Below are 144,179 nucleotides of genomic sequence, written 5' to 3' on the forward strand. Positions count from 1 at the left end.
TTTTTTTGAACTTCCATATAATCTAATCCATACTAATTGTCCAACCGTATATTCCAATTCCCTTCTATCGATATCCTCTATAATTACAGCCGTTTTACTAGGTACTAACATATCCAAAAACATCCTTACCTTCCGGCCTATCATTTTTTTTGCCGGGGACAAACCATCTTTTCCCATTGCATTATTATAATACAAATGCTTCACCCATATTTTTCTTTTTCCACTTTTTGTCTTCCTCAACGATTCTTTAACCGTCGCTACCATCCGTTCCTCCGTATCATCCCAGAGACATGATATACACCTGTTCTCTCATAGAACCTCTTGAATTCCTCATCGATAAAAGCTGGTCCTCCATCCGATACAACAGTTTTCGGAATACCAAACTCGACCATACTTTTTTAACATGTTTAATCACAATATTCGCAGTTAACCCATGCATTTCTTCAAATTCCATTCATTTAGAGAATGCATCTACACTCAATATATACCTTTTCCCTTCATATTCGATAAAATCAACATGAATTCCCTCCCCTGGTTCTATAACTTTTGGCCATGTACCATTTTTATTCTTACAGGGCATGTCGGACCATGCATTGCAAATCTCATATTCCTTTCCAAACTTATCCTCGTTCATTTTCGGTCACCATACGTATTCTCTTCTCCATTGCTTCATAAGCGTAACTCTTTGATAACCCGCAAACATTCAAAAGTTTTCCCTTCACCGCCGGGGTATAACGGCTCGGTGTCCCCTCATGGCACAATCATCCACTACCGTTAATTCTGTTTCAATATTTTTAAAACTTTATCATCATCTTTCCCTGACCTTTTCCCATTAGACTTAATTTAACTACCGCTAATTCTCTATCTTTCCTTGTATAATTTTATATATCTTCCCATGTCGTTAGGCTACTTTTTATACGTGCCAGACATTCTTCTCGATTATCACTTTTCAATAAAACAGATTCATCCATATTTTAACCCGCTCCTAATTTCGATAAAATATCAGGTAATTGATTCTCCTTTCCCTTTCGATATTTTAAGTCCAAATCAAAACTTCCTACTAACAACAACCATCGCTGAAGTCGAGGCGACAACATCAATTCTTTATTATCTTTTTTAAATAAATGTATTAATGGCTTATGATCTGTAAAAACAACAAACTTCCTACCTATAAGGTATTCGCGTCACTTTGTTAACCCAAAAATAACAGTCAATGTTTCTTGTTCTATCACGGAATATCATTTTTTTACCTCTCTAAATACTCTCGAGAAAAATAAAACAGGTCTTTCTATCCCATCTATTAGATGCAACACCGCCCCACCTACTCCTATATTACATGTCTATAGCCAAAAATTATTTCCAAATCACTATGAAAAACCAGAATTGGCTCTTCTCCAATTCTCTCCTTTAATGTTCTGAACGCAATCTCTTGTTCCTCTTCCCATTCAAAATGTACTACTTTCCTTAATAATTCATATAAAGGAGCAGCTACTTCCGCAGAATTCGATATAAATCTATGGTAATAATTCACCATTCCCACAAACGACTGTACCTCTACCTTACTGGTCGGCCTATCAAATTCGCAATAATCAACAAATTTTTATCCAACGGTTTCACTTCCATTTCATTAATTTTATGACCCAAATATGTCACTTCAGTTATTCCCAACACACTCTTTTCACGACTAGCCTTTAATCCTTTATTTCGAATTCTAATAAACACTTCTTCCAACCTCTCATAATGCTGTTTCATTGTTATCCCAACAACCAAAACATCATCCATATAATAAAAAACATTCTCTAGACCTTGGAAGCAGCCATTGTAGGCTGAGAAATAGGGGCTAACCCAAACGGTAACCGACAAAAAGTAAACAATCCCTTAAAAGTCGTAATCGTGAACTACTTCCGAGTCGTTTTTGCCATCGGTAATTGCAAATATGTGCACGAAAAATCAATCTTTGAAAAATATTTTCTTCCTTTCAAACTGGCCAAAACTTATTCTATTCGCGGTAACGGGTATTTCACCTCTACAACCCAAGGATTCAATGTCACCCTAATATCTGCACACAACCTCAACTTTCCATTGGCCTTTCGCACCGGAATCAACGGAGTTGCCTATTCAATGTAACTAATAGGACAAATAATTCCTTCTCGCACCCAGTTATCCGACTCTTTTTCCATTTCCACCCTCCATTCAAATGGAACTCTTCGCACCGGACAATATTGAGGTATAAAGCCTTCTTTTAAACGGAGATCAACTTCATAATCCACTAAACATCCTAATTTCTCTTCAAAAATTTTACTATAATTATTCATTAAAATTTCCACGGCACTTCGCTAATTCTCCAAATTTGGCAATTGTTCCTTACCTTCCCCCACATTACTCTCTTCTTCATCTTTTTTCCTTACAAATTTCGCCGGGAATTTTCGTAACACTGGTATATCCTTATTTTCATTATCCAGTTCCCTGCACACTTCTTGACTAATAATTTTCTCCTCTATATCTCTTGAAATGGTTACTATTTTTATTTCATCATTATTTCCCGCATTAACACATTTCCTACAAGTAATTTCTTTTTTTTTACATCTCTATGTTTGTCATTTTCAATAATATTAACTTCCCACAACTCATTATATCTTTCCTTTTTTGACTGGCACTATCCGCGTTTCAAAATCTTTGTTTTTACAAACTCATTTTCAAAATTACCCTTCATACCGTTTTCGCTGATTTCATTCTTTATATCACATAATTTTTTATTTCCCATTTCAGTATTTTGAACCTCAACCATTTCATCTCATTTAATTTCATTTGAAAAAATGCCCCAAAAATTTTTACTGGACCAATCTTAAAAATCCATTTTCATCCCATCAGGGCCATAGCCAGGTATTTTCCGGTGGGGGGGGGCAGCTGCTTACTTAGGGGGGAGGCACTATTTTTTAAAAAATAAAACAAATAATTAAGCATTCATAGAAATTTTTTGCTATTTTTATTAAAAATTATTAATGTTATATGAATACAAAATAATACTATAATATGAAAATACAAAAATAATACTATAATATAATAAGACGATTTTTATTTTTAAATTTTAACATAAATGAATGGATAAATTTCGTGTTAAATTTTTTTCATAAGCCATCAATACTAAATTTTGCTTACTTTGATCTTTCATCTACCCTCTAGTGCTCGATAGAACTCTCTTTATTTTAGAGAAAGACGCCACACAAGAAGCCGTTGTTACTCCAATGCTGAGTAGCATTTATACAATTCTTTAAATGCATGATGATATTTTTTTATACATAATATTTAGGATATTTTCAAAATTATGTGTTTCCTTAACTTATACAGCTAATAATCTATTAGCCAATTTTCATTTCATGATGTAAAGTTTCCATATTTAAATTTAATAATTATTCTAATCGGGATATTTTGTACGATATAAAATAATCACTATCAAAGGGAGACAATGCATTAAAACTTGATAGATGATTATAATCATCTTGTGTAAATCGATCTAAAAAATTATCAACAAAGTAATCAATAATTTCATACTAATTCTATTTTAAAGAACTCCAATTGGAGTCTTTTTAGCAATCAAATTGTAATTTGGTTTCGACTAAAAAATCTTGGAAATTTATAGGCGTTTTACGTACTCTTGATGATTTGTGGGGATTAAGATTAAATTTTGTTAAAAGTTTTTCAGCCTTTATTCTAATCAAATCAATAGAATTATTGCTTCTTATATTTTTTAAATATATTGATAGTGGAATCAATACAATTTTTACATCCACTTGGTAAATACCTACTGACTAGTGTTGTTAAAAAGTCGAGTTCATCCTACTCCGACTCAGAGTCTCGAGTCGTTAGTCGAATATGTCGACTAACTCAAACTTAAGTCGTGAACTAATTATGAGCTCAAGTCGACTCAAGTCGTAAACTCAAGTTCATAAAATATTCGTCTTCTAGTCATATTTCAGATTTATTATTATTAATTAAGATATTTTTTGTATTTTACACCTTTTTTTAGACTTTCATGAGTCGTGAATACAAATTAAATTATATAGTTGAGTCGACTAGAGGACTAATAGTTCTATGAACTTGAGTCGTCAATATGAGTTGACCAGAGGGCCAATATTTCAAATTAGTTTTTATTATTTAAGATATTTGTTCTGTTATTTACTTTTTACTTTAGATTTCCAACTTGAGTCGTGAATATAAATTATATAGTTGAGTCGACTAGAAAATGAATAGTTCTATGATCTTGAGTCGACTTAAGGACGGAGATTTTAAATTAGTTATTATTAATTTATAAAACATTTTTCTTTAACTTTAGACTTCCAACTTGAGTCGTTATACGAGTTATATACTTAAATCGACTAGAAGACGAATAGTTGTGTCGTTTTTTACGACTTCAACCCAAAGTGGTCGTTTTATTCGATCCGATCACTATTATGGGTCGTTTTTTAAAGGACGATCTAAGGTTTGTGTTGCTTTTTTTCTCACCCATTATCCTAATCATATTTTTCGACCAAGACTTCTAGTGTTGACTCCAATAAATATAAAAATAACATTTAGTAGATATTAAAATTATGGGAGGGTAAGTTATTTATAGCTTTTTTTAATTATAATGTTCTGACTTACTATTATTAATGCACTGGCATTTGTCATCGTCATTTTTTTAAATAGAGATTATGTACGATAAAAAAGTGACAATTGTCATAATCGTTATTTTTAAATTTTTAAGGCAAATGGGTAAAAATATACATAGTAAACATGTTAAATTAAAATTTCAGTGAAGGTATACCATAGAATAATGACAATTGTCAAAATTATTTTTGAATTTTTTTAAAGCAAATGGGTAAAAATATATATTGTAAACATGTTAAATTAAATTTCAGTGCATATGTACCGTAGAAAGATGACAATTGATATTAAAAAGTGCGAGTGGACCTGTAAAGAATTTATGAGGCATTTTGATGAAATAAATAATAAAGGTTTCTGAAAATGCCTTGGAAAAACTGGCACAATTCGCAAATATATTGAGCGTTAAATTACAAAACGAATTGTGTTCATTTACCAGTATATTCAAAGATTTAATAGCAGAATTAAATAAAATGGATGATGATATCATATGTACAAGTGAGGAGTTAAATGAAGAAGATGGAATATCCCAATATGATTTGATAATAAATGAAATAGGTGTTAATAGGCGTGTATGAAATCATTACAAGTTACAATATGCACAAAAGTGCATACATTAATTATTTTTGACATATGAATACATTTTAATTTTGTCATTTGCTGAGGTAATTGCGAGAGAACATTTAGTAAATTAAAAAATTATAAAAAATAGGCTGAGCTAATATAGACCAAGAAAAATTAGACGCGTTTTTAATTAAGATTTAAAAAAATTTATAATGCATTTAAAAAAATGTTATTATAATAAAAATCATAGAAAATTTTTTTTTAATTCTCATTTTCCCACCTAAACTTGGGTCCAAAACATAAAAAAATTATATTCGATTCATAACTTTTACGTTAATCTTCATTAAAGTTCAAAAACACTTATTATTAAAAAAATTATATCAAAAATATTTTTTTAAAAATTATATCAAAATGTTTTTACAATAATTATGGAAAGTTATTTAACTACTATATAAGAATGTTTTTTTTACATTATGGAAATGGGTTACAACAATAACAAATCATATTATTAATGTATATGTGCAATTTTAATATATGATTTATTTACTATTCTTTTTTTATTAAAAAATATAAATAGTTTGAACATATCAAAAATTTATTTATAAATAAAAAAAAATTTTTTTTTAAATAAATATTGTTAATGGTGAAAAAAACAAGAAAATTTTACTTTTTTATAACTTTTTTAAAATAACCCAAAATTTATTTTGAAAGAGATAGATTTATTTTGGGAGAAAGAAACAAGGGGAGGGATTGGTTATTATTGAGGTGTGGGGGGTTACTAATAATATTTAATTTTTTATTTCTTATATTTTATTAATAATTTTTTTTTTGCACAATCATATTTAAAATTATTTTATGATAACATATGTGATTTTATATATAAAACAATAAAATATGTTACTTTAACTAAATAAAAATATAAAATAAAATACAAATCTTATTTATTTTAAAAGTACCATGAAAACAAATAATATATTTATAAAAAGAGGAAAAAGGGAGTGTTTCGAAGAAATAAAAATTAATTCAAATTATATTAATTATTGGAAAAAAAATTTCAGGCATAAATTATTTTCGTGAGATAAAAAATTATCCCGATAAAAAAAAGTCTACATTAAAAGCAATGTTTGTCTTGATATTTTATTATTTAGAAACTAATAAGACTATTTAAATTTTATTAAATGAATATTATTTTAATTAATAGATTAGATTAATACATATAAATTATATTTTCACTATGACAGCTTGCAATCAAATTTGGTATTAAAAATATAATATCAATAACTCATTAAATATTAATTTATCTGTAACAGTTGAAGTTTAATTGACTTTTATTATTTAAATTATTATTTAACCCTAATTAAATGTATATAATCATATATTATTTGGAAATTAACAAATTTAATACTGTAATTAGCCGAGTTCAAAATGACTAATCAACTGTATATTTATTAAATTTTATTATCATACTTAAAAATATTTTCAAGGTCGTAGATATATAGTTTATAATCCTCTACTATATACAGTTGTTTATAAAATATTCGATATAATGCCACTTATATAGACGTATTTGACAATTATATAATATATTACAGTTAATATTATAATAAATTTTACTAATAAATGGTTTTGATAATAAATATAATAACAAATTGCATTCAAGTATTTAACGCCATCTATTTAGATATAAATAATTTTAAAAATTAAACATTTTATTATTCATCCTGCAATAGATGTAATAAATTTGATATCTTTTCTTCTCTTTTTTTACATGTTTTTAGGAAAGCTATTTTTTTTCTTTTTCGAAAAACAGTCTTGAGTTAAATTTTTAATACAAGTATATTTTTGATATTATTACAAACTACTATTATTTTAAGATATAATATATCAAGGTGGTGCGACAATATGTAAAATCTTAATTGTTTCATCATATCCTTCTGGTCCTTATTATATAGTTAGAAAATGTTTCATTTCTAATATGGCATTGCCGTATAAATAACTCCAGGCTTCAATATATTTGCATAATTACTTCTTCCAAAGATTCTTAGTGTTTTTAGTGTTTTTATTTTATCAATTTATCCAACATAATAAATTCTAATATTAGTTTACATCATGAGTGTCATGGCTATTACTGCAAATTAACCAGCATCTATTATTTGTGTTGCTAAGTAATTTAAGATTATTACTATAAGGCTGAGAGCATATAATTGCATATTTTAAATAAACAATAATGGTCAACTGTGTAGTCATTTATATATCATTTAAAATAGAAGATAATCTTTTAGAAATTTAATATCTCACAATAATTTTCTCGATTGCTTATCTAGCTTCCATCATGTCATCTAAGAGGAAGCTCTAACCACCATATAGTTTTATGATTTGGATTGGTCGTTTATACTCTCTCCTTCAAAAATTGTTGATTGGGTTTAGGCCAATAAATGTTTCCTTATTAGTCCATTCTATAAAACATTGTCTAAATTGGTAACAGAGAGCAATACTAGTTTGATAACCTTTTGTCAATGTAAGTTGCTAAGAATTATATTATTGCTGCATTATGTCGTTTTTTATATGCCAGTTTATTTTGTATGCATAATATAATAAATGACAAAATATGCAAATTGGGGGGTATGAGGGCCGAAACCCCCCATAAATTTTTTTTTAGTTGAGCCCCCTGAGATTGTGAAGGCTAGCGACGCCCCTGCTTAATTGTCATATTTAGAAATAAAATAATATTTATTATATTTTTCTTTCTTCTATGTGCATAATCTATGAAGGTAATAACTTAATTTATTATCATACTGTTAATGCTAAGGCTTGATGTGGATTAGGGTTAATATGTTCATAATATTCGATTGTAAGTAAGACCATTTTATTAGATACCAAAATTTGCGGTTCATGTAAAATACTAATATTAAATTTGACATTAGGGGCTGGCTTGGAGCTATGTAACAAAGATAATGGGCAGTGTTTATAATGGATGAGAAGAAATGCTCATTAGTAGCCAAAAAGTTTATATTAGTTTTCACCAAATGCTCAGGTTGAAAACTGATATTAAGCCCCTAAACTGAGCTAGGAAATAGCTTAGAGCTATGCAATAAGGATAAGGGTTAATGATTATATTAGAGTGGGGAGAAATACTCATTTTATTAGACACCAACCCCCACTTTATTAAGTAAAATCTAAAAGATAGTTTTTACCAAACTTCGCTGTTCAGTTTAAAGACTGATATTAGGTTCTAAACTGCGTTAGGGGATAGCTTAAGCTATTCAACAAGGATAAGGGCTATTGTATATATTAGATGAGAAAAATACTCATTTTATTAGACATCAACCTTTCTACATTTGGTATAATCTAAAAGATACTTAAAACTGTTGAGCAGCTAGAAGGAAGTAGCCGATATATTTTTTTTAACCAAATTACACGGTTTAGGTTAAAGACTAAGCCCTGGACTGCATTAGAGGCTAGCGTGGAGATATGCAATAAAGATAATGGTTTGTGTTTATATTATATGAAGAGAAATATTTTTTCTATTTTAAAAAAATTTAGTATAATCTTTGCGGAAAATATTATCCAAGATTTTGTTGTAATTCTTTCATTACTACTATCATTCTAAAAATGTTCCACCAATATTTTATTATAAATATTTTATTGCAATGATCAATTTTTAAAATTTCCATTTTCTTAAATTAAAATTTTTTACTAAATTCTTTCTAAAAAATTTGAAAATATGTTTAAAAATTTCCAAATTACATTTACACTTGATTTTACCATAATAATTTTTTAATGGTGGTGTCACATAGAATAACAGTAAAACATTTTGGCCTGTTATCTTGGATTGCAAACACAGTGATTATTAGAGGTGGAGCTTTATTGGTAAAATAAATGCATATTTAGGGCTATGTAAACTAGTTAAATTATCAGACCTGTTTTTATCTTAAATAATTTGCAAAAATTTATACGGTAAACCAAACCATGATAATATTTACTGCATGTGAAGTAGCCTTTCCAAATGTATCTGTGAAAGGATTACTTACAAATAATGATAAATATCATAATATATTTATAGGATGTAAACTCGTAAGCTTTATATAGAAAACTATGAAATATTGGATTAAAAAATTTATACATACAAACGACTTATTTTATAAATTGATTAGGGGGATTATGATTATTTTATTATTTTTAATATTATATATAAATATAATATTTATTGTAAATATTATGCATAATTTATATATATATAATAAATAAAATTTTATAATATAAGAATATTTGTATTATAAAAAATAATTATACAAAACAATTACTGACATCCTATATTAATTGTCAATATCACATGACCTATTAGTTATAGTCTCATTTTGGCAAAGCAAAACCAATGACTAATATTCGAAAATTTAATCCCATCTAATTGGGTTAAGAAATTTGGGGGTAACCTATGAGATGAGCCCATCCACAGTTCTTGGGCAGGCTGCAGTTACCTGTGCGCGCAAGAGGCGAAACCACTTGCTTAAACGCCTACGGGAAATAAGAAGAGAGAGAAAAGCCCGTACCCGATTAAGTAAAATGTAAATTATAGGGAGGGGTATTGGTAGATTTTAAGTTTATGGTCTATATTGAATTTGTTTATATAGTAAAAATATGATATATTTTTTTAAATAAATCTGCCTTACTATTTAAGAATATTAAGATTAGTGAGTTAAGTATATTTTGGATAATTATATCAAGGTAGGTACATGAAGAGTTTTATAAACAAATAGATAAATGTATGTTTACCATGGCGGGAGGAAAGTGGTGCTTATGTTGCTGGGGGGGCTAAGAGATTTGGAGGGAGCAGGTAGCCCGATTTGATTTTTAGAAGCTTTTTTATTGAGCTTTTATTATTGTTTAAACGTATGAATTGTTCCATCGTTAGATTTAGGCTTATGATTTCTTTTATCGTTCTGTATAGCCAATATGACTTGTATTTACCGTATGTTTTACCTTCATGAGACTCGAGCCAGATTATAGCTTCATGGACTATGTTTTGTCTGAAGTTTCTGATGGTGTGACCAAAGAGTTGAATGTGCCTTTTTTTGAGAGTAGTCTCGATCGGGACATTTTTTGAAATTCGCCATAGGCTGGCATTCGAAATTATTCTTGGATAGAAAATACCGTTGAGCTGGCGCAGACAGCGGTTTACGAAAACTTGTATTTTCTTTGTCTGAGATTTATTTATTTCCCAAGTGTCGCTGCCGTAGAGGAGGACTGGAATGACTGTGGCGTTAAAAATTCGGAGCCTCGTTTTGACTGAGATCTCTCTCGCTGTCCATAGTTTGTAATATTTCATAAAGGTTATTTTGGCGTTTTTTAGTCGGGCTTCGATTTCACCGCTGATATTTCCTTTATTATCGATAAGTACGCCAAGATATTTAAAATTGTTAACTATTTTAATTTCATTTCCCTCAAATGTTAAGTTATTTATAGACGCCTCTGGGGATGGCATAATAAACGTTTTATTAAAGTTTATGGTTAAACCTACTTTGTTGCTATGAAAGCATAAACTTGTTAGTAAGTCTATTGTCTCATCTCTTGATTTGGTGATTAAAACTAGATCATCTGCGTATGAGATGATTCTTAGGTGATTGATATTATTATTGTTTGATGATATATCAACTAGGTTCATGGTGTTCGTGGTTTCCTTTATAATTTTGTTTATGATTATATTGAACAAAATAGGTGATAGTACACAGCCTTGTTTTACCCCTCTTTTAATCTTGAAGTAAGGTGAGAAAGTTTGGCCTAGCTGTAATTTGGCCCAAGAGTTATTGTAATGGTACTTCAAAATTTTAATTATGTTTGGATCGATATTGCAATCTTCTAGAGTCTCCCAGAGGGCATTGTGTTTCACGTTGTCGAAGGCTTTGCTGTAGTCTATGAAAGTAAATATAAAAGGAAGTTTATATCTAAAACACTTCTGTAGATAGATTTTAAGAGCTAGGATGGGTTCGTTGATGTTCTTATTTGGTCTGTATGCGCAAATATTGCTTGAAAGGAGGTTTTTGGTAGAATCAAGAATTCTGTTCTTCAGGAGCACCATGAACACCTTTGAGACTGTGGAGGTGAGAGCAATGGCCCTATAGTCTGCGAAAGATGAAGGATGAAGTTTCTTGGGAAAGTTGCAGATTGTGGATTTATTCCAATCATCTGGGGTCTTACCTGAATGCCATATTTTGGTGAATATGGCTAATAGATATTTGGAAATGCTCTCTGGAGCGGCTTTCATGTGTTCATTTCTAATCCCATCAGAGCCAGGGGCTCTATTATTTTTTAGTTTGTTTATGGCTCTGTTAATTTCTGTGAGGGAGAAATTGGAGTGGGATAATGGCAAGATTGTCCGTTGGGGGTTCACTATCTTGGAAGGGATCCTGGACTCAAAGGCTGACATATAGAAGTCTGTCCAGATGGCCATTTGCTCCTGAGGGTCTGTATATTTGTTACCTCCTTGTAAAGTAAGTATTGGTAATTTCTTAAAGCAGGCTGGTTTGCAGAAGTGTTTGAGCTTTTTATAGGCGTCATGAGTTTTGTTGTTCCTCATATCTATTTCTATTTCTTCAGCTTTCTTTGCTAGGTAAATCCTACGATCGCTACGTAGTAATCTCTGAATGCGTTTCCATAGTTCTAAATTACGGCTTCTATCATTTTTTATCGATAGGATTAAGTTTTTTGTATTTACTGAGAGCCATTCTCTTTTTGGTATTTGGCTGTGGTTGAGATTATTATATGCATGGAAAACCGCACTTTTGAAGTCTGTCCAACATTCTTCTAATGGTTTGGTAGGGAAGAGCTGAATGGTCCTAGCTAGGCCTGAGCATATTGTTTCATTATAGGTTGTTTTGTCAATATTAGTGAAGTGCCATTTGGTAGGTTGTTCTGGCGTTGTACGTATTGTGCTATGGATGCGCCTGGTATTATTGTTTCTCCATTCATCACTACGTATTATTATATGCGCTTTGATCAGTTTGTGATCTGATATGTTTATGTTTAGGATAGCCTTTACATCTGCAAACCAGCTATGGATATTGGATAGGAAGAGGTCAATTTGGGAGGAGTGGCCGCCTCTTGAGAAGGTCATGAGGTGAGGAGGTTTGTGTTTGAAGAACGTGTTTTCAATTTTTAGATTGTTATCAAAACATATTTGGAGTAGTTTTTTTCCATCTTTATCGTTGCTGTTATATATTGTTGTGTGGCCTATAGTATTGCTTACTTTGTATGTTATCTCATGGCCTATCTTAGTATTGAAGTCTCCCATAGCTATGATATTGTATCTTTTTGGTAGGGAGTTTATCACGTTATCTAGATGTTCTAGGAATAACATTCTTTCTGTGAGTTTAGGGGGGACGTAAACATTGAGGAGGATGGTGGGTTTGTAGGCGGTATTCAGGTATAGTACAGCAATTCTTTCGGTTATAGGGACAAATTTTATAATGAATTTTTTGAGCTTATTTTTGATAAGGAAGGCCACACCTGACCATTTATTGTTCGTGGTTCCAGAGCTATAGTATATATAATTTGTAAATTGGGCCGAATGGTTGTCGGGGGAGTGAGTTTCCTGTAAACCTATTATGTCGGTAGAGTCATTTGATAATAACGTCATAAGAATTGACATTTTATCTTTGATGCCATTAATATTTAAGGAGGACAAGAAAAGAGACCCGTTTAGCATAGTTTTAACGGAGGAGTTAAGATTCATGATGTAAGGTTTGGTAAAGAAATTTTTCTGAACTTGTATTTTGCTTGAGCTAAAGAGTTACGTGAAGGACTAAATTAGTTAGAAAACTATATGTTTTAAGAAAATTAAATCTTTTATAAGATAAATTTGGGTGAAAGCGACAAAAAGGGAAAAAAAATTATGAAGAGAAAATAAATAAGCGAAATAATAACCTTTAGTCCGGAGTGTTTGCTGGGATCCGAGTGGTTGGGTAAATTTAAAATAATTTAAAATGATTTTAAATATGGCAGAAAATTTCTTAAATATAAATGGGTGAAAAGAAAATAATTATGTAGAACTATTCTAGTTATTTCCGTTTCGATATCTTATTTATTACAGAAAATTAAATAAAATAATTAAAATAGGAAAACATGGAGATCATAATAATTTTGTAATTTGCATGTTGTTTATTTATAATATTCAAATTTCTAGAATTTATAAATTAAATTAAAATGAAGTTATGTTGGGAATATACGGAAAAGAAAACAAACAAAAATAAACATAAATAAATAATAATAAAAGGGACTCGGCGGAATTATATGGGATCTAAGATGGAGGATATGGAGGGGGAGATTTAAGAATAATAAAAATGAAATAAAATGGAGGAGGGGGGATTAAACAGAAAGTAAGATGGTGGATAAATTAGTTAAATTAGGCTTAAAGTATATTCTATGTTTAAATTAATTGTATTTGATTGTATTAGAAATTAAGGACTTAAAGGATTTAAGATTATATTAAATTTGATTATATAAGAGATTGAGTATGCATATGAATAAATGGAAAATAAGTTGGAGTTCTGAATTAAAATGGAGGATATGTAAGGGAGATTTAAAATAAATAAAATAAAATGGAGGAGGGGAGATTAAACAGAAAGTAAGATGGTGAATAAATTAGTTAAATTAGTCTTAAAAATATATTTTATGCTAAAGTTACTTGTATTTGATTGTATTAGAAATTAAGGTCTTAAAGGATTTAAGACTATATTAAATTTGATTATATAAGAGATTGAGTATGTATATGAATAAATGGAAAATAAGTTGGAATTCTGAATTAAAATGGAGGATATGTAAGGGAGATTTAAAATAAATAAAATAAAATGGAGGAGGGGAGATTAAACAGAAAGTGAGATGGTGAATAAATTAGTTAAATTAGTCTTAAAAATATATTTTATGCTAAAATTACTTGTATTTGATTGTATTAGAAATTAAAGTCTTAAAGGATTTAAGACTATATTAAATTTGATTATATAAGAGATTGGGTCTATACTTAAATTGATTATAATTAAGAGAATAGGTTTAAAGGATTTAAGGAACTTAGTTCTCATTTTTATCTTATGTGCTAGGAATAAGGTTTTATAGAAATATTGAGTAAAGTATATATGTAAAATATATATCTGGAAGAAGTAACCTGGGTACTTTTATAGTACGCGGTGAAATTCCATGATGTCTATCAAAAACATGTGTTTATCTAAATTATTATATGTTACATTTTAAAAAAGCTGAATTATGCATTAAATTTTGCAACAGATTCCTACGCAGTGATTCTAATAAAGGACTAATAAAATTGAAATGCCTAGATAAACATGAAGGATTAATAAGTGGGTTACCAAAACATCTTAATGCCCCATCTAAATTTCGAAACTTAGTTAAACCTTTTGGATTTTTCTTGCTAGTAATTGATACCATTATATTTATTTTATATTACTTTTTAACAGGTAACTGGCACATCCGTGACGGCCTGTGGTATTTGGCAATATGAAAACATACGTAAGCTTACTAAAGCGGATTTTAATTCTGCTTTAAATATGAAAATACCAAAATTTGGATCTGTTCGAAAAAAAGTAAAATGATTTCAAACTTAACTAACGTTTATTAGATATCAGATCACTGGATTAATAATTTAAATGAAGGTCAAAAATTGATTGCCTTAATTATTGGTATGAATGTAGCTGTGTTTATAATGTGGAAAATATCAAAATTTCAACCTTTTTTAATGAACTTCTTTGCCTCACACCCTAATTCTAGTAATATTATTATTATAATTCTATTTAAACCCTATCTAGAACATTCATGCTTATCCATGCTATTATCTTCATTTAGTCAGTATAATACTTGGCACCTTACATTTAATATGATAGCCTTATGGTCATTTGGCACACCTGCTTTACAAATTTTAGGAAAAGAACAATTTTTAGCATTTTATTTGATGGCAGGTTATTTTTTTTATAAAACCTATTTAATCTTTTTACAGGGACCTTTTCATCTTTAATAAGCTATGTTCTTAAAATTGCCTTGCAATCAAATGCCTTTTCTATGGGGGCTTCTGGAGCAATTATGGCCTTAGTGAGTTGTGTATGCATCCAATATCCAAATGCACAATTGTCTTTAATTATACTACCATGGATTAATTTCTCAGCCCTAACAGTATTTATTTTTAATTTTATTAAAATATTATATTTTATTGGGCATGACTAAAATGAACATACCTATGCATCCTCTATTTTAGAAGTGCAAATTTAATTAGAATAATATACAATTGTTTTTAGCTTATCAAGTGGATTTAAAAATGTTTGGTAAATTAATGAAATATTATAAAAATACTCTATTTACATGACTAAAATATACATCCATATATATGCATCCTCATTAATTATGTTGTTTTAAAAAATTTGATAACTTAGTGGGATTTTGCAAAAATGCTCTTTTTTGATCAAACTATGCATCTCCTATTAAAATAGCTCTTATTTAAAATATTTTTTTAAAATTTGTTTTTTGGCAAAACTACACATCCCTATGTATCTGCTATTATAGATGGGCAAATCTAATAAAATTAGGATTGTGTTTAGATTAATAAAATGATATAGAAAATGTATTTATTAATTTTAAAAAATATGGTAAATTAATAAAATATCAAAAAACACTTTTTAGATGATTAAAATACATACCCCCTATGTATCCTTGATAATTATACACCATTTAAAAAAAAAAATGAATGCAGAATCATGTGTAGTACTTTAAATTCAGAAATGTTTATATTAATTTTTAAAAAAATATAAAATATGATTTTTTTAAACTACTTATCCCCTATTAAAAAGGCTAAAATTTAAAAAAATAAATATAGAATTATGTTTAGCACTTTGAGGAGATACAAAAAATGTTAATAATAATTTTTTTTTAAATAATTTAATATCAAATTTTTTTTGGAAACTATGCATCCCCTATTGTAAAAGCACAAATTTAATAAAATGTATGATTAGAAATATCATCACATACAGATCACTACGCATAGTCTAAATTTATGCCCTATTTTTAGGAAATTAATGCAGTATCATATTTACCTAAGAGGATTCAGAATATTTTAATATGTTAAGCTAGTGGGATCTAGAAAAAATACTCATTTTTTTTGGGCTAAACTACGAATCTTAGCCAATTATTAGTGAATAAAAAATAAAAGTTAAATAATGTCTTACATTTTAAGGTGATCTGGAAAAAGTTAGGTTAAAAAAATATATAAGTAAATTATCAAAATAAAAAAAAAGGGCCAAATTATAAACAATCGATTATTGTTAAAAGCTAAACATAAATTGAATAATCTTTAATATGTTGTTAAGGTTATCCAAGAAATGTGAAAGTGAAGTTTTAAATGCAATGGAATATGATTAACTGATAATCTATACGAAATATCGCTGGAGATATATTATTATTTTTAAAGTGAAATTATGTTTACCATATTGAGTAAGGCTCAGGATCAGGAGTTATAATTATCTATCTAGTCTACATTTTTAGGCGCTAAAAGCCCGAAAATTTACTAAAAATGATCATATTCATGAGGGTTTAGATTTATGCGGAGATGAGTATTAAAAATGTACAAGAACCTGGTTAAATTTTTGACCAACACTGTCTCCTCAGATAATTAAGGAAATATAATTACAAAATTTAAATGTCAAAATTAAAAAAAATATTAGATTAAAAAAAAGGAAATTTTTATGTTGTGGTGTGACTAATTGAGTGTCTGTAAAAAATTATAAGATAGATAGATCAGAAATTTATTTAAGGGAATTTCAATTTTAGGATCTTCTCCTGTCCTCCTTTTTCACGCCTACAGGAAATATAAATAAAATTAATTTTAAAAATGACCTTCAAACATAAAAACCAGTTGAAAAAGTTGTAAAGGCTTTCGGACTGGGGCGAAAAATATGCGCATAGGGTCTTTTACTCAGCTCGTAATAATTTCTTATTATAGAAAAAGATATATTTATTTGGCTATAAGTTTAAAAAATTTGGAAATTCCGGACAGGCTGGTAAAAAAGTTAATTTACTAATTTACGAAATATGATTGTACCATTGGCGTACGCAGCGGGGTGGGGGGCAAGGGGACAAATCCCCCCCCCCCCCAAGCCAAAAAATGTGCCGGATATATTTTTCAAAAATATTATTGTTTATATTTGTTAATATTTATTCGTATCTCATATTAAATATATATTTAATTATATTTATTATCACATTTATCTACTAAGTTATTTTATCAATTAATTTCGATTTCAAGTTTTCCAGCGTAATATTTACTTATTATTTTCAAATTTTTAGTGGCGTAATATTTATCTACCATTTTCAAATTTATAGTCAAATAATAATTATTTCTGAAACTTCTTGTCCAACAGGGAAAAAGAAATTGCAACCTTGTCAAATGAGATAGAGTTACTGCCATCAAGCAGTAACAGCTTTTAAGGAGTTAGAAGAGCCAATTATTTGCTATTACTGAAATATCACAATAAAATATTTCCTCAGAAGCAAGAAAATTATTGGATTCAATGCTTATTCCAAATTTTATTTCTCATTAGAATGTATTATTTAATTATAGAATTATTTTAAGTATTACTTTTCAAAAATATGACATTGACTTGATTAAGAAGATGAGAATAGCGGAGAGCATTTTATCAGAACTCAAGGAAATTAGGGCTAATGTTGATGAAGAATTTCATATTTTATATTTTATTGTTGAGTCAAAAGCAGAGCTATACGTGTTTAATATTTGTCTCCCTCGACTTGTAGCAAGGCAAGCTATTCGTTAAAACATTAATATAGGATCAGTAGAAAAGTATATCTTAAATACAGATACATTTATAAACCAAATAAATGAATTTTTAATTCATCATGCAGCACTTACTAATCTGCAAATATTACTTCCACAAAAGCCTTCCCAACCTTTTTCAGATAATGATAGAAAAAAAAAATATTTATTAGATTTTTATTATGTAGATGTTAAAGTATCTTATGATGCCTTACTAGCTGAATAACTATGTTTATAAGATTAACTATAGTTGATATAGTCCAAAAAAATGCTATGGATGCTCTCATTATTTCAAACACATTTTAGATTTAATTCCCAATGTATTAAAAGGGTTTATAAAATCTTCCCATTAGTAAACTAATGAGAGAACATTCTCTTTTTTAAGAAAAATAACAGAGGCCTGCAGAAGTACCATTTGCAGAGCACGGCCCGGATTTTTTTTTAAAGATTTTTTACTGCTCGGCCTTGGTTTTTTTTAAAAAATTTTCAGGCTCGGCCCAGCTTTTTTTAAAATAAAATTTTCAGGCCTGGCCCGGATTTTTAAAAAATAAATTATATTTATTTTTGATTTTTATAGCTAATAATAACGATTTCAAATATAGGCTGTTTTAAAAAATATAGCCCGGATTGGGTGTTTTTTTAAAATAATTCAGGCCCGGCTTGGGTGTTTTTTTAAAAAAAATTCGGGCCCGGCCCGGGTATATTTAAAAAAATTAAAATACTGTCCGGCCCGGGGGCCGGGCCTGCAGGTCTCTGAAAAACATACCAAGAAGTACAACATCTGAAAGTAGATTGAAAGGTTTGGATCTTTTGAATATTCATAGGCATTTGACGACAAGCAAGGATGAGATAATTGAAAAATTAGCTCAATCACAACGAAGATTGGATTTTACATTGTAAATATATAACATACAAAATGCAATTATTCCTAAGAAACTTTTTATGTAAAGGCTCAAAAAATTCAAATTTCTATTTTGGGTCATTTAAGTGATTCTTTACATATAATTTTTTTTATAATTCACATTAATTTAAAATTGTGTATTAGAAATAGTTATTAGTCCTAATAAATGCTTGATATTTAAAAAAAACAATAATATTTCTTAAAAAATTTTATTATCCCCCTCCCCCCAGACCAAATTCCTGCGTACGCGCCTGGATTGTACATTTTTTAAAAAAAATTAGAGCCTTTTTAATAGGGGAAGATTGGTTAAAAAAAGGGCTAACCCCACTAAGATATCAATTTTTTTTAAAATTAATATTAACATTTTCTGAATCCCTTTAAAGAGCTAAACATGATTCTACATTCATTTTTTTTAAGAAGTGATTCCTAGGGATTTGTCGGAGATGTTTAATAATCCCAAAAAGTGATTTCTGGATACTAATTTACAGAGTTGTTAAAAGATACTTTAAAAATGGATCTAGATACAGATACATCGTCTAAAATGAATCTAGATACAGATACTTCGTCTGAAAGGGTATCTAGATACAGATCAATTTTTAAAATGTATCTAGATACAGACACAATTTTTTTGTACTTCTAAACAGGGTTCACCGTTGTTCTTGAATGAGAGCACAAAATACGTAAACAACATTTTTATGTTTTATAAAAAATGTTAATTCCACTATTTTTATCGTTTCTTATAGCAAATTCTCAGTGGCTTATATCCAGTGGCGTAGGCATGGGGAGGGGGTTTCGAACAAAAATTTATTCATTAAAAGTTCATGGAATATCTATTAAATTATTTTAAAAAATTCTAAATAAATTTATTTGCTTAAAAATTTTGTGCATTAGTGGTATGGTTTTAATAATTAATAGGCGCCATGGCTAAGCAAGGATTTATATATTCCTTACATGATAAAAATATATTTCACAATCTTGAAATGATACTTGTAGATTTAAATAGGAAAAAAAATAATAAAAAAAACTGAACTTAATAAAAAACTGATCTTCACACTTACTCTCAGAAATAATAAATTTAATTTCTTACTCTAATACTAACTCCGCGTTAATCCTGGTTAGATAATACTCTTGTTAAATTTTATTTCTTTATTTAATACAAAATAAACATAAAATCATTTTATTAAACAATGGATTGACATTATATATATATGTATACAATTATTTATAAAATAAGCCCAGCGATGACAATTTTTATATTTTTTTAAAATAAGTTTTAAAATTTAGATATTTTTTGCGAAATGCACTTCCTTTATTTTTTTTAAATCTTTGGATTATTACTATCATTTAAATGATTCAACATATGAATTTTAATATTATTGAGAAGAATAAAAACGAAGTTGGTTTAATTTTACTATGCACATTTTGATAATATGAGATAAAATAAATTTTATATTCAAATACTTTTATTTTTTTAGAAAGCGTTAAATAAAAGTATATAAAAATGTATCTGAAAAGTATCTAAAAAACAAATAAAGGTACCTCTACAAAATAGTATCTAGATATAGATACTTTTTATAAAATTATATCTAGTATCTAGTTAGATACAAAACAGATACGACATTTTTATATTTAGATACAGTATCTTAAAAATTTTTGCTAATTTATCATTTTTTAAAATTGAAAATAACGTTTTCTATATCATCTCAATAAGCTAATCACGATTCTATGATAATTTTATTAAATCTGAGCTTCTATAATAGGGGATGCATAATTTGCTCAAAAATATTTCGATAATTAAAAATTTAATAATATTACCATTTTATGAATCCCCTTGAAGAGCTAATGATTGTATATTTTTTTTTAAATTAGAGCTTTTAATAAGGGGATGATGCATAGTTTTTCTAAATCCCACTAAGTTATCAATTTTTTAAGATTAATATTAACATTTTCTGAATCCTTTTAAAGAGCTAAAATAATTCTGCATTCATTTTTAAAAAATAGCGCATAATTATCAAGGATGCACAGGGATGCGTAGTTTATTCATGTAAAAAAGTATTTTTTTAATATTTTAATAATTTACCAGTTTTTTTTAAAAATTAATAAAATTATTTTATAAATTTTGATAAGCTGAACACAATTTTATATTATTATTAAATTTATGCTTCTATCATAAAGGGATGCGTAGTTTTCGGGGATGCATATTTTAGTCATGCCTCTTTTATTTGAATTTAAAAAATTATTTTTTCCTGTTAAAATATGAACAATATCAAGGCACTTAAAGGATTGTTAATATTTGACTCACTCGGTATTTTAATGAGATGGAAATTATTTGATCATGCAGCACATTTGGGAGGAATGTTATTTGGAATGTGAAATTAGATTTTAAATATTTGGTAATCATATATTTATTTTTAGATGGTATTGGAAATATGGTGATGAATATATCTGGAGCAAGAGAGAAAAAATAATATCTTATTGGCATGAATTTAGAAAATCAAGAAATTAAAAATTTATAGTTATTAATAGAAAATTTTAAACATATTTTATTATAATCATAAGCATTGTTCTGGGGGTGAGGTCTGTTGTAAAAACTTGAAGAGTCTCCTAAAAAATTAAAATTATTTTTAGATATGGATTTTCGCTTTTAAAACTAATTTTAGATATATTTTCCTTTGTTAATTTTGAAAATGACATTAAACCCTATCAGGTTGTAAAAGCTGATTCAATATATGCAATTTAGATTATTTATTGGAGTGAATGGTTAATAAATTTCAATTGTAAAACCTTCAATGATATGATGAAATATTTATATTTTTCTTGAATTATGAAATATAAATTAATTTCCGAGCTATTACCATGACCAAATTAAATTTTGGAGAGAGAATCGAACTATAAGGTGCAGCCTGGAGATGCTTGGACTTATTAGTAAAGTTTAGAGGCCTCATTTTTTATAAGGAACCTTGCCTCCATAACCCTATTCCACTTAGTCTGGTCTTAGGCCAGGTCTTTTTTAAAGGTAAAGTCTTGTATTTCAATTTGTGTTAACAATTCTTTTGCAACGGACATAAATATAAATGCCTCTAATCCAATTTCTCTTGTCTGATCTGATATTTGCCCTTACTATTTTTTTATAATTTACTAAACGTTTTTCACAATTCACTTGAGTGAATGATAATTTTAAAATATATTCGTATGCAAATTTGGGCATGCACAGACCGAAAAAGTGTCTTAGCGTTTTCCAAAAATATCGAATCGATATTAAGGGGGAAAAATAATCAAGTTCACAAACTCTTTTCCGAAGGACAAATCCCTTTACATTATATATACATTGTTAGCCATAACCTCAATTTTGTACTAGGAAAAACATTTTCAGCTTCTTCAAGTAACTTTTTATTTGCATTTTACAAACTATTCAAAATTTCTGTTCCTCGTCAGTAATTCATTACGATGGATGATAGAAATTGAAAAATTTTGAGAATTGATCACTAGATGAAGCTGTAAAGTAAAATACCATCAAGGCAATTGAATATAGCTTTGTAGCTATTATATATTATTTCAAAGATAACCAAATATAAAAAATGTAGCTCAGACTAGAGGATTTTTTAGGTAATTTACTAACTTTTGAAACAATTATTACCTTTTTTATTTTTGAATATTTATTGATTACATTAACGGAGTGCAAATTTCTCTTCAAAAATTAATAGCCCACTTGTTTTTGCAGTCAATAATTCTAATCTTACCCTTAATAAGATAAGAAGTGGTATGGTCTTTTTTTTCTTCCAAATTATAAGAGTTACATTTTAAATTTATTATACCTTATTATGTTAAAATTAATTTTTTGTCTCATTGATATTCATAATTTCGATATTATTTATCAAACTGAAGTTTACTATATAATTATTGATATTGTTAAGGATTTTATGATATAGATTGCATTCGATTTAGACGAGTTTTATCCTATATCACATATGCTTGAAAATTTATGCCTCCCCTAATATTGAATTATTAATGGCAAAAAATTTTGTTTTATATTAAAATATTAACGATTCTCAAAAACAATGTTAAGTATCTTAAAATATTTTTTTCTATTCCTATTACTTCTTATTTGCTTGGTGAATGATGTTATAGCGTATGTAAACGGGTGGATCGACAATATGACCGACTAATCTTACTATTCATTATAAGCTTAGATCATTTATTATTAAATAATCAACTGATTATATAATTATCAAATTCTTAAAATATAAATAATCTAATATTTAAAACGAGATTATTACTTTTAAAGTTATTTTTATTATATAATAACATAATATTTTTATTTTTGTCATTTAATCTATATTATTATATTGATTACAATATGGTATATTTGCAAATAAATTTAATTTTACACTTTTTTGCTCGTCATTTATTTTGGAAATAATTATGAATGTATGATATTTGGCATCATCGAAGTAAAAAGTCTGGTTATACGCCACTTATTTTTTGTCAACCTCATTATACCCTGATGCTATCCGGCAGCTTTAAATCAGAAATCTTTTTCATTTTAAATTTATCATTTTTATATATTATAAATGAATGTGCAGATTATAAAAGATACAGAAGCTAGAATCTGATCTTTTACAAGCTAATAAAATTCTATATTTTTTAAGATATGAAAATAGCCCCATTATTTTAAAAATTTGTAAAAATATTTGAGCTGTATTTAGTGTTTAAGATTGAGGTTTAACAATCATTTCATATTACATTATTTTTAATAAAGACCCCATGTCAAAATGATTAAATTAATAATGAAATATATCTAGGATTATATATAATTCCAATACGGCAAGATTTATAATAAAATGTAAATTAATCAAAACTTGAACTTCATTCAAAAGAATAAATTTTTTTGAAAAAAGATAAAAAATAGCTAAATGTTAAAGAGAAAATGTTATTAAAAATAATTTGTAGCCGTTTTGCCCAGTGTTTCGATATTGGAATATTTTCATTTTTTATGCTGGAACTTATTTCTATATAATTTTTTTTCTCCTTTTGTTGACTGATCTTTATATTTATTTATTAGCTGTTATATTTTATTTTTGTATTAAGTCCATTTTGTCAAAAAAAATTAATTCTATAATAGTTTTTGTTTTCATATTCATTTGTGTTGAATAATTAATTTTATTATTCTTGTTCCGATATTAGAACGCCAGACACTCAAATGAATATGATTTTGAGGCTCAACGAAAAAACTACACAGGTCTTAATATTTAAAAAAAATTCGTTTCCATAGATACACATACACATCAATAAATTTTTATTGCACGAAAATAATTACAGAGTACAATTGTATAAATGTATGACATCTATATTTATAAAAATTTACTATAATAAAAGTTAGCATTAATATTTTAATTAGATATTTGAAAAAAATATTCGGCATCATTTTGATTTCATAGAAAATTTATAAACTTATTCTCCGTAACAAGACTGTATTGTCTCTTCAATACTTATCATGAGATAATCTGAATTGTGATACTGAACTAGAAGATATTTTTTTTATTAATTTTTAGTTTTGGAAAATTACATTCTGCCATGCTGTAGTATTAACATGTAAAATTAAAAATATAAACATGGGTGCTAAAAGTTTAGAGACGCCCGGCTATCGATGAAATAACAATTAAGATAAACTTAGCCAAATCATATAGTGTATTTTTTTAATTTCCTATGGTAACCAAAAATTTTATCAGGGTGATTGATCTAAAACAAGTTAATATTTTGCCATAAAATTGTTGGCTTGGTTAAAAAAATAGTTTGCTTAGGAAAGTTTAAACGATTTTGTTGGTTTAAAAATCAGAGGTATTTTAATAAGTTTCATGCTTGCAAAATCGTTTTTCCAGTTGATTTGTGATTATATCAATAAATGTAATGTAAACATTAGCCTTAAAATATTTATCTTTATTAAGCCAATCATCTGGACAAAATTCCTTTTTACTTTTGGAACTTTTTCCTTTTCGAAATGATAATCCATGTTCGACCATTTCTTCAGCGTTTGTTATAATCCTTAAAAAAGAATTTCTTATTCTTTTTGCTGTAGCAGTTAGAAAAAAGAAGAAATAAATATAATATACTGAATGTCAGTTATTTTTATGATATGAACAATTAATTTTCCTTGGGGGAAGAAGAGAGAAGGGGAGATCAGAAGATGCCAGCTGGGAAAGAACAAAAAATATTGGGATTTGAACTATTTTTATGAGTATGAAACATTTATAAATTATTTTGATGTGAACATAAATAAAATATGGTATAACATGAAATTAAACAATGTGGTTGTCCTATTTGGTAATGTTTATTGTTGGTATTTATTTAATTATTAGAAAAGGATTGTTTGGGATTGATAAGTTATATTTTTGTAAAGGGAAGGGTTGAGAGTAAGGGGCATTCTTCTATACTTTTATAAGAAAGTTCGAAATATTTTATTGTAGTTTTTAGATTTAAGTCAATGGAGCAAATATTTTGAAACGATGTTGCCATTTTCCAATAATTCGCACTGAAACATAAAATTTTTTCATTTAGTAACATAGTATCCTCTTTCACTCAAAAATTGATTTAAATATTATAGTGCTTGTACAAAATTGAATCATGGATGATAATCTTGTAAGATATAATATTTTAAATATCTTAAAATTGTTAGATTCCTTGAAGGCTCTAATTTTTAATATGCCCCATTTAGTCATAGTTACTATAAACATTTTTTTGAATGAAGTTTCTTGTTTTGCCAATGTTTGACTTAGCATCATCTAGGACAAGGTTCCAAATGTGTATACGATGTATAAATTCGTCCTTGGGTTGATTTCTTTTTCTTATTTGAACAGAATATATACCAATTCCAGTATTAACGATTTGGTCATATCCCTGTCTTCTACTTTTTTATATCATTGCTAAATTTTTCCAATGCCTGTGTAATATCTGATGTTATTGATTTGGAATTCTGTTTTGGGTCCTTGGATTTCTAAAAAACGATTCGTTAATTATAATATTATGCTAGATAATATTACCATTCTTTATCTATAATCTGAATATAAAGCTTAGTTAGCAAATTTTTTAAATTTCTTGGACTGTTTAATAATCACATGAAAGAAGACTTTTTGCCAAATTAAATATAAAATATTAAGTTTTGTTTACTTTTAAATGAATATAATTTAAAATGATATTATACTGATATATGTTTAAATCTATAAAGATTACAGTATAAGTGTAGTTTAATAATGATAAGCATACTTTTATCAATCCTATAGATACAATATAAGTGTAATTTGATAATAATAAGTTTACTTTTATCAATTCCATTTATTAATGCATCTACTAAGTAGGTAAGAGCAAAATAAGCCAAAAATTTTTGGGAATTTTTTTATATATTGTATTTTATAAAAATAATAAATAAAATAACTTCATAATACAATATAAAAAACGCAATAATTTAATTTAAAAAAATGATGAAAAACTTAGAACCAATTTTTTTAAAAATATATATAATAACTTTATAAACTGTTTATCATTGGGAATCTAAAATACATAAAAGATACTAACAAACAATATATTGTCTCTATAAAAATATATAATAAATAATACAATATTTAAAAGAATAAACCCATTAAAAAACAAAAACTCTACAAGTTAGTCAGCAGGACTTAATGAACCATATATAGAAATATAGCTCTATTGACGAATTTAGATAGATATACATTGCCTGATCACCTGTGATTACACGTAACTTTTGTATGATTGTTACGAATCATCTTAGGGATTGAAATCCAAATGAACCATGGTGCCTAAATCACTGTAATGAATAATTTAGGTGACTATATTTATTGGTTTTAAGTTTCTCTGCTACTGATGGAGTTGGTAGAAATGATCTGGCTAAACGATCTAAGCAAGTATAATCCCAAGCAAGGGATGCACCTTGATTCCAAGGGATTCGGTTTATTCCATCGGTGCTTGTTTGGTTGTCGGCGCTGAAACCATTGGGTTCCAGTGCAGTGAAGGAAATGTTTGTGGCTCTTAACGTTCTATTGAGTGAATAAATAATAATGCCACAATGAATCTTTTTTTTTATTTTTAATAATAACTAATATTTTGAATATTGGAGAATAGTTTTATGTGAGAGAAGGCCGGTTGAGGTTCATAGGGGGGCAAATCCTCCACAAAGCCAAAAAATGCAGATGCCGGATTATATTTTTCAAAAATATTATTGTTAATATTTATTTATATTTGTTAATATTTATTCTAGCTCATATATATATTTAATTACACTTATTTATCACATTCATTTACTAAGTTATTTTATAAATTAATTTCGATTTCAAGTTTTCCTTGGAATATTTACTAAGTGGCATAATATTTATCTAAATTTCTAGTCAAATAATAATTATCTCTGAAACTCCTTGTCTAACAGGGAGAAAGAAATTGCAAGCTTGTCCAACGAGATCGAGTCTCCGCCATCAAGAAGTAACAGCTTTTATGGAGTTAGAAGAGCCGATTATTAATGCTATTACTGAAATATCATAATGATTTGAAAGAAATATTTCCTCAGAAGCAAGAAAATTATTGGAAAACACTTATTCCAAATTTTTTTTCTCATTAAAATGTATTATTTTATTATACAACTATTTCAGGCGCGTACGCAGGAATTTGGTCTGGGTGGGGGATAATAAAATTTTTTAAGAAATATTATTGTTAATTAAAAATACTAAGCATAAATTTATCAGGATTAATAACTTTTCTAATACACAATTTTAAACTAATGTGAATTAAAAAAATTATATATATGAACCGGTGTAATGTTTTAAAAATACTCCATTTTTTTATATACTCCAATATTTAGTGATATTGACGTTTATGACTGACGTGCATATATTAAATATTACATTTTTAGTGATATTGACGTTTATGACTGACATATAAATATTAAATATAATAAATTTAGTGAATTGGCATTTAAAACTGACGTATGAATAATAAATATTATTTTTTCTATGTCCTATGATATTTAAGGCAATTTTGCCTTATTCTCTTTAGAAATTATTAGATTTAATATTAAGTGTTAAAAATTTATATATTTATTTAAGGTTTAATACGAAAATATCAAAGATTAACATATAAATCTTGCACTATCTATTATCACGTTACTGCTCAAAGTTAGAAACAATTTTCAGAATAATTTTTTAAAATCCTTTATTTAATTTGTAAATATAAATATAAAAAAATCAATTAATAATATATGCGATATAAATAATATATGCTATATGCGATATAAATAATATATGCTATATGCGATATAAATAATATATGCTATATGCGATATAAATAATATATGCGATATAAATATTAATTAAAATTAATTATGCGATCAAAATGTTCGCTATGGTTTATTAAATAAATATTTACATTAAATTTTTTAATATTACTTAATTTTTTAATGGGCATATAGTATGCCCATTTATAAATAGTATGTATTAAAATATTTGTCTGGAGCATAGTTGCCATTGCAACTATCTCCACCTCTGTACCATAAACGGCATTTTGAGCCATGCCCGTCCTCTCCAGGTATGCCTCAACGGGTTCTCCCAGAAACCCCTCCATCTGCTCTGCCATGTCTTTACTTTTCATAAAGCGCACACATTCCGATCTCAGGAAGTGATAGTGGCATTCATCCTCGCAAATTTCTTTGCTTATACATCTATAATAATGATTAACAATTTAATTTATTTTAATTATCCATACCTGAAAAGACAATTACCATCGCCAATTATCCTTTCAGTGGAAAAATTTTCACTCATGATGCCATTTTTAAATTTGGGATATCTTTTCTTGATATCCCAATTATAGCGAAGTGAGTGGTATATTTTCCAATTCCTATTTGTAGGAATAAAAAGATTTTTAACATCTTTTTTAGAAACCAATGTCTCTAATATAATTTCATCATCTAAAAAATATGTATAAATCTACTAATTATGCAAATTTATACCGTTCCTATTAAGCTTGTTTACTTCGCCATCTACAATCTTCAAGTTGGAAGGCGGGGCACCTATTAAATTAAAAAATTGATTTTATCAAATCTTAAAAATGTTACCAAAAGGTCGAATGTCATCAGGCTCTAGCATTTTCGATGCTTTTTCTGGTGTCTTAACTCCATCATCTAAAAAAATATGTATATTAGATATTTTTTATTATACCTTTTTTGTTTATACAATTATAATCCTCTCCAACTATCGAATTTAGTATATTCATTATAGATATTTTCAAAAAAGATTTAATATTAAATATATGAAAATATTACCCTTCATATGATTTTCTTCCGCATTAAGCTTTAGATTTTTAATAGCTGGTTCTTGAAAATTTTCATCATCATCTAAAAAAATGAATATTATTAAATAATAAAATCCATTGTATACCTTTTATGGTACTAGAATGAAACTTTTCACTTGACATAGGAACTGTTTAAAGTTATTTAATAAATTTTTAAAAGTATTAACATTTAATATTTGGTCGGGTTTTTACCTGTTTCCCACTAGCACTTATTAGCTCTACATTGCCTAAATATTATAAATATTTTGTTGTTAAAAATCATAATTTATACTTTTGTCAATCCCAACTATTGTAAAAGGACCCAGCCAAGGCCGTGACATTTTTCCACCCTTCCTATCAGCTCGACGGCTGTTCCAGATAAGCACCTTATCATTTATTTTATAGGCAGCATTTTTCCCAGTATGGCGGGTTCTATAATCCCTCTGCTGCTTGAGCTGGGCAAGATTAATATTGCCCATGGCAATATTATGTATGTCCTGCATCTTGCAAACAATACTTTGAAAATAGTTTTCCCTATCTATCTCCTCAACATTGTCAGGATCTATATCATTTTCCTCATCATCCTTAAATATTATAAAATATATAGTATGATTTATAATAGGTTTATTATACCCCATAAACTTGTATTGCTTTTCTACCATACATCAGCTCAAAGGGCGTGAACTTCGAAGATTCATGATCAGATGTGTTATAGGCAAATAATATGCCAGGCAGGGCATTTGTCCAAGTTAATTGATCATCTTCAATACACTTTAGAAGTGCATTTTGGATAGTTCTATTTACCCTTTCAACCATGCCATTTGCTTGAGGGGTGATAAGCACTTGTCACCCTCTGCATGGTCCCCACGAGTTTGTGATAATTAGTGCTAACTTCATTCAGAAACTCCCGTCCTTGATCATTAATTTGAATCTTAAAACTAAAATTAATATTTTATTATCAAATAAATCATACTTTTGCTCTGCCATATGTGCATAGTAACGAATAAAGGAATTTCGATACTGATTTCGCTGTTTTATACTTTAAAGGCATGGCTACAACATACTTACTGAAGTAATCAACAGCTACTGCAATATATTTATAGCCATCCTCACTTTCTGGCAAAGTACACAAATCAACTCCTATTTGTGACCATACCTTTTATAAAATAAAAGATTAATGTTATATATATTCTACTGTGAAAAAAGTTAAGCTTGTTAATGAACTTTAGTATGGTTAAAAATTGGGATTAAGGCTAAGTGAGAAAAATAATATAGGATAAGCTAAAAAAAATGTCATAAATTATAATGTAAAAAGATTCAAAGGATAATTTAATAAATTTACTTACCACTTTATATGGTTGTAGATATACTGAAAAAAAAAATTCTATAAGGATGGCAGGTATAATAAACTAATTTAAAATTTAAATGATACAATATGCGAAAATAACAAATTATAAAACAAGTGTCATATATATATAATAGTATCATACCATTAATAAGACTATAAATAAAATATCTAAAAAAAATTATATACAGTTAAAATGATTAAAACTATAAAAAATTTAACAAATCAATGATTTTTATATATTTTACTACCTTTGCTCTAATAGGAATTTATTGTAACTCATTGGTAGTTTTATCAAATCTTGTATTACACCTTTGACAGATGTCACAAGAATTGATAAATTTGACTACATCATCTTTCATATTTGGCCACCAGAAGCTAAAAAATAATATTAATCATATAACTAGAAATATTATTATGATTCATATATTATGGCATTTATTAATACCTTTATTAATAGTCCCTAATAAAACATGAATTTGTTAAATATTGGAAGTATTTGTGTAAATAAAATTTGTTTTTATATTATTTTAAACATAATCTAAATATTTTACCTATCAGCCAATTTTTTGTGAGTCTTGGTGATACCAAAATGGGCAGCAAGTGATGTAGCTTCAATATTGGTATCACAACCACCGTGGACTGTTTTTATAAGCTCCTTTCTTTTTATAGAGTCGATAATTACTTCACCAGTGTGGGAATGGTGAAATAATTTACCATTGAGCATTTTATATCTAGCGGCTTTGACACGGAAATTTTTTTTTCTCCATGGTTGCCAGCTAAATATAGTGGATACTTCTTGGGTAAAATGAAGTTTTTTATTTCTTCAAAATCTTTTATATTTAAAAATATAAAATAAAAAATAAATTTAAAGAAATAATTATTATATATAAAAATAATAAATAAATAATATATTTAAAAATAAGAAATAAATAATATATTTAAAAATAAGAAATAAATAATATAATTAAAAATAAGAAATAAATACTTGTTTCTAAATCTAATGTCATTTGCAAATACAGGAAATACAACTAAAAATTATCTTAAATATAGAAATAAATAATAAATTTTCTTAAAAATATAGAAATAAATAATAAATTATGTGATACGTGATATATTGCGGATACAATAGAGCTACGCTAGGTTTTCCTCAAAAAAACCATCAAACTGGAAAATTAATTTGGGGGAAGAAAATGAGGAGCCCTTCACACGTTTGTGGGCAAGCCGCACGTACTTGTACGCACAACAGTTTGAAAACTGTTATTTAAACGTCTATAAGCTAATAACAAAAGAAGTTGGACAAAACAAAAGCCTATACCCGAGAATTACAAGATAATTTAATTATTTTAAGGGTGGGAGGTGGCTGATTTTAAGCTTAAAATCTACTATAGATATTTTGATTAATATTTTCATATCAATTGCAAAATAACCTGAAAGAGAAAAAGAAATTAAGTATATATTATTTAACTTCTTGTGAATATTTCAATTTGGTTAATATGGTTATAACATAATGTAATGTTAAAATACCTAATTATAAAACAATATATATAGAATAAAAAAAAATTCATAAAAAGATCTTAATAATATTTTAACTCTTTAATAAAAAGTTTTAATGAACAAATCTTAATAATATTTGGAGCCTTTAAAATTCAAAAAATATAAATGTAGTTTGGCAGAGTTATTTAAAACACTTGTGTATCTTTTAATGATGAAATAATGGGTTGCTTGTAAGTTGTAGCAAAAGTATAATGTCAAAAAGGTAACAAGAATATAAACTAATGTAAAATTAATAAAAAAATGGAGAGCTTGGTTTAATTATTAAAAAACAACTAAAAAATAAAATAAGGGGAATAAATTAGGGGAATGACTAAAATACGCGTCCCCGAAAACTACGCGTCCCCAGTCAAAACGACTTATTTCTATTATTATTAATAGGAAATCTTATTAAGCTTTATAAGATAAGTTAGAAAATGTTTTTTTTAATTTAAAAAAAATACGGTAACTATATAAAATTTACAAAAATTTATTTTTTTAAAAAATAAACTACGCGTCCCCGGTCAAAATACAGTTTTTTTTAAAAAATCAAAACGGATTCATATTTAGCTTATTAAAAGAATACAGAATATGTAAATATTATATTTTAAACTATTTTATAACTTAGTGATTTTTTCAAAAAACACTTTTTTTTAACTTATCTTATAAAGCTTAATAAGATTTCCTATTGATAATAATAGAAATAAGTCGTTTTGACTGGGTACGCGTAGTTTTCGGGGACGCGTATTTTAGTCATTCCCTAAATTAGTAAAATGGTATCAGGGAGATAATATATTATTCTTAATAAGCATCTTGGTAAAAGGGGAATTGAGGGTGAAAGTAACAAGGGAATAGATAAATCAAGGCTTAAAGGTATTAAGCCCAACCAAAAATGACTAATTAAACAAACAGATATGTAATACATTTTTGAGTTATATGTTAAAGTTTAAGGTCCAGTAGAGAGTTTAAGTTTAAGGGATGCAGACAAAAACTAGTCACAAACTTAATTCTAACCAATCAGGATATTGATAATTAATATTAAGATGGGTATTTGCTGTTTGATAATTGAGTTTGAAATGTTTAACCATGAGTCATTATTGTTGATTTGATTCAAATTATGTAGAAAATTATTTGCTGGGGTTGGTAAATTAATATTAGAGATATTATATTTTTTAAGGATTATAGGAGTATATTTGTTTGAGGGTTTGAAGTATGTGTGATATTTATTGTTTCTTTGTTTATAAAAAGTTGATTATTTAAAGTAGCAAAACCAATAAGAGAATTAGTGATTTCATTACATAATTTCATGTTAAGGTCTCCTCCAATGATGATAAAGTGATTTTTATTGATATCTATAAAATATAAAAGATTATATAAAAAATTCCGCCTTTACAAGCCATAAAGCGACAATTTGAGATTGTCCATGACTATCTATTACAAGTAGAATAAACAGTGGCATACCTAGATTGTTTAATTTGTAGGTAGCATCAATGAATATCACCTCAGGATAATATTTAAGATAATGAAGCATGCTAGCATCTTGAAAGTAAATGCCCAACAATTCACTATCATTTTCTAGGATTTCCACCACAGCTCCATTATCTTCCCTGATTGATTTATTACATCAAGTAATATATTATCAGATGGCTTGTTTAATTTGGCTGAAATATTATGAATATCTCTCAGAGTCATCATCTGACCTGAATTAAGAACATATTCTTGTATTTTCACCTTATTAGCTTTAAAAGTGATAGCTTGCTCCACAATTTGTTTTTTTATTGGAGAAAGCCTTCTTTGTTTAGGGAGCATCTCATATAGTTTTTTATCTTGATTATATAAATTATGTTAGTTAAAAATCAAATAAATATGTCTAACCTAGATCATGGTTTTTATGATCTTTTACAAATGTGACAATATCTAAAGAATACACATTTAGTTTATCACACTGAAGAAAGACTGTGAACATAAAAATACATTCCTTGCGAAGACTAGATGAGGATCTTATACCTCTAGACTTGGATTTTTTTTTCAGTCCATATTTACATATATAATAAACTTGATTATATTTATATTGAGCTATAAATGCTTTGCTATAAGGTTCCTTTAATAAGTCTGATTTATTAATAACTATGTTTAAAAAAATTTCTTTTTCATATATAGATATGGCATCGTTTAATTCATGTATAGAATTAAATTTAGCATTAAGATATAATGACATAATTAAAATAAATATATAAAACTATAGTGTAAAATATATTAATATGAACCTGTTTTTAAATCTTTAGCTTCTTGAATCAATGATAAATCTTTAGCTTCTTGAATCAATAATAAATCTTTAGCTTCTTGAATCAATGATAAATCTTTAGCTTTTTTTTATTTTCTAAAATAAAATAAAATTTATAATGTAAAATATATTAATATGAACCTGTTTTTAAATTTTTATTTTCTAAAATAAAATAAAATTTATAATGTAAAATATATTAATATGAACCTGTTTTTAAATCTTTAGCTTCTTGAATCAATGATTAGCTTCTTGAATCAATGATAAATCTTTAGCTTCTTTTATTTTCTAAAATAAAATAAAATTTATAATGTAAAATATATTAATATGAACCTGTATTTTTAAATCTTTAGCTTCTTGAATCAATAATAAATCTTTAGCTTCTTGAATCAATGATAAATTTATAGCTTCTTTTATTTTCTATAATAAAATAAAATTTATAATGTAAAATATATGAATATGAACCTGTATTTATTTTTTAAAATGGAGTTTAAAAAAGGCGCCAACGGGGCAAATATCCTTTGCGACCTAAAAAATTTGACTGGAAATTCAAAAAAATCGCCTCAGCATCATCAGCTCCAGTATAATGTTTCTTGATCGACATGAGCACTTTTTCAAAAAAATATCATTATAAAAATTACATTGATCTAAATATACTCTGATATGTAAATACATTATAATCGAATAATATGATCTGAAAATACTCCACAAATAAGCTTAAAGGAGTATATAAAAAAATGGAGTATTTTTAAAACGTTACACCGGGCCGGGCCCGTAATTTTTTTTAAATATACCCGGGCCGGGCCCGTAATAAAACCCGGGCTGGGCCTGAAAATTTTTTAGAAAAAATATCCGGGCCGAGCTATATATTTTAAAACCAAATATTTGAAATCGCCATTATTAGCTATAAAAATCAAAAATAAATATAATTTATTTTAAAAAAATTCGGGCCAGGCCTGAAAATTTTATTTTCAAAAAAGTCGGGCTGGGCCTGATTTTTTTTTTAAAAAACCGGCCGAAAAAATTTTTAAAAAAATCCGGGCCGTGCCCTGCAAATAGTACCTCTGCAGGGCTCTGTTATTCTTCTTAAAAAAGAGAATGTTCTCTCATTAGTTTACTAATGGGAAGAGTTGATATAACCATTTTAATACAGTGGAAATATAATCGAAAATGTGTTTGCAATAATGCAAAGCAACCATAGCATTTTTTGGGACTATATCAACCATAGTTAATCTTTTAATCATAGTTATTTAGCTAATAAGGCATCATAAAATAATTTAACAACTTCATGATAAAAATTTTATATTTTTTTTTCTATCACCATCTGAAAAAGGTTAGGAAGACTTTTGTGGGAGTTCTGCAGATTGGTAAGTATTGCATGATGAATTAAAAATCATTTATTTATTTAGGTTTGCAATAAGATTTGATTCTTTTTAAAGATAAAAAACTCCGTTCTGCACTTGCTGTTGAACGTTATAAAAATTATATTTATAAAAATTATATTAATTTTTTAACCAACTCAGTTTAGTTTATTTAGCATAGTACAAAGATTATATTAAGTTTATTTAAAAATTTTGTAAAAAAAATTTCAAGGGATGGACGCTTCGTCACTGATTAAAACCAAGCAAGATAAAGAATTAATATAAATTAGAGCTTGTTTGAAAGGAGATACATAATTAAAAAGTGAAGACAAAGCCTTTAAAAACATAAAGAGTGAATTAAATATAGAATGCAATTGTTTATTGAGAGGATATTGCTTAGTGATACCGAATAAGTTAAGAAAAGATATTTTAGCAGCGGTACATACAGGATATAAAGATATAGAAAGAATGAAGAATAAAGCACGAGAGTACATTTGGTGGCCCAGGATGAATAGTAAAATAAAAGATTTAGCTAAGAGTTGTGAAACATGAAATATGTGTGCTAATGTTCCAGCAAAAAACAGGGAAGATAAATGGCCAGAGACAAATGTTCTATGTGAAAGAATACACGCAGATTTTTTAGAATATGAAAAGATAAAATATTTTATTATGGTAGATGCAGGTTCAAAATGACTAGATTGCCAACAGGTGTCAGGCCTATCAACAAATGTAGCTTTGGATAAGGTAAAAGATTTTGTAAGTAAATATGGATTAATGAAAACTTTACTATGAGATGGTGGTCTAGCGTTCAAAGGCAAACCATTTGACAAGTTTTGTAATAGGAAGATTGAACATTTATTATCGCCACCACATTATCCAAGAAGTAATGGACAAGCTGCGAATGGTAGTCATTGTTAAAAGTTGGTTAAAAAGAGAAAAGTATGGAGAAGAAAAATGGTGATTATTGTTATTAGCATCACTAAGACTAGCAAAAGAAATTCGCCAGCAGAGATCAGGGTTGCCAAGTCAAAATTTTCAAATTGCGGGAGAAATTTGGTATGCGGGAGAAATATAAAATTTGCGGTATAAATATAATTGCTAAAAAAAAATTTTTTGCGAGCGCCTATTATTTTTTATTTAGTTTATATAAATACAAAGTCGGTAACTATTTTTCAAAATAAAATAACATCTTGATTTATTAAAATATATTAATTTATAAAAAAAACCAACGATCTTTTTTAAATATGTAAACAAGATAAAATTTTATAAAAAAAAACGATTTTAATTTTACAATTAAAAATATATTTTATGCGAATGTCCCGCAAAACGACCGCAATTGGAAATATACAGTGTGTGTGACTAACATTATAGGGATAGGCGCTTAATTATCACGTATCACGTTTAAATACATAATAAGGTACTCCAAATAAAGAAATAATACAGATGAAACTACAGTAGCGGCAATTTTAATCACTTATCTTGTAGTACAACATTCACAGAGCTACTTATCATCACAATGTTGGTAGAATCTTTTTCCCATAATATTTAACGACTCTAATATAAATGAAAACTATACTTGTAGGATAAAAATGAGCAAGGCTATCATCAATGTTTTAGGACCTAAATCCAGGAGGTCAATTCTTGACGATTTGAAAAATGGGCATACATATGCAATTCTAACAGATGCATCTAATAAGGGAAATATTAAAATATTTCCCTTGATCCTCCGCTATTTCATCAAAATTATGGTCATTTCAATAAAACTATTAAATTTTTTCCCCTCAAATATCGAAAAATCCAAAGACATAGCTAACCATATAATGGTAAATATAGCAGATTCGGGATTTTCAATAAATTACATGTCAACTTTCTGATCTGCCTGAGTGAATTTGGAAAAAACCAGAGTGCATTTACAGAATTGAGTTAGCACAATGTTGGTTGCGATATGTTCCTAATACCCCTTATCTATAGAATTTTAAAATTATATAAACCTTTAAATATTTCTTAAATAAAGATTATAAAAGCTGCCCTAACATTTTTAAAGTTATTTTCAGTAATGAATGGCAGAGGTATATTTAGGAATGATTTTACATGAAGGAAATCTACTACATGCTGTTAATGTGTAGTTGCAATCAGAAGAATCTTAACAAAGATTCACAAAATTATGCTGCAGATGTGTTCTTCTATACAGTTAAAAATTGACAATAAATTTTATGGCGCCATTGCTAAAACTTAATTATATTTTATTTGAGATTTAAATAATAGAACTAAATGTTTACCGTCGTTATTGAGATATTTATAAAATTCCTGGCATGACATATTATATATTTGTTTAATCATTAGCTCGGCCTCTAATGTTGTTAAAGCAATCCGATTTCTCTCCTTTTTCCAGGCAGTCCTCATCAGGCTAAAAATGCGCTCGGATGAGGCATTAGAATGAGGTAAGGAGAAGACATACTCGCATATTTTTTCCAAGCATGTGGATTTATCGTTATTACGAAAAAATTCTACCCATTTCTCCTCTGCTTTTAGACTATCTAACTTTAAGTATTTTGGCGAATCATAAAAAATAGAGAGAATTACAATCTCCTCAAACAACAAATCAATGTCTTTCGGTATTTTAAATATATTTATTAATTATAAAAACCATTAATTGATGGTTTCTGTTCCAAGGTCATAATATTTATACATTTGTAAATAGAGTTAATAAAATCAAATTTTGATTTTAAATATTCTAAAATTGTCTTAATAAAAATATCTGCTTCATTTAAAAATGTATTAATTAGAGTATTATTTGAACATTATAATATAACATTTTTAGCAATAGCGCCATAAAATATATTATCAATTTTTAACTGTAGAGATGAACAGCGCTGTAGCATGATTTTGTGAATATTTTTTATAAAGAATATTATGATTGCAACTGAATATTAACTGCATGAAGTAGATTTCCTACATGTGAAACGAATCCCAAATATGCTTCTACCATTTCATACTTTAAAAAATTTTTCAAAATTTTAGGACAGCTTTTAAAATCTTTATTTAAGAAGTATTTTTTTTTAAGGGTTTATAAAATTTTAAAATTCTATCGATGGCAGGTATTAATGACAACCACCTAATAGGTATATATCGCAACAACTCACACCATTCCAAGTCAGACCTCACTAACTCTTTTAATTCATTAAATCTTTTAGTTGATGACTAAATTCGTTAAAACATTTCATCATTTCAACATCCACAGATAGTACATTTATTGCAGAATTATGTAGTATATGCAGGGTTGGGCAAATTTTCAGAAAATTGTATTCGGATACAGATACAGATAATAAAATTTTGTATTTAAGATACTAGATACTTTAGAAAAATTTCAATAAGATATAAGATACAAGATACTTTATTTTTTTTAAAAAAGGTATCTAAGATACAAGATTAAAAAACTTTAAATAGTCAAAATCAAAATGTATAAAGCTTTATTTTCTTATCTATAATATAAATTTATAAAAAAATATTTAAAATAAATTGTAGAAAATAACAAATTTATTATAAAAGATAATGCGATATTCCATTTAATAATTATATAATTAGTAAATAATAATAAATCAGCATCATATATCAGAATTATTTTTTAATATTATTAATTTTTCAAATGATTTATCGTTCAATCTTTGACGATTTGGTCTATTAACCATATTAGCAAAGCTAAATAATCTTTCAACGGGTGCTGAGGAGGGTAATATTGTGTTATATTTAATAAATATTTCTTTTATATATTTATAACTATTTAACATATTTATACTCCGCCTGTCATCTTTCATATAATTTAGGACCTCTATTTCAATATCACTTATTGAATTTTTAGAATTGGATGTGGTACTTTTAAGGCAAAGGTAATCATCATCTTCATCGATTGAAGATTTTGTTGAAGTATTAATTTCAATATTATTTTTAAAAACAATTAAAACTTCATGTAATAACAAATCCTGAAGGTATTTTTTTTCTTTTTCACCATCAATCCAACGATTTTTAAAATCGGGATGAGAAATAGTTGCCAAAAATGCACTTTTAAAATTGTTATCAAAATCATATATATTTTATATTTTTAAATCTTTTATATAAATAATTTTCTATGGCAATAGCTAATGGTTTGCAAAATTGTAGATTGGTTTGAATTAAATTTGTAATTTTTGTTTAACGACATTTAAAATTGGAGCTGATTCTTCATAATAGCAGTTGATTTCACTCTGTATTTTGTCAATCGCTATAGCCAATGGGGCCATTATATTGCATTCTTCTAAATATTGAATTTCAATATCTTTTAATTTAGGAAATTCTAATTTTTAACATAATTTAGGAAGTTCGCCTTTAAATTTTAATAAACTATGAAGACTATCATACAAACTATTCCACCTAGTGCAACAAGGTGTAACTAATTGTTTTCCTAAAACTGCTTTGATAAGTTCTGCAGTTTTAGGCCTATTATTTACATTCCATAGCTTAGTACATTTAGCTATTGCAGGATGATGAATTTTAAAAATGTTAGGAGAATCCTTAATAGCTCTCTCGACATCTGTTGTGGTAATTAGACTTATCGTATGGCACAAACAACGAATGTGTGGAGGCAATGTTATTGAGGCTTCTTTAGGCCCTTAAATAAACAAATAAATAATTTTATTTGAATAAAATTTTTCACTAAATTTACAATATCATAATAAATTTTAAAGAAGTATTAAATAATACTTTCAATGATTTGTCATTCTCTACAGCTTCCATAGAATATCCAAACTCCTTGAAAGCTTTCTTAAAGTTAGGGCCGTTATCTGTAACAGTTGCTATAACTTTTTCGTCAATACCAAAGTCACGATGAATTTCTTTATTATGATCATCTTGAAGAACTTCAAAAAATTTGCCATTAAGTATGCTTAGTTTAAATTTATTGTTATAATTTTCGGTTGAAGAATCACCTGAAGACGAAGATAAACATATTATTCTATTTTCTTCTTCCATAATTTTAAAATAGACAGATATAAACAATTCAAATATGGTAGTTCTAATTGTTAGCAAATTGCTATATGACGACCAACGTCATATTTCAAAAATTATCTTAAAATATCTAAATTTTGATTAAATTTTTCATTTAAATCTTAAAACAATATCATTTTAAATTTTAATACTATTTAAATTAACCAATATAATTTTTTTTTAAAGTATCTGTATCTTTTTGAATACAAAGTTGGTTAAGATACAAATACTTTTAAATAATATGTATCTTAGATACTGGATACAAGATACTTTCCAAAATTTTAAAAAAGATACAAGATACAAAAGTATCTTGTATCTTAGATACAAATATCCGCGATACTGCCCAACCCTGAGTATATGGCATATACAGCCAATTGGTATTAATTTATTATTGTGCTGCCTCAATTCAGTAATTTTGGTTTTGCTAAAATTTGCAGAGTCATTATCAGCGCAGAAAGCTGACATGCAAATCATTGATAACCCTGAATCAGCTCTATTTACCATTATGTGGCAAGCTACATCGTTGAATTTTTCACTATCCGAGGGAAAAATTTTAACAGTTTTATTAAATGTTCTTATTCTTGTTGAAATAGCAAAGGATCGAGGGAAATGTTTTAATATTTCCCTTATTAGTTGATTCTGTTAGAATTGCATATGGATGCCCATCTTTCAAATCGTCAAGAATTGACCTCTAGGATTTAGGCACTAAAACACTTGTGATAGCCTTGCTCATTTTTTTCTGCCACAAGTAAGGGTTGCACGTATATTGGAGTCGTTAAATATCATGAGAAAAAGATTCGACCCACATTGTGATGATATAGCTCTGTGAATGTTGAACTACATGATAGATGTATACGATTTCCGCAAATGTAGTTACATCTGTATTATTTATTATTTGAGAATATTTGTATTGCAATCGATGTTGATATACTCCCCTGTACTGACTTATATGAATGAAATAATGTTGATTTATTATTGGATAAAAATAAAACAGGATAGAAAGAAATTTACAAAACATGTTTTTCGAATAAATATTTTAAATTATTTTAAAAATATAAAAATCATCAATTATTGTCTCTCAAAATTATTATTTATACATTAAAAATGTTAAAAAAAATTGCGGGAGAAATTAAAAAATTGCGGTAGATTCTTGCGGGAGATCCAATTGCGGTAGTTATGCGAAAGAGAGATGTCTGCGTGTAAACTAAAAAATTGCGGGAGTCTCCCGCTTATGAGGGGGGGGGGAGACATTTGGGTAGAAAAACAAGAACTGAATTGAATTTTTTTTGAAAGAAAAGGTAAAGCAAAAAGTTATTAATATTGTGAGAAACTTTGGAGGTTTAGTGTGGATACTAACTTTTGATGGTCCAATTAAATGAGGGAAGAGTATAGTAAGAAAGAATATAGGAAGAAAAAAGGTAAAGGTAGAAATTGAAGGACAGCAGGGATATATTCAAGACATATTAATCAATTAGGACCTAGGTGTTTAGGTTAGGAATAACAAAGGGTTTTAAAATTGATGATAAACATAATTGATTTGTTTTTATGTAACAAGTAATAATTATGAGAATCTTAATTTTGAGTGTTGATGATAGACATAATTGATTTGTCTTTTAACAAGTCGGATAAAATTATGAGAATCATAACTGTGTGGGTTTTAAAATTGATGATAAAAATAATTGATTTGTTTTTTTGTAACAAGTTATAATTATGAGAATCATAATTTTAGGTGTTGATGATATACATAATGGATTTTCAAAAATATTGATATAATTATGAGATTCATAGATGGTGAGAATCCAGTAGAGTTACAATAAGAGAAACATCCTGATTCAGGGTTAACAAATATGTTTGGTAAGATTATAGAGGTAAGGAGAAATATATATCTATAGTTTAATTCTGTTATAGATGGCCTCCTATTTAAGGAAATTGAATCATCAAGATAGAAATTAGGGAAATAGTTGGTTCTGTGGAGTCAGAAAATGGTTGAATGCAGCCCGCGAAGAAGCACAGCATAGATATGGAGAGATGTTACAGGAGCCCCCAAAAAAAGACGGCAGCAGATAGACGATGGGGATCAGAGGTGTTAGAAAGCTAGAATGTTGGTAGTGTGGAGGAAAACATGTAATGCAGTTACATAGGCGTAGCCAGGGGGAGGGGCAAGGGGAAAATCCACCTCCCCTTCAGAAATTTATCACTTTTTTGTGAATATCATTTTAAGCTAATAAAAAATATCCCCCTTAAATATATTGCAGTAGCTGTTGATTACTTCAGCAAATATGTTGTAGCCATGTCTTTAAAGAATAAAACAGCTAAATCAGTATCGAAATTCCTTTATTCATTACTAAGCACATATGGCAGGGCAAAAGTATGATTTATTTGATAATAAAATATTAATTGTAGTTTTAAGATTCAAATTAATGATCAAGGACGGGAGTTTGTGAATGTAGTTAGCACTAATTATCACAAACTCGTGGGGACCATGCAGAGGGTGACAAGTGTTTATCACCCTCAAGCAAATGGCATGATTGAAATGGTTAATAGAACAATCCAAAATGCACTTCTAAAGTGTATTAAAGATGATCAATTGGTTTAGACAGATGCCTTGCCTGGCATATTATTTGCCTATAACACATCTAATCATGAATCATCGACACGCCTTTTGAGCTGATGTATGGTAGAAAAGCAATACAAGCTTATGAGGTATAATAAACCAATTATAAATCATATACTATATATTATATACTTAATTATATTTAAGGATGATGATGATTATGATATAGATCCCGACAATTGAGGAGAAAGATAGGGAAAACCATTTTCAAAGGTTTGCAAGATGCAAGACATACATAATGTTGCCATAGGAAATATTAATCTTGCCCAACTCAAGCAGCAGAGTGATTATAGAATCCGCAATTCTGGGGAAAATACTCCCTATAAGATAAATGATAAGGTGCTTATCTGAAACAGCCGTCGAGCTGATAGGGGGGAAAAATGACACGGCCTTGGCTGGGCCTTTTTACAATATTTGGGATTGGCAAAAGTATAAATTATTATTTTTAACAACAAAATATTCATAATATTTAGGCAACGTAGAGCTAATGAGTGCCTGTGGGAAACAGATAAAAACCTGAGCAAATATTTGTAACATAAACATTATGTTACAAGAAAAGGTATAGTTTAAAAATAAATTAATTTTATATTTGTATATTTATCAAGATGACACAATTAAAGCTGGACAGAAAAAAGGTTAAAACTTTTAAAAATTTATTAAATAACTTTTAAACAGTTCTAAGGTTACCAAGTGAAAAGTTTCATTCTTCTACCATAGAAGGTATACAGTTGATTTAATTATTAAATAATACTCCTTTTTTATATGATGAAGAAAATTTTCAAGAATCAGCAATGAAAGCTTAATTCGGAAGAAAATCATATACATCGCGAATCTTATTCACATCATATATATATTCACAGGTGCGTAACCAATGGGGCGGGAAGGAGGAAATCCCCCCCCCCCCCATCGCAAATTTGACTATTTTCATAAATATAATTTTAAGCTAATAAAAATTTTACCCCCCCCCCCCCCCAATCAAAATTTTACAAATATTTGATTATCAATTTTCAACATATTATTCAAAAATAAAAATAAAATGGAGAGATTGAAATCAAACGATAATTTATTTTATTATTATATATATTTCTTTTATTAAATTCAAAATGAGTAGTGAGTTAGAATCAATAATTATTTTAAATAATATTTTAATTATTAATATATATCTATAATTTTTTAAATATTTTTTATTTTTACTTCCATTTCGTAGAACAGAAGAAATAGAAATACAAAAGTTAAATAAGGCTAAGCATGAAAAAAGTAATGTGTCGTCAGAAGCGATATCATTATTGAATTCAATTGATCAATCAGAGTTTATCATTGCTGCTAGTTGCATCAATAAATTATTTTTAGCTCACTAATTTGTAGAAATTTACAAGAACCAAATTTAGATTTGGTTCAGGTTATTGATTTGGCGGAAAATATACAGAGATGAAAATAAATATTAACTCAACTGAAGAATGTTATAAAATATCCATTTTCATCCCATTCTTAGATACTTTTTTATCGCAAATAAAAGTACGATTTTTAGATAAAAAACAAGTCTTTAACAATCTTCAAGTTTTATTACCTAAAGATCCTTCTTCGTTTTCTAATGCCACTATTGGTAAAATTTAATATTTAGCAAAATTTTATTCCTATGAGATTGATACTGAAATAAATTTAATCACTGAATTCTAATTGTTGTATAAATATTTACTGCGTTTAGCTATTTTACATGAGCATGCTATTGATGCGCTCAATCGGCATAAAGAAACCTTTGCTCAATTTCCTAATATTTAGAAGTTGTTTTATATTCTTGCATGTTTGCCTATTACAACATGTACGAATGAAAGGACTTTTTCCAACTTGAGATGGTTGAAAACATATTTACGAAGTATTGAATCTCGGCTAAATGGGTTAACTCTGTTAAATATCCACAGAGATTTGGTTCCAATGACAAACGAAATTCTTGATGAATTGGCAACATTCCCACGAAAATTAAAAATCATTATAATTATAGAAAATATTTTGTATAATATTGTATTTGATAAGAAGTTAAAAAAAACTTGTTAATTTAATTATTTTTCAATCATTATTCTATACACACTACTATAAGTATTTTCAATAAAAAATTATATTCTACTTATATTGTGTGAGAATTTAAGCTGAGGCTAGTTTTTAAAGCAAATTTTACAAAAAAAATGACATTACACTTTATTTCAACATTTAAAAAAACTTTATTAAATATAATATACCTAACTTGAAATAATAAAAAATAGGCTTGTAATATCCATAAGCACGAATTAGTAAATAATAGTTAAAAATAGAAATATAGTTATTATTAAATTATGAATAATTTAATAGAATAGCTAAAAAATGAGACCCGGCCGAAGCCAGGCAAAAGGGGTTTGGGGGCGAAGCCCCAAAAATGTAAGGAGTAAAATATGTCAGTCTAAAATGTCAATATCATTAAATAAGTGAGTAATTTTTATAAGGAGTAAAACATGTCAGTCAAAAATATCAATATCATTAAATAAGCGAGTAATTTTTATAAGGACTAAAACATCAGTCAAAAATGTCAATATCATTAAATTTATTAAATTTAATTTTTACAAGTCAGTCAAAAATGTCAATATCATTAAATTTATTATATTTAATTTTTATAAGTCAGTCAAAAATGTCAATATCACTAAATTTATTATATTTAATTTTTACAAGTCAGTCAAAAATGTCAATATCACAAAAAAATATAGTATTAAATTTATGCACGTCAATCGTAGATCAATATCACTAAATAAATGAGGAATTTTTATACGGAGTAAAAATAGTACATTGCACCTGCAAAATATTTGAAGCGATGAATACAAATTTTTTAAATGATAAAATCATCTACAAATATTATGGGTTAGTTCATTTAATCTTACATTTTTATATAAAATAAAAGGATATTTAAAGAAATTTTGTTAGAAAAAATTTAAAAAATAGATGAAAGAATTCTAATTCAAATTTAATTATATATATTTTAATAAATTATCATTAAAATATAACATGAAATAGAAAAAAACATTGTAAAAATATGTAAAAAAAATTATATAAAAATCACAATAGTGATTCTAGTAGCAAAATATCTATATCTATGGTAGTGGTTCTAAAATGGGTTGTGATTTCACGTTCTAACACTAGGCCAAAAGTTTAGTAAAATTTTTAAGAGCCGGGTCATGGCAAATTTAAAAAATGATTGCCTTTTTTTTTATTTGATGATAGAAATATGTTAATATGCTAAAATATGGTTATAAAAATCATTTTTTTAATTGTGAAATATTAATGTGTGGCAAATCAGATTAGCGAGTACACTTTGGCGTTTTGGCATAATATATAATACATATAGTAAAAAAAACAATAGTTTTAAGAAAGATAACCTTAATTCTATCTAGCAGGAGAATTAATATCGAAATCATTTATAAAGTCTAAATTTTTTCAACATTTAAAGCCTGTATATGAATTTTACGTTGTGAAAATAATGTTATCAAAAACCGACCCTGGTAGTAAAAAAAACAATAGTTTTTAGAAAGATAATTTTAATTCTACCTAGCAGGAGAATTAATATCAAAATCATTTATAAAGTGTAAAGTCTAAATTTTTTCAATTTAAAGCTTGTATATGAATATTATGTTGTGAAAATAATGTTATCAAAAACCGACCCTGGTGGGATTCGAACCCACAATCTTCTGCTCCGGAGGCAGACGCCTTATCCATTAGGCCACAGAGCCTAGACAAATTAGGTGAAAACAGTAAATTTTATTTCTTAAGAATTATATATCTATCATATGACTTTTAAAATTTTTATGAGAACTAAATTATTTAATTAATGATTTTAAATATATTTTATTTCAAAATGAAAAGCATTTGAAATTTTTTAACTATCCTATGAAATTATGGACGAATATAGTTATTATGATAAAAGAAAAAATAGAGCAAATAGTGTCCCTCACTCTTTTTCATCAGTTTCTATTACATCTGCATTTATATCATTATCTTCACCATCGTCATCTTCCGGTTCTCCTCTGAGAAATGAATTACAATATGACACTCAATCATTGTATGATAATGTGGAAAGTAACAAATATATTAACCATGTTGCAAAATGGGAAACTAATTTTACAAGGTAAACTTTACTTTTTATTTATGCACTTTAGTTTTATATTTTTTAACAATAAAACAAGTATTACTTATAATCATTATTTCTATTTCTATATGTATATATATATATATGTATATTACATATATATATATATAAGAATTTTATAATGAAGTGCTACACTACATGCCTTGTTTTATCTTATAATGCGAATAAAATATATGTTTTTATATCAATTACCCCTTTTAAAAGTATGTATCCTTACAATTTTTCTAATTTTTTAGAAAATCCTAAAAGCTATTCATAATGCCTTAAAAAAATGTAATAAATTTTGTCAAAACTTTAATAAAATTTTCAAAGCTATTTGTTGAATTTTTAAATATTTTACCCCTATCATTTTTATTTGTTAAAAGTTTATTATTAATTTACTATTTTGATATCAATTTTATTTGAAATAATTAATTATAATAAGGCATATTTATGGCATAGATAGTATGGTTTACATATTATCTCAATCTCATTAAAATTATTTTAAATTGGGTAACATAATAACTTAATAAAAACATGAAACAAGCATTAGGAAACTGTGATGTTAATGAGAGTACAAGTCAATTTTTTAAAACTATCATAGAGATGTTTAGGTTTGTAGCCAGTCCAGAGCCAACAAAAATTTTATTTTGATTTTTTAAAAAACCTTTGAGCAATCACTTATTTTACTGAGTTAGAGCTTATTATGAAAGCTCTTAGTGAGACAGAAGGGCCTGAAAAAATATCTCCTCAAGAAGGTCGACTCACTAAAATTCATTTTTTTTTCATTAAATTTCAACAAATTATATAAATGTACACACTAGTATTTCATGTAGAGTTTGAAGAAAAATTTTCAAAAAAATCTTTAAGATATTTTTTAAAAATATTTCATTTTACCTTGAAAGAATTTTTATGTTGCATGAAAATTACAAAAGGTTTACTTATTAAAGATTTTTAAATAAGATTTTGGCATTTTTTAGTTAAAATTATATGAAAAATCTCTTTTCTTTAACGTTATACATTTCAAAAATAAAATTTTTTTGGAAATATTATATCAGAGCTTAAAGAAATTAAGTCAAGACAGAATTTCATAAATTATGAATTTCTAAGTGCAATCCAAACATACCTTGACCAAGATCCCTCTTTCAAATATTGATATAGGACCTTTAGAATATTTTGGAAATCTTCTTAAGTCAGATAAAAGAAAGCTTTCTGCTTCATCATCATCTTTACAAATCTAGACTTTTTTTCTGAATATATCAAAATTATGATTATTTTTGACTAATATACTTACTAGCTTGCATAATAGAAAGAATATTTTTTTCAATCAAGAAGAATTAAAAATCTAGGAATTACTATACTCCAGAAATTAGATTAAACAGGCTAGCCCTTCAAAATATAAACAAAAAATTTGTTACCCCTTACTTATTAATTGTGTTGTAAATCCGATTTCAGTCTATTTGAAAGCAACCCGATTTAAAATTTCCAAAATAATATTTTATTCATAGGTGACCGAGGTTTTGACCTCTATTTGCCAAATCTCGTTTGGATAAAATCTTAATCGGGCCTTTTCTAAATTGATCCAAATGACTTTTTAACAACACTACTTTTAAATTCATCGAAAAATTAACTCAATAAAGAAGAACACATATTGTTAAGTCAATACCTTGCCGATTTACATAAATATCTTAAGCGGGCTTGTTAATTGATCCTTTTAAGAATCATCATGATTACGATCTTTTCCAAAAATATGAACCGAATTTTTTTTAAAAAAAGGATCACGATCATTTTATGAATAAACAAATACTTCTACAATGAGACATTCCTTTAATCTTGATTTCTTATTTATAAAATCCTCAAGAAACTTTATGTTCGATGCTATATAAACCAATAAAAAAAATAAATTTTTTTTTCCAAATCATTTTATTTAAAAATATAATCTTAATTTTTTTGTAAATAATATGTATAATACTACAGAAATAATAATATATTTATTTTAGGGATGTATCGATATTTTTTATCGGATCGGATCGGGCCGATATTTCACCCATTTTAAAATATCTATAAAATTTTTCGATCCGATATAAAATAGTATCTTTAACAAAAATACAATGTTAGAATTTATAAAAAAAGTTAAATTTAAAATCATTTATTTTTATAAATAAAATCGAAATCCATTTATGTATATTTTTTTAATAATAATAATTAATAAAAAACATTCTGCCATATTGTTATTTTTTTTGCGCATTCTGTTTATAAAAGTGTGCGATAATCTCTTCAAGATTCTGTTTTTAGTGAAGCTGGTGATATTGACAGTTACCATCGCCGCAGGCTGACCTCTGATATATTGGAAATTTTGGTATTTCTAAAATAAATCTTTGATATATTAATATTAGTGCTGTAAACATTTCTAAAAAAATCGAACGCGTTCAACGTTCATTGACAAAATTGAACGCGTTCACGCTTAAGTTCACGAACGCGTTCACGCTTAAGTTCACGAACGCGTTCAAAATTATGATAAATTTTTTTAAAAATTTTCTAATATAAATAAATGTCTGATATTTATTAACACAATATTAGCCATGTTAAAAAATAATATAGTTTTATTTTGATAATATAATTATAAATTCAAAATTATATATTAAATAAAAAGATATTTTTATTTATAAAAAATTTTTCTTATTAATTTTTAATAACAATATTTTTCAAAATTTTCATCTTATAGACAAGAACGCTTGGCAATTAATACGGCATTAGCTATACTAAAAACGCGCTCAAGGGTGGATGAGGTGATTGCGGTATTATACTTAATAAATAACTCTTATAACGTGGGGAATTTATTAAAAACAATTATTGTTTTGTTTTTTTTGCTTCAAAGAATTGAGATAAGTTATCCTCCTCCAATCCATTCTCTACTTCCTTGACAAAAAAAAGGATATCTCGAAATTAACAGTTCTTGCATTATAATTTCTAGGGTTTTCAAAGCATTTTTTTCAATAACGCTATAAGTTTATTTTTAATAGGTTCGTTCTGTGGAAATTTTATCCATGGCCATTGAAGTTTGAATACTGAATGTATAATTGCAGAAAGAACATATTGATCTTCATATATATGTTAAAATCTTTAAAATAAATAAAATGTATGTAATTAATTGAGTCATAGGGTTAATACCTTTTATTAATCCCATTTAATACGGCGTCTATCAATGTTGACCATATTTGAGGCCACTATTAACTATCGTTATTGTTAGGGTCAAATATCCCAAATGAATTTTTTCTTCAAATTTAATGATTTTACTTAGTTATATTATATTATATAAAATAATTAATATAACAATCAAATGTCGTTTTAAATTGGAACCTGAAGATTTTGACAATATAATACTTTTTGGGCACATTTTACACTTGGTAAGCATTGAATTAGTTCCTTCAATATAGGATGTTACTGTAAAACATTTATCATATTTGGCCATGGTAATGATAATTCATCTGATTTTAGATTTTCAGAATCAGATGATGAGGATTAAATAATAATATCTATGCTTATGCTAATCTATTAAATTAAAATATAAACAATAATATTCAAATTAATAAACTATGAGTTAAAAAAATTGAAATGTGAAAAGGAAATACGCAGCCGATTAAAAAATATAAATAATACTTTTTAAAAATAATTCGGAAATATTAAATTTTTCAAATAAATAAAAATTTAAAGTATTTTTAAAATTGAACCAACGTTAAATTCGAACGCGTTCATCATAAAAAAGGAACGCGTTCACGTTCAAAGTTTGTCAAAAATAGAAGGAACCATCATTTTTTTCAAAAAAGCGAACTTCGTACAACACTAATTAATGTTAAATATTATTTTATTTTTAATATTTATTTCAAATTTCATAATATATTTGTTTATTACCTATTATGTATATAGATTAATGTTATTACTTATATTATATAAAAGTGATTTAACAATAAAAATATTTTATATATTTTTAGAATTGCAATTGAATTGAATATAAACTATAACTGATCATTATAATATAGTTAAATGACATAAGTTATGGTATAATAGTTAAATTATAGATGTTATACTAATAAAAAGTATATTAAAAATTAAAACCATGGTATCTTTACATAATACAAAATTAGATATGATATCGGATAGGTAATCTCCCGATATCAATTAAATATCTGGAATATCGGATCGGCCTCCAAAAAGTGGTATCGGTACACTCCTAATTTATTTATAATTTTTTAAATTAACCTTAAATAATAATTTTTTAAAAAGATGTTATTTAAACCTGCGTTTTTCATTAGGAACGTGTTATTCTTTACTAAACAAAAAAACATATTCCTAGCACCTCTTGGAAAATGTTAAATCATGTTGGGTTTTGGGGTGCATGGAAAAGTTTTGGTTATTATTATTTAACATGACAATATTAAATTTGGTTGAAATTACTGATTATCTTTCAAATGGTTAAAATGGCAATAGCTGGATGAGGGAGTTTCTATAGTTTTCATATGTTTAGAACCAGATGCCTCACATCTAAGAATACGTGAGCCATGAACTTAGATTTTGTAAAATTTTGTCAAAGTAATATGATTTAGGGTTGACAAGTCGATCGGTCAATTGATAGAAAGTGTATTTGACCGGTATTATATGGTCAAATACTCTAAATGTATTTAATTCACAAATTATTTTAAAAAAAAGTTAAATTTTTAAAAATAAACATGTACCAAATGCAGTATTTTTACGCCACATAAATCAACATGCCATATCATCTACGTTAGGCACAATTAATTAACGAGATTGGCTTCTTCATCAAATGTATGTAACAGATACAAATTTGCAAAAGAGCTTTAAGAAAGTCCGTCTTAAATAAACTGTTTGTGTTATATATCCAAGAGAAATAAGTAATATATCTTAGAACGTACAATTTTTGATAAAAAATGTTAAGTTTTTAAATATACTTATATTGATATCTATATCATTGTTAAGAATTCAAAGAAACAAATGCACTTTCCAAATAAAAAATAAGATGCTATATTTAGATAGCATGTTATTTGATCATGATTTGTCCACCTTGCCCTTTAAAAGAAGTTGGAAATATCTTATTAAACCTTCCAAGTACAACTTATTCATCGGAAAAAAAAATTCCTCTTGGGTAATATTCATAAAAAGGAATTCGATTGAAAACTTTGACTACGGGAAAATAGTTGGCGCTTATTATAATTTAAGATTAATTAAAAACATAAAAATATATGATTATTCAACTGACCAAGAAAACTACTCTGTCACAAAGTGAAACTGAAACAATATTACAAGAATATCAAAATATTACAAAATTTAATAATATGCATTTATTTACGAATATTATATTATATATATTTGTTATTACATATGTATATACCTAATAATGTGAAAAGTGTCATAAAAACCAATTGACCATATTTTACTAGTCAAATATTGGCCAATTGATCATATACCGATCAAATACCCAATCCTGATAGGATTATTACATTTATGACAAATTAAGGTAACAGCTAGGTTGAAAGACAAATAATATTTATATTGGAGTGATTATGATAGGTAAATGGTAAGCTGAATCATTGTAATGATTTTATATGACAACTCATTAGAGTAAACAATTACTTATCTCGAATGCTATAATGGTCGAATATTTTTAATATTAACAGCTGATGATACTTTTAACTTTTAAACTACTATTTGAGAGTGCTGGCTATGGGTTGTGAGTGATGTTAATTCAATAAGCTAATATATTGTAGGATAATTAAGAAAGGTGTTTTCACTGCCACACATTCAAATAAAGTAAAAAAAATATTTTTTAAAAGGATCATAGGATCTTTCATTAACAAAATGATCTCGACCAATAACTTGATAACATCGATCCAGATAATTTGCCAAAATAAGGATCGAATTTAGGATCGTCTATCCTTATAAAATTTCTTTAACAACTCTGATCTTAAAAGTATTTTTGTGCATATCTATATTTTCAACATTTTAATTTTTTTTAACCATAAGGCCATTTTTTCACAATCAATAATTCTTATAAATATATATATATATGTATATAAAAATGCTTAAAAATTTCATTTTTCATAGGAATTTTTTTTCAATTACATATTTTAGTGATTCATTTAGCTGGTTCGCCAAAAAATATCCCGTTATAATTTTACAGATTATTTAGCTATTAAGAAATTGTTTTTTAGTCAAGTCCCAATAAATTTGCCAAATTTTAGATGTTTGAGAATAACAAGATAAATTTTATTTTAATCTAGTGTCTAACCCCCAAATTCCTGACTACACTTCTGGAGATGTTTATACCTAAATATGCCCTTTATTAGCTTATAAATATTAATTTAAACGCAAATGCAATGCAATACATTGTCAATTAACCTATTTTTTAAATTTTCCTTACCTCTTTTTAACATTATCAAATATTGATAAATTTTATTGCTGCTTACATATTAATACTTAAAATCAACTATATATTTTTTTATATATACTTAATTATAAATTTACTAATGATTATTTGATTTTCATTTTGTTTAAATCGGTTTAAATAATCGTAAAACATTAATAATTATTATTTACACATAGATATAAAAAGTGAAAGTGTTGTTTCTTTTTAGAATATTAATAATAATATATTTTTTTGTTATCTATATTTATAAGTGTATAAAGTATATTTGAAATATATTTTTTTTTTAATAATGGAACTAAATTAAATACCTTTTTTAAATATAATATATTTAATTATAATAAAATAATATATCTCGTTTATGATATCAGTCGAGTTGCAACTTTCAAATCCCGCGATATTCCATCATCTAGTAATAAATTTAGAAGATATAGCTATTCAGCCATGCATCACAAAAATCCAATGATCGTTAACGTTATGGTATATATCTATCTATATTGATTTTTTAATTTGAAATTTAAAAAAAATGTTAATATAATAAATCAAATTTAAAAATTACTATTTAAAAAATAGTAATGGTTTTATAAGCGTTTTTAAATTTAATGTATTAATGTCGAATTGTATTTTTGGGATATGTATGGAGCAGGCGCGTAACCAATGGGGGGGGGAAGGGGGAAATCCCCCCCCATCGCAAATTTGACTATTTTCATAAATATCATTTTAAGCTAATAAAAATTTTACCCCTACCCCCCAGATCCCCCCCCCCCATCCCACCAATCAAATTTTACAAATATTTGAATATCAATTTTCCAACATATTATTCAAAAATATTAATAAAATGGAAAAATATTTAGTCAAGAAAAATATTTAGTCAAAGAGATTGAAATCAAACGATAATTTATAAATAAGGTTGAGCATGAAAAAAAGTAATGTGTCGTTAGCAGCGATATCATTATTGAATTCAATTGATCAATCAGAGTTTATCATTGCTGCTAGTTGCATCAATAAATTATTTTCCTATAGCTCACTACTTTGTAGAAATTTACAAAAACCAAATTTAGATTTGGTTCAGGTTATTGATTTGGCGGAAAATATACATGAACAGGTAGATACAATAAGAATGAATGTAGACGTTGAATCGAAGGCTAAATTTTATGATATAATACTAATTAAACCTCGTCTAGCACCTAGGCCATTATTGAGATGAAAATAAATATTGGCTCAACTGAAGAATATTATAAAATATCCATTTTCATCCCATTCTTAGATACTTTTTTATCGCAAATAAAAGTACGGGTTTTAGATAAAAAAACAAGTCTTTAGCAATCTTCAAGTTTTATTACCCAAAGATCCTTCTTCATTTTCTAATGCCACTATTGGTAAAATTAAATATTTAGAAAAATTTTTTTCCTATGAGATTGATACTAAAATAAATTTAATCAGTGAATTCGAATTGTGGTATAAATATTTATACGTTTAGCTATTTTACCTGAGCATGCTATTGATGCGCTCAATCGGTGTAAAGAAACCTTGGCTCAATTTCCTAATATTTCGAAGTTGTTTTATATTCTTGCATGTTTGCCTATTACAACATGTACGAATGAAAGGACTTTTTCCAACTTGAGAGGGTTGAAAACATATTTACGAAGTACTGAATCTCGGCTAAATGGGTTAGCTCTGTTAAATATACACAGAGATTTGGTTCCAACGACAAACGAAATAATTAAAAATCTTGTATTTGATAAGAAGTTAAAAAAACTTGTTAATTTTATTATTTTCTAGTCAATATTTTAAACTACTATTAGTATTTTCAATAAAAAAATTATATTCTACTTATATTGTATGAGAATTTAAGCTGAGGCTAGTTTTTAAAGCAAATTTTATAAAAAAAATGACATTCACTTTATTTCAACTTTACATTTAAAAAAACTTTATTAAATATAATATACCTATCTTGAAATAATAAAAAAGAGGCTTGTAATATCCTATCCATAAGCACGAATTAGTAAATAATAGTTAAAAATAGAAATATAATTAAATTATGAATAATTTAATAGAATAGCTAAATAAGACCCGGCCGTAGGCCGGGGAAAGTTGGCCGAAGGCCAGGAAGGGGTTTGGGGGCGAAGCCCCCAAAAATTTTTTCCCCCCTATAAGAAAATCCTGGATACGCCACTGGTATGGAGATTCGGAATATCAGTTTTAAATTATTTTCTGAGGGTATTTTAAAATTTAGAAATGAGTATCTATCCTATATTTCCAACAATATTTGTCTTATTTTAATTTGTATTTAAAAAAATATATATAAATTAAGAATATTAGATCGAAGTCAGGGCATAGTTGTCTGAAATTTACAAGGTCAGTAGTCAAGGGAAGGCAGGGGAAATCCCCTTCTAAAATTTGGTTCTCGTAAATATCATTAAAAAGGTCCCCCCCCCCCTTCTACACGCCCCAACCCCTCTCTTTCCCCCAAAATTAATAATTTTATAAAATAACGGGTATCATTCACTATTTTTAGAGAAAAAAGTGGAAATTATTTTATAAAAATATAAGAACCAAAAATGGCCTACAATAAGTGGACCCAAAGAGGCAACAAAATTTTATGGGGAGGGGCAGCAATATCCAGGCTACGCATATGATGGTTGGGGGAGACCTAAAACGATTGGTATTTTGCATTTTTGCCATAAAATTTTTAAACAAACAAAACAGAAAATTATAGATTTATATGTACCTAAATCCCTTTTACAAAATAAAAAAATGGGTAGCGCTCTACCTATAATACTTTAGTCGCCGTGATTAGTTATCTAAAGTGTGCCATTTTCTTCATTTTCCCTCTTCAGGGTAAAGTAGCTAAGCATCAGGGTAAAGTGGGTAAAATAAAATTGAACATAACTATATTGTTTAATTAAACAAAATATTGCAATTTTGACATCTATTCATCACTTTTAAATATAAACAAATCAATACAATATCGGAATGTAAAATATTATATCAAAAATGGTACATTTTGAGTATGCAGATTTTAGGAACATCGTACATTTAAATTATCTTTCCCTTTACGACTATTCTTAAAATTTTATTCCAAATAACACAAAAACTATTTATTAATGTCTTTTTTTGCTAAAAAATATTTTTTTAATATGGTTATAAACGTTAATATTTAATTATCTTTTTACAGCTGGAACATTTTAACAATTTTACCTATAACTACTTTAACCCCAAGGTTATATATTGAACAAATCTTTTTTGTGTAACTTCTAGTTAAGTTATAAATTTCCGATAAATTTTATTTTCTAGCTATGCCTTTTAGGAACTTTATACAAATTTTTATAATATATTGAACAAATCTTTTTTGTGTAACTTCTAGTTTCCGATAAATTTTATTTTCTAGCTATGCCTTAAAGGAACTTTATACAAATTTTTATATTCTGAGTCTGAATATATTTTGCAGAAGGTAATTTTTTATAATATTTGAATAAAAATAAATTGTTTTTTGGCAAAATATGTCAAACCAGAAGAGTTTTTTCAAAAGATGAACATAGGTAAGAAATTAGATATAAAATACACCCTCACACCAAATATAAGGTCTTTATGCTAAAGAGTTTAAAAATCGCATTAACATTGTTACCCCGTCAATCGCTTTACCCCGGTCTTTCCTACTCTCGATATCAGTGGCGTAGCCAGGATTGATCCATGGGGGGGGGGGGTTTAAAAATTTGCCAATTTTGTGCTTTATTGGTGTCTAACCACTATAGTAGCCAAAAAAATATTAGTAACAAAATGGCCAAATTTATGATTAATACGCGACTGAAAGCATTATTCTTGAAATTTTATCAATGTTTAGTCAATTGTAAATTAATTCAATCCATTCGGTGTAGAAAGAAGAATAAAATCCCCTCCCCCCCAAACCTCCCATTTTTTATGATCATTCAATATATCTTATTCTATGTTAAAAATAATTATTTTAAATAAATTTTTGCATATAATATAACAAAATTTTAGAGAATTTCATTATAGATTTTATTTATTATTTATTATTTATTATTTATACAATAAAATTTCAAAATGTATAAATTTTATACAGATTATATTAAAAATTTATTCTAAATAACTATATTTAAAAAAAATAGAATTACAATAAAATATGAGTAATTCTTGTGCGGTATTTAAAAAAATATAATTTAACAATTATAATATAATTAATACAAATGAGTATATTATATTTAAAACATAAATAATTCTTATTAGAGATCCGCAAAAGTAGGAAAATCGGGCTGGGTCGGGCCTAATATTTTTAAAAAAAATTCGGGCCGGGTTGGGTCGGGCCTTGGAATTTTTATAAAAATATATCTAAATATATCAATTTTATGTTAAATTTTTTATGTAAAATAAAAATATTTGATTTTATTTATAAAAACTAGACGCCATCTTTTATTTTGAGTAATTATAAAAATGAATTTCTCTATTTAAATAAATTTGGGCCAGGCCGACAAAATTTTTTAAAAATAATTCCGAGCAGGGCCGGGCTTGAAAAATTAGGCCCGATGCAGATCACTAATTCTTAGTGCAAATGCAATATTTTTATTAAAAATTTGACTAAGAATTCATTATAAATATGTTTTGAATATAAAAATTTTATGACTAAGATCATATTATAAGAATATAGCAATTTTATAATTTGAATTTATAAAGAGAGGTCTACTTTTCTCTGAGATTTGACTAATTCATCTAGAATCAAATTTTTATCTAGAATAATCTCCTTATAAATATTTAATATTGCGAATCCATTTAAACGGCTTTCATCGGTGCTATTTCTTAAATAGGTTTTTAACCTTTTCAAAGTTGAAAAAGACCTTTCATTAGTGCAGGTGCTAATCGGTAAGTTAGCTAAGATAAAAAGCAAGGTTTTGATATTAGGCAGGGAATCTAAAGTGCAATTATACATGGAAAGGGCCTGCAAAGCATATTTTGGTCTCAAAGAATACTCTATTCTGTCAAAATTTTTAACCAAAACTCGACATCACAAAGTAATTTATCATACGATCCTGATAATTCATCAGAATAAAACTCTGAGATTTTCTTAATATCCTCTCGCCTTTCAAGCGTATTTAGACTCAACCGGCAAAAGAAAATAAAAGCTGTTTAAAATAAAATTGTGACTAATAAATCTTTCCTTAATTGAAATAAGAATGTATCAATAAGGGGAGTAAAAATATTTATTTTATAAAAATCCTCAATCATAGATGCATCAATATTTAAGCAATTGGACTATCTAGAAACTACTCTAGGTTTAAAATTTTTAATCCCAAACATATTAGCTATCACCTTTACTTTCTCATTATATTTACTAAATTAAATGATTTTTCTTTTATTTAAAAATTATAAAGAAATTAATTAAAATTTTTAAAACTATCTAATTAGTTTTACAATATAAATTTTATTATGAGAAAAAATTTACAATATATAATATTTTACATATAATTTTTAATATATATTTTTAAACCATGTTATCATTTAAAATTAAAAATTATTATTTGTTTTTTTAAATATATTTCATTTTCATATCGTATATAATTTTATTTATAAATTGAAACTATTTTTTAAATAAAATTATTTGCAATAAGAAAAAAATTTAAAAAAAATTTCTTTTTCGGAGGTTTCATAATTTTGGGGTTGATTTAAAAAAAAAAATATTATATATTGCAGAGTTAAACGCTACTTTTAAAAGTAGCGCGCTACCGCTATCGCTATTTGTTAAAAAAAGTAGCGCGCTATCTGTTAAAAAAAGTAGCGCGCTATCGCTATTTGTCAAAAAAGTAGCTCGCTATTAGCTACTATTTTTTAAAGCTACTTTTATAAAAAAAATTTACAAATTTTATTTTTTGCTTATAATGTTATTGTATAGTAAATATATAAAAATCAACATTTATAAATATTAAAATATAGTTAGTTTTGATTATAAAAAAATTTATGTAATAAAAATAAATATTTATGGTAATTTGTTGCATTTTAATAATAAAATCATTTCAATATTCTCATCCCTATTAAATAATCTCTCGACACTAGCACTTGAGGGTAAGGGCGTATTTAATCTTATATACATATTTTTAATATAAGATAGATTATCAATAATTTTATTTGCAAGTACATCGTATGTCTGACATCCTATTAACATTTTGAGGGCTAATGCCACAGATCTTCTTTTTAAAGTTCTAGGGTCTAGCCAATGGCCTGTGATTCCCAAATAAGCTCAAAAATATTTAATCAGATCAGTTTATAAATATAAATAAGTTTTTACCTTCTGTTATGTGTTCAACTATCTCCCGTGCTACATATATATAATATCTCTGATAACTCTACTATTAGAGCATCTTTCATCATTTTAAAGTTATCTGCTATTTTATTCATTAGTGTCTGGCGGCATAAAATTGTTGTACCAGGGGAGTTTTAATAATCATGGTAAATGATGGATTATCAACTAAGGATAATTGGCTGAACTGTATAAATTATAAAATCAACAATAACTTTATCAGCCAATTTCTGAGAAATATTGTCATTTGCATTATTAATTAATTTGGTTTGAATTGAATTAGTCTTTTTGGATGATAGTCGCCTATACCAAAATTATTTAGATGTTTCTCAATTTCCTTAAAACTCATGAACAGTCTTATAAAATAAATATTATTAGAATGTAAAAATGAATTTACCTTTAGGTGTTTATTGAGGTTATTGCTATTGGATTGATATGAGGAAATATTTTTTTTTACATTTTAAACATTGAAACCAGTTTTGGTTATTTTTTTTTTAAAAAAATTTTCAAATCTAGGGAATGGGAAATTTGTATTATAGCTATTAAGAACATTTTCTTCCCTGATATCTTCCATTTCATTAATATCATAGTCTGAATCACTTTCAACGATTTGGATATCCATAGGCGATGACATTTTAAATTATTAACACGTGATTTAGGTTTATAATACAAATGAAAATATAAATTACAAATTGAAATTATATTTTAATTTCAAAATTAAATAATAAATTATAATTAATTATGATATTATATTTAAATTTTCATGTTTACACTATCATTATATTTTTTAAAAGTAGCGAAGTAGCGGCTACTTAGCTACTTTCAAAAAAAGTAGCGCGCTACTTTAACAACTCTGATATATTGGGTTCTCTCATTTGATGATGTGTAATTTTATTATGTAAAGTAATCTCGACTCTTTAAGAATAAGGAGGGTCAATTAGCAAATAACACGATAAAAATATTTCATCAAAATAAATTAAATGTTCAAGATTTATAATCATGAATTTACCTTTTTTTTAAAAAAATATTGAATATGTAGTAATGATTAATTTTCAAAGGATGGATCTAAATCACATTATAGCTCGATGTGCACGGTTAATAAGAAGTTGTTTCAAGCTCCCTCGCCCAGAATCAATCAAATTAAACAGGAGGAAGGGATGGAAAGGGAAGCCAATCACGAAAAATCGACTCACCTCAATATTTGTTTGTCCAACACCTGGGAAGATCTTGCCCTTGTATTTATAATTTCAAAAAAATAATAATTTAGTTACTTTCATTTTTTTATGAAAAAGAGTTTATACTAACCTCACTCAAATGTAAGGCGGTGCAAGGTTTTTGGCGGTCCGGTTCTTGATATCTTTGGTGGTCTAATAAATTTTGTCAGTTTTTAGTTTGCCTATGCATATATTAAATTTTTATCATCTGTTTTGTTAGAAAATATAATCATATATCAAAATATTTATTGAGTAGTGATCCTTTTTTATATAATATCTGCGAATTTTTCATTAACAATTGAATATCTTTCACAAATGCACGATTGATAATAATAATATAATAAAAAGGGATGGGAAGGAGGGATCAAATGATTTCGGTCGATCCAAAAATTGGTGGCCTCACCGCTGCCTCCCCCTGTAGAGTCCTGTTTAATTGCATGATTAATAGTGTACCCAATTTATCTCGTTTATAACGTTCCAATAGTTTTCCTACTTCTAACGTTATTTCATGTCTCTTGAGAACCGTTATATAAGTGGATTATATTGTATATTATAGGTGTACCGTTAAAATCTCTTAGAAGCCATCCGATTCAATTAGGGACTACCAGATATTTTTTTTTCTCAAGACGCTAAAAATTAATGCGGCTTATTAGATAGTGGTTGCAAGCAAATGAACTATTTATTTTTTTGAAATATTTCAAAAAACGTCATATAGGAAGTCCCCATAGAGTTTATAATGATTAAATTTATTAACATTGTTTTTCGATATTTTATGCATCAAAATTGAGAAAAATATAAAAAAAACTTATCCCAATTCTTGTAAAATAGGGTCATTCTACCTACCTACAAAAAAAAATATTGCAACGTTTCTCAAATAAGGCCTATTATATTTTAAATCTAGTTCTAAAAAGTATCCGCCATCTTGTTTGAGATTTTTTTTACATACGACAAACTTAGCCTAAATATTTTGATTATGAATCACTCCCAAAGTTAGTTTCCAGTTCCATACTTTCTTTTAATCATGTATAATCCTTTCTAATCAACTAGTCAAAATTTTAAATATAATATAAATTTTAGGAAGACGAAGGCAAAGGAAAAAATAAAATGGGTAAGACAAATTTTTCGCCATCCATTTTATCGGATAATAATAATATCGCGACAGAAAGTATAGATTTAAACAGCGATATATTTGGGAGCAATAGCTATAATTACTATAATTGTGATTCCGATTCTTCTGACTGTGTGGTAAAGGTAAAAGTGAGGGATAAATGAAGGAATAAATATTGGAATGAATGACTGATAATATATTTTATAAATTTTTTTTTAAAAAAATATGTTTTCAAAGTTGTTTTTTTAATGAAGGAATTAAATAAGTTAGTAGTTTTATTGGCCAGATATTTATTTTGACAAGATAAAAAATGGTCTATTTTTTTCAATATTTTACTTTTTTTATATAATTTTTTTAGTCACCTTTTAGAAATTATCCTTACAATTATGGTAATGGCAATAACACTAAGCCTTATTTACAAAATTCTTTTCGAGCCATATCCAGTCCCAATGCTAAATCATGCATTAGGTTATTATATTTGTTTATAAATTATTATTAAACTTGAAATTTTTTTGATGAAAATAAATATTGAAAAATATAGACATGCCCAAACCATTTTATTTTAAAAAAGATTTCCTGAAAGTTTCACATTTAATTTAAGAGACTTTTAAATTTTGTAAAAGTTTTTAAAATTTTCAAGCAAGTTTTGAATATAACCTAAGAATTTAATCTTTTTTAAAAAATTTTAATTTGTTATTTTTGGATTAATGATAACATAATACTAATTGATTTAAAAATTAAGTTATTTTCGATACATTTAATTATAGTTTTCGGCTTAAGAATTGAATTTAAAATGTTATTTAAAAAAATTAGATTCTAATAATCACAAAATATGATTTTTAATTCAGACGAAGTGTAAGCCCAGTTGTGGTACTAAGACCTAGCACCTTAAATATAAAGCGCAAATGTAAGTATCTTATTTTATTAATATAACAGCAATCGTTTATTTTTTAAATTATGAATGGATTTTAAATTGCAGAGTCGAATCGTCATGTAAAAAATCAATATTTTTTAATATTATGAAACTTATTATTTCGTGATTTGTCGATTTTTACTTTTTGCTTAATTGGTAATTTGTATAATATTTTTATTTTATTAAAACCAACTTTAAAAATAAAAAAAACTCTTATCTTATAATATATTATCCTATTTGCAAGTTATAAAACATCTTTATTAATCAAACAAAAATTATTCATAATGTATTAATATATTTTGTGCACATGTTTCGATTAATTAGATGAATCAGACACCGACAGCTGTTCTAGTTCTCCGCCCAGTAAAAAGTTTTTGACACCTCATTACCTAACGTCCCCTTTATCATTGGAGGTTAAATCATTTATCAATCAACCTCAACAAACTTGCAAAGGCGTTTTCAATTACGAGTCTTTTAACAGGGATATTAATTGGGATAAAGACAATGTTAGCGACAACAATGATGCAATAGACTTTGATAATAGGGTGGGAACGAGCAATGTAAGTCCTTCAACTTGGATTACCAGTGAAAAGGAGTCAGCATCTCCCGAAAACAATGTCATTATTAAAAACAATAACTTGATTGATAGATATGCAAATCACGATTTAAACAACTTAAATTTTAGCGAAATAAATCGTCAACAAAACAATAAAAATTTAAGTAAATTTCAATGTGGGGCACCGCTCGGTATGCTGCCCTCTAATAACCATACCAGTAATACCTACCGGTTTTACCAACACCAATCCCACAGAAATCCGTTTTTAAAACGCCTTTTTACCGGTTCCATGAATAATATAGAGTAAGCTATATATAATATATATCCTGTTCTCCGTTTATTGTCTGTTTTTCAGATTTACCCGGGTAAGCTAGTTTTCCATCTGATCCCCCTTCTCCATTTTTACGGTTAGGCATCGTTATCGGTCTATTTTACTCATCACCAGTCCAATCGTTTTTATTTCAATCTTTTCTCACAATTCCTTATTGGTTTTTTCTCCGTCAGAGATACCCACAGATCCCTTTAACTATTCTCATCTCCATTCTTTAAATTTAGCTTTATGTGCCATTATAATTGCCTGTTTCACCACCTCAGATTATACAACTTCTCACACATTACGTAAACTTTTCCCTTCAACTTTAAAGAGACGTTTTTATTTGTTAGGATAGACGACATCTCTCGAAACTAATTCCATACATATTTTACTCTTCTAACAACAGCAGAATTAACACCTCCACCAGCATTCAGCGCGTCACACAAATTGCTCAACTTTCTCAGTTTTTCCAAAGTGGATCAATTACTAATATCCAATCTACTTATCTACGTTATCATCATTGACTCCTTGCACATACCTTTTGCAGATAAATATCAAACTAGCTATCTTTAGTAAACCTTCCTCATCACTATATCTTTTAATGTATTCATTTATGGTAGCACCACAAGGTGCAATATATACTATATTCTTTCTCATATTATAGTTCAAAAATGAGTATTGGGTGCAATAAAAAATATTATTATCATGACAGATGATTTTTATTATTAATTTAATTATATAATTATTCAATTGCATTAATATTTATATTTATTGAAATACCATTAAGATTTTTAATCTTGATATGCATGTTATATATATAGGAATATAATTTTTTCCCCTTTAATGTCTTTCTAAATTCTACTGTATCACTCCCCTCCATCACTCGAATACTTTTATTTTCTTGCCTGTATCCCTAGCTCTAGTCTTAACATTGCTATACCCTTCACCAAATCCCTCCACATTTTCACTGATATCTCTTTTTACGCTTCCCATTTATCACCATGGTCTCTACTTTTTCCCGATGAACACCTCTGATCTTTCCATATGGCCAAATCACCTTTGTTCTCCCTCTTATATTATCTTATATCATCAATCTCTATACTTTCGAATTTCATAATTATGTTTCCTTTTTAGATCTGACCACCCATTTATCGCCCCTATAACATCATTCCTAAATAATTGTAAACTTTGCATTCACCCACCTGTCAATCATTTCCTTATACCACAAATTTAGTCATATTCACACCTTAAGTGCATTGTTTTTACTACTCTTCTTTAATCCAAATTACTCCAATAAATCCAGGTACTTTTCAAACTCGCCTCAACTTACTCATTTTCATTTCTCTCTAAGATATTATTCAAATAAGGTATACTAGGCCGTTTCTAAATCTAACGACTAAGTTATCTTACCGAGAAACAGAAGGAAATTTTTTGCTAAACTCCGTTATGTCCCTTTTACATATAATTCCCGCCCTTCCTAATTAGCATCGCAATCTCATTTTACACAAATAATATTTTCCATGGGGGATGGTTACTACCATGAATAAACTCTTGATCATGCATGTCTCTTGTATTCGACAGATACTCACTTTCGTTTCAAAGCCTTTTAATTATCAATTAATTTCATAGCCCTTCTACTTCTTTAATCTCTTTATAGCCTTTGAACTACCATCGCTTCCATTGTGGATCAGTGCGATCTAAATCCAAATTGATAGTCACCTACCACAATTCATAGTCACTTTTCGACAATCCGTTCCACACTTTCATCGCATGACTTAATGATTTTATTCCCTTGTAAATTGTAATTACTGCAGTCCTCTACATCCTCATTCATTTGAAAATTATAATAATGAAATTCTTTCAATAACTTAATATCGTTTAGAAAATCAGGAAACATTCTAGTAACCATTCAATTCCTTTCATCTAAAATCTTTACTGCACCTTTAATAATGTTTAAAAAACTACTATTACAAAATATCAAGTTACTCCGAAAATAAAGCTTTCTTGTCCCATTCACTCAGAGCCAAATCTTTGATATCTCCATTGTCCTTCCTTACTAGGCTTAACAAGCAAGAAAACCAACTCATTAATATAATCTCGGACTCCTATAATAATAATAAATTGATTCCTTCAAAAGAGATAAACAGTGCCAATTCTTCACAAAGTACTGACGCCTCATTATCTTCTTCCCCTTTCGAGAAAAACCACTCGAGAAATGATAGCGTCTCAAAGAATTTTAAAAATCGTTGCCGAAAAAATAATTATCACAAAAACGAATTTTTAAGTGATACAATTAAAAAGATTCACAATCGACTTGTCGATTCAAATAGCAGTAGTGATAAAACTGAAGAAATTGTCAATGTGGAATGCCGACTTGAGGGTGATAAAGATATGTTTATTAATTACGAAAATAATATTTCCTATAAAGAGGAGGATAGGTTAAAAACATCTTCTTTCGACCAAAATGAAGATAAATTATATCTCTCTATGGAGACCGAAAACTACACAGACGAATATGGTTTATTATTATTATATATGAATGTTCGTTCTTTTTTAAATGTTTGTTTATTGATTAGATTTATATTAAGTAGTTAAACGAATAATTTTAATTGCAATATTCGTTTTTGTTCAAGCAATAACATAAGACCTAATGAAATAAGTCTGACACCTTAAGATTTTGTCTTTTCATTTGCTTGGGATTTAAATATAGATTTTCCAGCACGAATTAATAGATAGAAATTCCTCCACTATATTTCATCCTATAAAATAAATATTTGTAGATAAATAATGTTCACTATATTTCATTAGTCACCGTTTTGGTGATAATTTAAAAAAATTTAGACAGGAAGTTGTAGGGTGGTAGCCAAACCCGCTTCAGAAATTTGCCCATTTTATTAAAATATTTTAAGCTAATAAACGCCATCCCCTTTCCCTCCCCATTTATACAATATACCCCTCAGATTTTATGAAAAATAAATAAGTTAATTTATTAAATTAACGAGTAATGATATTTAAAATTTCAGAAAATCATCATTATAATGAAAAAAATTGATGAACCAAAATTATTTTAGAAAAATTTGTAATCTATCAAATAACTGCGATCAATAAAGCTTCCCCCAAATATAATTCAGATATAAGTGGCGATCGTAAATAAGCTTTCTACCTGACGCAAGCGATTACAATAAAATTTTTCTTTTTATATAAATAATTTAATTTTAATAATATTTAATATTATATATAGGGGTGTACCGATACCACTTTTTGGAGGCCGATCCGATCCTATCCGATATTTCAGATATTAAATTGATATCGGCCGATAACCGATCCGATATCATATCTAATTTTGTATTCTGCAAAGATACCGGTTTTAATTTTTAATATACCTTTTATTACAGTGAAGAGGGGGATATTTTTCACCAGATGTTAAAACAAAATAAAAGGATATTATTATATTTTTATCTTAATCATACTTAAACATTAATCTTTGTTAAAAAAATATTAAACAACTTTTTTAAATGTCACACTTAAAAAATTTTTTTATAAAAAAATATAAAGTTTTGTCATCACATATTTTCTTTTATTTAGTTAACGATATTTTATGTAGAATAATTTTAAAAATAATGATAAAATATTCATCTTAGTTATTAGATCTTAGTCAAAATTTTTTATTTCTGAAAATAGTTTTTTTCTCTCACTTTATTTTATCATATTTGAGACATAACTTTAATTTAATATTTTATTCAATTCGTATATTACATATAAACATTATATAATAAATTCGTAATTACATTAATACATGAATATTGATTATATAAAATATGAAATATTTAATGGTAGTTCATAGTCATAAATTTGCTTAGTAGTACCTATTTAATTAAAATATTAAAAAATGTTAATCGTAATTTATTATATAATTAGATTACTTTAGTCAATAGGTAGTCCACGATAGCTCAACTCCAAATATTGTTGCATATGATTATAAAAATTTGTAAAATCATAAGGAATAAATTGATGCATAATTTGATTAATATTTGTTATTATGTGCTCCCTTGTGCTTGGTCTGGGAATTAATGACCTATATTTGTTTTTGAAGACCCCGAAAAAATTTTCAATTGGGTTCAATTGTGGTGAATATGTGGGGAGATACTCCATCAATTAGATGACTTTTATGTATAGAAGCATTATCCATAACTAAGATGGCATCTGGTGGTAACATACTAATAATCTCCATTAACGAATTTCGGAATAATATACCATTATATGATCAGAATGATTTATATTTTCATTAATAGTTGCTAAAGAATTATTATTTGCAGAAATGCTAGAATGTGATTGATAACTTTCCATATCATTCCCATTTGAGATTGGCAAAGAATAATTTACAGAAGTACTTGGGAGTAAAGGAGAGTTATTAAAATTATAAAGTAAGTAGTCTATATTAAACATTATATATGTAAAGATTGAAAAATTAATTAATATTAAATTAAATATACAAAAATATTAAATTATGTAAATGATATGTGAAAAAATATGTTTTTTTTATGTTAAAAAAGTTTTTTTAATTATAAACTTCAAGTGCGGCATTTTTTGAAAAAGTTGTTTAATATCTTTTTAACATAGATTAATGTTTAAGTATCATTAAAATAAAAATATAATAACATCCTTTTATTTTGTTTTAACATCTGGTGAAAAATATCCCCCTCTTCACTGTAGTACAACATCTATAATTTTACTATACCATAACATATGTCATTTAAATATATTATAATGGTCAGTTATAGTTTATATTCAATTCAATTGCTATTATTTATATAATAAGTAATAACATTAATCTATTTACATAATTAGTAATAAAAAAATATATTATGAAATTTGAAATTAATATTTAAAATTAATATATCGAAGATTTCTTTTTATATCAGAGATATGTCGGCGGTGATGGGGACTGTTAATATCACTAGCATCACTAAAAACAGATACTGAAGAGATTAATGAACACTTTTTTAAACAGAATGCGAAAAAAAATAACTATATTGCAGAATGTTTATTAACTAATTATTTCTATTAAAAAAATTAAACATAAAAATGTATTTCGATTTTATTTATAAAAATAAATGGTTTTTTAGATATAACTTTTTTTAAATTTTGTTAAAAGCGCCATTTTATATCGGATCGGAAAATTTTATAATATTTGCCGATAACCGATATTTTAAAATGATGGAAATATCGGCCCGATCCGATCCGATATAAAATATCGGTACATCCCTAATTATAAGTTAACTTATTTAATTATGAGGAAATTAATATGCATATTTGTTTTCAGGCATGGGTCTTCACACTAAGCTGGCACAAGAATATATTCACCCCCCCCCCCCCCCCCTTACCTTTTGGAAAATATAAATATTAAAAATAGGTAGAAATTCAAATATTTATTACATAAAGTATAATATTGAATAAACTCCAACCAAATACGAACTTTTTCAGGTCGATTCATTAATGATATTTATAAAGGATGGTTCTGGTGAAAGCTAAAATAAAGGATGGTTTAAAATACATAATTATTTGAAATTTGATGTTATAACAAATATCTGCACTCCAGAAAAAACGATTCAATTTCTGACAAATGTAACATTTTAAAATGGAGATCAAAGTGTATTCACCATAAGTTTGCTTATTAGAAATATTTGAAAAGACCCTTTTTCATACACTCCACTCTGTTTCCACAAAAGGTAATTAGAGGCTTTCAAGAATTTTATTATAAAATATTACAAAAATATAAACATTTTTATCAAATTGCCACATCTCATGAAAACAAGGACGTCACATATGATCATCAGAAGAAAGGTTCACAATTTTTTAACTATAATTGATCTTCAAAAATATGGAATCAATATTATACATTTTAATATTTAAAAAATCATTGACCAAAATCGGGAGAAAAAACTATTCAGTGGCCATTATAGTTTATTATATAATCGAAGATCTTCCTCCTTTGGGTAAAATTATTAAAATTAGGAATTTCTAAGGTTTGTGGATTGATAGAGGTGAACGTGATAATTTGTTGGAACACATAAAGTTATCATATTATAGAACCATTTATTTAAATGTCATATTTATCAAGTTTGTGTTGTTATTCATTTAAGAATGTTCAGAAAATCTTTTTTGATTACAAAATCATAGTTTAACGGAAATTATAGTAGTATATTATCAACACACAAGAAATATAGTTTAAACATATCCAGAAGAAAATGGGGTTCAGAAATTGATTAAGGTTCATTATTCGCTAAAAGAAGTTGATCAAATAGCAACCATTGTATAAAACAAAATTGGCATAATTTAAATGCCTTCTATGAAAATTATATGCACAATCACATCACTGATGATATATTTAAATTATGAAATAATTTTCATAAAATATAATGATTTTATATATGCATCCTTTTAATTATTTTTTTTTAAAAATAGTTTTAAAAAATAAAATTAATACGCTAAAAGTGGGAATTTCATAAACGGGCAGGGTTGGGCAGTATCGCTTTTGTAATTGTACTTTATATCTTTTTGTTATTTTTAATAAAATACTTATATCGGTATCTAAGATACTTTATTTTCAAATAATCCTTATTTGTATCTAGATTGATTTTTTTAAGGATCTGCCCAACTCCATAAATGTGTTATATCATATAAACATTTGTTCCATCATCGCTGTTCTAAATACAGATATAATAAGCTCATTCGAAATGTTTTGCTAATTTATTTTAAATATTTTGAGTATTATTTTTATATGGGTTTTTTACGATGATTAATTATAAAAAATTTGAATAGGAAATTTCGAAAATTGGGAAAAATATCTTAAATAAGAATAATTTATTAAATATGATTAATTTTAGTATTTGATAATTAGAATAAGCCAAAAAAATAGGAGTATACTTGTTGAGTGTTGTGAGCATATTTTTAAAAACGGTTATCAATATTTTAGCCTGAAAAATATTACGCAAGTCTGAAGATTTTTCTCATATATCATTCAAAAATTTGGACATCTATTAGCCAAATCTCAAGGCCTAGGCAATATTTTTCTGGCCAAAATATTGAGTTAACTGTTTTTAAAAATCGAGTCGTTTAACAACATTACTTGTTAATAAGAAAATTCTTTATTAAATATAGCATGCTGAGTTACCCTCCAAGAAGATTGCAATAAGGGGGAGGGGCTTACCTCCCCCACTCATTGTTTAAAAATTTTAACCCACTTCCATACTTCTAGGTTATTTTCAAATTCCCCCGCCTGCCCATTTATCAAAATTTTGTTTAACCCACCCACCCAATGTTCAAAAGTTATTTTATTGGTTGGTTTGGTTCTTTATTTTAATGTATTTTTACTTAGACCCATTATGCTTATAAAATAAAAAAAAATTATTTTTTATAAATAGAAATATGTTCTGCTCGTTTCGCTAGAAAAATATTTCAAATTTACCCGCCCATCGCCCGGCCATTGTTTTAGAATTATTTTTCTGCCTGCTCCACCCCAATGTTTAAAATACGCCCGTAGAATGGGCGGGCGGGCTAAAACTTGCCCATTGCAGATCTCTATCTCCTACTTCCCCGATATATATGAAAACAAACCCTCCTACCCTCAGTTCATTTAGACATTAGTTCATTTTGCCTTGTAAAAGTAACGGGGTTTAGCACTTGTTGTGACTAATTGTATAATTTTTTATTTCCCAAAGATTACATTATTTTTTTTTTATTTATAAAAACTTATAGTCGTCGAAATTCAAAGCATGGAATCCGATGACAATAAAAAGCAAGAAAGTGAAATTAAAAGTTATAATAACGAAATCCTTATCAATTCTAAATCGCATTTCGACTCGAATATATCACCTGATTCGATTTCAACAATTTTGCAACCCACATCTCTCCACCCACCTTTAAATTCCATAATCATATAATAAACTCGTTTCTTCTTCACTTTATAATCATCGGTAAATATTTAAAGGAGTAGTAGTTTCATTTCCCAGTAAAAATATCTTATGAATTTTAACCACCAAAATTTTAAAAATCCTTTTGTTACATAATAATGAAATATTATATCAAATTAATAAATTAATTAATATATTTGTTTTATAAAATTTCCGTATATTTATAAAGATATTAGTAACTATATTACATATTTATATTTGTAAGAATTCCAATATTTAATATGAAGAGGAATTGTTTTAACTCTATACCTATTTATTTTATATTATTTATATAATTCTTGTGCATTTATCACTATTTCTATGCTATATTTTATTATTTATATAATTCTTCTGCATTTAACACGATTTCTTTGCTAATACACCAGAATGACAATTCGATTTAAAAAAAATATTTAAATTTAATGTTCATGACGTTTTTTTATCAAGATTTGGCGAAATAGAAAATTTATCTTATAGAGTCCCATCCTAGTTAGGTTTTTTCTTGCAGCTTTTTAGTCCTTTAGACACTTTGGAAATTTTGTTTTTGAATTAAGTGATATTAAATTTTTTTTTTCTATTTCCGCAATGTTAAAAAACAGTAATTTATATTACTACATAGGAAAAATCTGTAATTAAAAGGTGAACTATGACGGCCTCACTAAAATATGCCCTTAAATTTAGATTAATTTTTTAACAAGGATTTGATATTTTAAAATATCTTATTTATTATAATTTTGAAACATAAAATGAATTAATTATGCATTTCCGGACAAAATATAGGTATATAATTATAAGTATGCGAATAGAATCGGACATTATTTATTTTACATTGGCGTAGCCGGGGAAGGGGGCTTCGGAAATTTGCCTGTTCTCGTAAATGTTATTTTATGTTAATAAACCTCCCCCCCCCCTCCAAAAAAATGATAAAATATTACTATCAAAAAGAATATGAAGAAAAAGTTAAAGTTAATAACTTTTAAATTACCACAATTATTTAAAATTTTAGTAAAAATACATTTTTATAAAAATCCATCACAGCCAAAGGTCTACAATGACCTTTAATAAACTCACGAGAAAAAACCCTAATAGCATTCCCCCCCCCCCCTCCCATTATTACAATCCTGGCTACTCCTATGTATTAAAACTTAGATTAGAAGTAATTCTTTCTAAATTTACCCTTAATTTTTCCAGTTTTTTTATCTTTATGTTTGTTCTTAACACGGTACTTTTATTTAACCTTGCTATGTGTTGTATTATATAATTTATGTAGTGTATATTTATTTAATAACCAATTATTAATTTAAAAAGATATATATTAGCCTTGTGATATTTTCACTTACTGCGGATATAAACGATATACATAACTATATATTATTCACTCTTTTTACTAAAACACTTTTCTTAATTCTGAGCTGAAATCCCTTTTATGTTTTTAATTTTCCTCCATTTTTTTACTTTTTCTGCTTTTTTCACTTTTCTGGCCATTTTTTTATCCTACCTATATTTCAGTGGCATAGCTAGGCCTTAGAGGGGGTCCGCCCCCACGCCTCCTTTAACGCCCGGTCTTCGGCCGGGTTTTTCTTAAAAATCATATTTGTTTTTCTTATAATATCGTAGTCCTAGATTTTTAAAGTTCATAATAATATTCAACAAACTTTTTATTTAAAATATTATCTTGTTGGGGTATTTATTTGAATTAAAGTATTTTTTGAACGTTGCTCTGGGGGAACCATATTTTAGATAATATATAATAAATATATTTCTTAAATGTATCAATAACATGTTATTATAATTTAGTAGATTATTCTCAATGACTTTATAATAATACTATCCAGAATAATTTCTAGTAATATAATATCCTTCCACAAACATCAAAACCAAAAAAATATAAATATTCATGGTAATTTATTTTATATAGTCACTTTTGAGTCTTTTGAACGTATAATCTAAAAAAAATTTTGCTCTAGGAGCGGTCCAACCACCCCCCCCCCTTTCCCGTAGCTACTCCACTGCTATATTTATTAAATAAAACAATTATAATTAATAAATGGATGCGATATATATTTGAATAAAAACTGTATAGTTTGTTTATTAAGTGCCCTTAAGTGGGGAAAATCAGCAACGAAGGGAAAAGGATTAGCCTATTTTGAAAAGGTTTAGAGACATTTACATAGATGGCTTAAAAAATACAACAAAGGGGTAAAATAAATTACAATATTTTTCTTTACCATCTTTGCATTTAAAATATATTAAAAAGTATGAAGATATCATCAGAAGTTTGCTATATATTAAAAAAAAAACATTTAAGAACAAAATCCCAGATGCGTAACAACAGGAGCGGGTCAGTTATCGAAACTGCCAGAGAAGGAAAATGATTTTCATTTTAATAAATTATAATCATATTTTTGACAGTATCCATGTTGAAATTTAGGGAGGCAGAAATGAGGGAATTTTTTTAGCATACAAAAAAGTAAAAGAATTAGCAAGAAAGGAAATATTAAAAAAGAAAAAAAAAAGAAATCAAATAGAGTAGAATGTAAGATTGATAATAAATATACACTTAACAAAAGATGAACGTCTTTGTGACATTCTACCGAGAACCCTCCCCCCCCCCCCACCCCTTCATAGGAATGCTGTCCTTAAGATATTCTATTGATCACACACTGTTTAATTATTATGATAATGTCGAACATTATATCACACGATGTAATGGGATACACTCCAAAGACACCTTACCAATGATGGACGTTTAACTTTCCTAACTGCGATTTCCTTATATGTTTTTGTAAAACAACATGTTTCTAATGAAAGCTTGATTATTTGCTACTTGGTTAAGATTGTTTTATATTTTAATTGCCTTATATTTAGAAACCTTTTTGAATAATCTATTTCGAATTTTATTTATATAATATAAGAATAATCAACAAACATGTAAATATATAAGAATGTATAAATTACAAATAATGAAACTTTGTTGCATTAATTATTGCCTTAGCGTGCCAAAATATATTTTTTTAAAATAAACAATAAATTTATAAAAAATATGTGTGTGTAACAAAAAATGCAAATGTTCACAAAATGAATGATAAAATATAAGGCTTTTTTGACCCTTTAACACTATAAAGCATTATATATTTAAAGAATAGACATGAAACTGAAACTTAAATGCAAAAATAGAGGTATTGTTATAGTAAGATATTAAAAATATGTAAGACTGAGGAAGGCTTTAAGATTCGTGTCATTGATCATAACAGCTTTATTTTTTCCAAATTACATGTTTCATAATAAATCACTTATTTAAGGATTTTCATCAATATTCAGATTGTGAATTTACATCCTTTATTTCTATAATAATAAAAATAATCAATTTTATAATTAATTAAATTTTTATGCATTTGATGAATATACAACATATAATTCGCCGTTTTAAAACTTGTAGATGTTTTAAGGTTAGTAAGGTTACTCTTATTTTTATCAATAGATTAAACCTGGTTCCAAATTCTACTTAACTAGTTGTTTTTCTTGTATTAAAATTCTTGAAAATCTCGCATTCCTATTTTTAAAACAAATTTTTGTTTAATCGAAATTACCTACCGTTTTATTAAACTTGTAGAATATCATTTCTAAACTTAAAATCGTATAATTTTAACAAAACTGATAAAGTAAACCGAGGCTGGATAAACCATGGGACATGTCAGACACCATGATATTTATACTTTGCTCTAATAAGCTAGTCTGCATTTATGCGGAAATTAGCAGTTTGAATTAATGGTATCTTATTATTTTAATCGTCACTAGTAAAGCTAGTGCTAGTGGGGTTTTTGAAACCAGCATACTTTGAACCTTGAATATGCCATAAAATATTTTTTTAGTAAATATTATAAAAAAAAATTATAGATATTATAAAAAATCAAAGGAACAAATAATTTATATGTTCTAAAAATTTATAATTATCAAAATTGTTATATTTATATATATATATATTTGACTCTCAAACAAAATACATAAAGATTCTAACTAAAAAAAATGATATTTTTGTCCATTATAAGTAAGGCAGTAAATTAAATGTTCTATGAAGCTTCATAAGGCGTTGATTAACCCCACAGTTAGGGCTTGCTGGACAACACTACTTTTACAAAAAGTGAAATGATAAATGAAAGGTTAATATATTATTACATTGTGATAGTAATCATATTTATTTGTAAATTATTATTGATAATGGTACATCCTCGAAATAAAAAAAGTCAAGAAAGTTATAGACTTAAAAAGATATGCGATTTGCATAACCCTAATCTTCTCATTTTAAACTCTCAAAATAATAATTATTATATAAAATTATAAATATGTTCACTATTTGCTAGTTTCTGTTAAATACTACATTTTTTACTATTATTAATTTTAATATGAGGAAAGTGATTTCGTTTGATTCTATTTTTTTTAATTCAAAAAACGAAATCCATTGATTGCGACTGTGAACAGGGTTTGAAACTCAATTCTGGTGTTCTGAACATTTTTTAAAAATAATTTCTCTGATTTTCATTCCTTAAACAAAAATAAGACTACGTTCACAATATCTCCTTCTAAGTTCTAACCCAGTTTCATAGTAGTTCACAAAACAAAAATTGTCCCACAAAAATTACAAAGTAAAAAATTACGATATTAAAAATAATTTTATGACTTAGCTTACTTAAAATGCAACTATCAGTGTTTTAATATCGCGCCGTTTATTTAATTTTTTTAATAATCCTAGTGTACCTTTTTTTTTTTTTAGCTATTATTGAATTTTTTTTTATCATAGTTTAATTAGTTTTGCTACAAAAAGAATGGAATAAAAATTTTTTACCTGAAACAATAGGTTGTTCATCTTTTTTGTCTTTGTCTTTGTCTTTGTCTTTGTCTTTGTTTTTCTTTTTATCTTTTTTATCTTTTTTATCTTTTTTATCTTTTTTATCCTTTTTATCTTTTTTATCCTTTTTATCTTTTTTATCACTGCTTTTCTTTTTATTTGTTTTATCTTTGGCCTTCCTTTTGTCTTTTTTGCCTTTAATTTTGTTCTTAGCTTTTCTTTTCTTTTTGTCTTTATCCTTTTTCTTGTCATATTTATCCTTATGTTGATTTCTTTTTATTCGTTCTAGTTGGTTATTTTTAATCATTACATCTATAAATAAATATGGCAAATATAATTAATTAGTATGATGATTTGATAACCAGAAACTAAAAAAGAGGTATATAATATTAAATGTAAACGATATGTTAAATATTTTCAACATAATTACATTTACAAAATTTTTTTCTGCTTTATTTTACCCAAAATATAATATATGTTTAATCGAAATGCTAAGAATAAAAAATCTTTAAAAGTTGAGAACAAAAAAAATACTTAATGCTGGAAATTATTTCTTAAAGTTCAGACAAGACTGAAAGAGTAAGAATAAATAATTTATATATTCTTGTAAAATAGAACTTAAAAAGGTTCAGATTTAAAAAGGAAAAGCTCATAATACAAATGCTAACTAAGACTTATTATATATACTTCTGTTTTCTTAGGACAACAATTTAAATTATAGATTAGAAGAAACAAAAGATTGTTCGAAGACAAATTCACAAGATAATTGGCATCACCCCCTCCCCTCCCCTAATTAATCTTAAAAAGATTAGCTAAAGACAACCCCCCCCCCCCCCCCCCCCAAAGCCAAAAAATGCAAATGCCTGATTATATTTTTCAAAAATATAATTGTTAATATTAATTTATATATTTGTTAACATTTTATTCCTATCTCATATATATATATTTAATTACATTTATTTTTCACATTCATCTACTTATTTTATCAACTTCGATTTCAAGTTTTCCTTGGAATATTTACCTATTATTTTCAAATTTTAGTGGCGTAATATTTATCTAAATTTCTAGTCAAATAATAATTATCCCTGAAACTCCTTGTCCAACAGGGAGAAAGAAATTGTAAGCTTGTCCAACGAGATCTAGTCTCCGCCATCACGCAGTAACAGCTTTTATGGAGTTAGAAGAGCCGATTATGAATGCTATTACTGAAATATCACAATGGCTTAAAAGAAATATTTCCTCAGAAGCAAGAAAATTATTGGATTCAATGCTGATTCCAAATTTTTTTTTCTCATTAGAATGTATTATTTAATTATACAACTATTTATGTAATACTTTTCAAAAAATGACATTGACTGATTAAGAAGATGAGAATAGCGCAGAGCATTTTATTAGAACTCAAGGAAATTAGAGCTAATGTTGATTCATATTTTATATGCAGGGGCGGACTGGCCATAAGACCCGGTGGGCATTTTGCCCACGAGACCGGGAGAAAATGTCGATTTTTGAGGCCGATCAGAGGAAAATATCAAAATAGAGTCCGATTAGAATAAAATTATTATTATGTTCACATTATTTTCTCTTATCATTTATTTATTTTTAATGATATCTCTATGATTTAAATATCACATTCCTTGAGAATTATCATGTCGTTTACTATAATTTAAATAATATATCAATAACATCGCTTGACGCTACACATCATTACCACTTTCTTTTCTTTGTTTTTTTTCAAATGAAGTGAAAACGCTTCCGTTTGAGTAGAGTCTAAGTGATTAATTTATTATATTATATTTTTATACATTGATTTATTGTAGAAATAATATGGCCAACATTTCTTGTTCTTAATTGATTGAAATCAAATAAAATCCAGGTCGGTGAATTAGATAAAAGGATGGATGCTTGGGTGAAATAGAATAATTCATCTGGCCAAAATAAGTTGAGAAGGCTGCTAAAAATAGGTGAGATAAGGTGGTGGGCACGTGAAAAAGCCCTTAGATGGATATAAAGAGAGCTTGCTCTCAATAACGATATAGGCACTTCAATTTATAATAGATAATAAATAATTTGAGACAAAAACTAGATAATATATGTAAATTTATGACTCTAAGTACAGCTATAATATATTTGAAAATTTTTAAAATAATGGGGCCACTGTCTTCAAACTAAAAAATTAGGTACTTTGTCAGCATGGAAATTGAAAGAAGATGCTAAATCTTCTGTCTCATCGATTATTACATCGATTCAAAATAAAGCAATAAAATGGCTGATAATTTAAATGAAACATTTTCATATTTATAGCTCTCGGAGAGTATCTGAAAAATGCTCTGTAAAAAGATCGAATAAGACGAGCGAAGAGAATATATAGTGACAAATGTCAAGATGAACGTCCTCAAGAATCGATTGACCTTTATAGGTTCGAACTATTTAGTCCTATCCGGAACTACTTTCTGCGAATTGAAGCTTATCTTGAATGTGCTATATTTGTATACAAGACATTTTGATGAAATAAATAGTAAAGGTATTTCTGAAAAGGCCTTGGAAAAACTGGCACAATTGGCATATATATTGAGTGATAAATTTTATAACGAATAATGTTCATTTGCCAGTGTATTCAAAGATTTTGTAGTAGAATTAAATGAAACGGACGATGATATCGCATGTACAAGTGAGGAGTCAAATGAAGAAGATGGAATATTACAATATGATAATAAATCAGAGTGTGATAATAAATGTACCAAGTGTTTAATATGCGAGTATGAAATTCTTAAAAGATACAATAAGCATACAAGTGACACTAATTTATTTTTGGCTTATGAATACATTTTAACTTTTACGCAGGTTAATTGCGAGAAAGCATTTAGTAAATTAAAAATTATAAAAATAAGCTGAGAGCTAATATTGACCAAGAAAAATTAGAAGCGTTTTTAATGATGTAAGTTGAACGAGAACTATTAGTAGATTGAACTAGAAGATATTCCTGTATATTTGCGCAAAGGTTCAAAGTTAATGAGAGATTTATTAACGTAAATTTATATATTTTCTTTATTCTTTTATTAAAATCTTATTAATATTATTTACAACATGATCGGTGCCTGATTTTATAAAATATGATTTGATTTTATAGTGCAATATCGTTGTAAATCTAATATAAAATATATATTTTAGATGAATATTATTTTATATAGGTAATGAATATGATTTTAGATGTGCATTAATAAAATATATGATTATTATATAATACTATTCTTTTTTTTTTTTACTAAAAATATAAAACGTTTCAACTTATTTTCAAAAAATAAGAAGCCATTTAAGGGAACCCGGTCGAAGACCGGACAAAAGCGGGCCGAAAGCCCGCAAAATGGGGGTATGGGGACTTCGCCCCCATATAAATGAGGTTGCTATAAAAAAATGTTCACAAGGCTGGAGCGTCGCCAGTCCGCCCCTGTTTATATGTTATTGTTGAGTCAAAAGCAGAGCTATACGTGTTTAATATTTGTCCCCCTCGACTTGCAGCAAGCAAGCTCATTGTCAAAACATTAATAAAGGATCAGTAGAAGAGTATTATAAAACAAATGTCCCCTCTCTTAGATACATTTATAACCCAAATAAATGAATGGTTTTTAATTCATCATGCAGCACTTACCAAATATTACTTCCACAAAAGCTTTCCAACCTTTTTCAGATGGTGATAGAAAAAAAATAAAAATATTTGTTAAATTTTTATCATGAAGATGTTAAAGTATCTTATGATGCATTATTAGCTGAATAACTATGGTTAATACAATCCCAAAAAATGCTATGGATGCTTTGCATTATTTCAAATACATTTAGATTATATTCCCAATGTATTAAAATGGTTATATATATATATATTAGCAACTCTTCCCATTAGTAAACTAATGATAAAATATTCTCTTTTTTAAGAAGAATAACAGAGCCCTGCAGATATACCACTTGCAGGCCACGGACTGGATTTTTTTTTCAAAATTTTTTTGGCCCGGGTTTTTTTTTAAAAAAAATTTTCAGGCCCGGCCCGAATTTTTTTAAAATATATTATATTTTTTTGATTTCTATAGTTAATAATGGCGATTTTAAATATTTGGTTTTAAAATATTTTTTTAAAAAAATTTAAGGTCCGGCCTGGAAGCCGGGCCTGCAAGTCTCTGAAAAACATACCTATGAAATGAAATACAACTTCTGAAATTAGATTGAATGGTTTGGATCTTTTGAATATTCATATGCATTTAACGCCAAGCAAGGATGAGATAATTGAAAAATTAGCTCAAAATATATAAAATACAATTATTCCTAAGAAACTTTTTGTGATTTATCCAACATTTAAATGTTTTATAATTAATATATAAATTTTAAAGGTTAAAAATATTCAAATTTCAATTTTGGGTCATTTAAGTGATTCATATGGTGGTTATTTTTATTTTATAATTCACATTTATTTTATAGTTTTTCAATGCCGGTTTATATATATAATTTTTTTATAATTCCCATAATTTAAAATTGTGTATTAGAAAAGTTATTAGTCCTAATAAATATGCTTAATAATTTTAAATAACTATAATATTTCTTAAAAAATTTATTATCCCTCCCCCCAGACCAAATCCCTGCGTACGCGCAGTGGCGTAGCCAGGATTGATACATGGGGGGGGGGAAATTTGCCAATATTTTGTGCTTTATTAGTGTCTAACCACTATAGTAGCCAGCATAAATGAAAAAAATATTAGTAACAAAATTTTGGCCAAATTTATGATTATTACGCGACTGAAAGCATTATTCTGAAAATTTTATCAATGTTTAGTCAATTGTAAATTAATTCAATCCATTCGGTGTAGAAAGAAGAATAAAATCGTCCCCCCCCCCCCATCCCCAAAAAAAAACCTCCTATATTTTATGACACTCAATATATCTTATTCTATGTTAAAAATAATTATCTTAATTAAATTTTTGCATATAAGTATAACATAATTTTACAGAGAATTTCATTATAGATTTTATTTATTATTAAAATACTTTAGTATAAATAACACCCCTTTATTTAACTATGTATTATTTTAATGATAACAAATGAGTATATTAATAAAACATTAATAATTCTTATTAGAGATCTGCAAAAGTAGGAAAATCGGGTTCCAATATTTTTAAAAAATATTCGGGTCGGGTTGGATCGGGCCTTGGAATTTTTTTAAAAATATATCTAAATATATCAATTTTATGTTAAATTTTTTATGTAAAATAAAAATATTTGATTTTTTTTATAAAAACTAGACGCCATGTAACATATATCTTTCATTTTTAGTAATTATAAAAAGGAATTTCTATATTTAAATAAATTCAGGCCAGGCCGACAAAACTTTTTAAAAAAAATTTAGGGTTCGGGCAGGCAAAACATTTTCAAAATAATTTCGGGCCGGGCTTGAAAAGTTGGGCCTGATACAGATCACTAATTCTTATTGCAAATACGATATTTTTATTAAAAATAGTATAATATATAAATATTATGACTAAGAATTCATTATAATTACTTATTGAATATAAAAATTTTATGTTATAATAATATAGCAATTTTATGATTTAAATTTATAAAGAGAGGTGTATTTTTCTCTGAGATTTGAATAATTTATCTTGAATCAAATTTTTATCTAGAATAATCTCCTTATAAATATTTAATATTACGAATCATTTAAACGGCTTTCACCGGTGCTATTTCTAAAATAGGGTTTTAACCTTTTCAAAATTGAAGAAGACCTTCATTAGTGCAGGTGTTAATCGGTAAGGTAGCTAAAATAGTTTTTATATTAGGCAGGTAATCTAAAGTGCTACTACACATGGAAAGGGCCTGCAAAGCATTTTTTGGTTTTAAAGAGTACTCTATTCTGTCAAAATTTTTATACCAAAATTCGAAAAGTAACTTATCATACGATCCTAATAATTCATCAGAATAAAACTCTGAGACCTAATATCCTCTCGCGTTTTAAGTGTATTCAGACTCAACCGGTAAAAGAAAATGAAAGCTGTTTAGAATAAAATTGTGACTAATAAATCTTTCCTTTAATTGAAATAAAAATGTATCAATAAGGGGAGTAAAAATATTTATTTTATAAAAATCCTCAATCGTAGATGCATCAATATTTAAGCGATTGGACTATCTATAATCTATTCTAGGTTTAAAATTTTTAATCCCAAACATATTAGTTATCACCTTTACTTTCTTATTTACCAAATTAAATGATTTTTCTTTTATTTAAAAAATTATAAAATATTAAATAAAATTTTTAAAATCTAATTAGTTTAACAATATAAATTTTATTATTAAAATTATAAATATCTAATTTAACTATGTTAGAAAAAATTTACATTATATTTTTATTTTTATTGTTATTTAATATTTTACAATATATTTTTATTGTTATTTAATATTTTACATATAATTTTTAATATATATTTTTAAACCATGTTATCATTTAAAATTGAAAATTCTTATTTGTTTTTTTAAATATATTTCATTTTCATATTTTATATAATTTTATTTATAAATTTTAAATAAAATTATTCGCAATAAGAAAAAAATTAAAAAAAAAATTTTCTATCTAAAAATTATTTTTTAAATTAAATTTTTTTTTTCAGAGGTTATGGGGGGGGGGCAATGAGTACGCGCTTGTTAAAGACTAGTTAAAATTTTTAAAAATATTTTAATACTCTGGTAATAGAAAAAAATATTCATTTAATGACATTTTATTTTGACATGATGGTTTAGCAAAATTAAGTTTTACATAATTTTTTTAAATATTTAAATAGATGTTTATGTTTAAATAATTGCTTTCACTTCTTTTTTTAGTTTCAATATGTTCCCAAATTAAAATATAATCTTTAGTTGTTACCCTTTTGTATTAAATTTATAAATAACATACAATTTTACTATTATCTTTATATTCTGATAAGTTTATAAAAAAAATATAGAACATTATAATATGAATATTACAACCCTAACCTGTTACAGTATTAAGGACCTAGAGTAATGATTAATTCTAATTATAATAGTTTCAACTACCAATAGCCGCACCTCATTAGCGATCTTCACCATATTTATGAGGGACCTGCAGAAGGTTAGCATTTCATACCTAATCCAGATTTTAAAAAATCAACCCTTATCGTTCGTTATTTCAAAATTTTGGCTGTAGTCTAGAAATTGTTTCAAAAAGGAAATTGAAAATATGTCAGGTAAATGAATATTAAAAGCTTTATTACAGTGTTGTGATGATTTAATGAATATTGACGATTTAATTTAAACACATGCATATATAATTATAATCTTTACAAATGTACAACAAAAGAAATTTCAACAATGCTTTGTTTATATTTTAATTATTTTTGCAAATATTATCATTTTATATGAATGGGTTTTAATTTAATGCTCAATATGTTTCATTAAATCATCACAATACACTATATATTCTTTTCAAAAATTTTCCGTTTGAATTTAATTTAATAAAATTCGCGCTACCCGAATTTTCAATTTATATTTCTTTAAGTCAGGCCTGACATAGATTTTTAATTTTTAAAGATATTTTAAGCCCAGCCCCGATTTTTAAAAACATTATTTTTTTCTGGGTCTGGTTTCTGGGCCGAGCCGGGTACGGGTTTATAAAAATTAAAAGTTCAAATTATCATAATAGTTTTATGTAAATGGATCTTGTTTCTGTTGTGACATACAAAAATATTATTAAGCTACACACCTTTAGCCGATCTTCCACCTGAGAATAAATATATGTAACCCTTACTTGGGCAAAATTGAATATTTTTAAATCGAATAGATATATGATTCGAATCTCTTTATCTTTCGTTTTTACATAATATTAAGAAAAAATAAATTTCCGCTTTTGTGTATGAAACTATTAAAAGTCCTATAAAGAAAGACATTTAAACAATGATTATTTTTTGATTAGTAATAAATACCCAAGTTTTTTCGTTTTAATCAAAATCATAATGAATTAAATTAATGTTATACTTTAAAATCGATTACCTCTATTCAGATCATACTCATTTAAGGATTTCAATTCGGAATTATCCTTTCCAATTTCATGGGATGATGCGGGCTCATTAATATGACCTGTATAAATTTAATATATTAAAGTATGGTTTTATTAAGTCCATTTGTTTTTAAATATTGGACTAATTCTTATTTGTATTTTGTGGTATAATTGTAAACATGAGTAAAACCCTATATATTTCGTATTTTTATTCGAACATTATGGAAACGATGGTTTATTATTTTAATAAGTTGAACCGGATTAAGATTAAACCAAATATGAATATATATAAAGTAGATATATTACCTTTAATATTAGGAACAAAATAAAATATTAAACATAAAATCAAATTTAATTTTAGGATGTACATGTATTTAAAAAAAAAATTAATTTCAAATATTTATGGAATACAATTACATTACATACAGTAATAGAAGACTTCTATTTAATATAAATCAAAAGATAAATAAATTGAAATTGAACTTATTTTGTAAATAAACGTGTTAAAAATTCCAATTATTGTTTAATTCAGATCATAAATATAATTACATAATGGATTTAAATTTGAAATCAGATACAAACTATTTGGCAGAAGATTCATATCCTTTCCATATATAACTACAACATAGATTTTTTATTTTTTTAACTCTAATTTAAGAGTAAAATTTATTAAAATATTTAGCTCGAGCTTTGCTCTATATCTATTTTACAGTGTGCAGATGCACTTGGCCTGAATGTAAATACAATATAACATATCTAATAAAGGCTCTAGATAATTCAGACAACTCCTTAATTTGACCAAAGTTTTGATTCCAATCAAATTCCTATTAACTACTAATATAAGGTAAAGTCTGGATAAATCGGGCAACTGTTCAAGTTGGACAAAAATCTTGGGTGAAACGGTACCCAAACTAACAGGTTTTATTGTAGAGTAAATGATAAAAGGTAATGTGAAAAATTGCAATAATTTTTTTTTATTGGACCCTTTATAGAATATTTAAATTTCGTATCTTGCCATTTCTGGTGGCTAGTTAATTTGTTGTTTTCGTTTAGCATCTGATCTTATCATCATATGATCATCAATCAGTGTTCATCAATTTTCTTGTCTTCATAGGGACCATCTTCAGACTTCCCAACACTTCTATTACAAACATGACTTATGAATCACAGTCGTAATCCACCTTAACATTTTTACCTCATTGTAGCCGAACTTCCCCCCCCCCCTTTATTCTTCGGCACTCATATTTTTGATTAGGACTGTAGGCATCACCAATTTATATAACTTGCTCTATAACATTAATAATGGATTTTGTCACATATAACTCCAGTCAGACTTATCTAATTAATCCCACGCGCATTTATTTCTCCCTCAGTTTCCTCTACCATGCCTCAATTATATTGTAGATTCTAAAAATTTGTAACCATATATAAATTTTAGCTTATATAAAAATAGATAATTAAGAAACTTCAGCAATAGTCCGGGCAGTAAATTTATCAATTGCTTGCAGATAGCATGATAATGGCCCAATTATTTAAAAAATTAAAAAAAAATACTTGCTCTTAATGATGTTGGTTAAGAGCATGTATTCCTTTATTAGCAAACTATAAACAACGCTCAAATGTTAAATAAAAATATACTATAATACTTATATAATTTTATTAAATGAACAAATCAGAAACTATCTACACCCTTTATAAAAGTTACCATTTTCACAAAAAATATGCCTTTTATCACGGTTTCCAAAATCGGTACTTAATGTCCATCTTGCGGCACTTTGCCTTGTCTTTGGCTAGTCTACCCCGTGAAGCCCTGGATGTTGGATCCACACATTAATACATACATAGGGATAATGTTGGGATGCCCTTGATAATTAAAAAATAATATCCTAAAATATTATAATGAAAATGTTTAAAATTTTTACTTCCGGGATTTATAATAATAATCATTATTATTTTTTTTTCTAAATGAAATAGCCTAAATTTATATTTTACTATCTCTTATTCTCATTTTTTTAAAACAATTTTGATATGCAACTTTTACTAATATTAATCTTTTTTAACCTAAAGGTAATAACTTAAGAATATTTATAGCTTTAATACCTGAGCTTGATATTTTATAACCAAATTTAATGGCAATATTGGCAAAGTTTTAAATTCAAACAAAAATTATACTGAATTATTATTAAAAATTTATATAGAAAAACTATTAAAGAGCATATTATATTTTAATGCGAGATACTAAATATCATGATATACTTTTAAATATTTCATTAATGTTTAGTATATACACTCAGATGATATATACGATTTTATTCCAAATACGATAAATTTATAGTATTAATCGATATTCAAAGCTATATTAGATTCCTGCTAGTGGCATTAAAATTACTTTTTCACGCCAGTCATGACGGGACTTACAAACACATTACTGCAAATGATTTATGAAATTTGTAAATTTAAGTCATTAAAATTTTTTTACTTCTATCTATTTAACTAAATTAATTTTAGGGGAAAACCAGCGATTTGGAGCAAATAAAAAAAATAATTCAAAAATTACTATATAAACAAGTTAAGTGGAATTATGAATTTTTGAATCGTTTCATCAAAAATGTTTACAAAAACTCTAGAGTTTTGGAGTTTTGCGACAATATTTCCCATATTAGCTTTAAATGGTATTGTTGGGAATATGCTATTAATTATCTTATTTTTTAATAAAAAAACCAAGAATAAAGGGCATCATTCTATCCCGATTGCCTACACATACCTAAAATCCTTAGCTATATCAGATTTGTTATCCTGCATATTTTTGGGTCCCTTTATCCTAGATAAAATAGGATTGTACAAAAAATGGGAATGGATATTAACGGAATATTTCTTGTCCTATTTGTTCAAAATAAATTTGATATTATTGAATTATTTTATTAAAGTAAGTCTGTGCACAGTCGCCTGCTTTTCATTGGATAGATACATCTTGATATCTTATCCCTTAAAATATAATAGGATATGGTGTTGTGGGACCAATAGGATAGATAGAGTTATTCTTTCTGTAACTTATGCATATTGTGCGGTTTGGATGATTCCTTTGTTTTTTAAATACACCATCAATCAAATGATAAACAATAAAAATGAAACATTTGTAACTAAAGATGATTTTAATTGTTCTCCACACAAGTATTATATTTTAAATATTATATAGTGATAATTTCCATTTTAAAACAAAGAATTCCGCTAAAAATTGTGCTAAACAAACTTTATTGGATCGAACTTAATAAAATGGTGGCTAACAGTTCTCATGCTTACACGAATGTAATAGATTCAAAATTTTTAAATGGCTCAATTTATGGTAAAATTTTATTTTATTATGAAATCGGCCGTGAAATAGCTCTAACCTACTTACCATTATTATTAATGTGTTTTGTCAAAATTGCTTTAATTTTCAAATATAAATTCTATCTAGCCGAGAAACGTAATACGTTGATAAATTTTAACACTATTAAAATAATGGAAATTAACCATGATTATGATAATCTTAAGCCAAATTTTGAGAAAAGTAAAATACGCACCATATCTTATAAGAAAAATCCTACAAGCTTTTACGACGATATTCGTTTTAACACAATGAATGGTAAAGATGTAGTTAAAAATAGAAACAAAATAAAGTTTTCTCATATCAATTACGAAAAAAATCATATAACGCTAATCATGTTATCCATTCTCACTATTTCTTTAATTTGTTTTTTGCCCACATCGTTTGTTGTCATTATGGATGCAATATCGGGTTATAGGTGGAGATTGAACAACGACTTATTCAACCTTATCGGAAATTTATTGGAAACATGCAGTTATTCTTTTAATTTTTACATTTATTGTAAAAACAATATGTTGTCTCTAAAAAAACGTTAAATAACATTATGTCGTAATTTTTTTTAAAAAAATAAATTTTTAATTAATTAGAACAAATTTCTAAGTAACGCTTTTTGGCTTAGGTAAAAATAATATTTTATATGGTCACCTGTTAGTAGGATTAATTTCCTCCCTATCATCTAAGACTGTGGGTGCTACGATACCGAAGGTTAATATATTTTCGATTTCACGGTTTTTTAAAATTTATTTCTCTTAAAAATTTTGGATATCACTAGAAACAAATTTATTGTTAATTTAATTTTTAATTTTCTCTTGTTTATTTCATGGAATTAGAAAAAAAAATCATAGTAATAAATGATGTTGTTGATATATATCTTCACTTCCAATAGATTTATTATTTTAACTAATAATAATTTTCGTTTCAAAAAAATATTGAGAAAATAATTACCAATTTACATTCAAAATATTTATCCAAAATCTTGAAATGTGATTTTAAAAAACGAGGAGGCCGGAAAACTTGTTTTCATAAAAGCCAATATCCTATTTATGCAGAAAACTATAGTGTTGACAAATTGCTTAATTATTGACGTTTAGATTTGATTTAGAGCCTCCACAAAATAAGATAACGACAAAATGCGAACCCGACAAAATTTTTGCCCGGGTTCGGTTCGGGGTATAAAAAAAAGGTGGGTTCGGTTCGGGTTCGGTTTAGGGAAATATTTTTGAACCCGGGTTTGGTTCGGGTTCAAGAATTTTTGAGTTGATAAAAAAAATTCTATATTTAAATCATAATAAAAAACTAGGCATAAATTTGATATAAAAAATAAATTTTTTATTTTATTTATAGGCAAATATAGTTAAAAATACAAAGCATATAGTCATGTATCAATTTTAAAAATTTTATTTAGACGTATTAGCATAATATCTTCCAAGAGTTGTTCACTCATCCTCGATCTATGTGGTGAAAGAATGAATTTCAAATGTGAAAAAGATCTTTCAACGCTAACCTATGTTAAATGTATTTATATGTGAAAATATGAAAAATTAACTTGGGTTGCAGGAACAGCAAGTAAGATTTTAAATAAAATATATAATTCAGGGTATTCCAGCTTAGCAGACTCTCAAAAATGCAAAATATTTTCCTTCTTATCTAATCTTTTATAATCGCTAAATCCAGTAATTATTGTTCCAATACTTTTCTCAGCAATCGTTGGCCCTCTTTTAAGTATTTTCTCCTGCCTTTCTTTAAGTTGTATCAATTTCTCTAAATCATCTTCTTGTTCAATAACTTCATCGGAACTAATATCATCAGATAAAATCGGCGTTGTTAAGCTTTTAATTCGTCTCCATAAATTGACAAGATGTTTTTTCGCACAAATCTTATCATCATCACTAAGTAATACCTGTAATATTTAAGGATTTATATTGTTTATATTTAAATATTTCATAAAATAACAATTTTAATATAAATCTAAAATAATTAATTTACTAAGCTTTTAATTAACCTTGTATCTTGGGTCCAGGTATATGGCAGCTAAGAGAATTTCGTTCTTTATAAACCTTTCTTCTCTGTTCTTAAGACAAGAATATAGTAATTGAGCAAAATGGTTTGGATTTTTTTCCAGTTCGATGCAGCATCTTAACCATGCTGCATAAAAATCTGTCAGTGTTAACTGTTCAGATTGGAATTGTTTGGTTGCGATTTTTAGCGGTTTTAAAATTTCAACAATCGTTATTATCTCTTTCCAATCTTCAGTCAATAAATAATCAGATTGCTCTGTAAAAAAATCTTCGATATTGGGTTTTAGTAAAATCAGCCTTTCTAACATATCATGGGTTGAATGCCATCTGTGGCAATCTAACACAGGCTTAGGGAATTTCATATTTTTTAATAACTATTGGTAAGTGGGATGTCTTAATTTTAAATTTAGGCTCCTAGCTTTTGCAATGGTTTCCACAATAGGTGATAATTTTATAGCATCTTGAAGTGCCAGCTGAAGTGTGTGAGCTGCACACTGTACACTATAAATCGGATAGGATATAATAGTTGATAAAAAAGTATTTTGTATATCATCAATATCATATTTATATACATTTACATCCATATTTTCCTCATCTGCTGATTCACTCCTTATATCATAATCAGTTTCAGGTTGCAGGAGCTTTATAGCTCTTAAAAAATTACAACCATTATCAGAAGTAATTGTGTATATTTGTTGAATATTAATTTTAAATTTTAGTAGAGTTTTTAATATATTCTCTTTTATATATTCTCCTGTACATCTCTCTTTCAGCTCTACAATTCCAAGAGTCCTCAAATTTATAATGGACTTTGATATAAATTGAATATTTACACCAAGAATTGACCTATCTAGTCGTTGAACTGCATCAACTTTTAAACTTATTAATTTTCCTTCTACCTCTCTCGATATTTTGTCTCTAATTGATTGGGCTGTTTTATTAATAGTTCTGGATAAATTTTCTTTGTTTATAACTAAATTGAGCCCAGATAGGAGTGGATTTATAATTCTTTGAAATCCCGAATCTTCAATAATTGATAAAGGCCGGCCATTTACTGTAACAAGTTCTAGTATAGAACTCATCAAATCATTAGATGATATATTTATACTTATATGCTTTTTTGGAAAAAAGGTTTCTATATTAATTTTAGGTTTTTTTGCCAATAACAATTCCTGATATTTGGTTTTTTCATTTAAATAATTTAAATATTCATTGTTGTGATTTCTTTCCAGGTGTCTTTCTAAATTTGACAAGTGATTACCAGACATTTTTACTTTGCAATATGAAATTGATTTTTTTTCTATTGTATTAAGGGTAAAATGCTTATCAAATATGACTTTATCTTTAATCTTAAATCTATAAAAAGAGAACAATTTTTTTAAATAGCAATGATTTCAGAATTAAAAAAGAGATATTTATAAATTTAATTTCATTTATAATATTTACTTCATTAATATCTTGTAAAAATTAAACTGAAACAAAAATAAATGATTAGCAGATATAAATTTTAAAATCATTTTAATAAGTTCACAAAAACTGCCCTACATTTAACAATTTTTAAGTTAGATGTTTAGAATTTTTTAAATTAACAATATAATAATTTTTACTTTGATTTGTTAACCATTTTCTTCTAATTAATAATCTTTAAGAATAATAAGATAAAAATTTAAAAATAAATGGCGTAAATTAATTCAATTGTTTAAAATTTTTTAACACTCCAATAGGAATCGAGAATAAATTTAAAAATGGCATAAATGAATTAAGTTGTTTAAAATTTATTAAGACTTCATTTAATTGGAAATTTGAAAATATAATATTTGTATTTACATATATTAATATATGATTTTAAATAATACACTGAACCCGATTGAACCCGGGTTCAAATAAAATTCTTGGGTTCGGTTCGGGGTTTTGAAAATTTTATAAATGGGGTTCAGGTTCGGTTCGGGTTCAGAGTTTTTTTCTAAAAACCAGGGTTCACTTCTCCGGGTTCGGGTTCGGTTCGAATCACTGGACAAAACTATTGAAATTAGTATATATACTCATTATTATATTAATAGTCTACAGCCTGAATAAAAATTCAATATTGCTTTTTTTTATTCATTTGTTTTTTGTTATTTCCCGAGTTTTCCTCAAATTTCTCGAGAAATTTTCCCATGTCTAGCGACACTTTATCACTCATTCATTTGATAACTATCACGCGACAGTTTATTACGCGACATTTTATCACGCGATTTTATTGACTTATTTATCTTTTTTTTTAATTTTTTTTCTCTAAATTTTTTCTCTAATTTTCTTAAATTAAGAAAAAAATACATATAATAAAAGGTATATTTATTTTAAATAGTAATATATAAAAAGCTATATGATAAAAATTAAAAAATATGAAAAATTAAGAAAAATATGATTAAAAAAAATTAATTATAAATATAAAAAGTAGATAAAAGTAAAACAGGCACCGATGAATGCTGTCATCTAAAGTGGAGCGTAATATAAAAAGAAATTATTTGGGACTAAAAGAAGTTTATGAGTCTAACGATGACTTTCAATTGTATAGCAATTGTTTATCGACCCTTGCATATGTCTTAGAGGATGATCTGGAAATGCATTTGAAACCTTGGTAGAAATATTTGGAGAAATTTATGGCTTCTATGAATTTATTTCCTATTAAAAAGATCTATATCTGAAGACAATAATTCCTGGAAATATTATATTATTATAAATGATAGGGCAACTAAATAATTTCAGCTCTTTAATGTGAAATTGTGGAAAAAACACATATACGTTAAATGGTGTTGCCTGGAATTAAATCCTTATGATAATATTCTCATCTGACGTTTTGATGAAAATTTATAAAGTAGCATAAAGATATGCACAAGCATAATGCTCAATATCTCCAAGTCCTAATAGGGAAAAAATCGTTACCTCTGAAGATATTAAAAAACGAGTTTATTTATGTGTTTTGAATTGCAGAATTTCGGATTTTTCACATGAGATATTACTTCCTGCAATTAAATTTTTATTTTTATTTGTGATATATTGATTTATGATTACCTACTAATAAAGAGTATAAATTAAATGGTCTTATTAATTATGTAGATAGGTGATTACTTATCTCCCAATAAGAACTACGAATCTCAATTAGCCTCCATCTCAACATAGATATAATCACCCTAAGCATTTGCAGTTTATAGATCGATAGTTAAGGACTCATTATATTGCAGTTACTCAAAAGACAGACACTCGCACTATCTTTCAATAAATGTACTTATACGAAAGGTCTCTCCAATCTAATATTTTCATTCAATCAACGCTTGAGATGATACTTATGAAAATTAAAATCGTTTTTTTCAATAAAAAGATCAAAATAATTAATTTTTTTTATTTGAATATCTTATTTTATTTTGAAATATAAACATTTATATATATATACACTATTGAATTAAAAATATATGTGGTGTTCCATATCAAATCAACTGAAGATTCAACCCGACCCCCTTAAATTTTTTTAAAATTTGTATGATGGTTGTATATACACTAACTAGTAAAAATATAAAATTTTAATCCTCAACTCAGCTTACTTCATGAGATATGGCCATCTTTAGAAACGCGGAAATTCCAAAATATACTATATTTAATTTTAAATATCTCAAAAAGTAATTAAGCTAAAGATATGATTTAAATTTTATTAAATAGCTCTTTAACATGACATAAAATTTATTTTATTGAAAAAATGTCTATTACCAAAAACCGGAAATAGAAAACCGGAAATGGCTATAAAATAAAAATTGCTCTTTTTTTTCTTTTAAAATTTTCTTACAGATAGACATTATACCTCTTAATATTTGTACAAAATCCTAGATTGAGACGAGTACTGGGCCAAAAGTTATTACACTTTAAATAAAAGTAGTATGGTTTAAATCCTATATTATATACCAAATGTATAGTAATTTACGAAACAAATAAAAAAAAATTCGTTTGGGATTGGGCCGGATATATTTTGTTATAAATCTTTCTAGCCGTGTTAGAAAAATTAGGCCCTATGCAGATCACTAGTAGACATTAATCATTATAATGGTTGTAGAGGTTTACAAAGTTTTTTTTTATACTGGGTAACAGCTCCCTCAGAAAAATAATATATTATTGAAATCTTATCAAATCTTTCTTATAAGTATAGAATTAATTTTATTTGAAATAAATGAAAGGAACAAGTATTGTTTTTGAGACAATCTGATATAATCACGTAACTTAAATGATTGATGATATCGCCTTCGCGGTAATAAATCATAAATGGATTAAGTGTTGCCCGATTATTAGTCCAATGGAAACCTTGAGCGTGATCTTGAACTACAAAATCAGATATTATTAGATATTCCCCATCCTTCAAATTCGATTTTAATGACTTAAAAAATAAAGATTGTTTCGAAGAAATAAACGTATGAGGAATTAAAATATTTAATTTTTCAATCAAATACTCCACTAATTCGTTGGCGGACTTTGTTAAAGTTTCGAGTGTAGTACGGTCAGCCGCCAACCATTGTTTAAATGTTATATAATATATGGAATTATTATCAAACAATAAGTGTATTCTTTCTTTAAGTTCCAAAGGGCCGGGACACATTTGGCATTTCCTTAAGTAACAGCAAGGCTGGGCTGGATTGCATAGACTTTGTGCAATGTAGTGTTTATAATCTTTTAAGAGAGGAAATGGAAAGTTATGCTGGTTTGCAGTTAACTTATCTAATTTACCACCAATTATAATTAACTTAAAATTCTAATGAAATATGCAGATGCACATTGTATGCGTTCCAGACCCGCCTGCTAAAATACAGTTTTTTGATCTCATGATAGCAAGCTTGCTAAAACCTATCTTTATATTACTGTTTATTTCTTTAAAATTGGTAAATAATTCTTTTATATTACATAAAACTAATTTATTTTGCACTTGGTTCTTTTTTCCATTAACTTTCATTGATATAAAATTATTCATACCTGGCATAAGTCTGCTGTTTTCATCAGAGTTATAAAATTCTATTACTTTATTTGTAACGTCATTCGGAATTATTCTACTTGGTTTTATGCATTATATTTAAAATAATACAATACAATTTGGTAAGTGTTGTTTTGAGTTTTTTAACATTTAATAAATGCAAAATAATCAGATTTTTAGGATTTTAGTTTTAATGCTTATTATTCACATATATTGCCCACTTTTTTAAAAAATAATTACTCTATATTTGGTATAATATAGGATTTAAGCCTTACTACTTATATTTAAAGTGTAATAACTTTTGGCCCAGTACTCGTCCCAATCTAGGATTTTATACAAATATTAAGAAATTTAATGTCAATCTGTAAAAAAATTTAAAAGAAAAAAAGAGGAATTTTTATTTTATAGCCATTTCCGGTTTTCTATTTCCGATTTTGGTAATAGACTTTTTTTCAATAAAATAAATTTTATATCATGTTAAAGAGCTATTTAATAAAATTTGCATGTCTTTAGCTTAATTACTTTTTGAGATATTAAAAATTAAATATAGTGTATTTGGAATTTCCGCCTTTCTAAAGATGGCCATATCTCACGAAGTAAGGCGATTTGAAAAGTAAAATTTTATATTTTTATTAGTTAGTGTATATATTACCATGTAAATTTTTAAAAAATTCGAAGGGATTAGGGTTGAGTATCGACTTTTTTTGGTGATTTAATATGGAAAACAACATATATATAAAAAACCCAAATTAAAATAAATTAAGTAATATAACGTAAAACGAGAAGAATAAGAAAGGAGGAGTAAGTAGCAAAGTTTTTAGAGAGAAGGTTGCCATGTAAGCTTATATAATTTACTTTAAGGATAGTTATGCAGAGCCTCTGTTTGATGAAGAAGCCTTCTCGATAATCACCAGTAAGTTTGCAGATATGAGGTGTTGGATCATGAAATTGATAATTCAGCCTTTACACGATCTGCAGTTTAAACTGTGCTTTCCTTTGCTGTCTATAGGAGTTCTGCAGCTAGGGCAGAAGTGGGAAAAGGTTATACAATTAAGGCGGGTTCCAATAGCGTGGATTTTATATATTAATCAATAAAAATTTAAAAACATAGGCAAAGGCCTACAATTTGTAGCGTAATTGGTTCCAATGGCTAGTGATGCCACTGCCTGCAATAAGTAAACCTAAAGCCACAATAAACCGGGGAAAATCCAATCTATCTACCTCCCTTATCAAAATTAAATGTAAAGGAAAATATAGCTTTAAACTAGGATTCCCCCACATTCCATAGTAGATTTGATTAGGTAAAATTTTGTACTATTATATTGATTATAGACAAATAATCAGAAATTCCTTTTATTTCAAAAAGTGCGTGAAAATCCACGAATTTTTAAGTATCACCCAAAAATGACTCAAGTCTATTTGATTACTTTTTTATGCTAACACTACTAAATTATATAAGTATCAATACCGCCAGAGTCATCGAATCTCATATTTGAAACTACGATGAAATGTTGAATTTTTATATCAATGTTTATTTATTTATAATTGCTTGTATGATTTCAATAATTTTCATTCTATCGGTACCAATTTGGAAATTTTATATTTTGCTAATATCTTATATTTATATTGTTTAGCAATGAGTTGAAACCAGGGATGTAGTCAGAAAGGAAAATGTACCGTCCCTCACAATTTAAATTTTTTTTATATTGTCATTTCCGAAAATAGGGAGCATGGCGTGCCCCTTTTTAGCATATTAATATTTTATCATTAAACATTAAACTTTTATAAACAAAATGAGTAATATATTAATGTATATATATTTTCAATTTCAAAAACTAAATTTTTCCTATTTTAATTGGTTCTTAATAACAAAGATTCAATAGAATTAAGGAAATGACATCGCATCCATCTTGACAGTCCAGACCCTCTCATTTGTTATGGGAAAGAGCAAATTAAGCGACTTTGTTTTATATTAGCTCGATATGGCTCTCGTGATAAAGGCTTGAGGGAATATATTGATGACAATGAAGATAACAAATTCCCTGTGATTCAAAATTGTATTAACACAATTATTTACCTTATGAATGTCAATTTGATGGATTTGTATATATAAGTCTTATGATAAAACATATTCTCAGTTTAATAATAATAAACGTCAACAGGCCCCCTCTCTTTATAGCTATAAATATCCCCAAAACTCTTTAAATTCATAAATTAATTTTTTGCATCCATTTAAAAATTATAAAAACGTTTAAATTAACATATTTTAAAATTCAAGGTGCCGCCTTTTTTAAGATAAATCGACTTTCGTCATTCTATTTCCTCTTTGTTGTCATTTCTTGGAATTAGAAAATATAAATTTCTAGTTTGTATTTTTTTATGATTGTATTCATATTTGAGATAATATTCAAAATGTCGATATTTCAATTATTTTGGAATTTGAGGGGAGATATCTAGCGATGTAAATTCCAAGGGAGCTATAATTGGGTTTGGAGACACTTTATCAAGTGACACATTATCACAACGACACTATCACTCAGGCATTTGATAACGCGACACTTGAACGTGCGCCACTCATGATATGCTTGAAACTGAATTATATATATTTTAAAAGTTATATTTCGATAATATTTTTTAACTTTTCCGTTTAAATTTAGATATTTGAAAAAAATTTAAAGACGAACAGCTACGTATATTCATAGCCCTTCGCCTTAACTGTAATGCTGTAGTTCCCTTCATTTGCATCGATGTGGTCAGCCCATCGAGTCGAAATCTTACCATCTCTTGCACTGCTAGTTCTCCAGTGGATGACAAGCTCGTCATAAATCTTTCATTAACATTCTCCTAGCTGCTCTTAAAAAAGTTAATATTCCATCCATCCTCAAACCAGTGGGCCTTCAAATGAAAACGTCATAACCCGGTATATCCCTCATTCCCTGGACAAATCGTCACCCGCTTACTTGGGACGTGTCGATTTTGCAGCAACGTCAACCTCTCATTTTTTGCCATCGAAAAGGCAGAAATTCTTAAAAAACAAATACGCTGTCCTCACCACCAATCGTTACCAATACCTTAGGCATGTTCGGAAGTTAGGCCAGGATTTTACTTGATCCGATTTTTTAAGCATTCACTCTCCTCTAGTTTTTAAATATTTTTCTTAGTTCTTTTTTATGTTTTATTTTTTTTATATTTATATCTTTATTTGTTTTTTTTAAATATGTTGTATTCCATATTTAAATCAACGAAAAAAAGTCGATACTCAACCAGACCCCCTTCGATTTTTTTAAAAATTTGCATGTTGGTAGTATATACACTAACTAATAAAAATATAAAATTTTACTTTTCAAATCGCCTTACTTCATGAGATATGGCCATCTTTAGAAAGGTGGAAATTCCAAAATACTATATTTAATTTTAAATATCTCAAAAAGTAATTAAGCTAAAGACATGATTTAAATTTTATTAAATAGCTCTAGAATAGCTCTTTAACAAGACATAAAATTTATTTTATTGAAAAAAGTCTATTACCAAAAACCGGAAATGTCTATAAAATAAAAATTGCTCTTTATTCTCTTTTAAATTTTTTTTACAGATAGACATTATACTTCTTAATATTTGTACAAAATCCTAGATTGGGACGAGTACTGGGCCAAAAGTTATTACACTTTAAATATAAGTAGTAAGGCTTAAATCCTATATTATACCAAATATAGAGTAATTATTTTTTAAAAAAGTGGGCAATATATGTGAATAATAGCATTAAATCTAAAATCCTAAAAAATCTGATTATTTTGCATGAATTAAAATTTTATATTTTTACTACTACCATCATACAAATTTTTATAAAAATCGAAGGGGGTCGGGTTGAATCTTCAGTTGATTTGATATGGAACACAACATATATATCAGAGACCTGCAGGCCCGGCCCTAAACCCGGACCGGGCCTTATTAAATTTTTTAAATATACCCGGGCCGAGCCGGGCCTAAAAATTTTTTTTTAAAATATCTCCAGGCCGGGCCTAAGATTGTTAAACCCGGGCCCTCCTTAATATTTTTTATAAAAATTTTTACATTATGAGTTAATGGTTATAAGATTATATTATATTATAGTTATGATTAATATTGGGTCATGATTAACGCTATCTAACACCCACTAATCGATCTAATTATTAATTTCCTGCAAATTTATTCAAAGTATTAATAAATTTTTTTATAATTCATATCTAAATTTTTACAGCATATTTTACCAAAACATCTAATAAAGGTATATCTTAAATAAGCCCCAATATTCAAGTATTATTAATATATTTTTTTATAATTCATATCTAAATTTTTAGAATACATTTTACCAAAACAATCAAATAAAGGAATATCACTTCTTGAAGTTTGTAATACCTTTCAAAGCGAAAAAGGAGAAATAAAATTGATTTTACTTAATATAAAGCATTTTTTAATTGAAAAATTTGTTTTACACAAGTATCATTTTATTTCTCTTTTTCACTGTCCCAAATTCAAGCAATTATGTATGTTGTCAGAGACAGATCGCAAGATGACGGAAAACTATATAAAAGATTATATTAAATAACAAGAGGCTCAGGAAGTAAATGAAATACCATCGACCAGTCAAATTACGACTGTTGTTAAACAAACTGAATCGTTTTATGACAAATGGGGGGATGGTAATTCTGGTAATGTCAATACCCGATTATGAATATTATAATTACATAAATAAAAAAAATAGATGAAACATTTAAGGTGGATAATTTGTTAGAGTGGTGGGCGGCTCATCAAAGCGAATTTCCAATTTTAGCAAAATTGGCAAAACGGGTATTGGCAATTCCTGCTTCAAGTGCAAGCTGTGAGCGGAATTTTTTCACTACTGGGAGAATTCTTGAAGAAAGAAGAAGTAATCTTCAATCTGAAAAGGTAGATATGCTTCTCTTTCTTCATGATAATTTGTGAATTTTTAATATCTTTCTTGAGTATAGGGTTTCGTCAATCATGCTGGTTTTTTACTTTGCAAACTGTCAAATATTTATTGCATTTATTATATTTACCTTGAGTCATGAAAGTTTTTAATCCAACATTTTTCATTATTTTTTTTACAATATTATATAATACAATTATCTTCTTTTGTTAAAAATTTATATTATAAAATAAATTATATTAATATTGTGCAATTAGATTATATTTTCAAAATACTATTTATTATACATGCATTTTTTTAAATAGCGATTTATTTTATAAATTAAATACAATATATTATATTCTCAAATATTTTCCATTTTTATAAATTAAATATTAGTTTTATTTTTTTAAAATGCAATATAAAATATAGTATATGCTCAAAATATTATTACCATTTTTATGAATATTAGTTTTATTTTTATAAATGCAATATAAAATATAGTATATGCTCAAAATATCCACTTTTATAAATAACAGTTTTATAATTTTTATAAATTCAATATAATATTCTCAAAATATTAGCTTTTTACATGTATTTTTTAAATAATAAGCGATAATACTCGCTGAAAAATATGGTAAAATACCTCATAGGTGAATTTTTGTATATACCAGGTCGAATATAATTTTAAAAAATTCCGAGCCGGGCCTAAAAAATTTAAAACCGGGCCGGGCCGTGCAAATGGTACCTCTGCAGGTCTCTGATATATATAAACAAATGTTCATTTTTTTTTAACAAAAAGTATATTTTAACTATTAATAATCAGAATTTACCTTATTGTAATTTTTAATATTTTATTTGAAAATATAGGTTTAATAAAATTGCCTTTTTCTGAAAATTCTGAATTATTAACCTTTTACTTATTTTACTTTCAAATTATTTGTTTTAAGTAATATATTTTTGGGGGAATAGTGGGGTGAGGTATGTGTAGGGAGAGATTTTAACTTAAAATATTTACGGTGACTATAAATATTAAGATCTTAGATGCAATAATTAATCCAATTAACAAATAAATGTTTGAAATAGAAATGTTTATAAAATCGAAGACCAGACCTAAAAAATTTCAGTACCCCGGATAAATATTAATTAGAATAATTGTTCAAATCATCATTCATTATTCCATATCAAGGAATAAATTTTTTTATGCAAACATATTTAATTTCAATACGAGTATGACATATAATAAAATTTAAGAAAAAAAATATAAATACTTTTTATATGTGTGACTAAGAAAATTTTATCAAAATTTTGTTGGAAAGTAAAGTTTTATAAATTGTAAAAAAACATTAAGTATTGTTATGCACAATATAGTATATAATTTGAGCATTCGTTTTTAAAGCTGATTTCAATTACAAGTATAATTATATAAAATTATTTTCTGTACAATATTGAATATCAAAAATATAAACTTTTAAATATATCAAAGCATAAAAATGAGTCTATATTTTGACATTTTAACATTAAATACTGAAATAACCAATTGTATTAATATTTTAATTAACTATTTGTGTGTAAAATAGAGCCAATAAAAAAAACATTAATTATAATGAAATTATTTATTATCCTAAAATTTTTCTGTAATAGCTGTAAAGTTCTCTAGATTAATAAAAAAAATCCTCATTAGAATTAGATGTGCGTAATGTAACTCTCCGAATGCTTCAACGGGACAGAACCATTAGTATCTTCTGCTGATAAATGTTGCTTAGTACTGTCTCTTGCTTTAATAACCCTATGTTCATCATCATCTTCCTGATATAAAGAATCAATTTGTTTGGTGTACATTTTAACGACTATTGGTCTCCTTAACTTCATCGTAGGACCTACATTTGTTAATTCATTAATAAAAAGCTAGCTGATTTTTGGCATATAATTTCACTCATAAGATAATAATCAGAGATAAACCGATAGAAATATTTCTCACGATCTTGGTCAGACGTTACCGGAGGATACTTTCAATTTTAACCAATATTATGGACTTTGACCCTCTTTTCCCCGAAGCCAATGATAATTTATCCCCTACCCACTCCTACTCTCCTAGCCATATCAAATCAATATTAATGAAAGGAACTCAAATTAAAACACAACCCTTCTTGTCCTATTCATTTAAACGACGATCTTGCATCATATCCCCTCCCCCTTCCTTCGTGATAGAGATTATTGTTCCCTATATAATATCATAAGATTATTTTGTTATTTCATCAAAACAACAATCATATAAAAAGGTCTTCATAATTTAAAACCTAATTCTCCGCCAACGACACTGAAATCTTTTAGTATGAATGTCCATTTACGTACCATGGAAGCTCTACTTACGGCTTCATCGTTGACCTTTTTCAAAGCTAAGTTAATAACATCATGCAATTTGGCTGGTTTTTGTTCTATAATTTGTTTTACACTTTTGATATTGCTTCCCTCGCCTAGGATAGATGACAGCCAAGCTTGAGCGGGACGCGTTAAAGTGTCTGAAGGTGTATTAGTGGAGGAGTCAAGTTCAGTCTGATTTAAATTTGAATAAATAAATTATGTTTTTTCCAAATGTTTTGTTTTCTAAAGAGACTACTCGAAGTCAACTTCTATTATAGTTTAAAAAAAATGACAATAGTCACTTTATCGAAGCTGGAGATCATCATGATTAGACATTTTAATGTTATATATTCTATACTGATTACTTACATTTTGTAGTTATTTATATAATTTGCGTATTTATCAGGAAAATCATTATGATTTTTTTTACAATTAGCACCACAAATGACTGTCAAACATTATTGATACATTTTATAAATGAAACCTTTAAGGAAATTGGAGAAATTTTGAAAAAAAATTTTATTTAATCCTATGGGCGTTATTATCTAAAAATGAATAAAATAAATTTTTAAAAATTTGCGAGAATATTATATCTCTTACCTAAATTATTCATATTAGCTTACCCGGGGAAACAATAAAAAAACCATTATTAAACTGATAAGAAAAGAAGTAGAAGAATTCAAATAAAATTTTTGCGATTACTATTTTAAAAAATATTTAATTTTGTTTTAGAATTTAATGACATTATAATACTTATCTAAACTGACGATTTAATCTCCAAAATGCACCTTGAAGCGTCATGCTGGTGATACACCCTTTTTGGTTTCCCATATAAAATTCATCATATGTAAATGAAATTCTGATTTTTTAATATGGTCTAACTCAAGGAAATTGCCGTTATAACAGATTTATTTAAATTTCTATTCATCTACTTATAATTACAAGATTTGTCAGATTTGAAAAGTTATTAATAAAAAAGTTATAATTTTATTAAAAATCACGGACCCTAACCCATATCTTTCAAACCTTTAATTAATCTCCCATATCTCTTTAATCATACTCTTAACGTCAGATACTTGTTTAATGTTTATATTTCATTCAATTAAAAAAATGTCATTTAGTTGAACATTACTTGAGTTGAGCTATTATCATTATTTAAATGGAAAACAAAATGGCCTGTAACCAGCTGATTTGATGCACATTTAAAAGAATAAAGGTCCGTCTAATGATACGTCCTTGATTAAATCTTAACATAGTCATGAATTATTATTTTTTTTTAAAATTCTCTGATATATTTTTTAGGTATAAATTATATAAAATATTTTTCCCCAAAAGTTGGAAAATTATTTCTATTTGTTTTTTTTACAAATTGTTTGATAAAAACGTCATATAGTATCAACAATATTTTTTATTTTTTTACAAATTTCTCTACATGGCTACGTCCATCAACTAATAAATACCAAAACTCAATAACTAATTTCAGGGTCTCAATGTCCAAAAATTTTATTAAACAATTTTATGTGCATGATAATTAGAGACCTCATGATATTTATATGTAATAAAAATAATAAACAATTGCTTTAAAATAAATTAATTTGAAGTTTTAAAAATTCATTTTCATATCTTATAAAAAATAAATTTAAAATCCAGATGGGGTGGGGACGGGAGGATAGACGGTTTTTAATTGGACAGGATTTGGTAATCCTAATGCCAGGACGCGTTTTTTCCCTATCTTTTTCGCCTCTATAATGAATTTTTTATTAGAAATTATTAAAATCACCAATTTCTCGAAAAATATTTTAGGCATATTGTCAAGAAAATTAAAAAATTTTTAAATAAAAATTTAAAAATATTTTAGGCATATTGTCAAGAAAACTAAAAAAATAAAATTTTTATAAAAAAAATGATTCCATATTTTTCATCTTTTTTTGGGATGGGTATCTGTCTTTCGAAAGGACGTTTGACCTTCTCTAATAGTGATTCTAATAATGATTATAATACTCGATTATAGTATACAAATTGAGCTACTTTGATGGTCAAAAGGACGGATAAGAATTTCTTGTAATCTCCCACGACCATGGCGTTGCTAACAAACTCTCTTAGTTCGTTTTTTATAGCGTCTTCGATAGGAATTGGTGCCACATTTTCTCCTCCAGCTGTTATTATTAATTCTTTATTTTGTTTTGTTTCAAAAGATAAAGATTTTATATTTCATAACAAAAAACATCATGTCAACGTTAACAAAGTAAAAGTGACAAAATGTGTAAATGCTTCAAGAAATAATTTCTTCCCCTTTTATTTTAAGTTTTTTAAAAAATATATATTACATATATATATAAATACAAAAAAAACAGTCTGATTTTAAATATAAAAATAATATTTGTGACAAATTTTAAAACTATTTAATCAAGATAAATATTTAAGTCAAACTTTCTGATTTAAGATAAAATGCAATTATAAGAAGTAAAAATTAGATTAAGATTTCTGAATAAACAGCTGAAAATGCTGAATTAACTCATTGATGAAAACAAATATGATTTTATGAACAATTTAAATACAAATTATAACGTGAATTAACTTCAAAAATTTTAAATTTACAAAATCCATTATTCATATATAATAAAAGATATACATACCTTTAATCCTACCAGTAATGTAAACGAAAGGGCCCCCAGTCAGTGTCATATCAAGTCTACTCAAATCCCCGGTTCTAAGCCAACCGTCCTTATCTATTGTTTCGTTTGTTTCCTTCTCCTTACGAATATAACCCATGAACACGTGACGACCTCGGAGACAAAGCTTTTTTTTTAAAATGTGAGTTGTTAATAAAGTGTATATTAAACATAAATTCCAAGATTTTTAAAAAAATATGAATCCTATCAAATTAGCATAAAAGCAAATAGGTTTTTAAATTTATTTTTAAAATATTTGGGAATCTTAAATTTTTAAAAGAAAGGGGGTTCTGATTCCTAAATTTGAAGCTGTTGCGAGGGTTTCATAGAGCCATGATCAAACCTGTCAGAGTACACTCTCCCTCCCTCAAAGTAGAACTTTTTTCGTTCGGACCTGGGTCCACAGGACCTAAATGTAAGGAACGGATGGGCCCTAATTTTTTTAAACTATTTTTTCATTAAAAATATAAAGATTTCCTTTGCATACCTTCAATATTTTATTTTCCTCATGCTCATATGATTCAAATATCAATTATATATTTAATTATACAAATTACAACAGAATAAGGGCTCAGGATTTTAGGAATACTTTCTCATTTTTTCAAAATTAAAATAAATTCTTGATAATGAGATTTTCTTATTTTAGATTTAAATACAATTAGAAATAATTGTAAGCTTTCGTTTAGCCATCATATATGATATAACAAAACTTTGTTTTTTGATGATGAATTACACTTCGCTTACAATTCTATCCTCATAAATTAAGGCCAGACCTAATTTTAACATATAATTTTCGAGCAGAACTGTGAGAATCTGGCTGGAAAAATTTATTGTGTGGATTCGGGCCTAGAAAAAAATAAGATTTTTTTCGGACTCAAAAAATGTCTAGAAAATTTAAAAAAACCAAATTTCGTAATTGTTTCCCCATCAAAATTCAGTAGACCCTTCAAGTGTTTTGTATATTAAATTCTTGTTATGGTAAGATATATCATGCTCCGCCCTTAAGAAACTCTTCTACTGATCCGTGGTCACGTAGTAGTAATCACTTCTAATTTATTATTGATTGAAGCTATTACTTTCGAGAATTACATTTCTGTGAAAAGATCATTGGTTCAAAAAGCTTGTCACAAAAACTAATATTTTTCTTGTAGGATGTTTGAAAACATCTTAAAGGCCCTTATTAATATATATTCATTTTAAACATTTTTTTGAAGTTCAAAATACATTTAATATTTGTAATCTATCATTTAAAGAATACTTTTTATTATTCTAATCTATCACCCTTAAAGAATAAATTCATCTTATATTTATAATATATTATCACGATAAAGATATTCTTCAATTTCTTTTATGTTAATTCGTAATTAAAAATAATAATTCTAATTTAAAACTTGGTTAAAATAAAATAAAACACCTATATAACAGAAATAATTTAATCACTAATTTTCTTAATCAATATAGTGAACAATGGCTAAAAAATGGCGAATTCGAGTCAATCCACATAAGCGTGTAGAAGAAAATCTGATAGGTATTGAAGCGTGGCAATTATTTTAGCTTTCTTCAAAGCTAAGTTATAATAAAAAAAATCCCGAAGATGAGGTAATAGTATCGGGTAAGAACTAGGTTTCGTTTTTTAGCAGGTGAAAGTTAGATGACTCCATTGTCTTGTCAACAGATGCAAATCTTTATATTTTAAATTGTTGTAGGAACAGCGATTTAAAAAAAAATTATTGTCGAGTTTATCCAATTTCTTCTTTCTATAATGCCCTTTTCCCCTCAATTTTATCTAAAATAAAAGTAATAGTCAAAACTTCTCCAGAAGATTCCTCAGCGGTAGTACCGAGTTTATTTTGAGTCCCAAGCATGGAGATTCCCACACTGCCTCCCCAATAATTTCCAAGGCCCGGGATATTGAGCGTGGCTGGTCCAGTGCATTCACTCATACCTTTTTTAACAAAAAAAATATTTTTTTTTTAGAGAATAAAATGAATTTAAATAAACATTATTATAAATTTGAGATCTTCAAATCTGATGGTCAAACTCTTAATTAAGCAACATTTTTCTTACTTTTAACTAATTTTTTAACTTTATTGTAATGAAAAAATTACTCTAATCTGAGAAATACGTAAAGTTGTGGTAATACTCCTCTAATGGGGTGGGTTTTATCAATTTTAGGAATATAAGGAAGTGGATAATATTTATATTTCATAATAAGTAAACTTAAAATTTAATTTAAGTAATACTTCATCCTTTTTATTACATTTAATTTAGATGTACTTACATTGGCACATAAATTACTTAAAAAGTATTCAATTTGGGATAAATACATTGCCCCTCCCCCTCCATAGTAACGACCCTGATGATAATCTAATGACATTTAAGTATCTAAAATTTTTTACCTAGATTAATATTTTAAAAAATAATATCCATTAATTTTTTTTACTAATTCTTAAACAGAATGGTGATTTAATTTTATAATACAATAAAAATTTTAAATTAAAAAAAAAATCAAACCATAGACTTCCATGATGGGAATATTGAGCGAATCCATGTAGAGCCGCGTTTCTTTGGCTAGCGGGGCACCCGTGCTGACTAAGTAATAACACCGATCTAAGCCTAAGGCTTTTTTAACCTTTTTAAAGACAAGAAAATTAGCCAAGCCCCAGGTCCACGGAACGGGTTTACTATTAATGATATAATTTTGTTTTAAAAAAAATTTAAAACTCATTTCTATTAGGGTCAGTTCTTATTATAAATTAATGACAACCCAAATAAAAACCTATTCAATAATTTAAAAAAAACATTCTGGATGAGAAAAACTATCAACTACTTAAAATGAAAGAAGTTTCTTTATAAGGTTGTGTTCAAAATTTTAAATAAAAACTCAAAAGTTTTAAGAATTGCAAAACTTTCATGAGTTTTGAAAGATAGGAAAAGCATGTCTCGAATCTTCCATTAAATTTTAAAAAGTTGTTAAAATCTCCATTTAAAATATTCGAAATGTTGGATATTTAATTTATTAATTCGATATTTTATATTGTTTATTTTGTAAAAATTTCACAAATTACAATGTTTGAATGATAAAATTTTCACAATTGTAAAACTTTTAAGAACAACATTCGCGAATTAGAAAAAATTATTTAAGCCAACATTTTAATTTTACATAAAAATTGGCATATATTTTTTTTCCTTAATTTTTTATATTTAGGACATAGTCTAAATTGGTTAAAAAAAGAATTAAGCATAATATTTCGACTTCTATTCTTTCTTAATAAGTCTTCACTACTGCTTAATAAATCTTCATAATTTTAAAAATATATATTTCGTATGGGGATTCGGAATCCGTTGGGATTCGAAATCTCTTGATTTTAAAGCCTTTACCGAGGGCGATACGATATACAATTAAAATTTTACAGATAACGATACTTTAAAAATAGAAACCAATACTGCTACAAATTTTAATGCTGGTTAGTGCCGATACAAATATCCACAAATATCTTCGATATGATACATAAAATCACCGATATTTTTCGATACATTTTTATAATTTATTAATAACAGTAATAGTAGTACATATTAAATGAAATATTTTTAAAAATTAACATCAATTCCCAAATATTATTATTATTTGATTTTTAATCAAGATCAAAGACAATGAGACATTGGAATTTTAAAATCATTGTCCATAAAGTTTAATAAAAAATGTATCGGATACAGGATACTTTAAATAGGCTGAAAATTTATATATATTTTTCCATTAAAAAATTTCGCTTTCTACTGATGATGTTAAAAATTTTCTGATCAAAATGAATCATATCTTAATTTTAATATTCACCTCTTTAACATAGGTAGCAATTCCTTCATAATCACTTACTTCCCCCAAAAACTTTCTCAAATAAATTGATCATCTATTAGTTAAAGGGTCTTTTAAAAATGATAATTATAATAAAATTTTAATTTCATGAAACCTTTTTTAAAGTGAAAAGGCATGGTAGAAAAGAAAGATTTGTATAAATATTAAATATTTAGCAAAAAAATATATTAATATCAAATAATCCTGACCCCCTCATGAGAGATTCTGTTCCCTCCGAACCCACTTCTTTAGCCCAAGCTGCTATTTTCTTTTTTATGCCTGTTGCTTGACCACCCATTTCTTGCATTTTTTCCGTGATTTTTTCCCACACCCTAGGAACTCCTATGAATATCGTAGGCCTAATTTGTCTAAGATAAAGAGCTAGGGTGCCCTAATAAATCAAATTTTATATTTAAGAAACATTTTTTGGCAAGGCTGAAATTAGCGTTGCCAAGCTTTTAATCTAAAAAAGCGAACTTTTGAGTCTCCGCTCAGCAATTGAGACAAATATATTTTTTTAATAAACTTGGCTAATCATAGGTATTGAAATTTTTATTTACACCCTTATGTCTCACCTTCGACATTATTGTATCCTACTTATTAACTTTTGGCAACTGGCGTTAATTATAATTTAAAAATATATATTTCTTTTTTTAAATATTAATTTTCCCATCTCTAACTTTGAGAACATCGGGATGTGCAAAGTATATGGTATTCGCGGTATCCATAACAAGATACATATCCACGATTTGAGCGGCTACATGGCTCAATGGTAAATAAGTTAGTAATACTTCTTTGTGATCCCTTACTTTAATCATCACAGCGACTTGTCTGGATGTCCAGGTTAACTGTTAAAAATATATAAGAGTATATAAATTATATATGATTAAACTGTTTTAAGGTTTAATAACTACACTTGATATAAGATAGATGCACGATGAAAGGGTAATTAAATTTAGAATATCCAATATTTTAAAATCTTACGCGAAAATGTTATGATTATTCAATTTCGGATGAAAAAAAACACAATAAATATCCGATTAAATGAGAAGTAAAATTTTCTCCATTTTAGTGTTTAAAAAAAAATTGGAACCCTGGACATCTTAAAATAAATCAGAAATTAATCAAAAGACATGCTATAAAACACCATTGAGTTATTACGTTGTCATGACTTATCATGACACCCTTAGGATTTCCTGTGGTACCGGAAGTAAAAATAAGTGAACAACACATATTAGCGCGCAAAGTACTCAGTCTAGCTTCTAATTCTTTGTCCGTGACATGATCAGAAAGTTGTATGAAATCTTTCCACTTAATATATATAAAATATATTTTGATGGTAAAAAATTAAATAAGTAATATTTTAAAATCATAAAATTCATTTTGTGTCATTTAATCCAGGTGGAGCCAAACGGCTCGACCCATTTAGAAGATTTAATCGTAAATATTAACCTCTAGAATTAAATAGGGCTGAATTTTTACAATTACATTCTTAAAATGAGTCAAATAATTTGGCGCGACCCATTAACTCTAAACCAAATACAACCTTTCTTAATTGCCGTATTTTAGCATTTTTGATATTTATCTTTATGCAATCAAAGAATATCCTTCTAAAATATCATCATTATATTTATTCTACTTAATTGATAAATTTTTAATAGCGTTTAAAAGGGCATTAAAAATTAAATATTTTATAAATAAAAAATAATGTGTTCAACATATGGCAAATGTATTTTGAAAACAATTATACCGAATAAATCTTGAATCCATCGCCCGTTACATTGGTTTGAGGCTTACCCCTATATTGTATGGCGGCTTTAAGCATCGGTAGTCTATCCCTAATTTTAAGAATCTTAGCTAATTGCGTGGAATCCTCGACTACAACCAAATTCGAGCAACTGTCGTTCAAAATATTATAACACGTTTCCGCATTGTTTGTGGTGTATATTCCGGTGGATAAGCCTCTTTATTCCCCGCATTATGTGCATAGTTTAATCAAAGTGTTAAATATTATAACAATTTGTGAAAAATAATCTTACTATTTTGGACATTCCTCGATATTCCATTTTATTAAATATAAAAAATTAAATAGAGAGAAATATTAGTGAAGAACGGGGTCAAGAGAAATGAGATGGAAATGTTAGCTGTTATTAGTAAAAGGCAATTTTTTTAGACAATTGCCTAAAAAATAATTTTGATTTTTTTTGACCTAAAAATCACCAAAACTTTTAAATGTCTTACATAATAATAATGTACTGATCAATCATACCAGGTTTCTAGCTTGAATATAAAGATCATCAAATCATATAAAATTTCTAATTACCATCAAATGTTAAGGTGAAAAAGAAAACAAGTACGTCTACAATTAAATCTAAATATGAAAAGTTAAGAAATAACAGATAATTAATTTTTTTTGGCGTGGTGTGCATATAAATTTTTTTTTAAAAAAAGCAAAATGGAGGTGTTTGGAATGGGTACATCTATGTTTTATCCTATTATATCTGCTTCCATAGTTCACATTGATTTTTTTGTAATATCTAGTAAGTATACTATTTATAAAGTCAATTTTATTCAATTCCCATTTAACCCATACATTATGTTATAGGTCTGCATTGGGCAGGTTTTGCTCGCCCGCCCATACTTCGAACAGGCGTGGTATCTAAAATATTTTCAACATTTGGTGGTGATGGGTGATTTAAAAACTTTTTAAGAATTGGGAGGGAGCGTGGGCAGGTGAATTTTTATTCAGGCTAAATAAAGAGAACTTCAATTTATTAAAACTAATAGTTTTATTTCATAATATTGCACATTATAAATGTTAAATACATGAATATAAATTAATAAAGAGTCAAACCAGTCTTAAAATAATTTTTAAACATTACGTTGACGGGCGATTTGTAGATAAATGGGCGAACAGGCGGATAAAAATTATAAATGGGAGGGTAGGTTAAAATTTTCAAACAACGAGTGGGCGGACTTTTTTAAAAAAAACCCCCCTATTGCAGATCTCTACGATATGTCATCTAGCACGAGCGAGATGTCAAAAAAAATCGATCTCCACTAAACATTAAGTAGCGTCTATATCATATAATGGAGTTAATAAAAATGGGTTGAAGTGAAATAAAATAATCTTATCGCAAAAGAATTAAAATCCTGGTTCCCGTTCTAAATTGTTAAAAAAATGTGAATTTCGCTTACATCTCCTAGAAAATTTTTAAATTAAATTTGAAATGAATATTAATAGATGCTAGGGAAGTAAACATTTGTATTTATAATAAGTTTTTTTTTTAAAAATCGTTAAAAATGGGGAATATCATAATATTCTCAAAGGTAGTTCACAATTCTGAGAACAATGATATTTTAAACGATATTTTTTTTTAAACTCATTTTAACTACAAGTGTTTATTTCCTTAGTGTTATTAATAATACTTTTAAAATTTTATAGGAGATATGAACTAGATTCCCAATTTTTAGCGACTTTAAACATATCAAAAAATCCTTATTATCTAATTCTGGCCTCCTCTACTTTGGTAACATCATACCCTTTATCAATTAGGTTATAAGACAAATATACTAACACATCCACTTATCCATTAAAAAAAAGGTATTATATATATATATAATGAAAAAAATAAAACATAGACTTCTTATTATTTGGTTCATTATAATGGTTTTATTTTTGGGAAATCGATAATAAAAAACCAAATTTTGGTTTTTCAAAAGAAAAAACAAAACCAGAATTATCCGGTTGTATAAAAAAAAATAAAAAGTTGAGGAAGATTTTATACATGAATTTTATAAATATTATCCAAAAAAAGAAAATATTATAATTATAATACAATTTCCATAATAATAATTAAATATACTAACCCAGCAAATATAGCACCGAAATTGGAGTAAAACCATTCGGGTGAATTGAAGCCCATGATACCAACGCCGTGTTTAGGTTCCAGTCCTATCTAAAGATTGTTTTTCATAAATCATTATAAAATGTTAAGATAAGATAAGATCATATGAAAAATATTACAGCGATTTATATGCTGAAACTTTTATATATATTTTTTAAAAACTTATAAATAATATAAGGAACGATTAATCGAATTCAATAAATAAAAAAAAACTAAGGCCCAAATAAATAAGAATACAATAATGAATGAATGATATCAGAAATGAGTCGATACCACTTTTTCAGACGAAGCCAATACAAAATACTACAACAGATACTAATAAAAAATAAGTAGATACAAATAAAATAGTGTTAGGTATATTTATCAGAGACCTGCAGAGGTACCATTAGCACGACCGCCCGGATTATTTTTTTAAAAATTTTTTTGGACCTGCCCGGATTTTTTTAAAATATATTATATATATTTTTAATTTTTATAGCTAATAATGACGATTTAAAGTATTTGGTTTATTTTTTAAAAAAAACTTTCAGGCCAGGTCCGGGTTTTTAAAAAAATCTCAAGCCCGGCTAAGAAAAATCCGGTACGGCACGTGTGCCCGATCCGGGCTTAGGGGCGGGCCAGCAAATCTTATTGAAAAAAAGGAAAGATTTTATTAGTAAATTATTATTATAAAGTAAAGCTAAGATAGGATGCATTGAAAATTTTGAAAATGATCTTATAATATTTCAAAAATAAAAACTAGTATATAAGGGATAAATTAGTTAAGAACATCCTATTCAAAATTATGCTATTTTCTTCGAATGGTTTATTGAATTTATTTTCCCCACATATTAATATTATGTTGTTACTCATATCATTATTTTTCTTAGAAAAGGCGGAAATGATATGCATAAAATGTAATTGGTTAAAGATGACGATTAAATGACTTAATCAAGCGAAACGATGTAAATATTTACGGCGATAAAGGCTCTAGCAGTTCTCCTGGCCATCTCGTAATACTCCTTGTAAGTGACCGATATCCATGGCTGATCTATGGGTTCACAACTATCATCGTAAACTTGATATTTCAAAGCTACAAAATCGGGATAAGAGCTGACCACTTTGAGAAACCGATCTGGGACGGTAACGGGTTCTATAGATCCAGGACCGCTTGGCTCTAGCCTTAGTAAAACTGCTTTTTCTGGATCGTGGCATATATAATTCGTAGCTTCTACATATTATATGACAATTTTAAAAAAATACAATATGATCTTTATATAGAACTCATATTACCCCAAACTAAAGGTCGGGTAAGCAATGATAGGAGAAAAAAATTAAATATCGTTTCTAAATCAGTTCTCTATAAATGTGGAATCTATTGGTGATTGATATATATAAATAAGAAGCATACTTAGGCTGACATTTTAATAATTTAGATTTGTGATGTATAAACAGCAGTGATACGAGAGAAAAAATAATTCGTGATGACAAAAGAAATAGAAAGATTTTGTCATTTTTTTGGATAAAAATCAATAACGGAGATGAAGAAACAAATATATAAATTTAACTCGGACATTTGTCATCCAGAATATTAATTTTGTATGCTCAAAATAATTATGAATAAAAAATTTCTTATTATTAGAAAATTATATCAATTTTCCAATGACGTAAAAGGGATAGTTTGAAAAAAAGTGGAAAATGGCCAATAAAAAAATTCAAATTTGAGGGTGTGGCCAAATATTTGAAAAAAATATGAAAGTATTAGATACAAAAGCTAAAGATTTCTTTAATGTTTATAATAATGTAATTCAATGATAAATAACATGAAATATATATTTATTTTTAATCTAAGTAAATCTAATTATGTCATAAACAGAATTAATGCAAGCGTCATAGATAGGGAAAAGAAACGCAACTCACCAAATCCATAAGATAATTTAAAATGTCTTTAATAAAATAATTTAAATTTTTTTAACCTGCTAAATTATATTCGACCGTCTGCTTGTTTGCTATTCCGTTAGGTATATGATAACTAGAATCATCTGAATCCGACATACCTCGAGGTATTGAAATTTCTTAAAATAAGTTTTGAAGGGTCTATATAGGGGTATTTTTTAATTAAATTCTTGAAAATATATTAAAAATAATATTGGTAAGTTTAATCGGAATTTTTTTTAAGTAATAAAGTAAAAATAAATACGATATTTTTTAAAAATATAATAAAATTTGTTGTTAAAAATTTAGCCAAATTTATTCGAGGATATTATATTTTGAAGGTCTTATTAAGTCTCAACTCAATTTTATAAATATATTATATTAAAATAATGACGAAATAATGGTAAACTTTAATCCGTAAGATGTTAAACCTTTTTAGATATATATAATATAATCTTCAATAACATGTGACGATATAAGATCAATTTAAATTACATCTATTCAATATAACGAGTATCACTCAAAGATGGATTTTTTCTTCGCAACAGGTTGTCTTAAATATAGAGAACCATATGATATTTGTTCGCAGATGGTTTGGATATTAGCGATAAGAATCGTTTATAAGAAAATTAGTTCCCAGAGTTCAGCGGGCCTCGGTCCGAGGAAAGGAAATTTCCTAATGGGTTCTTATGTCCGGTTCATAATTTTTCTTATGAAGGAAAACGACATAAATTTGCCTAATTATCAGTTTTAAAAAGATTCAAAAAATTCAGCTTACCACATAAAAATATTTTAAACATTTGTTTAACTCGGCCCGAAATAGTTCCTTGGTTCGGCTCGATGTTTCTAATTATATTACTCGGGCGTTCATAATTTGTAGACTACTTTTATAATATTTATAATTTATGTCTAACCGACTAAAATATAATTAGTTATTATACAAGGAAAGTTCAATAGTAAGAAATGAATTTTATTTTTATAACAAATAATAAATTAATTAATTTTTTTACTATTTTGTATTTTAATTAAATTAAGCCTATCTCTGTTTATAATTTTGCCATCTTTCTTTGAAATTTTGAATAGATGACATAATAACACTCCCCCTCCGCCTCATTCTAAATTTTTTTTGCTTTTATTTAATATATTAGATACTACACATTTCATTTTCATTTATAATGAATATAATTCGATTTTTGAATTTAACACTCCTTTTTAAAAAGAGCTAGCTCCCGTTCACGCTATTGAGTTTTTAAAACGCGCTTTAGCTCCAGATTAAAAATAGGAGTGTGTCGCTCCTTTGATTTTTATTTTTTAAATATAAATTACACAAAATATAATCATATATTTATTATTTTCATCTATATCTTTTATAAATCAAAGAAAATGATGCATCAAAAAAAAATAAAATATATAAATCATTTATTTGCTTTAAAGAGTAGTAAATTTTCTAAATTTGAATAAAACCTGTTTAACAATACTAAAGTGCTCAATAGAAGTACTAAAGGGAAGAGGGGTAATTGTATTTTATAAAAATGCTTTTTAAATTATTATAATTGACAAATATATTTTTAAAAAAGTCATATATTATCCTGATAATCAATTTGATTGAATCCAAAAGATTATTCTAAACATTGGAGGGTATTTTATTTTTGGTTTAATTGTAGGTATTTTTGGGTTAGGAATTTGTTTTCTTATAAAATTAATTATTTAATATTTTTAATTCCCTAAACTGAAATTTATTCATTTCGAAAAATAACAATATATTAGAATTTGGCTATATTCTATAATAAATATATTCCGGAGAGTTAAAGCGTATAAGTCTTATGTTATTACATTTATAAAGATCTTTGTGTTTTTCGCTTATTATTTTATTTAAAAATACCATGAATTCACAATACGAATATCATCTTATAGCATTTGGACATATCAAATATTTCCCCAATTTTTTAATTATATTATCAGCCATATTAGTGATGTATTTTGTTTATTCCATAAAGACTGACACTTTTGAAAGTTTTGGGATAATAATTTTAATTCTTATATTTTCTAAAGCTTTCTCAAACTGTGGCCGCTATATTAATATTGTGACAGGCACAAAGTGAAGGCTGGGTTGGAAAATCATAACTTTATATTCTGTTAATCAGTATATAATCGATATCCAAAGTTGAAAATCTTCATCCATCTTCAGAACTTTTATTTTCAAAAATTCCATCTCTTTTTAGAAGGAAACATATTTTGAGGATTTGAATGGATATTATTTCATCCATTTAAATAGCTTCTGCATTTATAAAAAAACGGATATAGCTTCTGCATTTATAAAAAAACGGATAAGTCTTTCATGGTTTTTATGTTTTATAATTTGAATTTAAAAAATGGCGAGAACGAAAAAATATAAATACTCGGTTCGGTTCAACCTATTTTACAATTAACTAGTTTCATAAATTTAAATAAATTATCATTTTTATTGTATTCAACATATACATTCATTAAGATTATTTTCTAAACAATTTATACTAAAAATTTAAAGCAGTAGAGGAGCGGTACTCTTCCCCTCCATCCCATAAAGAAGCAAGTATCGCTCCCGAGTTTTGAAAAACAGTAATGCTCCCGGAGCGGCGCTCTTTAACAACTGATTATATAGTTCAGCAGAACACTTGATTTTATGATATTACCTCTATTTTATGGATTCTATAATATTCAAAATAAATGACAATATTTTCAGAATAAATAAAGGTGACCCAAATGAAGGATAGAATTATAAAAGGTCTTCAGTTTGGCCCTTGATCTTCACTAAAGGAGGGGGGGGGTATTATTCCCCATAAATTTTATTGGAGGTATTTTTTTATAGCTCTTAGCAGAATATATATTTAAATCAATTTAAAGTTTCATCATTTTAACGTGTTTTTTTTAAAATTTTTAAATTATATAATATTATATATTGTATAAAATTTTTTTGGGAGAGAGGGGTATGGAGATTATTAAGGATATTTATGAAAACAGTAAATTTCAGAATAAGGCATCCTCAGTTTAATGTGAATATAGATATAGTTAAGTTTATATAATTAAATATAATAGTTACGAATTAGTTTTTGATTATAATCAGGGACCGGGACCAAAGGCATTTTTGCATTCCCATTCCCAGATATCTAAATACAATTTAATTTATATATTTTCTAAAAGATTATTATTTATATTGGTTTTTTTGGGGCATTAATATAAATTTGAGTGTCGAAATAAAAACGTTCAACAATTCCTGGAGTTTCATATTTTTAAAAGAACGTTCCGGGAAAGTTCCGGAATACACATTCCGATTCCGTTCCATAAATTTCCCTAGGTTCCGTTCACGGAATGTTCCGTTATGTCCCTGATTATAACATTATTTTGAAAATTAATAATCATAAATAAAAATATTTTTAAATGCCCTAAGTCTAAGAAATAACCTTAATGGATCAATAAAGTCGTACGCAGGAACCGCCAAACATTAATTAATACAATTTGAACTATTTTTTAAAAAAGTAATTTATAAATAGAGTCACAATTTGAGCAACAGTAAAGTTTTAGAAATGCCAATAGCCCAGCATGAGCGAAATGGCTAGATTTTTTACTTCCCAAGGCCCAGAACTCTCTTAAACAAACAAGAGAATAGAGCAAACATATTTACAGGTATTATTGCTGATAAATGATTATGAGATAACAAACTTAACACGGGTTCAAATCCGCTGAATATAAGATTTTTAAAGAAATTTTACGTTACCAGAGCTAAAATTTTAAAATAATAAATAAAAAACCTTTTTTTTAAACTGTTTTTTAAATTATATCCCGTGTCGCGGATCAAATAGTAAGTTTGGATGAGCTAATATCCTGTCCTTATTTTACTATAATTACAATTAGTGTTGTTAAATGGCTCATTTTGAGCCGATTTTTAAAAACGGCTAACTCGATATTTTAGACAGAAAAATATTGTCTAAGCCTCGAAACTTCGCTAATAGATATTTGGACCTTTGTGCCATCTATGTGCAAAATCTTTAGGCTTGCGTCATATTATTCTGGATAAAATGTTGAGTTAACCGTTTTTAAAAATCGGCTCAAATCGAGCCGTTTAACAACACTAATTACAATAAAAGATTTTTCTGAGCGAAATGCGTATTTGGGATGTGGTACACCATAATTTCTATTTTCCAGACTTTTCATTTCTCTAACATTAAAATAAAATTAATGTTTTCAAAAATGAAGTTTTTTTTCTTCTTCTTTCATTCTAACCAACTTATAACATCAAAAATCAATGTTTTAAATTTTTAATAAAAATAATGCAAATATATTTTATAAGATGTCAAGTTCATTGTTTAAAAAAGAAAACATTGTAAATGAATACAAGATTTTGAGGGTTTTGTTTTTTTAAAAAAGGAAGTAATATCCGAAGTTTAATTATGTTTATTTTTTGACCTCAAATCGGTTATAAAATATTTGAAAAAAATGATTTCAGTTTGAGATTAAATGACTACTGGGGTTATAATTAGAAAATTTTCTTCAACATGATTCTCATAAAAATTGATGGAAGCGAAAAAAAAATTTTTCCATCCCATTCTAATTTTATTATATACCAACACCAAACCATATGCAAACAAAAAGAATCAAATCAAATTTTAAAAAATAAATATTTAAGTAACGAAGAAACAACTCGTGTTTTATTTTCCATTTCTCATTCTCTCTTTTTTTTTTGGAAATTTATTACACAAAATGAATAACTTTTTAAAAAGTCGATCGACAGTATAATTCAATATGCCGGCCTCAAGTCCTCTAGGAAGTCAGGTTCAGGTCTAAAAAAAATTAAAATGTAGCCGGGTTGAACTTGGGTTTATTCTTAATTCTAATTTATGAAATTCACTGAATACTCTTTTTTTTAAACAAAAAAATATGGCCCAAAAATAATTTAAGTTGGGATTTCCTTTATAAATTTTAAAACAGATTTTTGGACGCAACCTTAAAATTAGGGTATTTGTTCAGGGTCAATGCCTAGGGCACTTTATCCATGATGTGATTTAACTTAAGCAAAAATATTAGTTTAATTAAAATTTTCGGTCAAACAACAGGCTACTTTCTATAATGAAGTTTCATAAAAGTCATAAAGTAATCGAAGGTTTAATATTTGGTGCATATAACGGTTAAATAATTTAATCGGTTTTGTTTGTTTTTCTCGAGATTTTTTTTTTCTTTTCCAAAAAATAATCTCATCTTTCAATCGAAATTTCATTCATTCATATATCATAATTTAAAGAGAAAAAAAATGAAATTAAATACTAATGGGAATAGAATCGTTAATATAAATAATTATGACACTTTCTTTATCAAGTGAAACATTTGACACTTTCAAAAAAAACAGGACAAATATAAGAAAATAAACTTTTTTTACCTCTTCTGAATGAGAAACTTTATGAACTTTCTTAAGGGATAGAATTATTATGATATAAGTAGAATATCAAGATTGAAAATAGAAACTGAGGGAACTATAATAATATATATAAGGAACCATTAAAAAAACAGAATAATTTGATTAAGATTTTTTTTAAAAAAATAACAATTATTTGATTAGGATATTAAGAAAACAATATATTGATACGCGGATATTGTGCTTTCATCATAAAATTTACATATTACATTATTATAACGATTATGTCATTTATAAGCTAAAATTTTTTACAATATATAATACGTAACAAACTGTTTACTTATATTATATATTTGTTTTCTTTATTATTTAATTTTTTCGGATAAGCTAGTCACGTGTTGATTTTTTTTATTATATTTTATTTATTACTCTAAGGTACTAGACATTAAATTTCAAATTTGAAAAAAATATGTAAAAAAAATGTAATTTATAAAAATTATTTTACCAAAAATTTAAAAAAATCCATTCATAAAAAAAGGATATACTATTTGGATTTAATTAAAAATTAATTATCATATTAATGAGGAGGTGATTAATTATTATCTAAATTTCTATTAAAAAAATTTATGCTTGGGGGGACCTCTAAATTCTTCCTAAGATCATCTATTTTTCCAAAATAAGATTGATTATTTAAAGTAAGCTATTTTTTATTAAAATTTGATATTTTTATATTTAATTTGTAAAAATTATTAAAGATTTAGTACATATGGGATGAGATTTTTATTTACATACTCCTATAAATTAATAGAAAAACAATTTTGATAATATAATGCACAATTCAAAATTTTTTTGTAAATCTCGAATCAAATAATCAATACTTTTTTTTATTTTAAAATTTGATCAATATTATGTAAAATTTTCGACAAAGGAACTATTATTTTTTTTTAGAATTTATACTTGTAATTTTTTTTAGTAAAGTTCTAGACAATTGAATTACAATTTAAATTAAAATTTTTTCGCTAATTCTACGTTTTAAGCGAGATAGAAAAAATTTGGGCAATTGGTATGTTTTTTTTATTACAAGTTCAATAAAAAAAATTGTCATTGTTTACCTATATTTGTTTTTATTTATTATGTATTTATTTTTAATAATATAAAATATAAAATTCTGAAATTATATTTAAAAATAAAATTCTATTATAATAAAATTAATATTTATTGTATTATGCAAATTTAATGTAATATTATCATGTAAATTGTTGGATATGTATGGAATTATCTTATAATTAATTATTTCTATAATTTGAGCCCTTTATTATAAAATTATCGATTTATTTCTCAGCGCGAGTTCTGATTTTAATTTTTTGTGTCTTCATTTAGAAACTCAAATTAGATAAAAAGTTTTATATTATATTTTATTTAAAAATTATGTATTTCTGTAATACAATATTCAGATTTTATGCCCCTTGTATTTTCAGAATCGGATGATCTAAAAAAATCACCTAAAAAATATATTTGAATATTACTATAATATTTTATTTACAGAAGAAGAAAATTCTTATTTTTTTAAAATAATTTGCGCCAGATTCGATCTTATCTTGGCACTAATAATTTAATAATCAAACAAAGAAATTTTTTTTTTATAAAAAGAATAAGATATTATTTTATTTTTAATTATAATCGATTTCATTCCTTGATTATAGGATAAATTTTCATCTCGTGATATTCTATAAAATAAAAGGTAAAATAGATTAATTGATTATATTTTCTTTTAGAAAAAGATTTAAATAAGACCATAAATACACTGGATAATTAAGGTGTTTTCTACTGATACTTTTATTTTATACATTACTTTAAGAGGGTTTGGGGATTTTATGATTATGAAATGCACCTTTATATGTTTTTCTTTATTATATAATTTAGCGTATTTCTAGAATTTAATAAGAATAACAGACGATAAATGAACATTTTGTTCTGTAATTCATTCATTTTACACGTTGTTCTACGACCTGTCCTTTAAAGAACATTCACCTAAGGAATTTTTGAATTATTATTTTTCTCAATTAACTTATAATTCTTTAATATAATTTGATTTAAATTAGCAAAAATTTTATTTTATATAAATATAATTGTATTTTAGGGCTCGGAAATTATATATTTTTTGAATGTCATGTGTCATGTTCATTAGAATTCAAACAGTAAATTAAGAATAAGATTTTTTTAAAATTAAATGAAAGACATTTATTTTTAAGAATAAACCGATAACAAAATTATTTCAAAATTTTCGAATCTCGAGAGGTAAATATTTTAACAAAAAACGAATTTAAATTTAAAAATAGGAATGATTTAAACGTAATGCTTTTTTTCATAAGATCACAAATTTTACGATGATGTATTTATGGTGGAGGAGGGGGGGGGTGATGTGCCATCAAAGAGCCATTTGATTCCGATTTTTTTAAAAACTTTTATTTCTTATAAATGCAATACTATAATGTTGTAGTATTGACATTTTTCAAAAAAAACTAATAATTTGTTTCGGGGTAGTCAAGAAAACAGGCAACATATTTTTAATAAAACTAGTGTTCTCGAAATTACGCTAATAAATGTAACCTTGTCATCTATCAGCAAAATTTTCAAGCTTTCTGGATAAAATATTGAGTTAGTATTTTTAAAAATCGGCTTAAATCGAGCCGTTTAACAACACTAGTTTGCTATTAAAATTATGTTTCCTATTTTTTTGACTCCCCCGAAACAAATCATTAGCTTTTTTTGTTGAAAATATGTCTATATCTATACTATATCTAGATTTGATGAAAGCTATATTTATTATTCAAAGTCAAAACCTTATTTTTACATTGAATTGAAAAACCAAATTTAGATCGTATCTTAATTTATTTAACGAATCAATTAAGTTTTAGGATGTATTTTTTTTTAGAAATTTAAATAAATAAATGGAAATGGCGATCAGTGGATAAAAGTAGATAAACAAAACAACTTAGTTGAATTTTTTTCCTTACAATTCTTCCTTTATTTAAATGAGGTACATTAATGATGACGATTTTGAAATTTTATTTTTGAATTATGTTAGTATTGATTTCGATAAAATTTTAAAAGTTTTGGAATTTATTATTTTAATGTGTTGGACCACAACCTTTATTATTTGTTATATTTTTTAAAAATTATCTAATCCTAGTGGACAGATATTTTATTATAAATTATATTAAACTAAGTCCAAACTCTAATGAACTCATATTTCTCATCTTTTCCAATACTAATTTTTATTAGGACTGTGCCGATATTAAATATTGAATCAAACCGATATTTTTCAAAAACTTATCCGATCCGGTATTTTTTTATTTTATAAATAATTTCATGATAATCAATTAATAAAAACTAAAATACAATTTATTTGTTGTAGAATATAAAGAAATAGTTAAAAATTTGCACAATTTTTTGTTACATTATCTGTAACAAGAAAACGATACATTTAGCTATTGTTGTTAAACGGCTGAAGCCAATTTTTTAAGAATCTTAACTCAAGATTTTGGCCGTAAGTAAATTATTCAAGCTTATTTATTTTGTCCACAGATGGCAGGAAGGTTTGGACATTTATTGTCGAAATTTCGAGGCTTAGGTAATAATATTTGGCTGAAATCTATATTTAGCCCTTTTTAAAAATCAGCTAAATGGAGCTGTTTAACAACAATACATTCATCCATAAATATTACAAGTATTTTAAATTAGATTATTAACTTTTGGTGAATAAAAAAAACCAAATGCACTTACATGAAAGGTTTTTTGAAATATAGAAAATATGAAAATTTTTATTACATTGGTTAAAGGATTCACAAAATTATCATATAATTGAATAAGTTTTTATTTTCGTTCGATCGCGGTCTTAATTTATATTAGTATCGTTCTATTTTAAATTAAGATCTTTGTCAAAATAATATTATATAAGCCTCAAGATATCGTTAATAAATCTTCAAATTTTTCAGCCATCTATGAGCAAAATCTCTTTTATATTTTTTGGCTAAAGTATTGGGCTAGGCATTTTTAAAATCGAGCCGTTTAACAACATTGGTTTATATTATAATTACATTATTTTGCGATACCTCAGTTCATAGTTCGAAATTAAATAATAAGGAATTTTATGAAAATGGGCATGATTTAGCCATTGATTTGTCCAACAAAAAAGGCGAAAAATGGCGAAATCATATTTTTAATATTAAATTAAAAAGTAATTCTCACAGCACAAGTTTGTTCCAAAATGTAGGTGACGGAAAAGAATGTATCCTCTATAGAATCGAAAGATTGATGAGGAAATAGAAGTAACAAAAATATCATGTAAAATGGGTTCTTATTAAAATTGTTAAGAATATTTTTGAAATGATCTATTACACCCACAATACATTGTTACTCTGCTTAGATTACATGATGCTAAATAAATTGTTAATAGTAACACAATATATTTTTACCAAAAAAAATTTAGATTTTATATCTCCATTCTACACTTTAAATAAGGATAGGCATCAAGAAGGACAGTGCTAATCGACTTATGGCCTCCTGAGGCGATTCGTCAGTTCATTTTAACCCTCAAGGATTTTTTTTAAAAAAGTTGGTTTATTCTTGAAAACGATAATCATAAAAAATTACGGAAATAAATTAATTTAAATTATGTATGGATCAAAGTCCGGTTCTATCCTAAATAAATTTTAAAATGGACAATATTCATATACCTTAAAAAAATGACGCAATGCTTGACCTTCTCCCTTCTCTGCCACAACGCATTGAGAGGGAATAGCTTCCAAAATTTATTTCCGCTTGTCATTTGACTTGGAAGCTATATTATAGATACTGATTTTTAACAGTTTTTGTTACTATCATTCAGTGGCGTATCCAGGATTTTCCTTAAGTGGGGGAATATTTTTGAGGGGTTTTCCCCCCAGCCCCCTTTAGCTGGCCTTCTTGAGCTATTCTTCTCAATTATTCATAATTCAATAATAATTACATGAATATTTTTAGTTTTTATTTACTAATTCGCGCTTATGGATATTTAAAGAAAAGGTTATAACTCAATTTTTTATTATTTTAAGTTAGGTATATTATATTAAATAAAAAATTTTTAAAATTATAAAATTGAAATAAAGAGTGTCATTTTTTTTATAAAATTGGCTTAAGCCTAAATTCTCATAATAAATAGAATAAATTTTTTTTATTGAAAATACTAATTGTAGTGTGTATAAATATAAAATATTGAAAAATTTTTTTAAAAACAAGTTTTCATAACTTCTTATCAAATACAATATTAATTATACAAAAAATTTATTAAATACTATAATTATAATGCGATTTTTAATTTTCGTGGGAAATTTGCCAATTCATCAAGAATTTCGTTTGTCGCTGGAATCAAATTTCTGTGGATATTTAAAAGAGCTAACCCATTTAGCCCAGATTCGGAAGTAGTATTTCGTAAATAAGTTTAAGTTGGAAAGGTCCTTTCATTCATACATGTTGTGCAAATATTCAAGAATATAAAACAACTTCAAAATATTTGGAAATTGAACCAAGGTTCCTTACATCGATTGAGCACATCAAGCATGCTTAGTTAAAATAGCCAAACGTAGTAAATATTAATACCACCATTCGAATTCACTGATTAAATTTATTTCAGTATCAATTTCATGGGAATATCTAAATATTTAATTTTACCAATAGTGGCATCAGAAAACGAAGAATCTTTAGGTAATAAAATTTGAAGATTGTTAAAGACTTGTTTTTTATCTAAAAACCGTACTTTAATTTGCGATAAAAAAGTATCTAAAGAATGGGATGAAAATGGATATTTTATATTCTTAAGTTGAGTCAACATTTATATTACATCAATTGCCCAAGTGCTAGACGAGGTTTAATTAGTGTTATATCATAAGATTTAGCTTTCGATTCAACGTCTAGATAAATATTATGAAAATATTCATCTACATTTATTCTTATTTACCTGTTCATATACATTTTCCGCCAAATCAATAACCTGAACCAAATCTAAATTTGGTTTTTGTAAATTTATACAAAGTAGTGAGCTATAGGAAAATATGCAACTAGCTGTAAAGATAAACTCTGATTTATATTGCAAAATTTTGACGGGGAAGTGGGGAGCGGTAAAATTTTTATTAGCTTAAAATGATATTTATGAAAACAATCAAATAAAGGGAATTACCCCCCCCCCCATTTGTTACGCGCCTGCTATCATTCTTATGAATAATCGCTAATTTTCGTCATAATTATTGAATTATAATTTTATTTGCCAACATAATATATTTAATTTTCACATCCTTTTCCTAGTCTTACGATAAATATCCTGGTAACTTATATGTAAATGATTTTAATTTCTAATAAAGTATGGAGGCGAAACTTTTTATTTTTATAACAATCGTAGTTCACAGAGGTCAATTATATAAAACTATTTGAAATGTTAGAAGTTTTTGTTACACTTATACTTAGCATCGATATCCACTCACGCTATTATCGTACCAATATTTTAATTTAAAAAGAATACCATGGGGTTACCCAAAAATGATGAACTCATAAATTAAAAAATTATTATTTAAATCATGAATTGATAAAAATAATATTTCAACCGATAAGAAAGAAAGATAGGGGTTTTCTCTTTTACTTTTAACTTATCTTTTATAATTTAAAAATACAATTTTATAATGAGTTCTCAAAAGAAACCATAATTATGTCTAAAAAATTATTTATAAAATAATCATTAAAAAAAGAGTTAATATAAATGTATTTTATCTGTATCTGTGATATATTAATTATCATATCAGTGTGCGAAAATATCGGTGCAGCCTGAAATTTTTTTCAAGCCCGGCCCGGATTTTTTTAAAGATTTTTGCCCGACTCACCGGTTCCTAACATTTAAAATGAACCCCGGTACCTTTTTAAAAGAATATTTTGATAGCGGTTGTTAAATTTGATAAGGTTCCTCTTCCGGTTATAAATTCTAAAAAAAATGTTCTATGTCGATTGTCATATTCTATTCTTTGCTAAGTATTTTTTAATCAAAATATTTTGTTAGCAATGTATTTTTTTCAAAAAATTACAATTCCTTTTTAATTGATTTAGATACCCATATGTGTATATTTTTATTCTCAGTATATATATTCGATATAACGGTAATATTTGAACTTAATATTATTTGCTCTTGGTAATTTAATAAATTTATAATAAATTATCCAATCATTCTTTGAAGTTAATCAAACTATCACGAAGTCTATAAAGTGCTCATAGTAGGATACTTTAAAAAAAATTAATATATAAAATGAATACCCACCATAAATTTCAGACATTTTGCATTGAATTCATAAACTACTTTTAATTTATATTAATTTTTTTTATAGAGATTTCAAAATATTCTTAAATTTTTTTTTACCTTTTGTCACTTCCACACTAGCTAAATTGATGTTTTTTTAAAAAATTTAGGATGCATATCTAATTTGATCCATGCCTTTATGATATTTTTATTTTTTAAATTTATTATTTTATAGATTTGTAATCGTATTTTTTTAATTTTTGTCATGGTTTTTTATATTGCTATTTAAAAATATTTACATCGTTTATAAGTATATTTTTTAAATGTTTTGGTAACTTTAAAATGAATAAAAATTGACTTGAATTAATTTTTTTTTAAAAAAATACACAAAAGTTTATTCATTGTTAAATCATGTCTTTCAAATTTAGGATTTACCCTCAAATAATTTTTTAAAATTGAGAGTATGAAACTGTGGATTCATATATCAATGCGATATACATAATAATATTTTTGGTATCAGTATGAGTGCATCTCTACTCCTTGCGAAGATTAATTAATTAAACATTTTATGAAATGAAAAAATTAAGGCATAAAATGAAATTGATTTTATTATTAACTACGCCCATACAATGTAAAGATTACCTTTAACTTTCTACTAAAATTAAATTTCATACTAGCAAGGGGTGGGGTTAAAAGCGTACTTGGTTTAAAATATTTTTTATTTCGCGATTCAAAATTTGAGCACACTTAAAGATCACGCCATTAAATTTATCAAAGTTTAAAATTTTTCTTTAAAATAATACATATTTATATTGCCTGAGGAAAGTTTTATTTGAAATTTTATTTATTAAGAAACATGTACACTAAGCTTATTTGTAAAAAAATAAGGATATTTTATATACAAGTCCTTTTCTATTCCTTTTGATATATTTTTCTTATCCTTTTTTTTTACAAACCACGAGAACCGGAATCACTTTAGTGATTCCATAATATAGCCAGATTTTTCCAAAAAAAAATTAACATTTAAATTTAAAAAAAAGCCAAAAGTTAATCTTGATTTAAATAAATATGTTTTTCACTGAACTATAAAGCTGTATTTCAAACTAAAAATAATATCTTGCTTACAAGATGTAAAGTTTAGTTTTAGTTACAAAAAGATAGTATATCAAGAAGGAAAAAAATTCACATGATAAATAAAACTAAAAAAATCCGATAAAAAAAGGAAGTTTAATAATCTGAAAATAATTCCACATGTGGTTAGGTGGTGGTTTTTAGATGGTTACAATTAAAATAACAAGCAAAAAAAATATTAGTTAAAATTTTAACTCATTTTTCTATTTCCAAAATAAATTATTTTATATTAAATTATAAAAATTAGGTAATATAAAGTAGTTGCGAAACAGTATTATTACAATCACGATGTCCATTTGCAATGGTTCTCTCATAACCTCGCCAAATTCTTTAGATCAATCCTCGGATCCGATCAAGCAACCCAATAATTATCATCATTCCTTAAAAAGTAATCATTTTTTTAACACGAGTAGGTATATAATCGTACTTTTAAATATACACATATAATTATTTTTCTTCAAATATCTATTTCTAGATCACATAAGTCTAGAGAAAGATAAACTTATCCACGCCATCGATGTTCCGATATCAAACGGATACGGACACCACGACGAAGATGACGATGCTTATAGCTCACTCCCCGATGATTCACCTATCTCTCACGATGACCAGTTTAGTAATTCCCTCTCAAGTAATCTTTCCCCTACTTTTACCTCGGAAAAAAACCTTGAGAAAACGGTGGAAGAAACGCTAATTGCTTCAGCCGAAGAATCTTGCTCAAACCCTCCTGAATCCATTCCAAAATTAAAAACGGAACCTGAAACCATGCCTAAGGAGCAAACATATCATAACGTTTACCCCGACGGCCTATCTGTCATTGAAAACTGGGCCGACAACGATTTAAAACCGCTCACCATCCCGCACAAGCTTAAATATATTGCCGATACAAATCCCCAAGCTGCGGCGTATTACTACAAAACTGACGGGGAAGATACGCATTGGGAAAGCGTGACCTATCGCGAATATTTACAAGATATAAGACGCGTGGCCAAGGCCTTTCTATCGGTTATACAATTTTTTTTATTTATATTTTATTTTGATATCTGGATATGGAAAAAAAACCTTATTTTTTTATTAAAAAAATTTTCTATTCGCAATAAAATGAGGTATTCAAATTAAACAAGTTTTACCTTAAAGATTTATGCCTCCTTTAGGAAGGAAATATTTGAAAATGATTCGTATTTTATTTTTTCGAAAATGTTTACCAACTTATATTACAATTGAAATATATAGTTTTATTTACAGATAAAAAAAATCGATGAAATATTTTTTAAAAAATGATGACGAATCAAATTCTACTCATTTTTTTAAAAATAATGTATAATGTAGATTTTGGTCTTATTTTGTAACATCAATCGTGGAAACCATTTTGAAATTTTACAAGGTCTTTTTTTATTTTTTTTATTTTTTAACCAAAATATAATATCTAATTTATGTAATTGATCTATTATTATTATATTAGATTAAAAGTTTATAGCTAATTTATATGAAATTATATTACATTTTGTATTTTTTATAAACATTGATGTGCTATATTTAAAATAATAATATATTTACTAGATGATATATTATGGCCATAAAGAGAAGGATTTTTGAAGAATTTTTAAAAAATCTTTGATATAACAACAAGAAAAGACTTCTTTTTTTTTTACCGTTATCTAACCTTTTACGTTATTTTATAGTTAATTAAATTATATTATATTTGTAGAAATCATTATTTAATTCTATAAATGACAATAATTTTCAACTTATAAACAGTTAGGCTTGGAGAAGTTTCACGCCGTGACCATAATCGGCTTTAATGCTCCAGAATGGGTTGTGTCTAATTTTGCAGCCATATTTGCGGGGTACTTTGATAACTTGATTCTAATTTTGGAATAATATACTATCATTATTATATACATATACCTCAATATAAAATATTTTATATATTATACCCTATTAGAGAATATTATACATATCACAATGGCTTAGCTAACGTTTATAATTTAAGCTTTCAACTAGTCTTAAAAAACCTACTCAAATATAAATATTTTTAGGCATGGTGACATGAGACCAGTTCTTTCCCCTCTTCTAGAGACCAATGACATTAATACGAATCCAGACTAACGATTAAAGTATACATATATTGAAGTTCGCCATTGAAAGGCATTTAGACAAAATGCGAAACAATGCTTCTACTACAGCTGAATTCAATGTAAGTACACTTTTAATAAATGGATCGTGTCTAGATTAGTATTAATGTCGTTGCTATCAACAAATCAAAAACCCGAACTGGCTCTCAAAAAAAATAATTTTATCATTTTTAAAAAAAATTATTAGATTCGGGCCTCTCTGCTTCGGCCTAATTTGTCGAGCAAATGCATCTGAATGTATTTTAAATTTAATAGGACTTAATATTTAAACAATGTTATTATAAATAAAAATATTAAGAGGGTTGTCCACCGGGGTCTACACTACGAATAGCGCTGAAGTTTGTTTTCATATAATGATGGACTGTAAAGCAAATATATGTGTGGTAGAAGATTGGAATCAAATGAATAAAGTTCTGAGCGTAGCCGACAAATTACCGAACCTAAAGGCAATAATTCAATATAGGGAACAGGATTTTCCCTCAGAGTCAAAACTCAGCCATGCCAGACACTTCAAAATATTGAAAGTTATATTTATTTTTTTTTCAATGAAATTATTGATTTCAACGAGTATTATATATTGATTATTGTGATTGATACCTCTATTTTTTATCCGGCATAAAAATACGACTAAATTTATTCCCGAAAAATAATCACCTTACCTTTTTTTAGAGCAATATTTTATTTATTTAATTTTTAAAAATAAAATTTCATTCGCAAAAATCAAATGTAACTTTGTTTTTTTGTTCTAAAAGTGGTCCGATTTAGACAGGTATTCTGAAATGACATCCGAAGACATCTTAAACGAAAAGATTGAATCTCAAAAACCTAATAATTGCAGCACATTGATTTATACATCAGGAACTACCGGAAACTCTAAGGGTGTAATGATTAGCCACGATAATGTAATAAATTATATCCACATTTTTTTGATTTAACTTAATTTTTTTTATTTAAATAAAAGATTTAGTAAAAAAAATAAGAAATAATTTATAGCATCGGAAACCTGCAGAGATCAAAATTTTAGGCCCACCCCAGATTAAAAATTTATTTCTTAGCCCGGCCTGGATATTTAAAAATTTTTACGCCCGACTCGACCCTATAGAATATTTTCAAGGACAGCTAAGTCCGGGATTTTTTTGGATAGTTTTTGGCCCTCAAATCTTAATTTTGATCATTTTCCTCATTTTTCAAATTTTTTTAAAAGAAAATCGAAAATATGAGCAGTAAATTAATATTAAACGCTCCATTTAAGATTTTCCCATTGATTATCTCTGGCTGGGCCTGCATGTCTCTGAGATAGATGGAAAGGAAGGACAATGTTGGTACCGAATCTAAATTATTGAATAAATTGCTTGCTTACAATTACTTTGAAATATTTAATGTCATCTTTTTAAAACCTATTTTAAAATGTAAATATAGTGAATAAAATTTTATTTGCCCCTTTACTTAATAAAAAAATTGATTAGTTGATATGGACCTCGACAATCCTTTCAAATTACATAAAATCTCAACACCGTTCAGAAAGAATGGTTAGCTATCTTCCCCTAAGCCATGTAGCTGCTCAAATGACTGATATATACATGCTTATGGAATCCGCATCCAGTCTTTGGTTCGCTAAGCCCGATGCCTTGAAGGTAATTTAATATAACAAATTTTAATTAAATTTAGTTAAGATTGAAAATATAATATTTTATTTTATATTATAATACATAATATTTTTTATTATAATACTTATGTGATATTGTTGTACACTATTTCATCTGAAATTTACTAACTGGAATTGATATATATATATATATTTACTACATATTTAACCTAAATTATTTTCAGAGCCATTATCTTATTTTGGTATTAAGTGAAAATGAGGAACAAATATTATGTTATTCAAAGATAATTTTATGGGATTTTTGAGTAAGTAAATAATTTTTGATATCTTAAAAAACATAATATCAAATTTTCTACGATATTTAGCTGAGAAAGAAAACTTAATTATTCTCCTTTTTACCTTAAGTTTGCAGTATCGTCTTATATCTTTTTAAGTTGAATAAATCACAAAAACATTTACTGTTTGAATATAATTTTGCCATTGCAGTTTGATATATAAATAGAAATTTTAAATATTCTGGGACTCTTATTTTAAAAGTTATTTTTGAAAAGTAAATAAATTGTATTTTGTTTAAGATTCAATTCATAGTAAATGATTGATTTGATTATCTTAAAGGTACTTTCGATGAATATATAAACATTATTGTAAAAGTTTCATGGTTAAAATAAAATAATTTTATATTATAAACTTTTTATATCTTAAACACCACATTGGCGACTATTAGGTGTAAAGAGACGTATTAAATTAAAAGATTAAAGATAATATTACTATGCCTAACGAAGACTCGAAGTTAGTTCTGAAGAAAAACGAAGAAGCAGCAACATCTAGTCAATTCCATAATTCTTCAAATCTAAAGTGAATATTCAGGACTATATATATAATTTAGAACTCATTTTTAAAGTAAAAAATATTGTCGATCATAATTAAAAAAAAGATTTGTTACTAGCATAGATAGATGTGGATAACTTAATTAAAATAAAAAAATTTCCATTACCAAATTAATTTAGAGAGCATTAATTACATAACTTATTTGATAGTTTGGAAAAAATATTTAAGGATATCTTTAATATTTTCCTACATCGAAATAATTTTTATACTTTAAAAAGAAGCGGAACTATTAAGATTTCGATCGTATTTGCACACTTTGTAATTTTAAATCACCTGTTGATAAAATTTTAAGAGATATTATTATCTTAGGAGTAGTGCTGCCTGAGTAGGATAAAGATCTTCGGTCAAAGTATACCGAAGGCATTTTCATTTTTGAAAATACCTTCGTTTAGCTATCGCGCTGTCTTCCTTGGAAAAGGGCCCAGGTATAAGTTAAAATCATTAAACCTACGCCGACGCAAGGTTACAAAAACACGTATTTTAGGAATAATAGTTATAATAACGGTAATAAATTAATAATAGTTATAATGCCAACAAATTCAATTATAATAAATATATTCCTAATAATTATAAATCTAGTTATAAACCTAACTTTGTACAAAAAATGTCATATGCTTTCGATGCGGCAAGGCAACCCACATAGAAAAAGATTGTAGAACTCATGCAATACAGATGATACCTCGCCTGTCATTTCCTGATAAAGTTACCATTGATACGAAGATAAATAGTTTGCGGGTTACAATGGAATTCGATACCGGTGTGTGATGGATGAAGTTGCCTGGAGACACATTGACAAACCATCACTATCGCCTGCATATAAACTAGTAGTGAAAGTTGAAGTAAAAAAACATTTCTAAATTTTTAGGGTAGTTAAAGGAGAAAATTCTTTTATGTTTGGAACGCCTTTCCTTAGAGAATTTGATATAAAGCTTTCGGAAGAAGTTCGAATAAATAATATAAATATTAACGTTCCCACTTTAAATACCCTTGCATCATAATTTCCTCAAGTTTTTAAAAAATAATTAGGAGAAATAAAACCAACAAGCAGTTATCTGCATACAACCGAACGCATTGGCTACGCCAACGGTTAATATCTTAAAGAAATCCAGTGCCATGCGGATAAACAGAGATTTTCGTTTAACAATTATCAAATATTTAGCGATAGATAACTATTTACCAACTTTCATCGACCTAACAAATAGGATCGCGGGTGGTAAAATATTTTCAACGATAGATTGAGATGCATTTTTACAATTAGAAGTTAGTCCAAAATGTAGAGGTCTTTTAGTAATTTTGACTCATGAATACCTAAGAATTCCTTTTGGGTTGACTAGCGCTCCGATAATATTTCAACGCTTTTTGCCAAACCTATTAAAAAGAATTCCTATCGTTAGTATATTTTAGACGACGTAATAATTGCAGGCGAAAATAATTTTGATCATGTAGTTAATTTAAAAGAAGTATTAAGAAGATTTGATAACACTGAACTGACAACGACGGATAAAATTAAAATTGGAGAAAAGTCAGTTACTTTTTTGGGTCATGTTATTGAGAAATTCGGAATTCATCCTGCAGAAGATAAGATTATTGCCATAAAAAATTGTAAAACACCGTCAAATGTGAAAGAATTACGTTCTAGGATGGATTACTATGAATCGTATATACAAAATTTACATTCTATTTGTGCCCCTTTACACTTACTGACGAGTAAAAATGTTAGTTGGTTTTGATCAGCTCAAGAAAATGAAATATTTATTAAAGTTAAAAATATAATATCAAAAGAATGCAATAATTCCTTATTCAGCCGATATTCCTGTCGTGATTTCTTGTGATGCTTTCGAATATGATCTAAAAACTGCTATTGCACACCGATTTCCTACTGGCCAGGAGAAACCGATTGCTTGCCCATCTAGGACATTTTCGGCGGCTAAAAAGAATTATCCCACCATTGATCGGGAAACTTTTATCATGTTCGCTATCGAGAAGCTCCATCAATATATTTATGTAAGACATTTTATTTTGGTTCAGATCACAGACCTTTAAAATATATCTTAGGTGATAAAAGAGACCTAATAGTATTTAAAGTGGGAGCATTCAATATGAATTCTCTATGAAAAGGTATTCATAAGAGAATTCTCTCCTTTAACTACCTAAATAGGTAAAAATTTAGAAATGTTTTTTAATTCGGCTTTCACTGTACATTTACCAAACACTTCGTGGTATTATTATACCCATTAGTTTATACGCAGGCGATGTGCTGGTTTGTCAATGTGTCCCCAGACAACTTTATCTATCACACTGCACGCAGCACCGGTATAGAATTCCATTGTAAACCGCAAACCATTTATCTTCGTGTCAATGGTAACTTTAATGACAGGCGAGGTATCATCTGTATGGCATGATTTATACAATCTTTTGCTATGTGGCTTGCCTTGCCGCAACGAAAGCATATGACTTTTTTTGTATGAAGTTAGGTTTAAAACTTGATTTATAATTAATAGGAATATAATTATTATGATCGAATTTGTTGGCATTATAACTATTATTAATTTATTACCGTTATTATAACTATTATTCCTGAAATATGTTTTTTTGTAACCTTGCGTCGGAATATGTTTAAAATTTTGTTAACTTCTACCTAGGCTTCCTTTTTCAAGGAAGACAGCGCGATCGATAAACGCACGGCATCTTCAAAAATGATAATGCCTTCGGTATACTTTGACCGAAGATCTTTATCCTACTCAGGCAGCCCTACCCTTAAGATAAAAATATCTCTTAAATTTTTATTAACAAGCGATTTAAAATTACATAGTGAGTAAATACTTTTTAATTTAATCGAAAAATCTATAATAGTTTCTCCGCCTTTATTTAAGGTATAAAAATTATTTAGATGTAGGAAAATACTATAGATATCTTTAAATATTTTCTCCGAACTATCAAGTAAAGTTATGTAATTAATTATCTCTATATAAATTTGGTAATGGAATTTTTTATTTTAATTAAGTTATCCATATTTATGTATGATAGTAACAAATTTTTTTATTATTATGATCGACAATATTTTTTTACTTTATAGATGAGTTATAAATTATATAGTTCTGCATATTCACTTAAAATTTGAAGAATTATGGAATATGGAATTGACTAGATGTGGATGCTTCTTCGTTTTTCTCTAGAACTATTTCAAGTTTTTGTTAGTAGTATTATATTCTTCGTCTCTTTGACATTATAATTTAATACATCTCTTTAAACTTCTCTTTAAAGTTAATAAATTACAAGTTAAAATGTTAACTGTGACTGTTATTTACTAATGATATTTTAAAAAAATAACATGTAACTCATTAGAATTTCATTTCAATATTAAATTACCTTATAAATTTTTATATAATTCAGCATCATTAATATAACCTTTTATTTACTAAAATATTTTGTGATTTACAAATTTTGATTAAAGGAATTTAAATAAAGAAATAATTTAAAAAAATATATAAATAATAACAATATAATATATATTTAATATAAATTTGGACTTAAAAAATTATGACTTTGATAGCCCTAATGTTTCAAAGTTGGTGTAAGTGTTGTAAACCTCAATTAAATTTTAAAAAGGCGGCTAACTATATTACCCAAGCCTCAAGATTTTGCCTTAAGGATGGCAGAGAGATTCTATTCTGGCCAAATTTTGAGGTCTGGTATAATTACTTTAGATAAAATATCCAATTAACCGTTTTTTAAAAATTAGTTAGATTTAGGTTTGTAAATAATATATATATATAAACATTTAATTATCTTGAAAAATAATCTGAAAATAGTTGTTACAATAACTAGTTTCAACTTTTCAAAAGTAGCTAGTTATTTTTTCACAAAAATACAATTGTTATTACTTTAACAACACTAATTTATTCCAATAAAAATATCATTTTATAGTGCAGTTTAGTAACGACCTTAAAAGAAGCCAAACCTACTATATTCATGGGTGTACCTCGAGTATGGGAAAAAATTGCTGAAAAACTTTTTATTATGAATAAATCACTTCACGGCTTTAAGAAATCTATTTCAGACTGGGCCAAAGATATAGGGAAGCGTGGAAGCACGGCATTGATGAAAGGGTATGCCTATTTATAATTGTTATGAGGTTCTATGATTTTAAATGTACATTTATATTTTTTATATTCTAATGCTCATCTAATTATAAATGTATAGATGATTCAAAATTGTCAACCTTTAAGATTTACAATAGCATAAAAATACCAAAAGTGAAAATAAGTATCTATAATTAATAAAAAAAATATAGAGATATAAAACAATCAATACATATAATTTAAGAGATAATTTTTGCATGTTACTATCCTCAAAAAAAAAATAATTTGTAGCATCTAATAGTCTTACAATTAAAGTTTCTTTTTTGTTTTATCTTAAGCTTCTGCTCAATTAAGCAAGATAAGTTTTAGGATTTCTGATCGGTTAAAATTATAAATTAATCGCTAATATTTTCAAAATGAAAAATATATATTACAAATTACAAATCTAGCTAAAAATTATCATCAATGTATTTGTAATTAAATTATATTATGTTATCGGTCTACTTTTTTAATTTATATATTTAATACAGCTCTAACTCCATAAAATAAATGTCACTATACTTTAATATATTTTTATAACAGATTTTTTTAAAATATATATAAGGTCAATTTGATCAAAATAGGAGATTTAAAATTTTTTTGAAATTGCAGCAATTTTAACCTGATCCCCCTCTTTCCCTTTTCAAAATATTTTTATGAACGGGTTCCTTCATAAGCTAATAAGTATATCAAATAGTGATAAAATTTTCAAAGTTTTTTTTTAAACTTTGAAAAATTAGCAATAATACAAATGAGTTGAAATTTTATAATATCATTAACATAAATTTACCTTAAAATTATTCATTATAAATTGAAATTCTTTATAATATTAGCGACTCCCTTCCTTGGGGCCATTATCTCGCCAATCGCTTGGTTTTTTCTCGTATTAAGACTGCCTTGGGCCTCAACCATTGTCGGTTTTTTATCAGCACGGGAGCTCCTTGTTCCTCGGCCACTTTAACCTTTTTCGAATCCCTTGATATAAGGATACAAGAAGTTTACGGAGCTTCAGAATGTACAGGACCAGCTAGCGTGAATTATCCTGAGGTAGGCTTTTCTTGGATAGGAAGTTCTGGACCTCTTCTTCCCGGAACTCAGGTCAAGATAATGAAACGGGATCCGATAAAAGATAGAGAGAATCAAGGTCTATTAACTTGTTATATATTTTCTTAACAGCCCGAACGGACGTTGTGACGGTCCAAAATTTGGATCGATTTTTATATATTTTGTTTTTTCGAATCATATCTGAACTGATTTTTAAAAACTTATTCTATCTGAACTGATTTTTAAAAACTTATTCAATACTCTGTTCCTCTTGTCGATTTGACATTACTATTGGCATTATAGTTATAAAACAATAAATAGGCTAATTTAGCCAATTATTTGTTACAATTTAAAGAATTTGCCTAATGCCTAAAAAAATCTGTTAGTATTAGTGAAAACCATTATTTATTTTTAATATACTTTTAAGATGCCGCAGTTAAATATGGCATTAAATGCGAAGACAATCGTGAACTTGGAAATAATAATTGTAGTAACGGGTCAATTATTCATATTAGCAATGGTGATGTAAAAACTCTATGTTCATCTCAGGATGATATTCTAAATGAAGATATGGAAGGAGAGGTATAATATTTTTATCAAGTTTAAGAAAATATCATGCAGAATTATCTTTTAAATAAAATTTATATGTAAAAGATTATAAATTCCCTATGATAAAAGAATATCTCTAAAATTAATGAGAGGTAGTCATTTTGTGAAAAATAATATATTTATATCAATTAGATACTGATAAAAGGAAGACACGTTTTTATGGGTTACCTTAACATGCCCCAGCAAACGATTGAAGCCATTGATTTAAATGGATGGTTTTCTACTGGTGACATGGGAAAATTAACCAAAACCTCAACTGGAGGCCCTTTCCTCTACATAACGGGAAGATTAAAAGGTTAAAATATAAAATTTCTTTGATTATTCGGAATTATAATATTTTCAATATAATTTAAAGAATTTTGAATTGTTAGCTGATTAAGCATATGTAATTATTCTAATGGTCTCTTTTGTTAATGAAAAATATTTTTTCTCGGAAGAGTGGTTTTCCATAACAAAAGGGTTTTCTTGCTATACAATATCCCTATTACTGAAATATAATAACTACATTTTCGCCATATATTTTGTTTGCTGAGCCCTTTCTAATAAATTATATTTACCTTTCACAGAATTGATTGTAACTGCCGGTGGAGAAAATATCGCTCCTATACCCATTGAAAATATTATCAAAGAACAACTATGCGAACTGGTCAGCAACGTTATGGTGATCGGTGATTACAGAAAGTTTTTATCAGTGATACTAACGTTTAAAGTATGGTATTAAATGATGTATTATAGTTTTTTTTTTTTAAAAATTAGTCATTATTAAATTTTAATATGCCAATATAAATTTACTGCAAACGCTTACAAATAAATTTAAGCCTCAAAACTATTTTTATTTTCTTTATACTTAAAATTTGACTTTTTTCAGACAGAAATTGACATAAATACCGGGTTATGTTCTCAGACATTACTCCCTTCAGTTCAAAAATTTATCCTTGATTTGATTAATCAAGTTTCTTCAACCTCATCCAAAATCACAGACTCATTTGAAAATAATTGCGCTAATGCTGATGAGTGTAAAAAAGAAAGTACCTATTCTAATGGCAAGGTGAACTGCTGCTGCAATGACAAAAAATTATCAATGAATTCTCTCTTGGTCAAGAATTTGATTCAAAATATGCCGCTTACACTAAAAAGATATATAGATGATAGGATAGACGTCACAAATACAAAAGCCGTTAGCAGAGCTGCTTTCATAAGAAAATGGGTCTTTTTGGAAAGTGATTTCACTATACCTGGTGGAGAATTAGGTTTTTAATGTTTGACAAATAAATGAATATCTATATTTTATACATATATTTAATTAAATGCTAGTTTAAATATTTATTTTAGAGTCTTATTCAGATAATGTATTATAATTATAATACTCTTTTTTTAAAACAAACATTGCTATATAACCAAAATATTAGCAAATAATAAAAGTAAGGGTTTAAAAAATTAATATTTAAAGGAGAAAGTATAAATTTATGAAAAATATATCCAATGACGGCATATATAGTATACTCCCATTATTTCGAGTGGTAACTTCTAGTGTTATATGATATTATGTTGTCTGATATAATAACCTTCATTGGGGTCTTTTGTAGTTTGAATTCTAAAGTTACCTAGCATAAATATATGCATTTATTTCTTTTCGGAATTTCAGCTCTTGTAAAATTACCATAGATCGGATATATTTCATTATTCGGAAAACCACTACATATGACGTCTTGCAATAACATTTGTTAATGGAATAAGAGTGATTACATTTGACTTTTTACTATTATTAAAGAGTAGGAGAAAAATGGGCTTCAGAATAGAAAGAAATGTTAGCTTTTTGAATTGATTTTATTATTTCTTATCTTATTTTTCATCGTTTAATGGTGGTTTCCTAGGTTTATTCGGGTAAACCAGTTTCCCCTCTGGCACCCTTTTTCCGATTTTACCCCTGATCATCGTTATTTGTAAATTACATTATTCTATTCACCCATTACCATTTTATCCACGTCTTCATTGGTCTTCCTCTAAGCATTGATCCTATAACTCGGATCGAAGTACATCTTTAACCCAATCATCTTTCGTTCAACATGCCAAAATTACCTCAGTCTATTTTTTCTCCAATACTTCAATCTCTTCCAATTCTTTCCCTTAATTCATTATGTTTTCTCTCTCTCTCTCTAGATACCCCACGCATTCTGACTATCTTAACTCAGTTCTTTCCCATTAAGCTTCATGTGTCGCTTTCTTTACCCACGATTCGCCACCTTATATACAGCTTCTCACAAGGTTTACATATTTTCTTTCAGCTTCAGATATACGTTTTTATTTGTTAGAATAGACATCTCTTGAAACTTTTTTCGTGGACCCTTCAAACAACGGCAGAATTAACACCTTAATCTGCATCCAGCGCTTCACCCAAATAACCTTTTCACTTTTTCCAAAGTAGTTCCATTGCTATCTAAACAACTATGTTCTATAGATAAAAATAACGTTTGCTATCATCAGGCTTCATTTTTCGCATATCTTTTATGCAACTATTTCTGCCAGTTTATGTATTTACGGCAATTCGGTTCGGACAATTTGGCTCAGCGGTTTTATACTTTGAATAAAATACGGTGTCATATAACCATTATTTATAATTGAATGGTGACAATTTTCATACTCGTCGCTATTGGATAAAACACGCTTACATATATTTATTACTTTAAATCATAGTTTATTTCTTTGATTTTATTTTTCTAATCCTTTATGACCATTTTATTCGCATTGCGATATATCTAAAAATAATGCAATAAAAAGAAAATGGCATTAAATATCATATCTATATTATTAATCCATGAATAAATTGATAAATATATCTTGATTTTTTCTTATTCCAATTTATACTAAAGATATTTTATCATTGTATCTATTTAGGGCCCACTATGAAACTCAGACGCCCTTATATATTAAATAAATATTCTCAAGTAATTGAATCTTTCTATAGTGACAGTAAAGAAATAAATAATGGTCAAACTCTGGAATATAGAACTTCCTAACCTTCATAAAATGCGTTGTTTTAAATTGAAATAAACATTTATTATATTAATATACTAAAATAAGGATTGTTTTTTTTTTATAAAAGTTACATTTGTACATAGATATTTTTCCTTATATTAAAAAATATTTTTTTTAAAGTTGGAATAAAGAACAATATTTAAAATGCCAAAATTACCCCCCCCCCCCCACCCTACCCCTCTTCCATTCAATCTGGAAACATAATATTTAGTTTTAATTATGGCAATTAATGACTTGTAAAGCACAATATATAATATTTTCAGTGTACTTAAAAGGCTATGGTCTCATATAATTTTTTAAATATTGTGATTTATAAATCGTGATTATTGATAATTATTTGTAGATTAATTTATTTAGTATTTATATATATAATTTTTTAAATTTTCTAATCAATATTTTGTAAATTAATAGTTTGCACAAATAATATTTATGCTTTATAATATACTCTTATTTCTCATTTGAAACTTTTACTTTTAAATTCAAATTAAACGATAAATATATCAAACCCAATCACATTCATATGATTGTATAGATTTGTCGTACCAAGTTACGAGTTCAACCCTATAATTAAAATTGGTCAATTTACACATCTTTGAGAGAGTTGTATATTTTATTTAAACACCATATTTATAAAATTATTATGTAACATCTTTTTTAAAATTGACTATATAATATAATACGCATATAATTAAAAGTTATAAAAATTGTTATGATGCGTAATATAATTTTGTTAGAAAACATTTCTATATTTTTTTTATAACAAATAAAAATGTTTGATATTTAGTTGGTATGCATAAATATTGGATATATAGAAATATATTTCATTTATAAGTAATTCTTCATTGTTTAGGGCGGTTTTCCAGGCTTACCCGGGTAAACCGGGCTCCCCTCTGATCCCTTTTCACTTTGCAGTCCTAGGCATCGTTATTTGTAAGGCCCATTATTATGTTACCTCTTATCCACCATTACTTCATCGATGTGCAACTTTATCCAATTATCTTTCGTTCAACATGCTCCACCCAACTCATTCTATTTTCATCACCGCTCCAATCACTTCTATTTCAATCCTTTCTCACAATATCTTGCTTGTTTTTCTCTTTCTCGGAAATATACCACACCACATCCATCTAATATACGTTTTTATTTGTTAGAATAGACGAATTTCTCGGAACTCTTCCACATGTTTATCACCCTTTCATAGCAGAATTAACTACGCTATTAATACCTCACACGTGTTCTACAGATAAAAGTCCTCTTGCTATCATCAGGCTTCCATTCACACTACAACATTTTTATGCTCTCATTTCTGGTTCATTGAATCTAGTAACACCATTTCCACAGGCCCAGGTCGCTCTATCTTTCTTATTTCCTGATTCTTCGCTTCTTATCATCACCTTAGTCTTTCCTATGATCACGCTTAGATCTTTTGCTTTCAGAATTATATGTCTTATGGTTATCTTATCCTTTAACTCTGTTTCACTTGAAAAAGTTCCCATGGGAGATTTCCAAGTACCACTCGTCACTATTTATGATAATAGTGGACTCAAGATTGCTCCCTGATGCATCCCAATTCTCGTTCATTGTCATCACTGCCAAAACCAGATATTCTGCAACATCTTATATTCTTAAAGACCATTTAGTAATCTAGCGCAAGACCATGTCAAACGTTTT

The 144,179-nt window shown here is 26.8% G+C and overlaps 8 protein-coding genes, 2 long non-coding RNA genes and 1 other non-coding gene across 16 annotated transcripts; 4 read left to right on the plus strand and 7 right to left on the minus strand.

Annotated features, from left to right (window-relative positions):
• Positions 1-14,391: 14,391 nt before the first annotated feature.
• Positions 14,392-22,501, plus strand: LOC135923696 (presenilin-associated rhomboid-like protein, mitochondrial). Its single transcript, XM_065458594.1, has 7 exons — positions 14,392-14,623; positions 14,667-14,792; positions 14,828-14,975; positions 15,015-15,164; positions 15,203-15,375; positions 21,195-21,292; positions 21,339-22,501. Exons 1-7 carry the CDS (start codon positions 14,432-14,434, stop codon positions 21,427-21,429), a joined length of 978 nt encoding a protein of 325 aa, XP_065314666.1. The 5' UTR covers positions 14,392-14,431; the 3' UTR covers positions 21,430-22,501.
• A 5,788-nt stretch (positions 22,502-28,289) lies between these two features.
• On the minus strand, positions 28,290-29,434 carry LOC135924373 (OTU domain-containing protein 3-like). The gene is made up of 6 exons (XM_065459429.1): positions 29,357-29,434; positions 29,242-29,313; positions 29,035-29,100; positions 28,930-28,989; positions 28,686-28,887; positions 28,290-28,641 (listed from the first exon to the last, which is right to left on the minus strand). Exons 1-6 carry the CDS (start codon positions 29,391-29,393, stop codon positions 28,290-28,292), a joined length of 789 nt encoding a protein of 262 aa, XP_065315501.1. The 5' UTR covers positions 29,394-29,434.
• Positions 29,433-29,923, minus strand: LOC135924374 (uncharacterized). The gene is made up of 3 exons (XM_065459430.1): positions 29,883-29,923; positions 29,542-29,833; positions 29,433-29,497 (listed from the first exon to the last, which is right to left on the minus strand). Exons 1-3 carry the CDS (start codon positions 29,913-29,915, stop codon positions 29,433-29,435), a joined length of 390 nt encoding a protein of 129 aa, XP_065315502.1. The 5' UTR covers positions 29,916-29,923.
• A 40-nt stretch (positions 29,924-29,963) lies between these two features.
• LOC135924622 (uncharacterized) lies at positions 29,964-34,494 on the minus strand. The gene is made up of 5 exons (XR_010571344.1): positions 34,395-34,494; positions 31,149-31,427; positions 30,846-30,972; positions 30,223-30,405; positions 29,964-30,180 (listed from the first exon to the last, which is right to left on the minus strand). It is a non-coding gene; the product is annotated as an uncharacterized LOC135924622 (long non-coding RNA).
• Positions 34,495-43,377: 8,883 nt separating this feature from the next.
• On the plus strand, positions 43,378-44,107 carry LOC135925208 (uncharacterized). The gene is made up of 5 exons (XR_010571581.1): positions 43,378-43,491; positions 43,550-43,831; positions 43,876-43,961; positions 44,008-44,037; positions 44,078-44,107. It is a non-coding gene; the product is annotated as an uncharacterized LOC135925208 (long non-coding RNA).
• Positions 44,108-47,035: 2,928 nt separating this feature from the next.
• LOC135923733 (putative uncharacterized protein DDB_G0282133) lies at positions 47,036-72,513 on the plus strand. Of its 2 annotated transcripts, XM_065458646.1 has the most exons (11): positions 47,506-47,546; positions 49,809-49,905; positions 50,272-50,344; positions 54,357-54,465; positions 61,354-61,530; positions 62,587-62,760; positions 62,976-63,085; positions 63,466-63,524; positions 63,855-64,389; positions 66,382-66,917; positions 72,158-72,509. In XM_065458646.1, exons 4-11 carry the CDS (start codon positions 54,430-54,432, stop codon positions 72,340-72,342), a joined length of 1,812 nt encoding a protein of 603 aa, XP_065314718.1. In that variant the 5' UTR covers positions 47,506-47,546; positions 49,809-49,905; positions 50,272-50,344; positions 54,357-54,429; the 3' UTR covers positions 72,343-72,509. The 2 variants fall into 2 exon arrangements, with proteins under 2 accessions (XP_065314717.1, XP_065314718.1); XM_065458645.1 differs by lacking the exons at positions 49,809-49,905; positions 50,272-50,344 and adding an exon at positions 47,036-47,163 and having other exon boundaries at positions 47,285-47,546; positions 72,158-72,513.
• On the minus strand, positions 47,079-47,151 carry Trnar-ccg (transfer RNA arginine (anticodon CCG)). Its single transcript has one exon. It is a non-coding gene; the product is annotated as a tRNA-Arg (tRNA).
• Positions 72,514-76,135: 3,622 nt separating the features above from the next.
• On the minus strand, positions 76,136-77,504 carry LOC135924375 (uncharacterized). The gene is made up of 2 exons (XM_065459431.1): positions 77,195-77,504; positions 76,136-76,194 (listed from the first exon to the last, which is right to left on the minus strand). The coding sequence occupies exons 1-2, from the start codon at positions 77,502-77,504 to the stop codon at positions 76,136-76,138; spliced, it is 369 nt and encodes a 122-aa protein (XP_065315503.1).
• A 7,736-nt stretch (positions 77,505-85,240) lies between these two features.
• On the minus strand, positions 85,241-91,664 carry LOC135924912 (uncharacterized). 2 transcript variants are annotated; one of them, XR_010571445.1, is made up of 4 exons: positions 90,612-91,664; positions 90,302-90,509; positions 86,948-87,105; positions 85,241-85,322 (listed from the first exon to the last, which is right to left on the minus strand). XR_010571445.1 is itself a non-coding variant. In XM_065460038.1 (4 exons), exons 1-3 carry the CDS (start codon positions 90,987-90,989, stop codon positions 87,038-87,040), a joined length of 654 nt encoding a protein of 217 aa, XP_065316110.1. In that variant the 5' UTR covers positions 90,990-91,664; the 3' UTR covers positions 85,295-85,322; positions 86,996-87,037. The 2 variants fall into 2 exon arrangements, 1 of the variants encoding a protein (XP_065316110.1); XM_065460038.1 differs by having other exon boundaries at positions 85,295-85,322; positions 86,996-87,105.
• A 10,358-nt stretch (positions 91,665-102,022) lies between these two features.
• LOC135925317 (long-chain-fatty-acid--CoA ligase ACSBG2-like) lies at positions 102,023-120,799 on the minus strand. Of its 3 annotated transcripts, none has more exons than XM_065460581.1 (14): positions 120,645-120,799; positions 115,276-115,374; positions 114,277-114,530; positions 113,283-113,371; positions 111,163-111,376; positions 110,574-110,723; positions 110,093-110,260; positions 109,622-109,803; positions 108,074-108,243; positions 107,371-107,504; positions 105,524-105,686; positions 104,916-105,058; positions 102,824-103,079; positions 102,023-102,403 (listed from the first exon to the last, which is right to left on the minus strand). In XM_065460581.1, exons 2-14 carry the CDS (start codon positions 115,352-115,354, stop codon positions 102,210-102,212), a joined length of 2,196 nt encoding a protein of 731 aa, XP_065316653.1. In that variant the 5' UTR covers positions 115,355-115,374; positions 120,645-120,799; the 3' UTR covers positions 102,023-102,209. The 3 variants fall into 3 exon arrangements, with proteins under 3 accessions (XP_065316653.1, XP_065316652.1, XP_065316651.1); XM_065460580.1 differs by having other exon boundaries at positions 115,276-115,396; positions 120,645-120,795; XM_065460579.1 differs by lacking the exon at positions 120,645-120,799 and having other exon boundaries at positions 115,276-115,437.
• A 366-nt stretch (positions 120,800-121,165) lies between these two features.
• On the plus strand, positions 121,166-143,197 carry LOC135925108 (long-chain-fatty-acid--CoA ligase ACSBG2-like). Of its 2 annotated transcripts, none has more exons than XM_065460296.1 (14): positions 121,166-121,315; positions 129,317-129,457; positions 129,545-130,074; positions 130,828-130,916; positions 131,503-131,728; positions 131,957-132,106; positions 132,671-132,838; positions 137,626-137,807; positions 138,653-138,963; positions 139,291-139,445; positions 139,605-139,767; positions 140,039-140,181; positions 140,341-140,722; positions 142,368-143,197. In XM_065460296.1, exons 2-14 carry the CDS (start codon positions 129,358-129,360, stop codon positions 142,487-142,489), a joined length of 2,721 nt encoding a protein of 906 aa, XP_065316368.1. In that variant the 5' UTR covers positions 121,166-121,315; positions 129,317-129,357; the 3' UTR covers positions 142,490-143,197. The 2 variants fall into 2 exon arrangements, with proteins under 2 accessions (XP_065316368.1, XP_065316369.1); XM_065460297.1 differs by lacking the exon at positions 121,166-121,315 and adding an exon at positions 122,254-122,361.
• Positions 143,198-144,179: the final 982 nt, after the last annotated feature.

Source organism: Gordionus sp. m RMFG-2023, chromosome 2, assembly GCF_954871325.1.
Source record: "Gordionus sp. m RMFG-2023 chromosome 2, tfGorSpeb1-WG-v2, whole genome shotgun sequence".
NCBI lineage: Eukaryota > Metazoa > Nematomorpha > Gordioida > Chordodea > Parachordodidae > Gordionus > Gordionus sp. m RMFG-2023.

Bases quoted from the DNA above. Each gene is read 5' to 3' on its own strand.
- LOC135925108 (XM_065460296.1), top strand. From the start codon at position 129,358: ATGTCCATTTGCAATGGTTCTCTCATAACCTCGCCAAATTCTTTAGAT. The intron at 138,964-139,290 runs GTCTATTAACTT...TATACTTTTAAG, and splicing joins AAAAGATAGAGAGAATCAAG to ATGCCGCAGTTAAATATGGC. The intron at 139,768-140,038 runs GTTAAAATATAA...TACCTTTCACAG, and splicing joins CATAACGGGAAGATTAAAAG to AATTGATTGTAACTGCCGGT.
- LOC135923696 (XM_065458594.1), top strand. From the start codon at position 14,432: ATGTTACATTTTAAAAAAGCTGAATTATGCATTAAATTTTGCAACAGA. The intron at 14,976-15,014 runs GTAATATTATTA...AACCCTATCTAG, and splicing joins TGCCTCACACCCTAATTCTA to AACATTCATGCTTATCCATG. The intron at 21,293-21,338 runs GTGAAATTAGAT...ATTTATTTTTAG, and splicing joins GGAGGAATGTTATTTGGAAT to ATGGTATTGGAAATATGGTG.
- LOC135924375 (XM_065459431.1), bottom strand. From the start codon at position 77,504: ATGATTAAAAATAACCAACTAGAACGAATAAAAAGAAATCAACATAAG. The intron at 76,195-77,194 runs GTAAAAAATTTT...GGCATATTCAAG, and splicing joins TGAACAACCTATTGTTTCAG to GTTCAAAGTATGCTGGTTTC.
- LOC135925317 (XM_065460581.1), bottom strand. From the start codon at position 115,354: ATGTCGGATTCAGATGATTCTAGTTATCATATACCTAACGGAATAGCA. The intron at 114,531-115,275 runs GTTAAAAAAATT...TATAATATGTAG, and splicing joins GGTCGAATATAATTTAGCAG to AAGCTACGAATTATATATGC. The intron at 111,377-113,282 runs GTTAGTATATTT...CGGGGAATAAAG, and splicing joins TTCGGTGCTATATTTGCTGG to AGGCTTATCCACCGGAATAT.
- LOC135924374 (XM_065459430.1), bottom strand. From the start codon at position 29,915: ATGTATGGTAGAAAAGCAATACAAGTTTATGGG. The intron at 29,834-29,882 runs GTATAATAAACC...ATAATATTTAAG, and splicing joins AAGCAATACAAGTTTATGGG to GATGATGAGGAAAATGATAT. The intron at 29,498-29,541 runs GTATAAATTATG...TATAATATTTAG, and splicing joins AATAGTTGGGATTGACAAAA to GCAATGTAGAGCTAATAAGT.
- LOC135924373 (XM_065459429.1), bottom strand. From the start codon at position 29,393: ATGTCAAGTGAAAAGTTTCATTCTAGTACCATAAAAG. The intron at 29,101-29,241 runs GTAATATTTTCA...ATATTTTTTTAG, and splicing joins GGAAGAAAATCATATGAAGG to ATGATGGAGTTAAGACACCA. The intron at 28,642-28,685 runs GTATGGATAATT...TCATTATTATAG, and splicing joins GATGGTAATTGTCTTTTCAG to ATGTATAAGCAAAGAAATTT.
- LOC135924912 (XM_065460038.1), bottom strand. From the start codon at position 90,989: ATGAAATTCCCTAAGCCTGTGTTAGATTGCCACAGATGGCATTCAACC. The intron at 90,510-90,611 runs GTTAATTAAAAG...TAAATATTACAG, and splicing joins ACCTGGACCCAAGATACAAG to GTATTACTTAGTGATGATGA. The intron at 87,106-90,301 runs GTATTGGAACAA...TTAATTATCAAG, and splicing joins GCCAACGATTGCTGAGAAAA to GGCATCCCAACATTATCCCT.
- LOC135923733 (XM_065458645.1), top strand. From the start codon at position 47,317: ATGGACGAATATAGTTATTATGATAAAAGAAAAAATAGAGCAAATAGT. The intron at 61,531-62,586 runs GTATTTATAATT...TATAAATTTTAG, and splicing joins CCTGGGAAGATCTTGCCCTT to GAAGACGAAGGCAAAGGAAA. The intron at 66,918-72,157 runs GTTTATTATTAT...AAAAACTTATAG, and splicing joins AAACTACACAGACGAATATG to TCGTCGAAATTCAAAGCATG.